The sequence below is a fragment of the Trachypithecus francoisi genome, unplaced genomic scaffold, assembly GCF_009764315.1.
Source record: "Trachypithecus francoisi isolate TF-2019V2 unplaced genomic scaffold, Tfra_2.0 Lachesis_group2, whole genome shotgun sequence".
Classification (NCBI taxonomy): domain Eukaryota; kingdom Metazoa; phylum Chordata; class Mammalia; order Primates; family Cercopithecidae; genus Trachypithecus; species Trachypithecus francoisi.
This window is the reverse complement of record NW_022681465.1, coordinates 17,275,901-17,420,079: the sequence shown is the minus strand read 5'-3', so window position 1 is coordinate 17,420,079 and position 144,179 is coordinate 17,275,901. Positions and strand designations below refer to the sequence as shown.

The window sequence follows — 144,179 nt, the reverse complement described above, 5'->3', positions numbered from 1 at the left end:
TCTGGAAGCACCAACACACCCACACCCTTATCTACCTTGTTTTGACTAACAGCTCAGGTAATGCAGCTGAGTTCAGTATCAATTTCCTAATTATTCATCCTGACTGTACTTCAGTGAAAACAAAGACATTTCTACCTCACTTGCTTTCTCACATTTTCCTCTGAAAGAAAGCTCTTGTCAGAAACTATTATGACTTGTTAGAAATTCTGTGCATTTCAGCAAGCTCCATGCTACTCAGAACACGGCCTAGGAAGGGTTTCTTATGCAAAGAACTGGCATCCTAATGAAGCAGCATAGAGAGAGCCAGTAGACCCAACTAAATCAAGACAAGTGGAAAAGAACTGAAGTTCAAAATGGGAATGGGGGCCGGGCACGGTGGCTCACGTCTGTAATCCCAGCACTTTGGGAGGCCATGGTGGGCAGATCACCTGAGTTCAGGAGTCAAAGAGCAGCCTGGCCAACATGGTGTAACCCCATCTGCCCAAAATATAAAAAATTAGCCAGGTGTGGTGGCATGCACCTGTAATCCCAGCTATTCAGGAGGCTGAGGCAGGGGAATCACTTGAACCTGGGAGGCGGAGGTTGCAGTGAGCTGAGATCACGCCACTGTACTCCAGCCTGGGTGACAGAGTGAGACAAGGAAGGAAAGAAACAAAAGAAAGAAAGAAAGAGAGAGAGAAAGAGAGAAAGAGAGAGAGAGAGGGAGGGAGGGAGGAAGGAAGGAAGAAAATAGAATGGAAATGATACATAGCCTCACACAACCTGCAGGCTCACCCACACTCTGACTGCCTCCCCTGTTATGCAGGGTAGTTGTGCAAGCAGGATCTTCCATTTAGGATTGTTTCAGACCTACAGATGAGTTTCTTAAGCTTCCTGCCCCCTGTCTCCAGAATACTGTCATCTCTTCAGCAAGAAACTGCGTTTTATTTTGTGTTTTGTAATTCCAGCACCTCCACAGTGTCTGTCACAGAGTTGACACCTAATGAGCTTGGACAACGCCATGGAGACACACTGATGGGTCCAGGAATCAGGCTGGACCAATCAGAGCCCTCCCCTTAAACTTTAAAATTTAGAACTATACACAATCATTACCTTCCACACTGCACAGCTGTAAGATGTAGACCAAGAGCTGCCAGAAGTCTCGTTGGCTACCATGTGAAAGAAACCAGTTGGAGTGCATGAGGCCAATCAATACAGAGAGAGCAACAGGAATGAAGATGGACCAAAAGAGTCCCAGTGGGATTTGTGCCTTGTGTCCAGCTGTTCCCACATCCCTGCCCTTCCCTGAGCCACACAAGGTTTCCAGGAAATGTCCCTCTTTGCCTAAGCTACGGTTGAGTTGAATTTGTAGTTTCATGAGAAATGGTATTCTCCATACCCTAGTGTCTGTACTGTTTTCTCAACCACATCCTAAAGGTCCTGAGGTGAAAATGTTATCCTATTGTTTTAGTGAACTCTATGGAACCCACTGTTGCATTTAGTACACAAAAGGCACTTGGGCAACGCATTGATGCTTTCTTGATAATGTACTTAGGGTCTCTCCCATTTCATAGTCAAACAAGACAGATGAAAGAAGTATTTGGATGGATATGGAGCTGGTTTAGACACCCTAACTGGGGTGATGGTGCCTGTGCTGGCCAGCCCTCAAGGCAGCCCCCAAGGAACTCGGCCTCCTGATACTTTCAGAGTCCTTTTCATAGTCCCCTTCTACTCTGTACCAGGAATGGACTTTGATCCTTTGGCCTCTGTGACAAATAATAAATGGCAGCAGTAATGTATTGCCACTTCTGACATTCAGTTATAGAACACTAAGGTTCCCTGCTTGGCTCTCTCCAGCTCTTTAGCCTTCTCTCTAGGACACCACTGGCTCCGGGGAAAGCAGCTACCACCTTGTGAGCTGCCCTGTGGAGAAGGCTATCATGCAAGGAACTCTAATTTTTTGGTGGGGGTCAGCTGGGCAGGGTCTTATTCTGTTGCCCAGGCTGTAGTGCAGTGGCACGAACATAACTCGCTACCGAAGGGCATTATTTTAGAGTTAGAAACCTATCTCTTTCCTAAAATTACACCATTTGACTAGCTAGATACACACTTACTCTAATGTGTCACTTTGGAAAACAGGACTTTTTTCTGACAGCAGCCAGTGAGGAACTGGGGCCTGCTGACAAACACAGGAGTGAACTTGGATGTGAATCCTTCAGCCCCAGTCAAGTCTTGAGACGGCTGCAGCCCCAGCTGACATCTCAAGTGCAACCTCGGGAGACACATGAGCCAGAATCACCCAGCCAAGCCACACCCAGATTCCCGACCCTTGGAAACTGTGAGATCAGAACAGTAGTTAATAACTAATAAAGTTCCTATGGTCCTACAAATAAGTCAAGAGTATATAGGGGTCCACGATGGCAGTGCAGCATCTAGGTATTTCATGGCCTCAGTAGTCAGGCTTAACACTGGGGGCCAGAAAGTGAAAAACAATATAATAACAACAAATGAATATGAGTTTGATGGGAGCCAGAGATCTTGGAGATGAATGCAGATGGAAAGAAATCTAAATGTCATTTTTTCCATGAGCTAAGCAAGGTTTTTGGCACGAGGAACTCAATCCCGAAATGAGAAGAAGCCCTCTGTGATCTCACTAGCTCAAACTGCAAGTACCTAATACACAAAAGGGAGTGAGCAACTGGAGTCTTAGGAGAATGCCTCTTCCTGGGATGAAAATGGCTTGCCCTGGACTCCACTGACCTTCCTATTGAGTACACGTAACTCTGTGTCTACCAGAAACCACAGGAGAGAGTTACAAAATATAATCAGTGTGTCATTCACTGCTGTGGCAGGGGCTGGAGACTTGAGGCTATTCTTTAAAATTTGTTCAGAAATTTACATTTGCTACTGTCTAGCACTGTATACCCTCCAAAGCCTACAAAGCCCCGTGTCCTAAGCATAGACATTTTTCCACCATTAGTTCATTGACACTCTCCTTTTTGTGTTTTCCAGACTTGGATTGTCTGTTTCTTCCTTCATGACCTCTTCAAGTACTACTGATTCTCTTTGACTCAGTTTACCCATCTTGCTATCCATGAAATTTTGACCAGCTTTTTAGCCTACATTAGTCATTCTATCCACTGGAAATTTCAAGCACTGATATGGTTTGGCTGTGTCCCCACCCAAATCTCATCTTGAACTGTGACTCCCACAATTCTCACATGTTATAGGAGGAACCTGTTGGGAGGTGATTGAATTATGGGGGCAGGTCTTTCCTGTGCTGTTCTCATGATAGTGAATGAGTCTCGTGAGATCTGATGGTTTTACATACAGGAGTCTCCCTGCACAAGCTCTCTTTCCCTGCTGCCATCCATGTAAGAAGTGACTTGCTTCTTTGCCTTCTGCCATGATCATGAGGCTTCCCCAGCCACGTGGAACTGTAAGTCCATTAAACCTCTTTCTTTTGTAAATTGCCCAATCTCGGGTAAGTCTTTATCAGCAGCGTGAAAACAGACTAATACAAGCACTTACTGTGTAAACCACAGAATTGGGTACTTGGTTAGACACTGGATTATTGACTTTTCCTCCAAAATGTCTTGCCTTCTCTCAAGACTGTAGGGATGCAGCAGCTTATGCCTGTAATCCCAACACTTTTGGAGGCTGAAGCAGGCAGATGACTGGAGCCCAGGAGTTTGAGACCAGCCTGGAAAACATAGCAAGACCCTGTCTCTACTAAAAATAAATAAAAATTGCAGGTGGTACTCACCTGTAGTCCTAGCTACTCAGGAGGCTGAAGCAAGAGGATCACTTGACCCCAGGAGTTTTTGGCTACAGTGAGCAGAGATCATGCCATTGCATTCCAGCCTAGACAACAGAGAACAATACCTTGTCCTCCCCCACCAAAAAAAAAAAAAAAGAAAAAAAAAGGGACTGTAACATGCAGTTCTTTGACAGTGTCAAGGTCAATGGTTTCCAAATCCAACCACCTGTTAAATCCTATTGTTAACTTGCAAGGCAGGTTTTATCTATTTCTGTATCTCTAGCTCCCAGAAGTGGGCCTGGCTGACAGAAAAGGCTTCTAAGCACACCACTTGACAGCCACTGATTTGCTTGCTGTCATTAGAGATTAGTTTTCAAGTTCTGCAGCTGCCCTGTCTTAGGGTAGTCACTAGTATCACCAAAGATTCTGCCATTATCCTTTCACTCTGACAGTTGTTCTTACCAGTTTTTTGTTTTTTGTTTTTGTTTTTTTGCCTCAAAATCATGTTTGATGCATTTTTAAAACATCCTTTAAAAAATACAGATTTCAAGTCCCCAAGTCAGATTTACTGACTGAGAATTTGGGGGAGTAGATCCCAGGAGAATGTCAAGTTAGGAAGCTCCCCAGATGATAGCTAAGCCTCTAAGCCTGCCCAGCTCCACAGAAGCATGTTGGGCATGTCATTAAATGCTCAAGAAGCATTTTTTGATAAACTAAATTGATTCTTCTAATCTGTCTCGCTTGTCTTGCTTGGAAGTGATGGTAGATACTACAGAAACAGGAAAACAGATAGCATAGACCTAACCAACTGAAACTCTGATTGTATGAAATTGATTCAGTCTTTCATCGCATAGTCAGAATTAAAACATTTACACATCCAAGGTAGAGAAATTAATAGATATGTGATAAAACAAGTACAGTAAAACTTAGTGGTACAATCTAGGTGGTATATGGGTATTGACTTAAAATTCTTTCAAATTCATAATATGTTTTAAATTTTTTATAATATAATGTTGAAATAAAATGAAAACAAAATCCATATGCATCCAGAACATTCAACCAACCTAAATTTGTTCTCCCTGGATTATTCTCTTCCTTCCTTTCCTTCTTCTCTTCTTTCCTTTTTCATTATCACTCTGGATTGTGGTCACTAAAAAATAATCTTAAAAGAAGAAGCACTTGTCATCAAAAACATGTTTCTTGAACCTGAGCTTAGTTGGGTATTTTACAAGTAAAATATTTTAATCTTGCAAAACACCAACTCTGACACTTGGGCTACAAATGCTGCTTTAGATGCTTTTATTAAAACAGTCAATCTACATAAGATAATTTTACACTAAAAGGTAAAAATTATTTTTAAGTATTTTGATGGCTTCAATGAAAAAAGTGACCAAAGTAAAGAATATGTAAATTACTCTAGTTGTTCCATAATATTTCAGCATCGTCACCCCCCAAAAAATGTGACAATAGTAGATATGATTTAATAGATAATTACATTTAATATAATACAAGTACTTATATATCAGTCCAAGCCCGAATATTTTCTTCTGTCAGTTCAATGAGTATGTCTCATGAGCTTAAAATGGACAGTGCAAAGAATGAGCAGTCTATAAAAGCAGGTTTTATACTGCATGATAGCAGGTAAATGCCACATGATAGCTGTTTGGCTTGAAGTGCTGTTTAAAAAGCTGGGAGAGAAGGTATAAAGGAGTTCCCTGTGAAGACTTTGGCATATGCCCATGGCCTTCTGCTATTTTGATTATATTCATGTTTGATATGGTTTGGCTGCGTCCCCACCCAAATCTCATATTGAATTGTAGCTCCCGTAATTCTCACATGTTGTGGGAGGGACCTGGTAGGAGACAACTGAATCATGGGTGCAGTTTCCCCCATACTGTTCTTGTGATAGTGAATAAGTCTCACGATATCAGATGGTTTTATAAGGGGCTTCCCCTTTCACTTGTCTCTCAGTCTCTCTTGCCTGCCACCATGTAAAATGTGCCTTTCACCTACCACCATGAGTGTGAGGTCTCCCCAGCTACACTGAACTGTGAGTTCATTAAACTTCTTTTCCTTTATAAATTACCCAGTTTCAGGTATGTCTTTATCAGCACCATGGAAATGGACTAATACAATGTTAAAGAACATATTATGACTATATCAGGCAGAGTTCTTCCGAGAAACAGAGTTAATAGGGTATGTATAGATACATAGAAAGAGATTGAGCATGAGGGATTGGCTCACATGATTATGGAGGCTGAGAGGGCCCATGATCTGCCCTCTGCAAGCAGGAGGCCCAGGAAAACTGGAGGTGTCATTCCAGGCTAACTCAAAGGCCTGAGAACCAGAGATGCCAACGGTTTAAATACCAGTCAAAGTCCGAAGACCTGAGAATGGAGGGGGTGGGCCACTATGGTGGAAATCCTGGTCCAAGTCTGAAAGTGCAGGAATCAAGAGCACTAATGTCCAAGGGCAGGAGAAGATGGATGTCCCAGCTCAAGAAGAGTGAATTCACCCTGCTAAAATATTCTTAACAGGGAGGTGTTTCGACTGGGGCAGTTCTAGTGTCTACCTAAGCCCAATATAAACAGTAAAATGAAAATAGAGACTTTACCAATTGAAACTGCAGCTGCCCTCTAACTAAGGTCTTTCCATTCTAACCAATCAAATGTATTTTCTTTGTCTTACTCCTGAGTCCACCTATAAAAGCTCTCTGTCCACCCTGCTGTAACAGAGCATTCTGTACCTCTTCTGGTTTTAAATGATGTCTGATTCACGAATTGTCCTTTTCTCAAACTCTGTTAAATTAATATTGTCTAAAATTTGGGTTTTCTTTTTTTCACACCTTTTCTCCACCTTTGTGTTTCTATCTGGGCCCTCATGGGATCAGACCATACCCACCCACACTGGTGAACGCAGTCTTCCTTACTCAGTCAACCAACCCAAAGGCTAATCTCTTCCAAAAACACCCTCACAGACATACACAGAAATAATATTTTAGCAGCTACTTGGGCATCCTTTAACCTAGTCGAGTTGGCACATAAAATGAACCATTACAATGGCCATGCAATGCATACAGAAGAATCAAATGCATACCCCTGTCAACCTAAGGGAAGAAGCTGGGGCACAAAATATAATTTTAAGGAGTTTGCTCAGCCAGGTGCAGTGGCTCATGCCTGTAATCCCAACATTTTGGGAGGCTGAGGCGGGTGGATCACTTGAGGCCAGGAGTTCGAGACCAGCCTGGCCAACATAGTGAAATCCTATCTCTACTAAAAACGCAAAAATTAGCCGGGCTGGCAGCTCACACCTATACTCCAGAGGCTGAGGCAGGAGAATCACTTGAGCCTAGGAAGCAGAGGTTGCAGTGAGCCGAGATGATGCCATTGCACTCCAGCCTGAGCCACAGAGCGAGACTCCATCTCAAAAGAAAAAAAAAAAAAAAGTTTATTTGAGCCGAGATGAGAACAGCTGCCTGGAATACTCAGACCCAAGTAACCTTAAATATGAGCCTTTGTTACAAGCAGGATTTTAAAGGCAAAAAAGGGGACAGGAAGTGGCTGTTACAAACTTGCTTGACAGGGATTCTCATTGCTTTACAAAAATAACATTGATTAGTGATTGCCTGTACATTTTTCTTTGTATCACAAATTCCAGAAACATGAAGACAGTAGTGACAGTCACATGGTGCAACTTTCAGTGGCATGTTAGGTAATTTATCAGCTAGTTTGGAAACTACCAGGAGGAAAGAAAGAACAAAGTGCCTTTAAACAATTGCCCGCAGTGGGTGCAGGGATGGGGAGCAAATGATTAAAATCTCATGTTCCCATCTCTCTGAGCCTGATACATTTTGCATATCTCACATTACTCAGAATGCTCTGAGCTATTTTTCTTTCTCACTCACAACTAAAATGTTAGCAGTCATGTTTTTTCAACTTCACTTGTAAGATAGCTCTAACAAAAATGTCCACATGCCAACAAGTTTCCTCCTAAAATAACTCTCACCACCCTTTTTCCTCACTAAACACTCGCCAGTGAAGTACTTTCCCACCAACAGTGATTTCCTGTTCCTCAAACACACCCTGCACTTCCTTGCCTCCACGCTTTCAGTCTCATCACATTCCCTGCCTGACATTCTAATCCTTGCTCTCCCTCCCCCACCGTTTTTACCTCCACCTCCAGTTTTTTTTTTTGTTTGTTTGTTTGTTTTGGAGACGTAGCTTCACTCTTGTTGCCCAGGCTGGAGTACAGTGGTGCAAACTCATCTCAGCTCACCACAATCTCCGCCTCCTGAGTTCAAGTGACTCTCCTGCTTCAGCCTCCCGAGTAGCTGGGATTACAGGCATGGCTAATTTTGTATTTTTAATAGAGAAAAATACACGCCTGGCTAATGTTGTATTTTTAGTAGAGACAGTGTTTCACCATGTAAGTCAGGCTGGTCTCGAACTCTCAACCTCAGGTGTTCCACCCGCCCCAGGCTCCCACAGTGCTGGGATTACAGGCATGAGCCAATGGGCTCGGTCCACCTACACTTTTTGTGCTTATCCAAATTGTTCCTCCTCTGTAAAGACTTCCAGACCACATCATTCCAGAGTCATTCTCCCTCTTCTGAATTTCTTTGAAGTACACGCTCTGCAATATTTGGAAACTGATATTTTCTCTTATATTTTCTAAATCATCACTTATTTACGATTGATCTTACCAATTGTTTTGAACCTTTCTATAATAGAAAGACTTTATCCTATATTTATTTGTGAGCCCAGCAATGTCTTATAATTGGGAGAAGGACAACGTACACTTGTTGCTTATTATTAATTTATGAAAGAAGTGATGGGGCAAAAAAAAGGAATAACAATAATAGTTAACATGTACTGAGTGTGTTAGTCTGTTTTCATGCTGCTGATAGAGAAATACCAAGACTGGGAAGAAAAAGCGGTTTAATTGGACTCAGAGTTCCACATGACTGGGGAAGCCTCAGAATCATGGCGGGAGGTAAAAGGTACTTCTTACATACTGGTGGCAAGAGAAAATGAGAAAGATGCAAAAGCGGAAACCCCAGATAAAACCATCAGATCTCGTAAAACTTATTCACTACCACGAGAACAGTATGGGGGAACCGCCCACATAATTCAAATTCTCTCTCACTACCTCCCTCCAACAACACGTGGGAATTATAAGATTATAATTCAAGATGAGATTTGGGTGGGGACACAGAGTCAAGCCATATCACTATGTGTTTACCTATCTGTCAGACACTTACTGTTCAAGCTACTATTTGCATAGTATTAGTTTTGTTTTGTTTTGTTTTTTTAAGATGGAGTCTCCCTCTGTAGCCCAGGCTGGAGTGCAGTGGCTGGATCTCGGCTTACTGCAACCTCCTAGGTCCCAGTTCCAGCAATTATGCTGCCTCAGCCTCTCAAGTAGCTAGGATTACAGGCACATACCACCATGCCCAGCTAATTTTTGTATTTTTAGTAGAGATGGGGTTTCACCATGTTTGCCAGGCTGGTCTTGAACTCCTGGCCTCGTGATCTGCCCACCTCAACCTCCCAAAGTGCTGGGATTACATATATTGTACCACTCAATCTCCATATTCTATGAGAGTAGATATTCTTACTATCTTTATCTTGCAAATGAGGGATATAAGGCACTGAGGGGTGGAACATGCCCACCGTGGTCTGGTCCTGCAGCTAGTCAGTGGGGGAGCATTTGAACTCAGCCAAACAATTGACCCTAGCACCATGTGCCTAACAGCTACAGGTTGGTACAGATAATTGTTTTGATGAGTTTTTGACCCCCACACAACAAATATCTCAGGCATGCTGTGGTTTGAGAAACCTACCAGTGTTCAAAAGGAAGCATGTTCTCCAAGAAAAATTTTCTTCTCTACCCCACTGATTCCTCCCCATTACCCCACCCACCCCCAGGGCTGAGTTCAGGCTTCTGATGAGTCCTGGCAGTTCTGCCCTACCTGAAAATCTGGTTTAACTGATTCCAACCACCTCAACCACTGTCTTATCAGTCTTGTTTCTAAACCTTGGGGCAAATACAGATAGCTGAGTCCTGCCTGTTCCCATTTAAGTTTGTGGTAAAGAACAATACAAATACCAATATTAACAAAAGGTAGGTAGAAAACCTCAATGTTTAAGATAATAAAACACTAAAATATATAAAACATTTTGCATAAAGCAAACTATTTTGACTCAATAAAACCAACTACCAGGATAACGTCAACTTAAAAAAAAAAAGCAAACATTTATTTGGTTGAAAAATACCTGTCTATTTCCTGCAATACCAGATTATATCAGGAACTCCAAAGCCATCATTTTTGCTCATCTCACTTTGACCTATTCCCTAAAATGCACATAAGGAACTTAGAATATTCCAAAAAGCATAGTAGTAATCATTAACCATTTCCATCTTAAAGACGGAACTATTTTAGGCTCCAGAAAAAACACACAAAAAAAGTGAAGCAAAATGGTAGCCATAATTTATGGTTGCCAGAAAAGCCTCCAAAAAATTAGCTGCATTAAATGAATTGATCTCTCTAACCCTTCTTGAGAGGATATCTAGGACATTCATAACTTATAAGATAATTAATTATGAAATAATCCATCTAGGAGTTCCTCTATATTCACATAAAAAATTAACATTAATAGTGATAGTGTTCCCTCCCACAGCACCTGCCCCTGACTGTCTTAGTTAATTAAAGCTTACACAGTGGCATTAGCCTTGGGCAATCCTTTGAATCGTACACTGTGCCATCATCCTCTGTACTCAGAGATGTTGTGCTGACAGTTTTATTTCCCTGATGAACTGAAGTGATTGAACCAAAGAATGCAAAACAAGCAGCCTTCATTCACCCTGATGTTTCCCCTCGCAGTCTGTCCTTGGGTGAAGACATGACTATTCTCTCTGCCCAGCTTGAAAGTAAGAACCTATAATAGGACTGTCTAACAGCAATACTGGTTGAAGTGATGACTTAGGGAGAGGTCTTGAGATACAATTTTAGAGCAAATATTTAAGTGTATGGTTAAATTGTACATTATGTTGTCAATTTTCTGGATGGTTAAACTGATGGCAAAGTGGCATTGGGAAAGAAGAAAAAAGGGAGGGAGGAGGGAGTAGAGAGGGAGGGAAGGATGGAGGAAGGGCCTCACAAAATGAGGGTTGCTGATGACCAGAATTCACAGACTTTATTCCCATCATGGTTGTAATCAGCACATTGAGGCAGTGAGCCTCCAAAGCCAAGTCTATCTCCAGAATTTAACAAGAAAGTCAGGAAAGGTCACATCTGCAACAAAATCTGAAAATCAAAAAAGGTGGTAGTGAAGGTGATATGGGTGGAAGGAGAGAAAGATTAACCATTTATCTAAGAGGAACCAAGTTAGAAATGTTTTGTAAGTGTGGGACCAATGAGGTTAGTATAGTTTCTGACTCTGCTTGGGAAGACCAAACAATAACCATGATTGAGCCACAGTAACATCCACTGTATCATACCCAAGTATTGTGAGCTTTCTTAAATCAATTTGGCTGCTAAGCTGTCATCAGGTTCTTTTGGTTAAAGTTGGGTAATACCTGTGGTAATCATTAGTGCTGTTTACAAATATCCAGATTATCATCCTCTGAGACACATGTTCACACTGTACATCCTGGCGCTCACTTGCTGGGTTGAGTTACGTGGCCAGCTCACGTTGAGTTGTGAGGAATCTTTTTACATGACCAAGGCCATACCTGCCAGCACTCTTCCACATGTGCACCGCACATAGTAACGCTCCAGACTGTGGTTGTTCCATCGGCCTGGGTCACAAAGCAAGATCAGCCATGATACAGAGCAGAGCCTCCAGCCAACTCATGGTGAACATGTTGTGCGAGCCAGAAAATAATGCTTTGTTGCTTTAACCCACAGCAAAACCTACCTCAGTGATTCTCAAAGAGTGGTCCTCAACCAGCAGCAGCAGCATCACCTAGGCCTGAACAATGCAAAGTCTCAACCTCTCACCCAAGACAGATTGACTCAGAAACTCAGGGGTTGGGGCTGAGCCACCTGTGTTCTAACCAGCAACCCCAGGTGATACTGATGCTGGTGGCTAAAGCTAGAGAGCCAAGGACCTAGTCATTCATCCTTCTGGAGCTACATGTTCCTGCTGCCAATACCAGGTGGTAGATTACAAAGAAAGTGGCTTCACCATTTTACATCCAATCAACAATGTGTGAGAGTTCCAGTTTCTCCCTATCGTGCTCATCAACATTTATCCCTGTTTTTTTTTTTATTGTAGCCATTCTGGTGGGTGTGGAATCATATTTCATTGTTGTTTTTATTTGCTTTTCTCTGATGACACATGTTAATGAACCTCTTTTCAATGTATACCTTAATTGGTGAAATGTTCATTCAGATCTTTTGCTAATTATCTTTTTTATACCTTTTCCAAAAACAAAAATGTGAACCCTCTATGAGGAAAGGAATGATGTTTTTATACTTCTTTGAACTCCATGTGGCTTCCTGGTACGTGATAGGGTTGTTCCTGTAATAGTGGTCCAAATGCCTAAAAGGATGATGATGATTTAATAGATTAAATGTAAAAAAAGAATTTAATATCTTATCTCATAGGCTCACACACTCAAATGCCCACAGAGCCCATGCTGGTAAGATAAATATGCAACTTGGCTCAACTTTAAAAAAATAGAGAGTGGTGGAGAGTGCATGCCCTACTTTAAAAAGGCATTTAAGTTATTTTAAAAATCATCACTGTGCGGGCCAAGAAAATGCATTTGCCATTGGATTTGACCTGTAGAGATGTCAGATTGATATCCCTTGGTTAGATGTCGCCAGACCCATCCCTTGAACCTAATTCAGGAGAAGTGAAGACACTAACAAGGGTGTGTTTCTTTCTTACTCTGGTGACATGAGGATCTTCTAGGAGAGATTCTTCAGTCTTCTCATAGGTCTTCTCTTCTCAAGCTTTCATAGTTCCAAAGCCAGGGACATCTTTCTGAGTGCAACCTTCTTGATATCTGCTACACTTAAAACCCTTCAAAGACTCCTATTGCTCTTTGGATCAACTCTGAATGCTCTAACATGGCCTCTAAGGGGAATTGACCTGAGCCTTTTTGGGTTGTGTTAATGCCCAGCTCACACTGTCAACACTAGCTCTTCGTTCCTGCAATTTCAGGTTCTATAAGATTCCTCACCCCCTCGCTGACACCTTCAGTTGGTAACTCCCCCTTAGCCTTCTGTGCTCTCACATGATGCAACCTCCTAAAAACCCCCATAGGATCTCATATTACTCTTGCCAGAGTACATTTCACATTTTATTGTAATTTCATCTTTTCTCGTTGTTTCTCTGCTATTTGAGCATGAGGACTACGGGGATATTATCTATTGGTATATTCTGGTATACCAATATATATTGGTATATTCTCAGTGAACAGAGCCTCTGGCCACGGAGAGAAAGATCTATAAGGGACTCTATAGTATCATCTTGAGGAATGGCATTATGGTGAAGAGCCACGAGCAAGGATGTCATAAAATCCCCATCTACTGGCCCACCGGGTTGATACATGATTTTCACTCATATTCTCCTCTGAGTTTGAAGCTTGGGAAAAGTTTAACATTTTTTCTGGAATTAGGCTTAGTAGAGTAGCTCAGTAAGATATTATCTGGAATCTGGAGACAAAGCTCCAAGCTGTGGAGCCATCCAGCATGTTGTCTGACAGGTCTTTTCACTCTGTTTTATGGCTGTGCCTGGTTATCCATTTACTTCCTCCAACAGAGTCCCCGGGGAGTGTTAAATACTTACCTGACATACTACTTTTTATGATATGCAAAGTGATGATTACCAAATCAGTTTATGGAACTTAATCCTTGCCTAAGGAAACTCAGGGCTAGTAGTGGTGAAGATCTGTATATGCCAAAAATTTGACTTCATCTTCTTGTTTTAAAGGGCTTAGGGTCATCTGTAAACTGGTAGGGTCATATAAATTCACCTTACTTTTATTTGGAAAAAAAGTCTATGCTTAGGGCTAAAGTTTTTAACATATTTTTTGTTTGTTTTTGAGATTGAGTCTCGCTATGTTGCCCAGGCTGGAGTACAGTGGCTCAATCTTGGCTCATTGCAACCTCTGCCTCCTGGGTTCAAATGATTCTCTCCTGCCTCAACCTCCCGAGCAGCTGGGAATACAGGTATGCACCACTACACCTCGCTAATTTTTCTATTTTTGTAGAGATGGAGTTTCACCATGTTGGCCAGGCTGGTCTCAAACTCCTGACCTCAAGTAATCTGCCTGCCTCGGCCTCCCAAAGTGGTGGGATTACAGGCATGAGCCATCATGCCTGGCCTTTAATAATATTTTATTGCTTTGTTTATTTGGCATAGTTAAGGAGTGAGAGGCTTCTTATTTTGTAAATCATTAGGTCATCCTGTGCCAATAAGCAATAAAATACATATTTATCTTTACTTCTCTGCCTTACTAGGATTTTGTGAAAACCACAATCTAATGCTATATTGATGACAGGTTTATCACGAAGAACCCCAAATTTTGCATTGTTATTAAACACACTGATGTGCCCAGAGCCTCCTACCGAGGTGGGTAGGGCTAGTTGGTCCTTCACTAAATGGCCCCACCAGACTGCTGCCTTATTTATTTTTCTTTCTAAATTCTGAGGTCTATATTTTAAGGATTCTTCTCCCTCATTCCTGCTGTCAGGTTTGGATCTCTCTCTTCTTTTTGCTGAAATGAGACCTCTTTCAGTAATTCACTCCCCATCCCCACTTTCCGATCTGTGGCTTCAGATCTGGGAGCCCATCTTACAATGGGCTGGACAAATAGATCACCGAGCTTGTTAGAACTTAGTGAGTAGGCACAGAGGTACTCTCCTAGGGGTCAAGTAGAAGCAATTCAGTGAATGGAACGTGTTATATCTAATTTGGCCAGTTGTTACAATTCTGGACTTTGTTTTTGTTTTCTGTTAAAGGCAACTGAAAATGTTACGTAAACTCTACTGAAGTAATGTGTTCTTTTGTCATCTCTGAATGCTCAAGGGATACAATTCTAGAATGAATCCCTACTTTCTACTTTTTCAGGCTGTGAGGATGATCATGATGAGAGACAGAGAGAGAGAGAAAATGCCATAGGGCTTCATCATAATCCCAGGGCTCAGTTTCATCTTTCAGAAATTTAATCTTTTAGTTTATCCAAAGGTTATTAAATTTTGGAAAATTAAATCACACTAACTGTATTAGTTTCCCACTGCTGCTGTGACAAATTATCACAAACATAATGACTTTAAAAAAAACCCACGCATTTATTGTCTTACAGTTCTAGAGGTTAAAAGTCCAAAATCGGACTCACTGGGCTAAAATGAAGGTATCTGCAGGGCTAGCTCCTTCTGGAGGCTCAGGATCCCTTCCTCCATCTTCAAAGCCAGCATTGCAGCATCTTCAGATCCTCTCCAACTATCTGACCCCTGCTTCCATCATCATGTCTTCTTCCCTGACTTTGAGACTCCTGGCTGTCTCCTGTAAAGGTGGCAGTAATTACTTTGAGCCCAAGCCAATAATCCAGGATAATCCACCCATCTCAAGATCCTTAATTTAATCGCACCTGAAAAATCCCTTTTGCCCTATAAGGTAACATATTCACAGATTCTAGGAGTAGGATATGGGCCTCTTTGTCGAGGGGTCGGGGGAGGGGGAATTTAAAAACCAAAATGGCAATTTTTAAGTAATAATTTTAAGATATCTGGTAGGATAACTGGAACTGCCTTTTTTCCTTAGGACACTCTCCTGCTGGGGAAAGTGAGGCTACCAAATAAGAACTTGCTTGGTGAGCATAGAATTATACCAATAGATAACGGACAAGAAACTGTACTATTATAGCTTGGCAAATTATCTTTTGTACTCTACAAATATTTCTACGCAGGTAGGCAGTAGTGGCTATTAGAACTGTTTTTCTGATTAGTTCTTGAGTTCTTTTATCAATGATACAATGTATTGATGATTTGTTATATCAGCTGATACATTGATACTGACACACGGACTCTTCAGTTTTCCTCTCACTATATCCCATGGAAACTATGGTCGGCTGTTATGATAATGTTTCCTTATGTACACATAATGTAATGCGTCTGGTTAAAATTAACTTTACACCTTAAAGGCAGCTGAAGCACCATGGTCAGAATGGATATTCTAGGGTGAATAGGTAGCCTTTAAAGTATCACAGTGAGGAACCAACTCTTCATTTACTTATTACTTCATATCTCTTGCAATTAAGGGATGTATTAAGTAGCAACTGGGATGTAGGGAATACTTTTTCAGTGGTGAAATGAGTGTTTTTCAAAGTCAGTGACGGGTTAGAAACATTGGATGGGACCCAGTGTCTTAAGTATAGGACCCAGGAAGCCCAGGAGGCTGACACAGTCAGTGTAGTGTTTAAAGTCTAGAGTCATATTAGTCCCACCTTGCTCTGTTTCATGGAGGATGCTGACAACTCACCAGGACCAGGTCCTGTCTGCAAAATATCCTTTAATCTGCCTAAGAGTGTAACTTTTAGGCATGGCGCCAGTCAGAATGCCCGAGAGGAGACTTTCCTGAGCTATGAGAATAGGTCTCGTGACTGTTCAGTGCCTGCTTGGTAGTAAATATTTCTACCTTTATCAGCAATTGAAAGAAAACAGTTTTGCCACTTCTTAAAAGTAAAAGCCAGGCATGGTGGCTCATGCCTGTAATCTCAGCACTTTGGGAGGCCACGGCGGGTGGATCACTTGAGGTCAGGAGTTCAAGACGAGTTTGGCCAACACGGTGAAAACCCATCTCTACTAAAAATACAAAAAATTAACCGGACATGGTCGTGGGCCCCTGTAATACCAGATACTCAGGAGGCTGAGGCAGGAGAATCACTTGAACCCAGGAGGAGGAGGTTGCAGTGAGTCAAAATCATGCCACTGCCCTCCAGCCTGGGTGACAAGAGGAAGACGCCAAAAAAAAAAAAAAGTTAAAGATGAAGTTACCATATCACCCACCTATTCCACTCATAGGAATTTATCCAAGAGAAATAGAAACATATGTCAATATGAATATGCATAGCAACGTTATTCATTCGTAATAGCCATTTGGAAATAATTCAAAGGCCAGCAACTGGTGAACAGATGAACAGAATGTGGTATATCCATACAGTGGAATACTGTTCAGAAGCATACACAAATGAAGTATTTAGACACATCACAACACGGAAGAACCTCAAAAACATATACCAAGTGAAAGAAGGCAGTCGCAAAACCACATATTGCATAATTCCATTTCTATCCAAAGTTCAGAAGAGGCAAATCAATCTATAGAGAGAGAAAGTAGACCAACAGTTGCCTGAGGCTGGGCATGGGAACAGAGAGTGACTGCAGATGGACACAGAGGATGTTTGGGAGATAATAACAATGTTTTCAAATTTGATTGTGCTGAAGGCTGCATAACTCTGCATATTGACTAAAAATAATTTAATTGTATACATAAAGTGAAAGAATTTTATGAAATACAAATTACATCTCAATAAAGCTGTTTTCTTAAAAAAAGATAATTACATACTGTGAAACATGATAAATGTTAAACCAATGGTAAAAAATTATAAAATGGTTGGGCACAGTGGTTCATGCCTGTAATCCCAGCACTTTGGGAGGCTGGGATGGGTGGATTGCTTGAACCCAGGAGTTCAAGACCAGCCTGAGCAACATGGCGAAACCTTATCTCTATAAAAGAATACAAAAAAAAATTTAACTGGGTGTGGTGGCATATGCCTGTAGTCTCAGCGACTTGGGAGGCTGAGGTAGGAGGATCACCTGAGCCCAGGAAGTCGAGACTGCAGTGAGCCATGATCATGCCACTGCACTCCAGCCTGGGCAACAGGAGTGACATGCTGTCTCAAAAAAATCAATCAATAAATAAAGTAAATGGTATCCAAGTTTTTAATATCATATTATCATGTACCCCTCATTAAAAATGTGAGGGTTGGCCAAGCGCAGTGGCTAACACCTGTAATCTCAGCACTTTGGGAGTCCAAGGAGGGTGGATCACTTAAGATCAGGAGTTCGAGACCAGTCTGGCCAACATGGTGAAATTCCATCTCTACTAAAAATACAGGCCGGGCGCGGTGGCTCAAGCCTGTAATCCCAGCACTTTGGGAGGCCGAGTCGGGTGGATCACGAGGTCAGGAGATCGAGACCATCCTGGCTAACACGGTGAAACCCCGTCTCTACTAAAAAATACAAAAAACTAGCCGGGCGAGGTGGTGGGCGCCTGTAGTCCCAGCTGCTCGGGAGGCTGAGGCAGGAGAATGGCGTGAACCGGGAGGCGGAGCTTGCAGTGAGCCGAGATCCGGCCACAGCACTCCAGCCTGGGCGACAGAGCGAGACTCTGTCTCAAAAAAAAAAAAAAAAAAAAAAAAAATACAAAAGTTAGCCAGGTGTGGGAGGGCATGCCTATAATCCCAGCTACTCGGGAGGCTGAGGCAGGAGAATCACTTGAACCCAGGAGGCAGAGGTTGCAGTGAGCTGAGACTGCACATCACTGCACTCCAGCCTGGGCAACAGACTGAATTAGACTGCCAAAAAAAAAAAAAAGATAAGGGTTCATCTTTAATATACGTGTGCGTTTATTTCTTTACAAATAATAACATGAACTAATGTATTAGTATCTCATATACAGCTAAAGTAGACCCCAAAAGTAAAAATTTTTTTTTTTTTGAGACAGTCTCACTCTGTCACCCAGGCTGGAGTGCAGTGGTGCAATCTCAGCTCACTGCAAGCTCCGCCTCCCAGATTCACGCCATTCTCCTGCCTCAGCCTCCCAAGTAGCTGGGACTACAGGTGCCCACCACCACGCCCTGCTAATTTTTTGTATTTTTAGTAGAGACAGGGTTTCACCGTGTTAGCCAGGATGGTCTCGATCTCCTGACCTCGTGATCCGCCTGCCTCAGCCTCGCAAAGTGCTGGGATTACAGGCGTGTGCCAACATGCCCGGCCAGTAAAATTAATTTCAAACATATAAATAGATAACATTTGAATTCAAAAGTATTGATTTGATCACAAGGATTTTAAGAATAAAAGAATGTAGGGATTAGAATTAGTGAGCAAAGTGAACTCCGGAGTAATAACCATGTGAATGTGGGAAGCCACCAGAAACGATACGGACAAGACCACCCACGCATAATCAACCCTCAGAATATTCATCAAATTGAAAATCATGTTCAAAGAGATGCTGTGTTTGCATGATGAGCCATGGACATCAACTGAAACAAACCCAGCTGTTCTGAGGATGGCAAATATTCAGGAACATGGGACTGCAGACCCTCTTAAAAATAAATGTCAACAAGGAGGGTTCAAAAGAAGAAGACAGAGACAGAAAAATTGAAGGAAGGCATCATATGAAGATGAAGCTTCCTATATAATATGATCTGCTTCCAGGTGAGAGGGATTTAGTCACATACTCTGTCTTACCACCTATTGTGAACAAAAAGTTCATTTTAATAAAGACTGTGCCAGGTTCATCTGGAGTTATAACAGCTATTAAAACTTTAAGTAAGTCTGCTACATCCAGTGGTGTTTGTCTTTAACCCTTTCCCTGAGATTTCATTACAAAAATAATGATTTCTGTTGGCTTTGATGTTTACAATGTGATACATGCAGCGAGTTACAAACAATAAATGAATATAACTAAGGCAGAGGGGTTCTTATTAGTGAGTTATAAGAGACAGATAAAGTTGGATGGGGAATTGAGGGCCATAGATACAAAAATAGAGAGTTAGGACTTTTTCTCTGTACCCACCATAGAGGCCATTCTGTGCTTTTGAGTACAAGGCCATCTGAGCTATGTGGTTTTCAGGGGGATTGATGGAGTGCCACACACAGCATAGACACATGTAGGGAGAGCTGAGAGGCAGTATTCTAACTTGTTGGAATTTTAACAGAATACTAAACCAGAGCAGGCTGAAATTGAGGGCCCTGACCAAGATGGCAGCAGGGAGAATAGAAGCAAGAGCACAGTCGAAAGCAAAGAATGTACAGTCGAAAGCAAAGATGGTGATGGAGGAGTTTGTAAATCCTGATGCCAAAGACTCTCCAACACCAGGCCAGAGACACAGGGCATATTCCACTGAAGTGCACAAAGATAAGCTAATGCTCCACTGGACTGAGCTAAGCTAGATGTGTGGTGGAGGGCTTCACAGCAGCCCAAGGCTAGGAGCTGCTCCATCTTCTTTCTTTATTTACTTATTTATTTATTTATTTTGGGGACAGGGTCTCACTTTGTCTCCCAGGCTGGAGTGCAGTGGCACAATCAGGGCTCACCACAGCCTCAACCACCTGGGCTCAGGTGATCCTCTCACCTCAGCTTCCTGAGTAGCTAGGATGACAGGCAACTGCCACCACGCCTGGCTAAATTTTTTTTTTTTTTAATAGAGAGGGAGTTTTGCCATGTTGCTCAGGTTGGTCTCAAATTCCTGGGCTGAAGCAATCTGCCCACTTCGGCCTCCCAAAGTACTAGAATTACAGCCATGAGCCACCATGCCTGGCCATCCCCCATCCTCTTTAACTGTGCAGTCTTGCCTGTCCTGTCCTGCTTCCTTGCTTCTCAATAGCACTTTTAAAGATGCAGAGGATCGAAGGACATGTCTCTAATTGTTTTCAAGTGGTAAACAAAATCACATTCGTGTGAAACAGGGACTTTCTCTCCATTCATATTTAAGAAATTTCGTAAGGAAGACTCAAGTAAGAATTAAAAGATCCATATAATCCCGTGATTTGAACATGAGAGTGTTGTGGCTTACAATTGTCTTCAGCCACTTGGGAAGAATCAGGGCCATGTTCTTTCCAGGATCCTGAGACCTACGTTTTCAGCATGCACATGGAAGTGATATATAAGAGATTGAAATAAATGGGATAATTCCAACATCTTCTTTTTAAGCAAATTTTCCATTCATGTATTCCTGTTGTCACTATGGAATCACTCTGGGGGAAATGTACTTGGAAATCTGTCTTAATATTCCACTTTCTTACCTGAATACATAAAAACCCTGAGGTTTGGATTGTACTAGTAAACCAAACTGAGGAAACAAACATTAGAAAAAAAGATATTATTTTCTGGCCGGGCGCAGTGACTCACGCCTGTAATCCCAGCACTTTGGGAGGCCAAGGTAGGCAGATTACTTGAGGTCAGGAGTTCAAGACCAGCCTGGCCAACATGGTGAAACCCCGTCTCTACTAAATTAGCCCGACGTGGTGGTGAATGCCTGTGATCCCAGCGACTCTGGAGGCTGAGGCATAATTGCTTGAACCCAGGAGACAGAGGCTGCAGGGAGCTGAGATCACTGCACTATATTCCAGCCTGGACAACAGAGCAAGACCTTGTCCACTTCCCCCCCACCAAAAAAAAAAAAGAAGGTGGCTAATATTTTCTGTATTACCTGGTAATAAAATTCAACAATTTAAGATAAAATTATCTACCTACTTTCTAACACCAACGAATTTTCAGGTTGGTTCATGGTAATGGTCATTCAGTCAAATGAAAGCCGTTGCCTTCCTTCATCTCAGGAATCATCATTGCCAGACATTTAGCTTCCCATTGAATCTATTATAAAGATCACAACACAAAAGTAACCTTCATCTTTCACTTCCCTTATGGAACCCCCTTTCTGTGGGTCTAAAAAAAAAATCCTTCTGCTCTGAAGATCAAGAGCAGAAGCCATTCTTCTGGTTCTCAATCAGGGCACTATTCAGTCTCCCTAGTTTGGATGGATGGAATGGGATGGATGAAGAGATAGAGAGACATACCAGATGGACAAGGGATGGATGGACGGATGGATACATTGATGGGTGGATAAAGCAAAAGTAAGAAAATGCTAAGAATTTGTTAAATCTAGTTGGGTGCATATACAGGTATTCATTGGACTATTCTTTCAACTTTGTGTATCTTTAAAAGTTTCGTTAAAAAGTTGCAAGAAAAAAAGGTCATTGGTATAAACATAACAAAGACCTTTTTCACAGTATTGCCCTCTTTTCTCCTCCCAAACTACTCATGCCTTCCTGCTGTCTCTTCACCTGATACTACTTCTTCTTCTCTGCCCAGGCAACAAGGCAACAAGGAAGTAAAACAGTTTCCTGCCTCTCACTGTGCACATTCAGAAAGTTGTTCTCTGTAGAGAGAACTGGGTTGTCTACGACAAAATTTTTACTAATAATCAACCGTGATTTTTGTTGAAATGTAGACCTCCGCTTGTATTCATTGCCATTTGAAATTTCCATAGTGCTGTTTCTTCTACAACCTTTATTGTTGAATCCAGAACTCAAGCCAGTCCTTCCCTCCTTATGAGACACACGTTCGTGCACACACACAAACACACACACTCAGTTCCCCCTCCTCCACCCCCACTCAGCTACACGGAGTCAAAGCCCAGCTGGCCCTATTAGAACGGAACAGGAAAGCAATGCAACAGACCACACAAATATTCTAAGACTGGCTCCTTGGAAGGAAATTGAGAATTCATTGACATCTCCCCAGGGAAAAATAAGTGAAATTGTGTCATTCTCAGACACTCACATAATTAAATTAATGTGAAATTAAAATCAAAATGAAATATTCCTCTTCATGTTAAAAGTAGTTCACTTAAGTAGTCCATGTACAATTGGCTGCTCCTGCAGCCCATTATTAAGTGATTTAAAAGATTAATTTTAACACAGATCACAGTTTCCGTGGTTATTATGCTAGCATTAAGCAAATAAGCATACTGTCCCAGAAAGAAGCTGATGGTTGCAGGGCAGAAGCATCTTGTCTTGCCACAGGCAGTACAATTGCATTCATACTTCTTGCTTCAGTTTGCAGTGTGCCTATGAGCCTTTAATTCAGGAAACAGGAGAGGATCTTTTTCAGGAAGTGAGAACCCAAAGTTGACAGACACATAACCTCATCTAGAATGACAACTAACGAGTTCCTAAACCACAAATATTCATTTCAACAATTTGCCACAATCTACCGTGTGCATGCCAAAGCATTCTAGACAGAACAAACAGTAGCAGGCCGATCTTTGCCCCACAGCACGTTCCTCTAAAAACAGATCCATAATCAAATGCTAATAAAATATATGTCCTAAACCCTGAAACAAAAAAATGTGAATGCAAACTACACAGGGTAATGTTCCCTCTGGACAGACACCAGTAAATCCAGTTTGCATATGAAAATCAAGGCTGCTTTGCTTCCCTGCACATGATGCTAAAGTGAAGGTCAGCAATCTCTTTGACCCTGAGAAGAAGATAGGAGACTATCAGTGACAATGAATGACACAGACTGAGTCCTGGCCTCAGATGGGAATGGGTGTGGGGAGTGGTGGGCGTGGAGATAGAGGAGGAGGATGAAGGAACAAAGGATTTTGAGCTGGGTCAGCAAACTCTTTCTGTAAAGGGGCAGATAATAAGCACTTTAGGCCTTTGAGCCATATGGTATCTGTTGCAACAACCCCATTTTGCTGTTGTAGTGCAAAGCTAGAAGAGAATGGGTGTAATCATGTTCCAATGAAACGGTATTGATGGACAAACACTAAAACATAAATTTTATATAATTTTCATATGTCATGAAATACTATTCCCCTTTTTCTAACGTTTAAAAATATAAAAATAATTTCTTGCTCACCAACTGTACCATATCAGTCAAGAAGCTGACTTGGCCCATAGCCATAGTTTGCAGACCCCTGATTTAGAGCATCAATTCTCAGACTTGAGCATGCATCAGTCATGGACAGGATGAGAGCAAAAACAAATCCTTGGACCCCACCCCAGAGTTCCTGATCCCACAGGTCTGGGATGAGCCTATCCATATGCATTTCTTACAAGTTCCCAGGTGATACTCATGCTACGAAGAACACAAATGGAGAACTACGGTTTAGAGACAAAGCAACAAGATGGAGAAGGGAGGAAAGAAGTGCCCACGGCTGGGTGTGGTGACTCACGCCTGGAATTTCAGCACTTTGGGAGGCCGAGGTGGGCGGATCGCTTGAGGCCAGGAGTTCGAGACAAGCCTGGCCAACACGGTGAAATGTCGGCTCTACTGAAAATATAAAAATTAGTCGGGTATGGTGGTGCATGCCTGTAGTCCAGCTACTCGGGAGGCTGAGGCAGCAGAATCACTTAAACTCAGGAGGTGGAGGTTGCAGGGAGCCAAGATTGTGCCATTGCACTGCAACCTAGATGACAGAGAAAAAAAAAAAAAGAAGAAGGGCCCACACTGGCCAGGACAAGTCAGCAATAATCATGTGTTTGGGCCACGTACAGCTGTTTCATGATCCCCAAGAGAGATTTCATTAAAAACAGCTTGCCTTGTATAAACATAAATAAATAGCTCTTCCTTCATAGTTGATTCTCTTTGGCACAGAAACATGAAAAACCCTATTTATAGTGCCTTTTGCACAGACACACACGAGCATTTAGCCAACTGCATCTTCAGATGGGGCACCCATCATCAATGGCAGAGTAGTAAAATTCTAGGTGAAGTAAATTAATTTTTCCTCCATCTGGGTAAGACTTCTTTAGGTAAATAATGAGTAAAATTCTTTAGTCGAAGACACTTCATCTACTAGAAGAGCTGGCGCTGGTAGGTATAGACTACTTAAGTCACCAGGTTTTCCACATAAACAGATTTAAAGTTCTCCTGGGAATTGGTTTTACTCAGAGGTAATCTGACACCCTTCCTAAGGAAACACCCTAATTCTGGCTGTTTTACCCCTATCTGTGTATTGCTCTCACATGGCAATTGAGTGTTGCTTGTCACCACTTAGCTCCTCAATTCAACCACAACAGCTGTTTAGTAGGAAGTCTCCTGTCTTTTCATTTACAAGCTTCTCAAGTGAAGATGATTAGAACAAACATGACCTCAGTTAAGGATGTTATGTGTGGGAGTTTTTGTTTCGGGTTTTTCTTCCAGTTTCTTATATTCTAAGTGGTCTTGATTTGTGTTTGGTGTCACCCAGGTGACACTCTCTACTGTTCTAGGATCTTTCAATGTGTTTGCGACAGTTCCATTTCAGAAGTCACATCGATGATAAAATACAGAATACTAATCCTGTCCTTACAAGTGTAATTTGATCGCCAATTCAATCACTAGTAACAGGCATCCTCTCTGACAGTCTCCCAATAGATGTGCCAGAGTCTTCTGGATTAATCCAATTCATCAGTTGATTTTTAGGGAATGTTCAGCCTAGCAGGCAGGCATCCTTAATGCCTATTACTTGATAAGATATAAAAATACTTCCCAGTTAAATATTTTATCTTAAGCTATCTCAGACTTATTATTAATTCAAGATCCCTTTTACAATTTAGCAGTTATATCTCTTTTTTTTTTTTTTTTTTTGAGGCAGGATATCTGTATTAGTCTCTTTTCACACTGCTGATAAAGACATACCTGAGAGTCAGGCGTGGTGGTGGCTCATGCCACGGCCTCCCAAAGTGCTGGGATTACAGGCATGAGCCACTGCGACTGGCTGAAACTCTGATTTTTAAAACCATCAGATCTCATGAGACCCATTGACTATCACAATAACAGCATGGGAAATCCCAACACTTTGGGAGGCCGAGGCAGACAGATCACAAGGTCAAGAGATCGAGACCATCCTGGCCAACGTGATGAAACCCCCTTTCTACTAAAAATACAAAAATTAGCTGGGTGTGGTGGGCACCTGTAGTCTCAGCTACTTGGGAGGCTGAGGCAGGAGAATCGCTTGAACCTGGGAGGTGGAAGTTGCAGTGAGCCAAGATCGCACCACTGCACTCCAGCGTGGCGACAGAGTCAGACTCTGTCTCAAAAAAAAAAAAAAAAGACATACCCAAGACTGGGCAATTTACAAAAGAAGGAGGTCTGTTGTTTCATTTTCTGTTTTTGAGACGAAGTTTTGCTCTTTTTGCCCAAGTTGGAGTGCAATGGCGTGATCTCAGCTCACTGCAACCACCTCCCAGGTTCAAGCAATTCTCCTGTCTCAGCCTCCCAAGTAACTGGGATTACAGGTGTGTGCCACCACGTCCGGCTACTTTTTTGTATTTTTAGTAGAAACAGGGTTTCACCATGTTAGAGGCTGGTCTCAAACTCCTGACCTCAGGTAATCCACCTGCCTCGGCCTCCCAAAGTGCTGGGATTACAGGCATGAGCCACTGCGACTCGCTGAAACTCTGATTTTTAAAACCATCAGATCTCATGAGACCCATTGACTATCACAAGAACAGCATGGGAAAGACCGGCCCCCATGATTCAATCATCTCCCACTGGGTCCCTCCCACAACATAGGGGAGCTACAAGATGAGATTTGGGTGGGGACACAGAGCCAAACCCTATCAGTCTCTGTTGCTCTGTTGCCCAGGCGATCTCAGCTCACTGCAACCTCCTCCTTCTGGGTTCAAGTGATTCTTGTGCCTCAGCCTCCCAAGTAGCGGGAATATAGGCACATGTCACCACTCCCAGCTAATTTTTGTGTTTTTAGTAGAGACCAGGTTTTGTCATGTTGACCAGGCTTGTCAAATTCCTGACCTCAGGTGATCTGCCCACCTTGGCCTTCCAGAGTGCTGGGATTACAGGCGCAAACCCAGCCTCAGCAGCTATATCTTGCATGTCCACCCAGCAACTGAATAAACATTCCATATATGCTAATATAGGGCCCGCTTAATAGACTACCACCACTCAGCCATCTGTGTCATATGCCATCATTCTTCCTGACATCTGAATCACAAACTCAACCAAGGATTCCAGTAATGAATCTAGAAGGTTACCTTTTCACATTTTACGCCCTGTATATTCTATAGAAAAAAAAAATGAGGCCTAGAGAATTTAATTTGCACAACAGAACAACAGTTGCAAAGATTATAACACAGTTCTCGCTCTCATTCTGCTTATTTGATCCAAGTGAAGAACACTAGCCAATATTCACCCACAGTTCCTCTAGGTTGGGGTGGGAGGAAGTAGGAAGTAAATATTAGTACCAAGGAGAGAGGAAAAGAATAATACAGAGATATATATAATTGTAAATCGTATTTTTATATATAAAGAATATACATAATTTTTAATATTATTAAACAACACAAGAAAAAGTAAGTATGGAGAAAAATAATCGTGTGCATTTCAAAAGAATACAGGAAGTGGAGGGAAAATTACATTCTCTATGAGAATAAGGCAGAAATATTCCCCAAAAGGAGAAAAAACTAAGAGGGAGAAATTACTCATATATTGGTCACATTTATACAGTAACTTTTATACTTTTTTAAAAAGCCAACCCCATTTTTGTTTTCACTGAAAGATAGTATGTGTCCTGCAGTATACACTCAATAAATGTTTGTTGAATTGAATTTAAATTATTTTACTCTGGCAAGATTATTTCTTTTTCATAGTGCTCAGAGGGAAAATCATTAAATAGATTTTTATTTTGCCTTTCATAAGTTCTTCACAGTGCTGCCCCAGTTGATTTTTCTCTTTGCAAGATTATTATGTTTTGCTTTTCTCTATTATAGCTCCCTTTTCGGCTCCTATACTAACACTGCAAACAAACAGACCTGCTAAATCCTACCATCACATTCCAAAGACTTCAGCAAACATGTCAAGTGTCTTGAATTCCACTAGCTTCTCTAAGAAGCCAGCTGAACCTTGATCTTTGTTAGTATGATGTTGCTGTTGTTTCATTTCAAACACCCTAGGCAAAGAGGAGCAGAGTTCTTGCTTAGACTTCAATTCTGTGTTTGTGTTTATGTGGAGTTTGCAAATGCCTTACTCACCTTTAGAAGCAAATCATTCTTTAGAACTCCAATTGGAGAAATCATTGCAATTAGACCTTTCACTGATGTGTAGGCTTAACGATGCACTTACGATCCTATTCACCTTTAGAATTTTTTTAAAATACAGTATTAAGTTTCTTCAAAAGTTTACATCAGCCTGGGCGCAGTGGCTCATGCCTATAATCCCAGAACTTTGGAAGGCCAAGATGTGCGGATAATTTGAGGTCAGGAGTTCGAGACCAGCCTGGCCAACATGGTGAAACCTTGTCTCTACTAAAAATACAAAACTTAGCTGGGTGCGGTAGCATATGCCTATAATCCCAGCTATTTGGGAGGCTAAGGCAGGAGAGCCACTTGAACCCAGGAGACGGAGGTTGCAGTGAGCCAAGATCATGCCACTGCACTACAACCTGGGTGACAGAGTGAGACTCTGTCTCAAAAAAAAAAAAAAGTTTACAACAATAAGTCAAATTTCACGTACTCACCACTTTCCTAAATAAGAATTGTTTTCTCAAAAAGCATGGGATGTATCTTAGGATTCACTCTCGTCCACATTTCACAAAATTATACTAAGCAACAGAATTTCACGCTTAGAAGAGATTTTCTCAGCTTTCTTCTTCTTTTGACCTGTCACATGATCAGGGTGGAGGAAGAGTTAACTAACGCGACCTAGGAGGATTTTCTATTTATTTAAATGCATAGAGTTCTTGCCCTTTGCCAAACAAATGTGCATAATAAGTAAAGTTTAGAATGGGTCAGAGAAACCATCTGGTCTCACCTTCTAAATTTACCAATGAGAAAATTGAGGCCCACAGAGATGGAAATCCTCTCCTGAGTAAAACAGAATCAGAAAGGAAATCTAATGATTCCCAGATGGTTTTTCTCTTGCACTATAACATCATATTATTCTCCTGCACTCTCATCTTTTTGTCTACCTGTCTCATCTTGCCAACCAGATTGTCTTTAGTTTCCTTCCAAAACTATCTAAACGGCATCATCCATTTCCAGTTGGCAGTAAAAGATTAAAAAGTACCTCCTGGCTGGGCACAGTGGCTCACACTTATAATCCCAACACTTTGGGAGGCTGAGGTGGGTGGATCACCTGAGGTCAGGAATTTGAGACCAGGCTGGCCAACCTGGTGAAACCCTGTCTCTACTAAAAATACAAAAATTAGCTGGGTGTGGTGGCGGGTGCCTGTAATCCCAGCTACTCGGGAAGCTTAGGCTTGAACCCAGGAGGTGGAGGGGTGCAGTGAGCCGAGATCATGCCATTGCACTCCAGCTTGGGCAACAAAGCGAGACTCCATTGGAAAAAAAAAAAAACTCCTTTTCTTTAGAAAATTCTATGCCTTTATGGTATCTCTGATGGTTAATTTTATGAGTCAATTTGATTTGGCCATGGGATGCCCAGATAGCTGACTGAATATCATTTCTAGCGCATCTGTGAGGATGTTTCCTGAAGAGATTACCATTTACATTGGTCGGCTGAGTAAAGCAGATAATCCTCCCCAATGTGGTGGGCCTCATCCAGTCCACTAATGACCTGAACAGAATCAAAGGGTAGAGGAAGATTGGACTCCCTCTCTTCCTTCCTGATTGAGCTGGGACACTGATCTGCTTGCAATGCTTCTGGTCCTTAGGCCTTTGAACTACACCTCTGGCTTTCCTGGGCCTCCGGCTTGCAGACAGCAGACCTTAGGTCTTCTCAGCCCCCATAGTCACATGAGCCTTATAACAAATCTCTTTATATTTATATGTTCTGTTTCCCTGGAGAACCCTGGCTAATACAGTACCCATGATGCCTGATGTTGAAAAAAAACTAAGACTCAGTACTGATGTTCATCCATACATTGATTCACCAAATATGCACTGCACCCTTGCCCTGTGTAGGGCATTGTTTAAGGCACAGCAGTGAATAAAAATAATAAAATTTCTGGGTTAGATGCAGTGGCTCATGTCTGTAATCCCAGCAGTTTCGGAAGCCAAAGTGGGAGGATCACTTGAGCCCAGGAGTTTCAGACCAGCCTAGGCAACATGGCAAAACCCTATCTCTACAAAACAAATAACCAAAAATTAGCCTGTAGTAGCCAGCTACTAGAGAGGCTGTTGTGGGAGGATCACTTGCGCCCAAAAGGCTGAGGCTACAGTAAGCCCAGATTGCACCACTACACTCTAGCCTGGAGGACAGAGTGAGACCCTGTCAAGAAAAGAAAGAAAGAGAAAAGAGAGACAGAGAGAGAGACTTTTATTCTAGGTTTATTCTTTCTTTTTGTTTTGTTTTTTGTTTGTTTCTTTGTTTGTTTCAGATGGAGTCTCACTCTGTCATCCGGGCTGGAGTGCAGTGGCACCATCTCGGCTCACTGCAACCTCCGCCTCCTGGATTCAAGCGATTCTCCTGCCTCAGCCTTTCAAGTAGCTGGGATTACAGGTGCCGACCACTATGCCCAGCTAATTTTTTGTGTTTTTAGGAGACTAAAAGTTTCACCATGTTGGCCAGGCTGGTCTCTAATTCCTGACCTCATGACTCACCCGCCTTGGCCTCCTAAAGTGCTGGGATTACAGGCATAAGCCACCACGCCCGGCCTGTTACTATTATTCAGGTAAAATTCATATAACATACAATTAGTTTTAAAGTGTGCAATTCAGTGGCATTTGGTAAATTCACAATGTCGTTCAACTACCCCCCTCTCTAGTTCTAAAATATTTTCACTGCCCCAAAAGAAAACCAAGTACCCACGGGCAATAAAGAAAAGCATGCAATATGAGACCTTTTGTGTTGCATTTTTTTCACTCAGAATGATGTTTTCCAAGTTCACCCATGTTGTAGCATGTATCAGTACTTCTTTTATTTACTACTAAATAATATTCAGTTGCACAGATATACCAAAGTTTGCTTATCAGTTCATCCACTGATGAACACTAGGCTGTTTTCACGTTTTGGCTATTGTGAATAATGCTCCTGTGAAAAGTCATGTACAGGTATTTATCTGAGTACCTGTTTTCAATGCTCCTATGAAAAGTCATGTACAGCTATTTATCTGAGTACCTGTTTTCAAGTTTATTCTTTTTGCTCCCCCTCCTTAATCCATTTCTGGATCTGTTTATAAGTCATATTTGAAATTTTAAAAGATGTTTTAGAAGACCCCACAGTGGTGAAGAATCAAATATATTTAAGCCCCTAAATGAGTGCCTGGTACATAAGCAGTATGGCGATTCCTCAAAGAGTCAAAAGCAGAACTGTCATTCGACCAAGGAATCCCATTACTGGGTACATACCCAGAGGAATATAAATCACTCTACTATAAAGACACATGCATACGAATGTTCATTGCAGGACTATTCACAATAGCAAAGACATGGAATCAACCTAAATGCCCATCAATGATAGACTGGATAAAGAAAATGTGGTACATATACACCATGGAATACTATGCAGCCATTAAAAAAAAGTGAGATCATGTCTTTTGTGGAAACATGGATGGAGCTGGAGGCCATTATCCTTAGCAAACTAATGCAGCAACAGAAAACCAAATACCGCATGTTCTCACTTATAAGTGGGAGCTAAATGATAAGAGCTTATGAACACAAAGAAGGAAACGACAGACACTGGGGTCTGCTTGAGTGTGAAGGGTGGGAGGAGCAAGAGCAGCAGAAAAGATAACTACTGGGTACTGGGCTTAATACCTGGGTGATGAAATAATCTGTACAACAAACCCTGTGACACCTGTTTACCTATGGAATATCACTTGTACCCCCAAACCTAAAATAAAAGTTAAAAAAAAAAGAGCTCCTCAATAGACGATAGTTGTTATTACCAACAATAACAGTTAACACAGCGCTAAATAGCATACATGTGAATACACACTTCATAGAGAATTGTTGCAATCTGGAGGCAGGTGTCAGTGGGGACTGGTCCCTTGAATGAAGATTCGTACAGCCTTCGCCCTACAACCAACTGTTCATCTCACACACTTCCTGGTGGCTGACGAAATACGCTGGAAGTTTTTCTCAGCGTTTGTCTCTCTCTCTTTTTTTTTTTTTTTAACAGCTGAGACCTCTGACCACTTTTTACCATGCATCACCTGCCAGCAGCAACGGGGCAGGAAGGGAGGCAACAGACTCACCTGCCCCTCAGGTAGATCTTGGGAGTCTGCCAGCCTCCAGGGGTTTCCTTCAGCCCTGCCTTCTCGCAGATGCGCCTCGCGTCTCTCTTGAGCTTGATCGGCTTCCGTTTCAGGGGTCCTTCCCGGACCTTCCGCTGCAGGAACAGGGGCCTCCCCGCTTCCGGTGCTTGTGGTGGTTCATCTTCCGCTGGCGGGTTTTCAACACGTTTTTGTGCTGCATCTGAGGTGTGTACCAGGCCTTCTCATCCGCCTGCTTGGCCCCTTCCCCCATCTGGCTAGGGAGACACTCATAGAATTGGGCTGGAGCCGCAGTCCCTGGGGTCCGGGCATCCAGTCTGGGCAAGAGGCAGCGGGCTGTAAGCCAGCTCTCCCGGAGACTGATGGACATCTTGCTGGGGACCAGCATCTCCTCGAGCTCCAGCTGGGTTCCCTTGCCAGGGAGTGAGGCAGCCCTACCTGGGCCAGTTGGCTGTGTGCTTTCATGGGGCCTGCAGGCGAGGCTGCCCGGCACTCCAGAGACAGGCCAGGGCCGACTGCAGCCTGCCCAGGAAACAGCCCTGAACAGCTGAGAAGTCAGGCGCACCAGGAGTGTGGTCTGTGGGTGGCGGCCCTGGTCTCAGGGTAGCATTCCACTGCCAGGCTCAGGGACTTACGGTAGATGGTAGGTCGGAGCATTTGTCTCATTTATCTGCCATGTTAGAAAATAATCACTGGTCCCCGCTCCCCAGGTTTGCCAGTGGACTTGCTCTGGGTTTTGCCCTGAAGTTACACAAACGTTGTAAAAAGCAAATGGAAGGAGATTGTTGTCTTTCTGATTGCATAACTTGGCATTAAAGGAATCTCTAATTTATTTGTTTAACACGCAACTGCTGACATCATTGCCTGAAGCACTATCAAGCTGGTCTGATCCCAGCTTGTTCGCCACCCAAAGTCAACACCGTTTAAATGAATTGTGACAATAAAAATTCCATTTCTATCTAGAGCCAAATAGCTGCTCAAATCATACGAAGTATGTGGATGTGGGGGATGCACTGAGCTGGAGTTTAGGAGATCTTGAGATATTCCTAATCTTGCTGTGACTTCTTTTGTGACTTCCAAGAGCACAAACCCCAGGCTTCATTCTACTTCCTCATTACATGAGGTTATTTTTCCTGATACTATGTACCTCAACAAAGGTTGCAAAATGTAGCCTGTATTTATTTATGTTATTATTGTCAATTGAGTCAAAATGGTTATGAGTTGTATAAGTCACTACTTAGTCACAACTAAGGTTGATGTTGATGTTAGGTTTCTAACGTTAACCATACCTTTTTAAAAAATTCTACGAAGGGGTCTTTCATTTATTACAATATTAATTATATTGGTGAGAGAGAAATGTGACAAATGAATTAACTCTACTACTTCTTGTTCCTACCAAATGCCAATCTAATACTCTCGCTGAAGTGGCAGTTTTAAGAAAGACATGTTGTCTTCCTTAAACAAACAAAACATTCCTCTTTATAATAAACAAGATCCTTATTCATGTATGTATAATTAGGGCTCCTCCACTTGTCAAAAACTAATTCAAGCTCTGTTTTTACTCACTGTATAGCTCTACCTTCTCAATGTATCATTTTCCAGACAGATGAAACCTTTTAGAAAATTTTCCTGAATGGTAAAAGATAAAGACAGCAACAAGAGATCTTTGTTATCTCAAAGCTGAGTGACCCAACTGAGTTATCGTCACAGCTTAGGTCAAACTTTAAACAAAACAAATACCATTATAAGCAACATTTCTTTACAAGAAAATATTTCCTAACCTTGCAGCCTTGTTGAACTTGACACAGGACACTGTATCATACAGACAAGCATGCAGTCTTTCACACGAGTCTGTGATGCTACAATTTCCACCTTGCCATTAGAAGGTGTTTAAGGGCAAGGATTTGTATCTCTGGTGCCTAGTAATTCATAGTCTGATGCTGAATGAATATGGAAATGATTAGTTGCATGATTCATGTTAGCTGCTAAGTAACGAGGTTTGATATATTCCCCTTTCTGGAACTTGAAAACTCTAGGAACAAGTAGTTACCAGTATTGCCCAGACTACCAGAAGTATTTTAATGCTTTATTGTGAGTATTGAGTGGATTTGTTCTGGGAAAAAAAGAACAACAACAAATTGTCTGTCTGTCTGTCTTCTCCACTGAACAACAAGTTGTTTCCAGGAAGAAACTACGGTAGTAACCCCTTATCCATATTTTTACTTTCTGCTACTTGTTACAGTCAACAACAATCCAAAAATATTAAGTGGAAAATTCCAGACATAAATAATAATTCCACTGAGAATGTTGTGTGTGAAACAAACTTCCACGCAGTGGAACAAAATTATACTCAGAATGGTATGCGTGAAAATTCCAGTTATGTTTCTATCTTTATGCTGGAATTTTCACACACACCGTTCTGAGTAATGTAAAATCTCACGCCATTCCACTCTGTCCCAACAGGGACATGACTCATCCCTTTGTCCTATGTTTTCAAGCTGTCTCTGCTACCCACTGGTTCCTCACTTAGCCAGCTCAGTTATCAGATTGAAGAAACATAGTATACATAGGGTTTGGTACTATCTGTGGTTTCAGGCACCCACTGGGGTCTTGGAATATATCCCCTGTTGATTAAGGGGAACTACTGTACATCTTATCCATTTATATAACTGTACTGGCTAGTAAAGTACCTAGTTCCATAATAATTTATAAAACTGTTCTGTCATTGTTAAGTCAAATCTTTAAGGAGTTAATCATGAAGTAAATAAAGTGGGATGAGGGCTCTACTATGAAAGGTAATTACCAGGCAGGGTGTCGTGGCTCACGCCTGTAATCCCAGCACTTTGGGAGGCCGACGGAGGCAGATCACTTGAGGTCAGGAGTTTGAAACCAGCCTGGCCAACATGGTAAAACCCCGTCTCTACTAAAAATATAAAAATTAGCCAGGTGTGGTAGTGCACACATGTAGTCCCAGCTACTCTGATGGCTTAGGCAGGAGAATTGCTTGAACCTGGGAGGCGAAGGTTGCAGTGAGCCAAGATTGCACCACCACTCCAGCCTGGGTGACCGAGCAAGATTCCGTCTCAAAAAAAGAAAAAAGACACGTAATGACCTCCCGACTGACAGTTTTGCACAAAGGAGGCTTCATTCCTTTCGAATCCTTAGTTGAAGTCACTCTTTCCCACCCAGTGTAAGGGAAATGGAGAGGACCAGGGAGATTTGGGCCACCCCAATTTAGAAATAGTGAAAGTCTTTCCCGAGTCCTGTCCCCATGACATGCAAACTCAGAGTCATTATGTCCTATATTAGTTTTTCAATGGTATGAAAGTTCCTCATTGGAATTCCAACAATTGCCTTTGAAATAATCACATTTCTTTCAGGTGCGAGAGGAGCTGCTAGAATTTCTGGAGCAAAGAATGCTGCCTGCTGGAATGTTTTCAGACACCAACTCACTCCTTCAACCATTCTCAGGTGAGCATATTAGACCCGTCTCAAGGCAGTCTAGTCCCTCTGGGCCTACTGAAAATGGATAAGAGCTACAGAGACAGCACATGGGCCCATCCTGCACCAGAGACCCCAGAAAGGGAGCAGAGCTCCTTTGGGGTATGCTACTGAGTAGTTTCTGGGAGATAAAAAATTAAATTTTCCTAAAGTTGTGGAATAGTAGAAAGAACACTGGGTGAGAAAGAAAGGAGGGAGGAAGGAAGCGAAAGAGGAGACGAGGGAGCAAGGGAGGGGTGTTTGGAGATCTCATGGTGATAAAACCCTCGTAAGTAAAGCAAAGCAAGAGATTTGATTTCCATTTTACTTATGAGGAAATTGAGCTTCAGACAAGTTGTTTTGTCCAGATCTCACCAATGAGTAGAGCTGAGACTTGAACCCAGGTCTTCTGATTCCTGGTCCCATGGCCTTTCTGCTACGAATACTACAGCATCTTTCTTTCTTCATTTTACTTAATTGTGTCAATTGAAAGTTTCTGAGAAAGATTTATTGGCACACGGGTGAAATAGCCTGCGTGCAGGGACATTTGATGTAGCAGTGTCTGTGATCAAAAGTTTGAACATTTCTCAATAAGGAAATGGCTAAATAAATTATAATACGTAGTCTCTAAAAATATGAGACAGTTTGACGTGCCCTCATATGGCACGATCTCCAAGATATACTGTTAAGTGTAAAATAAGCATGATGCGTAACAGCCTGCACAGTATTCACCCAAAGTTCCCGGGGAGAACAGGAGGATTGCCTCCCGTAAGCTGAACTAGAATCAGCAGCAGCTCCTCTGCTCCACCCTCCCACCCAGCCAAGCTACAAGGCTATGAAAATCACTCAGTATTGCTTTTGGAGCAGCTCTCTGCAAGTCTGGACTCTGTCTCCCAAATAAGAGGCCTTCCACATAGAACTTCTACATGGAGTAATTTACTCCAGGTCGGTGCCATAGGATAATGATAAGAAAAGAGGACTTCTCAGCCCCACTACAGACAAACAATTCAGGATTTTGAGATGCAGCAGAGAAGAGCAAGTGTACACAAGTCTACACAGAAACCGTGGGGCCAGAGCAGAAGTGTGGATCTCAGTTTTTAAGTGGCAGTACCAATGGTGCCCTCAAGCTTGTGGCTCAAGCTGACAACTGGCTGCTCCACTAAGAGCATGGCAAATTTGCCTCAGGCCTATGGTGAATCATTTGAAATACCCAGAGTTGCAAGGCTGGTGAATAAGTGATGACCCAAAGCTGAGAGGGATCCAAGGACAAGTCAAGAGAGTGTGACAGCAGTGAGCAAGGGCCTCCTGGGAGGGCACACCCAGATGCCACGCAGTGACTCAAGGTGGGGATAGTCATCAGGGTAGCCTGGGGTTGACATCTAGGAATAAGGTATTTTGAGTTACTCCACCCTCCTCCAGTCTGTACGGTTAGACTAGATGGGCATAAAGCTCATGCCACAATGCCCACTCAAAGCTATTAAAGGATCCCAAAACAATCTCAACCTGAGAATTTGAGGCTACCCAAGGGTAAATTTGGTATACATCAAAGGGAACAAAAGGAAGTTATTAGTAGCCAGGATGACTATGGGACTCTTCCAGGGTTTTTTGGAGCCAGGAACTTCACAAAGGACTTCCTATGAGACTCATACATTCATTTTTACCAATAGAAACTGTTGACATATTAAATCATGTTGTACATCATAAACAGTTTTTAAAAATAAATAAATAACTCTTTGAAAAAGAAACTTGATAGACCAAACAAAATTGCCTATAAAATATTTCTCATGATTAATACAATCCTTATAATTAATAGAATCCGTTCTGACTTTCCTATTTCCATGGTTTGATTAAAATGCATGTTTGCTGTGCACATGATAGTAGTTATATTTTACTTGATCAGAATTCTCTTTCTTCCATCCTAAATGTGCTCCCAGCTACATCGAACAGTTTAAAGAGATTTCCAACCCCTGAAGAATACTAACTAGAGCTTTATTTTGTTCATTATGAATTCAACTTTTTAAAAATAAATTATGTATAAACTTTCTTTCCCCTAGTATGTCATTTATAACTAAAGACTATATAATCCTTTTGAGAAATACATTGCTGTCCAGGGTTCTATTATTATGGTATATTATCACATAGATTATATTACTATTCTATTATATATGATATGTGATTATATAATATTATTATTGTAATTGAGCTTGAAGTTTTGAAGTTATGTCTTAATACACGTCTTTGTCCTTAATGCATACTTGATTGGACACAGTTCAGGGATGGGAGAGACTCAGAGATGGGATGAATTTTAAAGATAGATAAGGCTGATACGGCAGACTCAAACCTATGGGCTACATTGGTCCTACAGAGTGTCACATTTGACCCACATATTTTTAAGTATTACATTAACATACATATAAAAATGTATAAGTTTCAGGCCTGGGGCGGTGACTCATGCCTGTAATCCCACCACTTTGGAAGGTGGAGCCAGGTAGATCCCTTGAGGTCAGGAGTTCGAGACCATCCTGGCCAAGATGGTGAAACTCCCTCTCTACTAAAAATCCAAAAAATCAGCCAGGCGTGGTGGCGGGTGCCTGTTATTCCAGCTACTCAGGAGCCTGAGACAGGAGAATTGCTTGAACCGGGGAGGCGGAGGTTGCAGTGAACCGAGATCGTATCATCGCACTCCAGCCTGGGCGATGTCTCAAAATAAAAAAAAAATTAGAAATTTCACATAAAAATTCAAATTGGGGACTTATTTTAGGTAAAAGATCTGGAGACTACAGTCCTGCATTCACTTACAACAGGCAGAATGGGAAGTGAGCCACAGCTGGCCCAAACCCACTTTGCCCCAGTCCCCACACAGCCCTACCTGGCTCCGGCAGGCACCTGAAATCTCCACACCCCACCCCTAGTGAGGGAGTGTGAGGGCGAATCAGAGCTAGCTAGCGATGGAGGCGATCTGGGGATGAAGGCAGAGTCACGGCTGAGAGTTCTGTGCATGTATACACTGTGCATAGCACCATGATGTTACAATTTGATGCAGCACCAGAAGGTTCTGCTTAATGTCAAAGACTGCTCGGGGCTTTGCCCTGGTATCTGGGAACTCAAGGATGATCAAAGGAAGAGGAAGAAGGCACTCATAGCAGCATGACCAAGGAGAACAATGAGTGTCTGGTGGGTGAAATGAAAAGACATTGACCTGTGAATGACCTTGAGCATAATTTAAGCTTCTCTTTGTGATTTGGTCATTTTTATGCATGTCAGATATTTTACTGTGCACCTCCGCGCAAGGATGTTTTCAAGAGTTCCTGAGACCTGCGGCACCTCTCGCCTGTGCTTGATGGACTCAGACTCCGTCCGGTCTCCTCTCTCCATGACAACCTACCGTGCGATAAGCTCGCTGTCTTTCTCAACCACTCCCTTACTTACAGGCATTTGTCTAAGGAGGGTCTGGGAACTCCTGGAGAGCAGCACCTAGGCTCCATGGCAGGGATTTTCTTTGCTTGTTGCATCTTGTTTTCTTTGACTTGTTCCTGGGTTCACATCTCATGAGTTTCCATCAACCTAGTCTCCGTGCCCAACCTCCATTCCCAGATAAGAAGGAAACTACGTGGTACCCAGTGAATCCATGAAGGGTGCTCTTTGGTCTTCAAAAACTATACTTACCCTATAGCACTGGTCATAAAAAAATATTTTTTTTTTGTATTTTTGAAAACAAAAAGGAATTTTTTGTTTTGTTTTGTTTTGTTTTGTTTGAGATGGAGTTTCACTCTTGTCACCCAGGCTATGATCTCAGCTCACTGCAACCTCCACCTCCCAGGCTCTAGCAATTCTCCTGCCTCAGCCTCCCAAGTAGCTGGGACTACTGCCATCTGCCACCACGCCCAGCTAATTTTGGTATTTTTGGTAAAGATTGGGTTTCACCATGTTGGCCAGGCTAGTCTCAAACTCCTGATCTCAAGTGATTGACCAGCCTCGGCCTCCCAGAGTGCTAGGATTACAGGCATGAGCTACCACGCCCGGCCTAAAAAGCAAATTTTTACTATTGGAAATGTGCATGGCTATGGCTACCAAAATGCTCCAGTTCATAAGTGTTTACAATTTTAACTCCAAATATCTACTTATGAAAGATGCTTCCCCAATTTATGAATAATTCAAGATAACAAATACATTTTATTTGAGGGCTAGGCGAATTTGTAATAAAAACAACTTGGAAGATTCAATCCTATTTCCATTCTTTCTTCTACTCTTTTTTTTATGGAAAAAATGTAAACTGGTTCTTGTCCAAACTCCCCTTAGCATGGCAATACTTCTTAGACTGCCAGCTCAGAAAGGGAGGGAAGAGAGTGACAGCAGCTGCGAATGTCTTCCTGCCCTGCGCTATCAGTTCTTTGATAGGATTGCTGCCGTCTCGTGTTGTCTACATCTCCAGTATGTTCATTTGCTTTCTACCTATTAATACTTACATGCACATCCATGCACATGCAAATGTACATATGCTTTCCACTCATTGTCGTTTGTTTGTCCTCATATAAACTTAATCTAAAGTGTGTGTGTCTGAATCAGCAATGTCTCCAACCAATTTCTCTTTCCACTTTCTATCTCTCATAAATGTGGATGTATCAGCCATGCCCTTATCTGAACCCATTATCTACCAATAATAGCCCCTCCCAAACCATATTAGTACTTCCCTAGGAATGTTACCCTCTCAGAGGTCTGATTAACTAGACAAACAAGGCATGGAACTCCAGCCCATATTTCCAGCACAAACAGTAGCCGTTTTTTTCTGAATTATGACTTTTGCCTTTGAGAATAGTGAATGTAATGTATGAAGACCAAAAGCATTCCTCAAGACAGTGATTTGGTAGCATCTTTTTCTGGAAGCATAAGCCATCTTGAACACAGATATGAATGCAGAAGTGAGTTAGGCATTAGTATGGAAACATCCAAAGGATTATGAAGTCAGAAGGCATACCTGCCATCACACTCACGTTCTCAGCTGCTTGCTGAGTGCATACTGGGCACATTTATGCCCAGAACTCATGGCTTTCCCCCTTGAAGTAAATCAGGGAAGAGAAAAATTACTTTTCAATAAAATGGCTACCCAGTCAAGAACAAGAAAGGGTTTTTTTTTCTTTTTTTTTTTTTGGTGTTTTGTTTGTTTTGTTTGTTTATTTTTTGAGATGGAGTTTTCTCTTGTCGCCCACGCTGGCATGCAATGGCGCAATCTCAGCTCACTGCAACCTCCACCTCCCAGTTCAAGCAATTCCCCTGCCTCAGCCTCCTGCGTAGCTGGGATTACAGGCACCTGCCACTATGCCCAGCTAATTTTTGTATTTTTAGTAGAGACGGGGTTTCGCCATGTTGGCCAGGCTAGCCTCGAAATCCTGACCTCAGGTGATCCACTGGCCTCAGCCTCCGTAAGTGCTGGAATTACAGGCATGAGCCACCACGCCCGGCCCAAGAAAGGTTTTAAGTCAGATTTAAACTGAGACATGTTTATGTACAGCCATAAATCCATAGAAAGGACATTAGAAAACAGCAGCATAGGCCAGGCGCAGTGGCTCATGCCTGCAATCACAGCACTTTGGAAGGCCGAGGCAGGAGGATAACTTCAGGTCAGGAGTTCAAGACCAGCCTGACCAACATGGCAAAACCCCATCTCTACTGAAACTACAAAAATTACCTGAATGTGGTGGCCTCCAAGGTTCAAGAGATTATCCTGCCTCAGCCCCCTGAGTAACTGGTACTACAGGCATACACAACCATGCCCAGTGTATTTTTTAGTAGAGATGGGGTTTTGCCATGTTGGCCAGGCCGGTCTCAAACTTTGAGCTCAAGCAAACTGCCCACCTCGATCTCCCAAAGTGCTGGGATTACAGGCGTGAGCCACCGTACCCAGCCCACTATGCCATTATTAACTTCAATGTTGAGCTAGGGCTTCCTAGGTCCTCAGACTCTCTGAGATCAAGAATGGTCCTCTATCCTGGGGGCAAAGATGAATCTTTATGTGAGAACAAAGTGTTCCCAGAGGCAGAGCAGGATTCACAGGATGAGAACTGGGCAGGGACTGTCTATGCAATGGACAGTGACAGTGCCATCTTCCCATTCTGACATGGAGCCATATCCTTGTAAGGTCCAGTGATCCAACGTTCTATACGTAAATCAGTGGGTTCTGCTCTGAATCTGTGTTATTCTTCAAGGGCAGGGATTACATTAGAATTTCTTCTCTTTGAAAAGATAACTCTTTTCAAAGTGATGAAGATTCACACATACCCCAGCATTCTGTAAGTTCTTCCTTATGGGCAAATCAAAGTTGCGCAGCCTTAATTTAAGCCTATTTCTATTTCAGTCCTATGTGAATAGAGGGAGACAGAGGGAATTATCAACCATTCTTTGGGAAAAAGGAAACAACTCTAAAAGCACCTAAAGATACAAAAGCTGTCATTTAGCTTTATTTTTGGAGGCCAAGTAATAGCCATTCAACATTTCACCACTTAAGCCTAGCATTATTCAAATATATACAGCAAAGTATAAAGGCTAGAAATATATATGTGTGTGTGTGTGTGTGTGTGTGTGTGTGTATATATATATACTTTTTTTTTTTTTTTTTTTTTTGAGACAGGATCTCACTCTGTCCCCCAGGCTGGAGTGCAGTGGCATGATCTTGGCTCACTGCAACCTCCAGCTCCCAGGTTCAAGTGATTCTCCTGCCTCAGCCTCCTGACTAGCTGGAGCTACAGGCGTGCATCACCACGCCCAGCTTACTTTTGTATTTTTTGGTAGAAACTATGTTTCACTGTGTTGGCCAGGCTGGTCTTGAACTCCTGGCTCTAGTGATCCACCTGCCTTGGCCTCTCAAAGTGCTGGGATTACAAGCGTGAGCCACCACGCCCAGCCCTAGAAATAATGTTTAATTACCAGGCTGGAAGAAATTAGATACATATCTATGACATATATTTTAAGAAGCAAATAACTTCGTATTACATAGAATAATAATAATAATTTGAAGTCCCCTAAAACCTTGCTACTCAATGTGTGGATCAAGGACCAGCAGCATGAATGTCCCTTGGGAGCTTTTTTAGAAGCAAAGCTTAATCCAAACCTACAAAAGCTGCAAGCTCAGAAAGGGAGGGAAGAGAGTGACAGCAGCTACGAATGTCTTCCTGTCCTGCGCTATCAGTTCTTTGATAGGATTGCTGCCGTCTCATGTTAATTGTCTACATCTCCAGTATGTTCATTTGCTTTCTACCTATTAATACTTATATGCACATCCATGCACATGCAAACATACATATGCATATGCTCTTTAACAAGAGCTGCAGGTGATTTGTATACATATTAAGTAAATACTCTAAGATATACACTAGTCCGTTTGCCTCTTCAGTGTACTCAGTAATGATGAAGAACTTCTGAAAATTACATTTATTTCTATTGCAGAAAAGTCTCCATCATAGTTCTCATTAGTTCCCTTTAAATATAGTTATTAAATGAAGGTAAGTATACTAAGCCACTAATCCCTATCTCTACCCTCCAGCAGCCCTCTCATCTCAAAAAGATGAAAATTTTTTTTTTTTTTTTTTTTTGAGACAGAGTCTCTTGCTCTGTTGCCCAGGCTGGAGTGCAGTGGTGCAATCTCGCCTCACTACAACCTCCGCCTCCTGGGTTCAAGCAATTCTCCTGCCTCAGCCTCCTGAGTAGCTGGGATTACAGGTGCGTGCCACCACAAACAGCTAATTTTGTATTTTTAATAGAGACAGGATTTCGCCTTGTTGACCAGGCTGGTCTCGAACTCCTGATGTCAGGTGATCCGTCCGTCTCAGCCTCCCAAAGAACTGGGATTACAGGCGTGAGCCACGTGCCCAGCCAAAAATTATTTTATTTTATTTTTTATTTTTTATTTTATTTTTTTTTTTTTTGAGACGGAGTCTCACTCTGTCGCCCAGGCTGGAGTGCAGTGGCCGGATCTTGGCTCACTGCAAGCTCCGTCTCCCGGTTTAACGCCATTCTCCTGCCTCAGCCTCCCCAGTAGCTGGGACTACAGGCGCCCGCCACCTCGCCCAGCTAGTTTTTTTGTATTTTTTAGTAGAGACGGGGTTTCACCGTGTTAGCCAGGATGGTCTCGATCTCCTGACCTCGTGATCCGCCCGTCTCGGCCTCTCAAAGTGCTGGGATTACAGGCTTGAGCCACCGCGCCCGGCCCAAAAATTATTTTATACTTGGCAAACCTATTATGACAAACACAGCTGGAATGAGGAATGGTGCAGGCAGCAATGGGCAGCCCACATGTTCAAGAGAAGCCCTGGAGGACTGGGGAGAAGCCTGAAGGCAGCGCTACACTGGGGAAAAGTTGAATGTACTGAGTATTGACATCACATGCACATGTAGTTGGCTGTTCTGCCTCACAAATCATAAAGATCTCTGATTTCTGACCTTGCCTGTTGACGGGGTGCTCACATGGGTTACCAGTTTCTGCGTCTGAGTTGCTGGTTCCCTGGGGGTATGCTCCTTTCTGGGCCCTGCTGGTTTTCAGGCATGTATCCTGTCAAGAAACTATTGCCCCAGGACCCTGATCTTCCTGAGTCCTCAAAGACCACACAAGACTCTCTTTTAACTCTTCCTGTAAACCCAAAACCATCTCAAGGAACAACATGGAGTCATTATCTAAGACAAAAAAGGAGGTCAGGTGCGGTGGCTCACACCTGTAATCACAGCACTTTGGGAGGCCGGTGCAAGTGGATCACCTGAGGTCAGGAGTTCGAGACCAGCCAGACCAACTGGTAAAATCCTGTCTCCACTAAAATACAAAAATTAGCCAGGCGTGGTGCCACGTGCCTGTAGTCCCAGCTACTCAGGAAGCCGAGACAGGAGAATCGCTTGAACCCGGCAAGTGGAGGCTGCAGTGAGCCAAGATTGCACCGCTGCATTCCAGCCTGGGCAACAGAGGGAAGTTCTGTCTCAAAAAAAAAAAAAAAAAAAAAAAAGCAAAATTCAAGTTAAAAGTGTCTTTAGGCTCAACACAACAAAGCTGTGTCTGATTCAACAGCAATACTTTGTGGCCTCCTCTTGCATTTGAGAGAGGCTTATAGGTGGTGTGAAATCTCTCCTGGCCGGGCGCGGTGGCTCAAGCCTGTAATCCCAGCACTGTGGGAGGCCGAGACGGGCGGATCACGAGGTCAGGAGATCGAGACCATCCTGGCTAACACAGTGAAACCCCGTCTCTACTAAAAAAATACAAAAAACTAGCCGGGCGCAGTGGCGGGTGCCTGTAGTCCCAGCTACTCGGGAGGCTGAGGCAGGAGAATGGCGTAAACCCGGGAGGTGGAGCTTGCAGTGAGCCAAGATCCGGCCACTGCACTCCAGCCTGGGCGACAGAGCGAGACTCCGTCTCAAAAGAAAAAAAAAAAGAAAAAGAAAAAGAAATCTCTCCTAAGTATGAATTTGTGCCTGCTTTAGAGAATCAGATGATGGGGAAAATCTACAGAAAGAATTGTGGTTCTAATGTCAGAAGGACTTTGAGTGAGTGAACCTGAACTCACTGGTTGGGCAGTGAGATGGCTGGGCAGGTATAAATAACCAACCAACAAAATGGTGGCCTCAAAAAAATCAACCAAGACCAAATCTAGCCCACTGAGAATTACAGACCCCTGCCAGATGCAAATGTTTCCTTGAAGACCAAGTTTATAAGAAAGTACAAATCAAGCTAGGTAGATAGCACAACTGCCCAGAATGTCTCCCTAAAATCAAACTCCCAGTTTAAATGAAGCCACTTCCAATGGAAATGCCTTTTAAAAGGACAGCGTTCTTGTAGCATCTTTTTGTATGTGTTGTGTAAATGAAGAGTAACAATTTTTAATTACTAAAAAGAAAGAATCCCATTATTTTACATAAGCATGCTCAATAGTACAATTTATAATACAAAGAAAATCTGCATAAGTTTATAAAATATAAAATTGTTTTATTTTTAAAACATATTCACACAAAATAACAAATTGTGTTGCTACCAAATACAGAATTGGCCTTATTAAGAGAGGGAGTCAGAGTGTTCATAAGTAATAATGCAATTTCAGTGATTCTAGGGTGACTCCACCAATATAACTCTCCCTTCTCAGCAAATCACCCTATTCTTCCCCAGATAAATACTTTCTCCTCTGCCCGACTGTTGCCTGAAATTGGACAATTGAGTGTCTTTTCTTTTTCCGAGACAAGGTCTTACACTGTCGCCAAGGCTGAAGTACAATGGCACGATCACAACTCACTGCAGCCTTGACCTCCCAGGCTCAATTGATTCTCCTGCCTCAGCCTCCTGAGGAGCTGGGACTACAGGTATGTGATACTAAGCCTAGCTAATTTTTTAAGTTTTTGAGGAGATGGGGGTCTCACCCAGGCTGATCTCAAGTTTCCTGAACTCAAGCAATCCTCCTGCCTCAGTCTCCCAAAGTGCTGGGATTACAAGCATGAGCCACCTAGCCTGGCCAAAAGTCATTTTTACTTAAAAGCTTTTGTCTCCTTGTAAAAGACAAATAGATCTGAAGAGAAAAGACAGTCCTGTTACTTAAGTATTTACATCTCAACAGATATTTTGAAACTCTGAGCATGAGGCAGTGTTCAAGGTACTGGAGATAAGAGAATGAGGAGGGTCCCTGCCCATAGATCAGGCACAGCCTAGTGAGGAGACCCTGGTACTCATGAGTCGATGTTGGTAAGTTGATGGTTGCTAGGAAGGAACTGGAGTGAGCGACAGAAGAGCACCGGAGTAGTTACGTGTCAGCACTCCCGAGTCAGGAATGGGTAGAGTGAGTAGAAACTTATAGACACACAGTGAGCTGTAGTGAAGTAGAGAAGGCAGAGGAGACTCATGAAGGAAAGGAATTCCAGGCATGTTCAAAAGCATAGCAGGGAGAATTGGACGATGGGCTGGAAAGTGTCCGGTACGGTTGGAGTCAAGGGAACAAACCAGGAAGTGAGAAGAGATGGGGCCTCACTTTTTCTTTGATCTCTTACTAGGTTTTAGATACTGTGCTTTAGACCAATGACGTCATTTGATCCTGGTGACAATGCTGTGAGTCGAGCCAGATTATTACTCCCAGTTTACAGATAAGGAAGATAAAGCACAAAGAGGTGATGTAACTTGCCCCAGAGTCTCAGGGCCAGGCTTCAAGCCAGGGGTCTGCTAGCATCTTGTAGTCATGAGAGAGGGAGGGTCAAGAAGCATAAAGCCACGGAAGTCTTCAAAGAGATTTGAGGTGACAAAACGGTGCTTGCCAACCCGAGTGTAAAGGACACCTGCCCACTCGTGCTTGGTTTGAGGGCAGCCTACTAGGTGGATTGACACAAAGTAGGGGACAACTTCGAGAAAATGTAGGGCTTCCTCCTTTGCACTCATGAAGATAGCATCAACCGCCGAGAAGTTATGACCCAGAGCTATGCAGGGGATCATACCCAGAAGCTTAGAAGGACCTCTCCCCAGGTCTTGTGATTCGAAACCTTTAGCCATTAGGCCAAGGGCTCACCATCCCCCAAGGGACTGCGGAAATCGAATCTCTGTGTCCCTTATCTCCCATCACCAAACATCCGGAGTAAACTGCCATGAACAAATATTTCATGCTGCAATACCAGCAAATCCATAAGGTATCATATGGTTCCTTGTGCCAGATTCAGCCGAGTTCTCTGCTTACCTCCTGAGTGCTGCCACGTTGCCCTTTAAAACCACTGCCTCATCACGTACAAACTCCTTTTTACCTTCAACATTGTTTTTGGAGGATCCTTCCCACCTCCTTGCCTTAACTGAAGCCCCTGAGGACATCACTTTGCAACAGGCTTTTCTCTCTTTTTTTGTTTTTTTTTTTTTTGAGACGGAGTCTTGCTCTGTCACCCAGGCTGGAGTGCAATGGCACATTCTCGGCTCACTGCAACCTCCACCTCCCAGGTTCAAGCAATTCTGCTGCCTCAGCCCCCCAGATAGCTGGGATTACAGGCATGGGTCACCATGCCCAGCTAATTTTTGTATTTTTAGTAGAGTCGGGGTTTTGCCATGTTGGCCAGACTGGTCTCAAACTTCTGACCTCAGGTGATGCACCCGCCTCAGCCTCCCAAAGTGCTGGGATTACAGGAATGAGCCAATTCTGTGTTTTTTACCACCTAAATAAAAGCTTCAACAGCCTGGTTTTCTCTATCTTTTCTGCCCCCTCTGCCATCCAAGCAACTGTCACCCAGCAGTCTGCAAATAACTTTCTCTCCAGTCTCCCTGAGGCCACCCCCATCTGTTCTCTACACTGAACCTAGAATTTTCTTTTCTCTTATATGCCCTTTCTGTCTGCAGCCCTCCTGTCACTTCTAATCATCCCAAGGATGAAGGGCGGCGTCCTCAGCATGGCTTGCAAGGGTCTGCTGGCTCAAACCTCAGCCAGGTGCCCACACTCATCTTTTCCAACTTTGCTTTTTCTCTGTGCATTCCTGCTACTGTGGCCTGTCTCAGTTCATCAAGTGTTCCTTGTTTCCTCAGCACACAGGCCCTTTGTCCAGCTGTTGCCTCTGCCTGGACACCTTTCCCCCTCCCCAGGTGGCTCCTGGTTGGGGTTGTGTCTTTTGTGGAACTAGGTTACTGATATGGTTTGGCTGTGTTCCCACCCAAATCTCATCTTGAATTGTAACACCCACAATTCCCACATGTCATGGGAGGAACCTGGTGGGAGGTAATTGAATCATGAGGGCAGGTCTTTCCCATGATTTGGTTCTCGTGATAGTGAATACGTTTCATGAGATCTGATGGTTTTAAAAACAGCAGTTTCCCGCACGAGCTCTCTTTTTACTTGCTGCCATCCATGTAAGATGTGACTTGCTCCTTGCCTTCTGCCATGATTGTGAGACTTCCCCAGGCATGTGGAACTATAAGTCCATTAGACCATTTTCCTGTTTAAATTACCCAGACTTGGGTATATCTTTATTAGCAGCATGGAAACAGACTAATACAGTTACCTTCCTTCTAAGTACATAATTCTGGTTTAATTGTGTATTGTTGGATGATTGTTTGTCTAATTGTTACATCCTCTGCTACTGACCTACTCGTCTCTTCAAATAAGGTGTATTGACAATCTACTCCATCCTAGGCGCTGGAAGTAACATTGAATGAAAAAGACAAAAATCACTGTCCTCTGGAGTTTATCATCTATGGAAGGAGACAGAATAACTAATTATTTAAGAAAAAGGTCTCATATCTCGATGACTAGCACTATAAAGGAAATAATTAGGGAATGGGGAGGAGAGCAAGCTGTGTATGTGAGAAGGGGTGTGCAGTGGGTTGCAATTTAAAATAGGATGATCGGATGGCCTTGTGAGAATGTGACATTGGAGTAAAGTCATGAGAGGAGGGAGGGAATTTGGAAAAGTTCCAGGCAGAGGGACTAGCAAGCACAAAGCCCTGAAGGTGGCAAGGTGCCTGATTTCCTCTTGGAGGACCAGTCTGCTGGCCCGCCTGGTTAAGCAGAAAGAAAGGAAGAAGATGGAGTCAGAGACAGCAGAGGGAGGTATGGGAAGGAGACTCCCTGGAGATCTTGCAGGGAGGACCACCTTCATGGGCGTGTCACCTGGACAGTCACAATGGACCCCACACTCAGAGTCCTGTGTTGGATCTAATGCTCTGCTCTCTTGAAATTCTTTTTTTTTTTTTTTTGAGACAGAGTCTGGCTCTGTCTCCCAGGCTGGAGTGCAGTGGCCAGATCTCAGCTCACTGCAAGCTCCGCCTCCCGGGTTTACGCCATTCTCCTGCCTCAGCCTCCGGAGTAGCTGGGACTACAGGCACCTGCCACCTTGCCTGGCTAGTTTTTTGTATTTTTAGTAGAGATGGGGTTTCACCATGTCAGCCAGGATGGTCTCGATCTCCTGACCTCGTGATCCGCCCGTCTCGGCCTCCCAAAGTGCTGGGATTACAGGCTTGAGCCACCGCACCCGGCGAAATTCTTAAGAGTTTAAGCAAGGCCCAGCACATTTTGCAGTCAGTCCTGCCTGTAGGAGCTAGTGAGTCACTGTTCCTTCTGCCAGGTCTAATCTAGTGGAGACCTTGGCTCTCCCTCTGAGCAAGACAGAGAGCCCATTGAAGGTTTCGAGCTGAGGAGTGGCATGATCCCACTTACACCTTAGCAAGGTCCTTCTGGCTCTTCTAATGAGAAGAGTTGAGTTTTAGTAGCAACGGTAGAAGCAGAGAAGTTGGTGAGAAAACTCTTGCAAATAATTGGAATAAGAGATTCCAGTGGCTCACATCTCTAATCCCAGCAATTTAGGAGGCCGAGGAGAGTGGATCACCTGAGGTCAGGAGTTCAAGACCAGCCTGGCCAACATGGTGAAACCCTATCTCTATTAAAAATAAAACAAGACCTGGCGCGGTGGCTCATGCCTATAATCCTAGCACTTTGGGAGGCCGAGGTGGGCAGAACACAAGATCAGGAGTTAGAGACCAGCCTGGCCAATAGGGTGAAACCTCGTCTCTACTAAAAAGACAAAAATTAGCTGGGCATGGTGACACTCTTGTAATCTCAGCTACTTGGGAGGCTGAGACGGGAGAATCGCTTGAATCTGGGAGGTGGAGGTTGCAGTGATCCAAGATTGCACCACTGCACTCCAGCCCAGGCAACAGAGCGAGATTCCATCTTAAAAAAAAAAAAAAGTTAGCTGGGCATGGTGGCACACACCTGTAATTCCAACTACTCAAGAGGCTGAGGCAGGAGAATTGCTTGAACCTAGGAGACAGAGGTTGCAGTTAGCCAAGATGGCGCCACTGCACTGCAGCCTGGGCGACAGAGTGAGATTCTTCCTCAGAAAAATAAAGAATAAGAGATTAGTTTGGCCTGGGCCAGGGTGGCAAGATTGCTTGTATCCTGGTTATGGGGGACATGTAGGGTGAACAATATTTCCTGACATCTGGACTATCAAGTATAAGAAAAGATGAGTTGAGGGTGGAGTTGATGACTTGGGGTGAGTATCTGGAGGATGAATTTACCCTCAGATGAACCCTGAAAGGGTGAAGGAGCAAGGTCTGGGGGAAATCAGAAGTTCATGTCGGGATATATTACCTCTGAGATGCCTGTGGGTCATCCAAGGGCATCGGCCAAGAGGCAAGTAATGTTTTGGAGTCCAGAGTTGAAGTGAGAGCTGTGGGCTCTGGGGTCTTTTAACAGACGAATTATAGTTGTACATATTTACTGAGTATAAAACAATGTTATGATTTTTGAATATAATATGAAATTATTAATGAGTGACGTAACTTATCCATCACTTTCAGTATTTGACTTTTTTTCTGTGATGAGAGCATTTGAGATTTACTGTTTTAACGGATGGAAATGTAAAGTACTCAGTTATTAGGGATAGTCACCACACTATGCAATAGATCTAAAAAAAAATCAAACTTATTCCTTCTGCCTAAGTGACGCTTTGTATCCATTGATTATCATCTCCCTGTTCCCCCAACCTGCTAGTCTCGGATCACCGTTGTTCTGCTGTCTGCTTCTGAGAACAGTTGTTTTAGTTTTCACATATAAGTGAGAGCACGTGGTGTTTGTCTCTCTGTGTTTTGCTTATTCCACTTAGCATAATGTTCTCCAGTTCCATCCATATCATCACGAATGACACAGCTTCTTCCTTTTATAAGGCTGACTAGAGTTCCATCATATATATGCCATATTTTCTTTTTCTTTCCTTTTTTTTTGAGATAGGGTCTCACTTTTTTTTTTCCACTGCAATGGCACCATCTCAATTCACTGCAACCTCCGCCTCCTGGGCTCAAGTCATCCTCCCACCTCAGCTCCCCAAGTAGCTAGGACCACAGGCATGCACCACCACACGGAGCTAAGTTTTTTGCATTTTTTGTAGAGACGGGGTTTTGCCATGTTGCCCAGGCTGGTCTCAAACTCCTGAGCTCAAGCGATCCGCCCACCTTGGCCTCCAAAAGTGCTAGGATTATAGGCTTGAGCCACCACACCTGGCCTGCCACATTTTCTTTATCCATTCGTTTATCCACTGATGGACCCTTAGGCTAATTCCATATCTTGGCTATTGTGACTAGTGGTGCAATGAACATGGGCATACAGACTTCTCTTCAACATGCTGATTTCAAATTTTGTGGGTAACCCAGAAGTGGGATTGCTGGATTATATGATAATTTTATTTTTAGTTTTTTGAGAAACCTCCATGCAATTTTCCATAATGGCTGTATTAATTTACACTCACACAAGCAGTGTACAAGGGTTCCCTTCCTCCACATTCTCACTAATACTTGTTATCTTTTGTCTCTCTACTAATAGCCATGCTGACAGGTGTGAGGTGATAGCTCCATTGTGGTTTTAATTTGCATCTCCCTCATGAGCTCTGTTTTTGCTTTTTGTTTTTTAAATAGAGATGGGGTCTCACTGTGTTGCCTCAGCTAGTCTTGAACTTCTGGATTTAAGGGCTCTTCCTACTTTAGCCTCCCAAAATGCTGGGATTACAGGCATGAGCCCCTGAGCCCGGCCGGCTCTGTTTTTATGCTCAACATATTCCTACCTTTTGTGGGAATATAGTGCCTGGAAGATAGCAGATGCTTAATAAATATTTGGTGAATGAATGAATGAAGCAATGTAGAACACACTAGGAGAATTGACATATGGGAAAGTGTTATATATAAAGAATGAATAAAAACTAAACCACAGTTAATCCGTAACATCAGAATTTTCCTTTAAGAGAAATTGCTCATAAAAATTGGTGAGGGAAAAGATGAGATTGCCTCACTCATGATTGCTCTCTTGTTTCAGAAGGAAATGAACATCTTGGTCTTGCATCCATTTAACGAATGCTTGTGTACTAGGCTGTGTGCTAAACGCAGCCTTCTATCCTCTCCACAGCCCCTGAGGCAGATATATTCTCCAGTTTTTTTGTTTGCTTGTTTGTTTGTTTTTTGATACGAAATTTCGCTCTTGTCACCCAGGCTGGAGTGCAATGGCATGATCTCGGCTCACTACAACCTCCGCCTCCCGAGTTCAAGCGATTCTCCTGCCTCAGCCTCCCGAATAGCTGGGATTATAGGCGCATGCCACTGGGTCCGGCTAATTTTTGTATTTTTAGTAGAGTCAGGCTTCCACCATGTTGGCCAGGCTGGTCTCAAACTCCTGACCTCAAGTGATCCGCCCGCCTCAGCCACTCAAAGTGCTGGGATTACAAGCATGAGCCACTGAGCCTGGGCTCTCCAGTTCTCCAGTTCTTGAATAAACACACCGAGGCTCTGAGAAGAAATCTGTCCCCAGGTTATAGAGGTAACTAAGATATGAAGGTGGGGTTCCCACTACTTCACCTCCCATACATGAAGGCAATTTGTTCTTTTTCTTTGGTTCACATCTTGTTATCTCCATAATCTAATTTGAATATTCTCAGGAAAACCATCTTGGATTTTGACTCCCCTCTCCCCCTAAAAAGATTGCCATACATTTGTGTTTTCTTTTTCTCCTACAAAGAGGGGTTGTTCTCTGTAGGAAAATTTGGATCTCAATTCTGTGGTCCTTGTGACTCTATTTCCAAGGAAACGTTAAGAAATTCCTTCGCAATTGAAGTAGACAGACAGGCCAGAGCTTATGACCCCAGCTTTTTTTTTTTTTTTTGGAACTGAAGCCTCCATAGGAATAGCTGCGGTTCACTGAGTGTGTATCACAAGCAATTACTTCCAGGTCTTATTGAAAATCCTCACAGCAACTCTGCTGTTATTATTACCTTTTTTTTTTCTAATGAGGTAAACTTAAAATCAAAGTATGATCCACCAAACCCTGATTCTAGTCCAAGCTTTTTTGTTCAGATCTTGTGAGTCACACTATCCCAGTAGATTCTCAAAGAGGAGCTTCATGAAACTCTTGCCCTGTCCCTCTACCTTCCTTAAGAACTACTGAATCAGGCCAGATGCAGTGACTCATGCCTCTGACAGCACTTGGAGAGGATGAGGCAGGTGGATCACTTGAGGCCAGGAGTTCGAGACCAGCCTGGCCAACATGGTGAAACCTTGTCTCCACTAAAAAATACAAAAATTAGCCAGGTGTGGTGGCGCATGCCTGTAGTCCCAGCTACTTGGGAGGCTGAGCAGAGAATTGCTTGAACCCAGGAGGCGGAGGTTGTAGTGAGCCAAGATTGTACCACTGCACTCCAGCCTGGGCAACAAAGCAAGACTCCCCGTCTCAAAAAACAACAACAACAAAAAAAAAAAAACTACTGAATCAGGATCACAGCTTAGGGGCTGGGATCTCTTTGTTTGGACATCCAAGAAAATTCTTATGTAGTCAATTTGTATGACATTTAGGAGCTGATGCCTTGTTTTCTCAGAGTTTCTACTGGTAGAATCTTCAAGATTCTTTTTTAATAAGCACTGTACATCAAGGACTATTTCAAATTACCTTGGATCCTGAATATGGTCTCTCTTAATCTTTATTATTCTTATAGATAAATGAGGGGCGGGGGGAAGTGGAGGAGGAAGATTAGTAAAGTTCCAAGTAAATTATATTTGTTCTTCCCAAACAAACGAAGAATGAGGGTTATGCAGTCAGAAAAACCAGCAGGCTTAAAAATGTAAGAACTATACATTTAATGTGTATAGTTCTGGCCCAATTTAAGTATTTGCCTCAGTGTGCAGTCAGTGGAAGGAAGGAAGGAAAGAAGGAAGGAAGGAAAGAAGGAAGGGAGGAAGGAAGGGAGGGAGGGAGGGAGGGAGGGAGGGAGGGAAAGAGTGACACTATCACAATGGAAATTATGTACTTGAACAACAACAAAAAAGAGGAAGTAGGGAACTTGATGGGAAAGACAAAATGTAGAGGAAAGAGAATAAGGAAGGGAGGAAATAAACAAAAGACAATAAAGTTATTATGAAGTTCCAATTAGCATCCCAAATGTAAGCAACTCTTTCTGATTCACTCTGATTAGGATTGTCTTCTATTTAATTGATTTTGATTTTGTCATTTCTATATATACTATAGTGTGTGTGTGTGGTGTGTGTGTGTGTTTTATTTTGTAAAGGTAGATTTTGCTCTGAATGTCCAGGCAATTTCAGCTCCTGAAAGAAAAGGTAACTGAATGGATAGCAAGGAAAATACAGTTTCTATTATTCTCAGCTCTTAAAATTGAAGAAAAAAAAAAAAAAGAAACAGAAAGAAAAGAAAAACTCCACCCTCTGGGGAATTTGCATACTAGGCAGACTTGGGTGCACAGCAGTGGGTGGTTCTGGCTGAGAGCTTCTCTATTCTTAGACGTCTGTGCTGAGGCAGAGTGGGATGGAGATTGTTCACTGCTGCTGTAGGACCTTAGAGTCATTATTTTTAGTGGGGTTCAACTGTCAAATCAAATCTCCCAATCTGTGTAAAAGGCTCTTGTAATTACACGTGTCATCTCTTTTCACGACAAAACTCAAAACTGGTTTGTTTTTGAGGTACTGAAATGCAATCTTCTGCATTAAGAGGATTACTTTCTTTTTAGAGGGAGAGCTGGGGGAATTTTTTTCCCCCACTTTTTTTGTTAACAAAAGCATGTGACAAGTCAACCGATCTTCCTCAAGGTAAAACAGGGGCCTGTTTTTCTTTGAGTAATTATATGATGTGCCTGACTTTCAGGTGTGTGACTTTTAAATACAACAAATCATCATTAAAGATTAATTCACTGTGCTACAAGGCAAGAATATTTGTTGCCTATTCAAACATATTTTCTACTTGAATAAATTCATAGCTTAAAAAGCCAAAAGATAGTGAGATCACCAATAATGAGCCTCTAGTGTTTGGAACTCAGTCTGTAAGATCATTTTTTTTAAATTTATCAAAATATATATGTAAGTTTTACAAGCCACACACACATATATATATAAAGTGCTCTCTAAAAGATTCATATATGTGTGTGTGTTTGTATGCATGTGTGTGTATATATTTTTTTTTATTTTTTATTTTTCATTTTTAGACCGTCTCATCCTGTTGCCCAGGATGGAGTGCAGTGGCACGATCTCAGCTCACTGCAGCCTCCTCCCCAAGAACCTCAAGCGATTCTCCTGCCTCAGCCTCCACAGTAGCTGGAATCACATGTGTGCATCACCATGGCCAGCTAATTTTTGTATTTTTAGTAGAGACAGGGTTTCACCATATTGACCAGGCTGGTCTCGAACTCATGGCCTCAAGTGATCCGCCCACCTCGGCCTCCCAAAATCCTGGGATTACAGTCATGAGCCACCACGCCTGGGCCAAAATATATTTGTTTTTAATCTTTGGTATAAGTTTCTATACCCAGATACTCGGGGAAGCCTGTAGACTACCAATGTTTTGTTTTTATTATCTGAAAGTCTGATTCGGAATTCATGAAATATATGTAAAAATTATATTTAAGATGAGAATTCCTAAGACAACATTTTTATTGAGACCATTTTAGTCTCTTAAATCCTGGACTATATAAGCAATAAAAACAAAAACAAAACAAAACAAAGCAAGTACATGTGTTCTCTAAATGATTCTAAATAAGTGCTTATTAACCCATCATTTTTTCATTTAACATTTTAACACATTGACCTCAAGGAGTTGCAATAAAAGGAATGGGTACATTATACAAAGCCATTAAATTATAAATGAATGATATTAATGACAAATTTTTCTGGACCTAGAGGGAAACTCAGGGAAAATATAAAATTATCTTCAAAGACAACAAAATGAAAAATAAATGTGACATATGGACCTTAGGAAAAAATGAAAACCAAGTTCACATGAGATAAAAAGATAGGGCCGGGTGTGGTGACTCATCCCTGTAATCCCAACACTTTGGGAGGCCAAGGTGGACAGAGCACCTGAGCTTAGAAGTTTGAGATCAGCCTGAGCAACATGGCAAAAACCTGTCTCTACCAAAAATATTATACACAAAATTAGACAGGAGTGTTGGCGTGCACCTGTAGTCCCAGTTACTCTGGAGGCTGAGTAACTGGAGGATCACTAGAGCCTGGGAGGAGGTTGCAATGTGCCAAGATTTTGCCACTGCTCTCCAACCTGGGTGAAAGAGTGAGACTCCATCTTAAATACGTAAATAAAAATTTAAAAAATAACAAAAAGAGATAAGGAGATAGACATGAGATTTTTGCTTGGTTTATTTCAGTGTGTACAGTTGCACTGAGTTTTTTTTTTTTTTTTAATGATCGTAGTTCTTTTTCAAAGTTATTTCCCTCAGGAATTTCCTTAAATATGCATGTGAATGGAAGCATACAGCTTCAAAATGAATAATGCTTTTAATAAAATGAAGACTGAGCAAAACTTGGAGAAATGTACCAAATCAGTGATTCCCTGGACTCTGAGATTTTATACACTACTAATAAATTTTGTCCTTAAAAAGGTTGAGGCTGGGCATAGTGGCTCCGGCCTGTAATTACAACACTTGGGAAGGATCACTTGAGCCCAGGAGTTGGAGACCAGCCTGGACAACATAGCAAGACCCCAGTTTCTTAAAAAAAAAAAAAATTAGCTGGGCCTGTTGGTACTTGCTTGCAATCCCAGCTACTCAGAAGGCTAAGGCAAGAGGATCGCTTGAGTCCAGGAGTTTGAGGCTGCAGTGAACTACGACTGTACCACTTCACTCTAGCCTGAGTGACAGAGTGAGACTCTAAAAAAAATTTAAAAAACAAGCAAACAAACAAACAAAAAACAGTAGAAAGCATATAGGATCATGGTAAGAGATAGCATTTATAAAAAATCAAAGAAATATAACTTCATGAAAAACTCCCTACCTTGCCCTTTTAATTTTTCTGTGAGGAGATAGCATTGAGAAAATATATGACACTCTGGCCAAATAGCACTCTCTGAGCTAAATATTTAAAATATTAATTACTTAGTAAACCAAATCAGTGTCAGTCACAAATCAAGCAAATTGTGCCTCTTTTTATGAGGATAAATGTAAAAGCTCACCTGATTAATCTCACAACTACTAGCGGTACTGCTATTTGGTACATTTTTAAGATTACCTCCTGAGCATCCAGTTTTCATTACTATGCAAATTAGCTAAGACAAAGCTCAAAATAACTCCAGTTACTTTCCCAAATAGCAGAATAGAAATCAAAAGGATGGAGATTAATCCCATCAATCTTGAGACAAGAAACTGGAAAACACCAAAATAGGAAATTTCATAAATAAGTTTTTTTCATAGATGAAACCTGACTAAAATTTGTTGGATGTGTATATGCCTTCTATCTATGAAAGAATCACTTAAGATCGGTGTCCTACAGTTAGCTCTGATCATGGACACTAACTAGTATGTGTGTGTTTCAATGAAGATAATGTGTTTCGTCATACCATGATGGTATACCATTCATTCAAGGAAAATTAAAGTCCCAGGATGCTTTATGAAAACAAACTTCCTGTTAGCAATTCAGTAAGTACCCTTAGCTATGCTGATACCTAATAATTTACCCAACTTAGGTAAAGAAGTTACCCAGCTAAAGTATGTCTAGGTCTTGTCAGCACAAGTAGTTGACAACCAAGTCCTTACTGTCCACTAGACCTACATCTTGATTCCAGAAGGGAGATTCTCCAAGAATGGGGAATGACGCTCCTGGAGTGCCAGTGTCGCCTCTGCCTCCATATGGCCAGGAACAGGCTGAAGACGGCCTTCTCTCAGGGTTGAGGCCAGGAAGAGCCACCCTGGGATGCATGGCACATGTCAGCTCTTGGGGACCAGAGTCCATTCCCATCATGCAGAGGCAGCATCAGCTACCGAAAAGGATCTTCAAAGTGGGAGGACAAACCAGGCATCCCTGTACAAGTTCCTGTGGATTCCTCATAGTTTCCTCCTTTCAGTGTGCACAAAGGCACCCATAAATGAACGTTAGACCCTGGAACCCTTCATTCTTCATAGAGGAGAGGGACATCCCTGAGTTAGTGAAGCAAATATGTGGTAATTTCCCCGATGGTTCTGACTTGCCTGTTCAGCACAGCCTGTGCGGTCCCTTCTCTTAAATCATTCATGAGGCGAGAACAATCTAGGTTAATCCAAATTCACATGGTGCCCGACATTGTTCCCTTCCTGGCTGAGCCAATTACTCCCACACGTACTACATTTTCTGCTGCATATATAACTTCAAACTACAGCTCAAGTTTTTTCTTCAGTATGGTAAAATTCAGTGTCATGAACCATGCCCGGGTTAAAATTCTGATTTAAACATTTTGGTGATTACATTTCTGACACTTTTTAATTGCTTCAACACCTAATAGAGTTAGAAAAAAGAAACATAAATATATAGAGCTCAGATTTTAATTCTACTCTGCAACTCCAAACAAATTCAGAAAAAATGTCTGTTTCATTTATTCAAAAAATAGCAATTTATAGTAATAAATGCTAAACTGGGAGGCTGATTTGATTGTTCTATTCACCAAAAAGCTTAGCTTTTTTTTTTTTTTTAGAAGGGGAAGTGGGGAAGACAGTGAATATATAAAATATTACTTCCACCGAGCACATTTTTCTGCAACAAATGCATGGCATTTAATCAGTAACTATATAAACGTCCCCCATGGTTCACTGAATCTTTTACCACTCCATCACCATCATCCGGACCCCCAAGCTATTTTGTATATGCAAGGACACACAGGTAATACCCTGGACATTCCCCTTCTTTTTTCTTATGTAAAACAGTTGCCTGGTGGTTACTGTGTTTACAGATTTCTTGTATGCCGTGCTTTCAAGCATTAAGAATTCAAATTTATCTCACTACAGAAACAAGAACCCAAAGTGCCAAAAAGTGATCATAAATACCAATTGAACCCAACGGGTATAATATTTACATAATACTCACTTTCGCCACTTTTTCTTTCCCAGTAAGGTAAGAGCCAGACTATAGGTTACTCCCAAAATACTCAAAGATTTTTTTTTTCCTTTTTTATTTAACCATGTGTAATGTAACCCGTAAGAAGAGAACCAGGTTTGTCTGAATCCATTGTGCCATTAATGTCCCTTTGAGAATCAATTCCATTGCACTGGCCTTCACACATTCCACAGGACATTTCCTATATCGAGGCTTTCTAAACTATGAAATTGTTATTCATTACTCTGTGAGCTTTGGAGAATCAAGACATGGAAGAGACATCCTATGATACATCATGGCATCATGACATTAAATTGTCACCGGGTGTGTACCCAAACCATTAAATGGGACCATGAGATCATAAAAGCTACACTCTTTTGTAGGTAACACAAGGAGGGTCTGGGAAGGTTGGAAGTGACTTAAAAGCCAAACAAGTCACCAGTGGCAAAATCAGGACCGAAATTCGGTCACCATAAAAGCCAATTCCATGCTTGCTTCCGCATTACTGCTGTCTCATGGCACAATCCTCAGGTCGCCTTTCCTGGCTCTACCATGAATATGATAAAAATAAAAGTAGGAGATGGGATAGAACAGAATAACCATTAGTGGTGCCACAATTTACAAACAGAGGTTTCTATAAGAAACTGTCATTCATTTTTCCCTAGCCTTCAAGATCAAATCTATTGTCTTTTAATGTATTTTATTCAAAATCTTTCTTCTTCTTAAGTAGAATAATTAGTCACATTTTTAGAGGGTGCATATGCAGACACAGTAAGTTTTCAGTTTAACTTCTTCTGAGATAGTTTAGTGACATTGCCCTAGCTACTTTTTTCAACGAATAATGTTCACTTTTTTTTTTTAAATACAGGTGGGGTCTCACTATCTTACTCAGGCTGGTCCTCAACTCTTGGGCTCAAGCCATCCACCCGCCTCAGCCTCCCAAAAGTGCTGGGATTACAGGTGTGATCCACCGTGACTGGTCTGTTTTTTACTTCTATCCAAATATATTCAGAAAAATGGCCAATACAGTGCTCTGTTCTCTGATAAAGCAGCTATTGAGAGGGACTAGAGAAGTAAAAGAAACAAACAAAACACCCAATAGTCTTTATTACTTCTTTTTAATTGTTTAACTTTATTACTGTTGCACCATTTATACAATTACATATAATTTCAATGCATCCATTGTACATTTTTTTGTTTTTTTATTTGTTTTTTTTTTTTCCATTTTCCAATGAGTGGTGTGTTGGTGTCTGTGACACAGAATGGAAGAGAAACTGGAACTGCAATGAACGCAGACTTTTTTTTCATTTCCACTGACCAATAAACAGAACTACAGGTGCACCCAACCACGGACATGCATTAACTCGTCATGAGAAATCTAGGTAGGCTAAGTAGGATGAGAGAATGTTTGTCACTCCCAAAAATATCTGGAGAGGAAGAATGGAGGATTGGCATTGAGATCCATGTGGACAAGCTAAGTGGGCTCTGTCTGAAAGCTGGCATTCATCCACAACATTAAAAAAATATCAAAATAAGAAAGGCTGTAAATTAAAAGGAAAACACAGAAAATACTGCTCTCATAAAGATCTGATTGCCTTGGCACAGGCCAGTGGGCAGAATCAAACGCATCACTCCCAACTCCCATTGCAGAAGAAAAGCTATTCAACTCTCAGCGGTGGAGGAGTGCATGTGGCGGCAGTTTCAGGTACAAACGATGTACTGCACTTTCAGACGCGATCTTGGAAATCCAGGACTTCTTGGTAAAGTTGACTGAAGGTATATTAGATATTTCCCCACAAAAATACTATTTGGATTCTCCCACCCCCTCCCTCCCTTGATGGGACAACATCCTTTATTTTTCCTTGGGCAATACATATCATTACTTCCCATTTGAAACAAGTTAGTATAGGAGAGAGAGAGGAGAGATAGGAGAGATAGGAGAGGAGAGAGAGGAGATAGACAGAGAGATAGTGAGAGAGAGAGAGAGAGAGGAGAGAGAGGAGATTGTTTTAAGTGGTATTATTTTTCCTATAGGCTGTCCTTGTCACTCTTTCACGGCTACGGTTTGATCGGAATTAGCTGCCGGGGCCTCCACCGGCTTGGGCTCTTCTGCGGAGGCTGCGGGGGCCTGGGCCTTGGGTGTGGAACTAGGCGCTTCCGTGGCTGCGGGGGTCTCCTTGGAAGAGGGGGCAGCCTCCGAGCTGCCGGGTTTTGAGTCTGAAGCGGGGGCCCCGTCACTTTTGGTCTCCTGGGCGGCAGGAGCTGCGGGCGCCTCAGTCTTTTTGGGTTCCCCTTCCTCCTTGCTGGGCTCCTCCCCGGCAGCAGGGGCCGCGCTCTCGGCCGGGGCTGCGGCGGCCTCGGCAGCTTTGGGGGCCTCGCCGCCCGCAGCGGGGCCGGGGGCCGCCTGCTCCTGCTCGGGCGCCTTCGGGGGCTCAGCCTTGGCCTCCGCCGCGCCCTCCGTCTTCTCGGGCTCCGCCTTCGGGGCCTCCTCCTTGGCGGCCGCCACGTCCTTCTCGCCCTCCTTCTCCTCGGCCTTGCCCTCGGCGTCCTGATCGGGCTTCTCCTTGCCCTCCTTGGCCTCGGCGGGCTCCCCGGCAGCTTGGGGCTCGCTCTCCTTCGGGGTCCCCTCCTCTTCCGTCGCCGCGCCCTCAGCCTTCTTGTCTTTGTCCTTGGCTTTCTCGTCGTTCACATTGTAGCCCTTCTTCTTCTTGCTGAGCTTGCCTCCCATCTTGGAGTTCTGGAAGCAAACACAAAACAAAACAAAACGGGGGTTACTACACAAGTGTGGGGACCACAAAAAGCTGCATTTTGCAAAGCAAGGGGTTCTGGGCCTGCTGCACTGCACACCCCAAAGGGGTGGCATGGTAAACTGTAGTTACACACAGTTAAGTTCAATTTATTCATGTATTTACTTTTGAGACAGGGTCTCGCTGTGTTACCCAGGCTGGAGTGCCATGGTGAGATCTCGTCTCACTGCAGCCTCCACCTCCTGGGCTCAGGGGATCCTCCCGCCTCAGCCTCCCGCACAGCTGGGCCCACAGGTACATCCACCATGCTCGGGTAATCAGTTAAATTATTATATTACACTGTTATTACACAATTGAAAGTAAAAAAATTAAAAATCCAAAACATTAAAGAGCTCAGTTAAGCGAGTTCTGCCATAATTTTAAATGAGTTTTTAAAACAATGAGTCAAGAAATTAAGGAGCTCAGTTGTGGAGCTTCTAATCATAGCCAGTTGAGGGAATAAGCTGAGATCAAAGAATCAGTGATTAGAGGCAAAGCTTGTCAACCCTTGAGAGGAGGAGCACTATCTGTTTCTCATCTGCCATCCCATGTCTGATGCAAACACCAAGCGTGGAACAGGCGTGTGCAGCATGGCAGGGGCAGCCATCTTAGACCCAGGCTAGAGCTACAGAAAGGCGTGGCAATTTTAAAATGCTTGCTGGAGAAACTGCATAGCTGTAATAAAGCACAAATCACAGATTTCTAGAAAATAATCTCAAACTACAAACTCTCTCTGCTACATATGTGTGTGTTTTGTATCAGCAAACACATCTTCAAACCGTAAGGTAAACAGGATTCAGTCTTATCTTCTTACCAAGCAGGGGCAGTTATGAAAACGCCAGTGTCTCCTGCTGGCTGTGTCTGACATAAATTCATTTCAAGGTATTTTCAGCTTAAAAAAAAAATAGTTCCGTAGTAACATAAAATTGTTCTTCATTATCAATTTCCTGGTTACAATTCAAACTATAAATGCACGTTCAATGGTCATTAACAACCGTCTTGAGGCTGCTGCACAAGACGGTTCATTCTGGCACAAGAGACCCTATTTGTATTTGAATCTTGAATTTCTCTCCACTGAAAACCAAGCATTAAACCAGATAATAAATTATAAATTTATATATAATAAATTTCTTCCAGAACCATGGCCATAGCTAAACAGGCTCTTGGTGTCTTTTTTTTTTTTTCCTTCAAGTCCATTTTTCTGTCACCACACATCAGTGAAAACCTGCTGAAATGTTGCTTTTGCAAAGAAAATTGGTTGCTTTTCCTGGATGAAGCATGGCAGAAATCACATTATACTATCCTCCTTTGTCCCACAAATGAGAAAAGCCCAGGAGAGGGCGTCAGCCTCGCACTAGACCCCAAGGAAGGTTAGAAAGGGCAGGGGGGACCACCTGGTTTTGCCCAGGTCAGGTCCACTGGCAGAACTGTACACACTCCTTTGCCAGCTTTGCAAATATACACATCCCTCATTTAGAAGAGAAAGATTTGCTGTTTATTTATTACCTCCTTGGAATCAAGATTCGTGACAGTAAAAAGTCGAGTTTTGGGTGGAAGAAAATGATTCTTCAGTCAAAATTTTTCTCACCACTCTATATGCTAATTTATCTGGAATGACTTCAGTAGTTGGGGAAAGAGAAAAGCAATAAACTGAAATTTGACTAAAATACTATTTATATTCTCAAGAAAGGTCTTTATGATGTTACCTAAGATTCTTACATGTCCTTCTTTTTAGAAAAGGGAGGGGCAATGAGTCATAACCTGCTTCAGACAGGCTCTACTGGATTTAACTTTTGATTATTTCTCCCTCAAAAGGAGAAACACACACATGTGGCAAAAAATACAATTAAATATACTTTCATCCTATAAGCAATCACACAGCAGTACATGAAAATATAAAGAAATAAACTGGATCAGTATTTTAAATTGTAGATTATAACTCTTCCATAGAATTCTTGTCAGTATGCACAAATGGCCTATACCAAATAAAATTTCAGCTCCAATATTTCAAGATACATTTGGGTCCCTTAGGTTGAGCTAAATAAGAAACAGGAAACCTAACAGGTCTGCCTTTAGGATCTTCTCTCAATCCAGTAATAGAAACCCATACACCAACTTAGAAATTACAGACACTAAGATAAAGTGCAAACATAGGGGGTACTGTCAGCATAACATGGGTGCTGCTTTCCGACACCAACAGCATGAAATTCTATACAGCAATCCCCAGAGGTTTACAGTCATGTTGGGTTACAAACCTAAAATCTGAGTTACTAAAATTGGCTTCTCTGACACACAGTTAAGGCCACATTCGAGTCTTTGTTTTATGCCCAGCTGCGATTTGTTTCTGGGTCAAAAATGAACACACATAATCAAGTTATAAGTAAGAAAGTATGTCTCAATCCAGTTTGTTTTTCAAATAAAGTTAACAAACGCCCCTGGCGTTTTCCTAATTTACCTCTACTGGTTATACTGAGGTATCAGAGGGAGGCTCATAGGACCCACCTGAACCCTAAAAAGGCAGGCTTGTCTCATTATTTCCCAAGACCATATGGGTGAAGACCTTGCTTACAACATCTATTAACTGTTTCCTAGGTATCAAGCACAATCCTACTCACAAATATATTACATACAATATGTAATCTCAACAGCACCATGGGGTAGTATGCTATTCATTCACCTTCTTCTTTTACCCATAAGGAAATCCTACTAGCTGAGTTCGTGGAGCTGTACTACAAGCAAAGGCCAAGTCCAGCAAAATTCAGTAAGGCAGGAAGGCACCAGAGAGGGGGTAGAAGGAACTCCGCTGAGAAGCCGGCAACGGGGCAAAGCTCTCAGCCCAGTAATGTTACACACCTGGGTTACAAGGATGGTGCTACCTGGGGTAGCTCAGAAGTTGAGGGAATAAGGAAGAAATTCAGTATTTCGAGTATCCTCTGCCTCTCAACATTTCATCTTCCTATTTGCCAGAGGAGCTTTTTACCAAGAGAAAGCAATGAGCACACAGTTTAATGATTTCATTCCTTTCTTTCTTTTCTCTTTTTTTTCTTTTAGACAGAGTCTCAGTCTGTCACCTAGGCCGGAGTGCAGCAGCAGCACAATCTGGGCTCACTGCAACTTCCGCCTCCCAGGGTCAAGCAATTGTCCTGCCTCAGCTTCCCAAGTAGTTGAGATTACAGGAGTCTGCCACCACGCCCAGCTAATTTTTGTATCTTTAGCATAGATGAGGTTTCACCATGTTGGCCAGGCTGGTCTTGAACTCCTGACCTCAGATGATCCGCCTACCTCGCCCTCCCGAAGTGCTGGGATTACAGGTGTGAGCCACCATGCCCAGGCGGTTTCACTCATTTCTGTTACTTCTAATTTTGCAAGAAATCATTTGGTACAGAAAGTTAGACATTGAAACTTCTAAGATTAAAATAAAGCAGTTAAAAAAAATACGGCAACAGGTAATCCATGCTGAAAGTCACTAAACCAAAGCTCTGCTGAAAGGGCCGAGACTGACTTTGCGTTTCTCCACAATTAGGAAATTCACTAGAAACTGAGCAGCACAGCAACAAAATTCAGACCAATGCTGAATGCACTGACCTCAGCTCTATGTGTTTATGTATTAACCAAACACTAAAACTGACCTCTGTTATGACATCTCAGAAAAAAGCAAATTCTGAAGCTGTCCTTTAAAGACTGGGTGTGGTGGCTCACACCTGTAATCCCAGCACTTTAGGAGGCCGAGGTGGGTGGACCACTTGAGGTCAGGAGTTCAAGACCAACCTGGCCAACATGGCAAAACCCAGTCTCTACAAAAATTACAAACATTAGCCAGGCGTGGTGGTGCGCACCTATCATCCCAGCTACTCAGGAGGCTTGAACCCGGGAGGCGGAGGTTGCAGTGAGCCGAGATCAGCCACTGCACTCTGGCCTGAGCAGCAGAGCAAGACTCTGTCTCAAAAAAAAAGCAAACAAACAAAAAAGCTGTCCTTTAAAGAAAATTCGATGCCACAAGGGCCAAAATGACAGGCTTACCGATTAATATTGGCATAGAAAATAACCATAAACAGTAGGAGAGAGAGGAATTTCACTGAGTTTAATCTGGTAAATATTGGACAAGAACTGAATTTCAAGGAGACTTTGGACATTGGGTCATGGCAGGGTATAAAAATCCCACCTCCACAGCACATCCACCCAGAATCCCTGGGCAAGTTATTTAATCTCATTGTCCTTTCGTTTCCTTTAAAATAAATTTTTTTTAAAAATGTCAATTTCATGGGAATTTAATGTGAGGCCATGTGAGTACAACATTTTACATTTCCAGGGCCTGCAAAAATGTTAGTTCCTTGCCCCATCATTTAATTTGAAAATTCTTAGATAATTCTTTGCTTGTAAACTCCAACAGAATAGTTAGAACACAGGTTCCACACACCAAGTTCTAGAATCAGGAATCTGAAGCACCACAATGAAAATAACATTTAACATCTTTTTAAAATGTTTAATGTTATCAGAAAGATGTTTGGTATATGTGTTCCATGCATGCCCCTGCTGGTTCTATTTGCAAAAGAAGTTTTTACAGTTATCTGTTGTCACCATACTGTAAAAGTAAAATCTCTACTTCTTCGATCTGAATATTTTACCTACTTAAGATTAATATTTTACCTGTTAAATATGTTAACAGTCCATTCTACCAAGAAATCAGTTTCTACACAGAGATTAAAAACCAGATTCGTTATTTCCACTCCTCCCAGTTAGAACAAGTATTGGAGTGATCAGAGAAACAGAAGAGGGGGCTGGTGCGGTTGCTCATGCCTGTAATCCCAGCTCTTTGGGAGGCCGAGGCGGGCGGATCACCTAAGGTCGGGAGTTCGAGACCAGCCTGACCAACATGGAGAAACCCCGTCTCTACTAAAAATACAACATTACCCAGGTGTGGTGGTGGTGCACGCCTATAACCCCAGCTACTCGGGAGGCTGAGGCAGGGGAATCGCTTGAACCTGGGAAGTGGAGGTGGTGATGACTCCAGATTGCCCCATTGCACTCCAGCCTGGGCAACAAGAGCAAAACTCTTGTCTCAAAAAACAAAAATAAAGAAACAGAAGAAATGTAATTCCATTTTTTGCTGTCCCCTCACCGCCTCTTCATCACTTGGTCCAAGGAAACAAGAGAAAAGTGTTTTGATCACCAAGATAGAAAAGGAATCCCAATTCTTTTACTCATTTAATGCCTCAAATTTCATATGTAAAGGGCAAAAACCTGGTCTGCACCTTATCTTGGCTAATAAGCTAAACACACTATGTTTATGAGAGAAGCTAACATTGTCAAATACCATTTTGTTTTGCCACTTCCAACAGAAGAATATTGTTCTGTTATCATATGTCAAATAGCTTAATAAAGATACTAACTTATGGCCGGGCGCGGTGGCTCAAGCCTGTAATCCCAGCACTTTGGGAGGCCGAGACGGGCGGATCACGAGGTCAGGAGATCGAGACCATCCTGGCTAACACGGTGAAACCCTGTCTCTACTAAAAAAATACAAAAAACTAGCCGGGCGAGGTGGCGGGCGCCTGTAGTCCCAGCTACTTGGAGGCTGAGGCAGGAGAATGGCGGGAACCCGGGAGGCGGAGCTTGCAGTGAGCTGAGATCCGGCCACTGCACTCCAGCCTGGGCGACAGAGCGAGACTCCGTCTCAAAAAAAAAAAAGATACTAACTTACATCTTTAAAATCCCCCACAACTATCTTGTGACTAGTTTTATTCCCTTCCACCTTATAAAAACCAAGCCTCCATCTAATTAATCTCATCTGGCTAGAAACATATATTCTGGAAGAAATGTGCTAAAGTTCTGCTTTTTGGTGAAGACAGAAGAGAATGGGCTATTCGAGTACCATGAGTTGATCAGAGCAACCTGGGCTGGAAAGCAGGAAAATCAGAGGGAGGCCTGGAAAGGTCAGAGGGAGGGTTGGAGGTGGTTAGTCATCACATCAGCCTGGTCCTTTTTTGCCTTCACCTGCCAGGAAACTCAAAAAGCATTTGCATCTGTGGAATACATACCTCTCACCTTCTGAGTCTCACTTCCTATAACTGATGTTAGCTTAGACTACACACTCAGTCCTGACACAAATCTTTCTTTGCTTATTGGCAGCAAATCCTGTTCCCTAATAAATGAAAGCATACATTTATGAACGTTCGTGAAACTTCTAAAGACGAGTTTCTCTAACTTCTTTATGCCTAGGAAGCCACATAAAAGAGCAACTTCATCGCTAGGTAGTCAAGGTAAGGCGAAGCTTTTTTGTTTGTTTGTTTTTGTCCTCAGAGACAACTACACTTTAGTTTCTTCAGAGGACCTGGTTAAAAAATAAAGAAAGAAAAATAAAGAACGAACATATGGCCTAAAAAATAGGTTTTAATTCTTCCTCCAAAGCAAATTAAAACAAGTCTATTGAGTCTTAGAGCTAACAAGTATTTCTTATTTTACAGAAGAAAATCCTATTTATAAGATTAACATTCAACTTTATAGAAGGAAAAAAATGTGGTCCTATGCATTGCTATAATAGGAAACCAAAAAAACAAAAACAAACAAACAAAAAAACCCAGTAAATTGGTTCTTACTATTGAAAGCTTAAATTTAATATGAAAATTTCTTTGGGAGAGTAAAGGTGAGAAATAATTTGAAATCTGATGTTATAATGAAGACACTCTGTAATAAAGACAATCTCCTCTACCAAGTTTTCCAATTGCTTGTTCCTTTTTCTCCAGGAAGCCTGTCAGGGAACACAGAAGATACTCCTTATCCATTCAAATCTTCTGCTGTGTTTATTTTGTACACAGAATTCACAGGATGCACTGGGTCCAAATCCCTTCTGTACACACTTAATAGCTAAGAATTTCACTAAACCACCACAGTTCTTACAAACTGTAATAGGATCCCCTCTGTACACACTTAATAGTAAATAATTTCACTAAACAACCATGATTTGGCTGCTGACATGACCAGCTCATCCAGAACTTTCCTAATACACACTTACATTTTTTCTTACCTTAAACCATTCCAATAGCACAGCCTACTGTATTAAAATTCAGTCTTTCAGTTTGAGAAAATAAAGGTGGAAGAGTAGATAGCAAAATGCCATATTAAGAAAAAAATAAATTATGAAATATTTTATTTGTTTGACTTGTGTCAAAAACAAGCCACCTAGCACTCAGTATGAAGTGTGCTAAAAATGGTAGGTGTGCTGGGGGTTGGTCTCCACTGTCAACAAACTGCTATGAGACTCAGTGATTACCCTCTGGATCTCAAATTTCCTAATCAGTAAAACAAAGATACTTAAAGAGCATTCTCTTTCTAGGGGGAAAAATAATTTTATGAATGCTTCTGGCCCTAAATAAAATGCAATGCAAGATTTTTTAAAAAGTGGTATTATCAATAGAGTTAAATATATCTGCTGATCACTATCATAAAAACATATCATCTTACACCCTAAAGATTAAATTGACAACCAGCTGCTATTACTATGATTGGATGTCTTCATACATCATTTCAATATGTGAAGTTTGCTGAAAATTAGAAATAAAAAAATGATTTTAAAAAGCAAAAAAACAAAAAGGGGGGGGCGCTGGGAGCAGTGGCTCATGCCTGTAATCCCAGCACTTTGGGAGGCCAAGGCGGGAGGATCACAAGGTCAAGAGTTCAAGAGAAGCCTGGCCAACATGGCGAAACCTTGTCTCTACTAAAAATACAAAAATTAGCCAGGAGCAGAGTGGCATGTGCTTATAATCCCAGCTATTTGGGAGGCTGAGGCAGAAGAATCGCTTGGACTCGGGAGGTAGAGATTGCAGTAGGCTGAGATGGTGCCACTGCACTCCAGCCTGGGGCCTGGCAACAGAGCAATACTTCATCTCAAAAAAAAAAAAAAAAAAGGGCAAAAAATTACAAATAAAAATGGTAACATGACATCCAAATATTTATTAAAGCATAGAATGTTTTTTAATGTTTTCAACTATATTTAGAAAATATTTTCAGAATCGTGTCAACTCTGTAAGGAATGAGTCAGGATGGAATGGCTCACTGAAGACATCTCAGATAGAGTCATAACTGTCAGAAAAGCCAGATTTCATCAGCTTCGCTCACGCAGAACTAGTTCACAGTGCCCTGGTGGTGGAAGACACTCGGTTGTTTCCCCTTTACCTACTTTGCTGGGTCATCTGCCAACCAGTGGTGGTCCTGCTTTGCAAGACCTGCCCTGTGCCCAAGCTATTTGAGCAAGCATGCTTCCTGAAAATAACCAAACTGTCTTTTCCTTTTATGCGATGCTAAGTAATATCAGCCTACAGATACTTTAAATTATCCTTTCAAATACAGTTTAAATCAGTCTCACAAGGGCTAATCACAATTCTCGAAAACTAATGTGATATTCCGTTTAGTGTCAAGTAGAAATGTTGAGAAAAACAAAGTGTGAAAAGTTCTCAGGCCCAAATTTCTAGCACAATATAACCACTTACAAAACCAGGGTAAATCACCATTTTTACAGAGCTATCCACAGGCAACATTTTGAAAGATTATGTTTGGAGTTCCTGCATTGGAAAGAGTTCCAGGTCAGATACAGCTTTTTTTTTTTTTTTTTTTAAAGACAGAATCTCGCTGCTGTCACCCAGGCTGAAGTGCAGTGGCGTGATCTCGGCTCACTGCAACTTGCACCTCTCGGTTCAAGTGATTCTCGTGCCTCAGCTTCCTGAGTAGCTGGGATTACCTGTGCACCACCACACCTGGCTAATTTTTGTATTTTTAGTATTTTAGTAGAGATGGGGTTTCACCATGTTGGCCAAGCTGGTCTCAAACTCCTGACCTCAGGTGATTCGCTTGCCTCAGACACCCTAAGTGCTGGGATTACAAGCATGAGCCACCATGACCCGCCCCAGATATAGCTTTTAATGCCAACTTTAGGAATATCAACAAGGAGGTCATAGTGAATTCAAACACAATAAGCCGAAGATTCATTACTCTTATATGAACAAGAGCAAGAGTGAGAACGAGCTAAGGAGGGAGGGAGACAAAACAGAGCAAGCAAGAGAGGGAGAGGTGGGGAAGGAACAGAGATAACGCCTCTCATTTTGAATAAATTCTCTTTTCATCCTCCTTAAAATTGCTTTTTCTGAAAATCTACTCCTCCACCAGACATAATCTTTTTCTGCATTTTTAGCTTATGGAAATTGAAGCCACATAAACTGTTTCTTAAACTTCTCTTCTAGCAGGACACTGTCAGAGGCACCCCAGAGTGAAAATTTCCCGCACTGTAGGATTTAGATCGTATCTCCATTCTGCCCCAAAGTGACAGCAACAGTGTATGAACTGGGAATCCCAAGTGGGTGGTGTCCCTTGCTCTCTGATGCTGCCAGAGGAACCCAATTTGACCAACTGCTGTGGCAAGTGGGGTCACTGAGCTGACCTGGTCTTCAGCAGGACTTATCATGCCCTTAATAGAAGACACTTCTACCCCTTGCAGTGACTAAGGGTTCTCAAATCCCTTTGCTGGTATCAAGTGAAAACGCATGGGTCAGTCCTGCTGCCTATGCATTCTTTGGGTTTGGGTCAAGACACCTGCAGTATTTAAAGACACATAAAGGCACAACCCTATATATCAGAATGGTATCTAATTCACATTTGAGCTGAAAGTTGTTCTAACAGCTTTCCAATGAAATGTGAGCTTTCAGGGAGCTATCATTTATTACTTCCTTTCTTTAGTCTTTTAAATAGAACACTTATTAAATAGGTTGTTTGGACATAGGAGAGCAAGAAAGGGAGACATGTTGGCTCAAAAGGACTATCAAGTAGCAAAAACAATAGTGCTACCATTACCACCTTTAAGAGGATTTCAGTGCTTTGTGGCACGTCTAAGTGATGACATGGCATCAGGCTTCCAAAAGATGCCCTCTAGAGACCAGGGTCATCCAAAGAGCTCTCAAGAGCCCTTCTGCATTTTGATGGCAAGCAAAATCATTGGTAATTAAATGCTAATGCTTATCTCAGCCTACATACTTAATTTGAGAAGGTTTGATATGCAGACGCTCACCATTTGTGGACTGTTAAAACTTCATTTCAGTAGCACTTTGTTGGTTATATCCATTACTTAATATGTTATCCAAGTCTTTGCATTAAATGGGTTTTTGGATGAAAAATTCAAGTCCCCAATATACCATTGCCCTTCTTCAGAAAATGCAACCTTGCACAATGACACAATTTCCAGGAGTTATCCACCCCCAGGCCAAGGGGGTTACATGCACTGTGTCCTTCCCATAATTACCACATACTCCACGACATCTCCAATTTGACTTTTCATTAACACGATTTTACATTTACGTTGCTCTGTCAATGGACAACAACATGGTTCTGTAATGTAATAAGAATCATTAGCATGCATTAACTGCTAGATAAAATAAGAAAATGATATCAAATTTCTCCACATGATCTGAAAGTTACTATGTTCACTACTTTACATGCCATTCCTATTTATATCTTCTTTCCCTGGATTATTACAATATCTAAGCACTTCCTATATAGGGCAGTTTGAATCATACAAAGGTCCTATCCACTACAAAGTGTTCTACTTTGAAAATGCAAATTTGGATTTATTACCATTTCATCTAAAACCAGAGGAATAAAGTTATTAAGGATGAGATCAGACAGATGATAATGGAGAAGATGGCTCCAAGTCTATAGCAAAACCCAACATAAATATGCAACAATATGTGTCAGAGACTGGAGTGTTATTTCTGGTTTGATTGCAGCTTCATCATGCAATCAAGACAAGAAGTCATCTCCTTTTCATTCTGTTTCCATCTTATAACCAGAAAAAAATACATCTGCTTACAAAGATGCAGAGAACGAATCAAAGTTTCATGACAAAGTTCAGTACGTGGCTGCAGCATATTAACTGTGTACCCTTGAACAAGCAACTATCATCTACTAATTCAGAGCTGCAAATGTTAACAAGGATTATATACCAGCCAATTCACTAACAATTTTTTTTAAGTAACACATAAACTTACAACTGAGTTGCATCTACATGCAAATCCATCACCAACAAGTTGGGTTTATAATTATGCAAGTGAAAAGAATGCAAGTTATTGGTCAAATCTACCTGAAGCAAATGTTGGAATAAGAGGGAAAAAATTCTTTTTTATATAAAGAAAATTTTTTTTTTTTTTTTTTTTTTTGAGACGGAGTCTCGCTCTGTCGCCCAGGCTGGAGTGCAGTGGCTGGATCTCAGCTCACTGCAAGCTCCGCCTCCCGGGTTTACGCCATTCTCCTGCCTCAGCCTCCCGAGTAGCTGGGACTACAGGCGCCCGCCACCGCGCCCGGCTAGTTTTTTTTTTTTTTTTTGTATTTTTTTAGTAGAGACGGGGTTTCACCGTGTTAGCCAGGATGGTTTCGATCTCCTGACCTCGTGATCCGCCCATCTCGGCCTCCCAAAGTGCTGGGATTACAGGCTTGAGCCACCGCGCCCAGCCTATATAAAGAAAAGAATTTACAAAGAATAAAAAAGCACAACACATACAAAATATTTTCAATACTATCAGAAGAAAGAAATCTAAAATATTTATGTCCAGCAATTTCTATTTCCAACAAATGACTGGCACTTTTCTTTTAAAAGGTTGAAATTTTTATTCTAAAAGAGGAAAGTGAAATAAAAGTAATGTAGCCCATGTGTATTTTTAGTATTCCAACCAGTATGTGCTCTGTCGCAGTGACTTGTCAAGTCTTCAGTGCCTGGTGGCAATTTCCATTGTTGAAATTATTGTTGTTAGTGTCCGATTCAGCCAAGGCTCATACTTAGCAATTCTAATAACATCCCCATCATTTAGAGGATGCAGATGTCCTCTAGGGAGAGGACACTATCTTAAGAGCTGCCAACCCATGTCTAAGTTTCTAAGGTAAACCTTTGAAATATCATAAGTAAAAATTTAGAGAAAACATTCAAGACAATTTATTACCTTGTCACAATAAAAATGTTCATCAGTGTAAAAAAGTATGATAAAGAAATGCAACAAACTTGAGGGAACAAAGTACACATACGCAGAGAAGCACACACTCACTCCTGCAAGCAAATTTTCCCAAAGAGGTGATTCAGATGAGTTCGATCTACAAAATCAGAAAGTCCCTAATCCAAAAGAAGCTGAATCACAAGAAACCCCTCCATTATTCTTCATGAAGCCCAGTCTAGCCCTACACACACACCGGCACAGCGTCTTTGGGGATCTTTCGTGAAATATCCAAAATGCATAAACATCTGAGGTGAGAGATGTTCATTACTTTAATTTTATCGTTCCACATTTTATTCAAAAATTATAATACCAGGTGGGGTGCAGTGGCTCATGCCTGTAATCCCAGGACTCTGGGAGGCCGAGGCAAGAGGATCACTTGAGCCCAGGAGCTTGAGACCAGCCTGGGCAAAATAGTGAGACCCTGTCTCTTTTAAAAAAGGAAAGAAAAGAAATGTTAAAAATATATATATATAATACTACTTTGTACCCCATAAAGATACACAATGAGACTCTGTCACAATATAATTTGTAGAAGTCAACATCCAGAGTGATCTCAATGAGTCTAGAAAAATAGACTTGATCGGGGCGGGGCGCAGGGACTCACGTCTGTAATCCCAGCACTTTGGGAGGCGGAGGTGGGCGGGTCACGAGGTCAGGAGATCGAGACCATTCTGGCTAACATGGTGAAACCCCGTTTCTACTAAAAATACAAAAAATTAGCCAGGCACGGTGGCGGACTCCTGTAGTTCCAGCTACTCGGGAGGCTGAGGCAGGAGAATGGCGTGAACCCGGGAGGTGGAGCTTGCGGTGAGCCGAGATGGCGCCACTGCACTCCGGCCTGGGCGATAGAGCGAGACTCCGTCTCAAAAAAAAAAAAATAGGTTTGATCTTAGTGAGAAAATATCTTTTTGAACTGTGCGCTAGGTGTAAGACGTGACAGGGAACATGAGTGAGTGAAGAGCCTACTCTAGCAAGAGGTAGAAGACGTATGAAGACAATTAAAATATAAATAAGAGTAAGTCAGGCGCTATCAGGAGAAGGAAAAGCAACGATTTCACCGGAAGAGATGACGATTAGTTGAGATCAGGATCAGAAAGGTTCATAGAGAAGGTAGAATCTGAGACAGTAGAAATATAAAAAATACTTATTCATATACACTCAGCATAAGACTGTTTTGATACTTATCTTTACACATATCGACTCATTAGCTATCTCATCAGTTTTACAAGGGAGAAATTATTACTATCCCCACTTTAGCATGAGGAAACTAAGACACATAGCAGGTACATAACTTACCCAGGATCAACCAACCAGTTATCTGTGGAGGTGTGAGGTGAATACAGGCACTCTGGCTCACTCACCCAGGTTAACATTAAGGTCTCTTAGCCATCATGATAAGTTGCCCTGAAGAACAAATAAGCTTTCTGCAGATGAGGATGTGGAAATGCAAAGTGTTTATGTCAAAGGGAACAAAGAGGAAATGTCCAATTGAGATTATCAGAAAACCCTATTGATATTTAAGAGGAAGGAGAGGACTCTCATATACTAGGAGTAAGAAAAGATAGACTCTAAATCTATAAAGGTTGCCTCACAGGGAAAATATCTCTACTTAGATGACAGAAAGCAGAAAAACAGCTCTTGTAGGAGTTAGAAAGGAAAAGGTTATGTCTCAAAAATCAAAAGAGAAAATTTTACAAAGCAGCTTGGAGGAGGCACATGCTGCTACAAAAAGGTTATGAAAGATGAGAACAGAGATGGCACAAATTGATCCAGTGATGGGCTGTCAACAACGGACCTCAGAGTCACTTCGATAAAGGAGTGAAGAAGACACCTGCCTCTTTGAAAGGGCTCACAGAGCACAGAAGGTGCCAGAAGAGAAAGCCACAATGGTCAATACCAAAGAGTGTGGTTAATGGCAGAAATGTGCCATTTTGGCAAGACTTTTATTTGTTTACAAGGATTTGCAAGAACTGAAAATATCTATGGGAAGATGGGATGAGACAAAGGATAAAAATCAAAACTAAAGTGGAAAGTTGAGGGAGGAATCTTGACAGGGCAAAGTTCTGGGAGACTCAGAAAGGCAAGTCCGGATGGTTGTTGAAGTGGAACACTTTGTTATGCAGATGGAGGAGGAGAGAAGCCAATGAGATAAATTCTAAATCTGATGGTTATTCCAACTCAACATGCTCTCTTTTACATGAATATGGTTACATCTGAATTATTCCAGAGTAATGGCTCCACACGATCTCCACATAGTAAACGTTAGATCATGTGTCTTTGAAATAGTCCTTTACCTTACAAGTGTTTCATTGTGCAGTCACTTACCTTCTTAGTACTCTCTATTACAACACTTAGGATTTCTTAAGTACTGGGAAAAGGGGAGACATTTCAACAACTAAAATGCTGAAGAACTGCCACAGTGACCACTAAACCTGGAGAGGTCTTATTGTGAAACAACGGGTATGCAAAAGTAAAGGCAACAGGCTTGCTGCATTATAAATGGTTTTAGGAGCTTCTGAGATAAGGAAATGCACAGTCAGCATCCACATATGTATTCACTACATAAATGTAAAAAAACAAACCTTAATTATTGAGAACTTCTTATTCTGTCCTTACTATGCAATCTGGTCTTGGTCTTTAGATAAACCATCCATCTTTGGTCATTTATCTAAATAATCATTGCCTAAGCCTTTTAAATTTTATTTATAAAATAGATTTTTAAAAAATTTTTAGAGATGGGGGTCTCACTATATTTCCCAGGCTGGTCTCAAACTCCTGAGCTCAAGCAATCCTCCCACCCTGGTCTCCCAAAGTGCTGGGATTACAGGTGTGAACCACCTGACCAGCCAGGCCTGCTTAACCCTTTTATATTGTTGTATTGTGTTCGAAGTTCTAGCAGTAAAATAGGCTTGCCTGACTTCACTTGAATCTTGACCTAGGGCGTTTCTTCAGTATTTATTCAACATAAATCTGAGGCTTCAGAACAAGGATTTTGCTTCATGGGTGTTAATGCAAAATGGGTACTTGATAAATATCACACTCACTACAGACTGAAACATCTAATTTTCAAATTATAAATTTGTAAGATGAAAGAGTCCATGACTGTAAGTTGGGTTATGTAACTTACCTTTCACTAGCAGTAGAAAAAAATAAATAAGCTAAATTATAATGGAAATTTCCATTGCATTAAATGAGACGTGGTCAAGTTCCAGGCACCATCCATGACCACAAACTCTCTGCCACTGGGACTCATCACATAATTAAAGACCAGAATGCAGAAATCACTGCAATGATATTGTCAAGATTTTTTTTCTTTTGTTACTATGTGCATATTGTAGAGACCAATTTTTAAAGGTGAATCTCCTAATTGATTCTACAAGATTTAACCATAAAACCCTGACTTGATAATGCTACTATAGAGGTGGCAGATAATAGTTAAGCTTCTCCTTGAATGGGAAGGTTGACTGCATAGACACAAATGCAGAGGGTTTTTCCTTCTTTTTTAATACATCCTGCCACATGTAGCAAACACTATCACAAAACATGCATTATTCATTCTCATCAATAGTCTAATATGCTTTTTAGAGTCTGCTGTGTGTTCGCATTGTTATTTATTTGCACTTAAAGGGTGGTCCTTTCAAAAGCCCCAGTTACTGCCGCCTAACATATGATTTTACATGAATCACCTGCTCTTTTGGTCAATAAAGAGAGTAAGTGAACCACAACCTTCTCAGGAAATGCAAACTGCAGAGATCATTTCTGTTCCATTTCTCTCTTTAATAGACCAGGAAACCAATATATCATATCACCACAACTAACTTAGAATTCTCCAAACAGAACTCAAAATAAGGCACAAGGAAAACATTTAGAGCAGTTGAGATATTTCTGCTGCTTGTTAATGGACTAGACAGACCATGATGGGCTTGCAGCCATGACAGGCTCGATCAATGTGGCCACCTGACAAAGACAGACTGGTGATTAGGGAGAAGAGGGGAGGCCTGCCTACTCCAGAAATAACTGCAATTTATTTCCTGTAATTCCTGTCTCCAAAAACAAAGGGCTGCTTCACACTTTTTATGACCACCTAAAATTCTTACATATTGACATTTTAATGTACCAATTTTTTGGGGCACCAACAGCAAATGTAGTATTTTTAGTCCTAAAGCTATTTCATATTTTAATGATTTTCAGTGAAAACCATCCTAAAATCCTTTATGTATGTCCTTGACACACCAAACAAAGAATTTGCTTTTTCCTTCGTCGTGTTCCGTACTAACCGGGGTTTGGTAAATGTTTGCTAAATTAATAAAAGAATGTAGTCAATCCAAAGATGAATAGTATGCTGATATGGTTTGGCTGTGTCCCCACCCAAATCTCATCTTGAATTGGAACTCTCACAATTCCCATGTGTACTGGAGGAACCAGGTGGGACGTGATTAAATTATGGGGGCAGGTATTTCCTGCACTGTTCTTGTGATGGTGAATGAGTCTCACGAGATTTGATAGTTTTAAAAACGGGAGTTCCCCTGCACAAGTTCTTTCTGCCTGCTGCCATCCATGTAAGACATGACTTGCTCCTCCTTGCCTTTCACCTTCCCCCATGATTGTGAGGCCTCCCTAGCCATGTGGAACTATAAGTCCAATAAACCTCTTTGTTTTGTAAATTGCCCAGTCTTGGGTATATCTTTATCAGCAGCAGGAAAATGGACTACTACATATGCACTGTGCCATTTCCAGATTCTACCGCCGTGTTGAGTTCAAACAGCAGGGTGTGACTTTCAATGACATCTATCATCTGGCCCCTCCTTATAAATTCAAATGTATCTCCCCAGATTTCTCAAGCAAATGCTTCACCCCAAATTGTCCATGCTCACTTTCTGCTCCACACTTTCGCCTTCTTCAAATTCAAGCCTTTTAGCTACCTAAGAAAACAGGCACTGAGCCACAAGGCAACACCCAAGGTGTGAATCCCAGAGGGCTGTGACATTTAAAAACATAACGGAGGGTATTTGTCCCCACCCGTGGAATTCCAGAGATGATGCATTTCATCCCCAGACTCAAGGATGAAACACAAACTAGAATTCAATACCAACTGCCCCTTACTCATGATGTGACTCAAAACAAAGTCACTTCAATCTCTTATTTGCCAGTATTTCTGTATAATGTGTCTAATAGTAGGAGTGAAATTTATGTATATAGGAATCATCTGAGAAGCTTGTTAAAAATACAGATGGGGGGAGTGTTATCTCTTTCCAGAGAGATTAATTAGTGGGCTCAGCATGAGTCCTAAGAATCTACCTTCTACCAAGTTGACCAGGTAACACCGAAACAAGTAGTGCAGGGGTCGCATGTTGAGAAATACATATACATAGCATTTGCAGTGACTTTGAATCAACGAATGCTTTTGCATCATCTGTAAAATCTGAAACATGAAAATCCCAAAGACCAGTGTGATTACTGCTGGTTACAAAGCTAAAAACAAGCACGGCAGAAAACCTCGCCAGGTCTAACCGAGAAGTGAGCGTGCACAAAACAGGTGGTGTTGGCCCCAGTGAAATCTCATCAGCTATAGAGATGTACTGCCTTTGAGTTATCTTTGCTACCAGAGCCATAAATAAATTAGAATGACCCAGGCTTACTCTCCCTATCAGAATTTCCCCAGCAGCCAACTGCCATCTTGTTAGTACCATAGTTTAGTCAGAGGAGGCAAGATATAAGCAGCCTGTATGGAAAAGCAAGAGCAGTGTGAGTGATTTCAAGAACCCTCCGATGCCAACACCAGGCCCTGGGCAGTCCCCTTGCTACCCCAGACGCTCCTGTCACTGGCGGGGGAAACACAGGAACAGTGCTGTTTGGCTCTGTGAGCTTCTTTCTTACACAACATGAGGCTTCCATTGTTTCAAGGTTTATAGCCTGCCCTGTGAGACAATACTGTTTTCAGAAGCCTCCATTTTAAGTAATTAAAGTTCACATTTCAGAAAACAGGTTTTCCTCTTTTAGTTCAAGCAGAACTTTGATGGCTTGCCAATAAGTTTTGGATCTTGATCCAATATATTCTGTGAAAAAAAAGCACACAGGCAAGGGGGTGAGAGACCACGTTCAGCTATGTGACCTGGGGCAGGGAGTCAGCCTCAGTGAACACAACTTTGCCTACAGAAGAAAATAGAAGGGGAGGAGGTTGTTAGCATTAAATGGAATATTTGCAGTAAAGGATACAGTTCAGCTCGCCACACACAGTAGGTATTCAGCACATTTTACCTTCCTTTACCTAAAACCATTTCCCAGCTCCATTCATGTAGAATAGAGAGTAACTCTGAATTTCAAGATTAAGTAAAAGATCGGTGGAACCAATTACTATATTCAAAACAAGTAAACAATAGGAATTGATTCAATTACAACAAAAACAATCACTCTTCTTTTTGCTTTGTTTTTTAATCACTCTTTTTAATATTTAAATTCTAGGTTACAGCCTGCAATATCCATTATATAATCTGTAGGTTCTAAGAACAAGTAGATGTTACTAAATCTCACAATGATAAAAACAGCCTCCTCACACTGGTAAAAGATGAATGCCAACCAGGAATACAAGTGCCTGCGTCCACTACAGAAAAATGTCTCCAAGAAATCATCAAAAGGGAGAATGAGCCTTAAAATGTGTTCTAAGTCCCAGAAGAGACTCTGTTTAAAGCAACCTCAGCAGACAGTGTCTGTTCCAAACTATTTCCATCTTACTAGCTTTAGGTTAGGTAGAAAAGTTGTGATGAAGGACCATGTGCCGTATTCTGTTTCACCCAGTTCACCTGTTTGGGGTTCGGTCAAATTATCAGTAAACCTTTTCCCTAGAAATATTTTTTTTCTCCACCCACAGCTATAAAATCCTATATTCAAACACAAAGTAAAGAATTACTGGAGATCCTTCCTCAACCTTAGCATGCAATTCAGGCCACAAGTCAGCCACCACTATTTTTTTTCCTATAGGCTTAGAGAATCACTCTCCTTAGAAAAGGAGCCAACATCATTCATCGTACATGATTTTTAAAACTTGAATTTTTAAACAATTTCTGTTCAACTTGGGATTGAGTCTCATTACAGCCACTAAACTAGCTGCTGACATTAAACAAGCCACCGTTCACTTCCCGGGGTTGATTACTTCATTTGTAATACAGATGACTAGAATCGTATTCTTTACGTCTATAATTTTTAGTTTTTGTATAAACGTGCAGTAATAATGTATACACACAACTAGATTCTATTGAGCACTCAAATTCACTTATTTATTTGAGAAATGACCCGAACATCCAGGCACTGCACTAGAAGCAGGGCACGCAAACGTCGACCCTGACTGCCCATAGATCTTTCCATTCTACATCATAGAAAAACTATGACTCTTAAAAGGGTCAAAGGTAGCAGAGCCAATGCTAGCCTGTGGGCTAAATTCTGACAGTGTGGCTTAAACAATTTTAACAAGTAAACTACAACAGAAAAATCAATCTATTCTGCAAGAGTTAGAGTAGAAAAGAACTAGGCAGGCTCCTAAATCTTTCCTAATGAAGTTTTCTGGACTCTCCTTGGAATGTCCTTCAAATTGCTTGTGCTCTAAGATATGGGCCAAGGTGGAAGCTGCAAAAAAGTGGGGTGCAGGCAAGTCATGTAGATATCAGACAAATGAGGAGCATGTGAAACCTCAGATGTCAACAGGAGGACACCTCAAGATTCCCTCGGCTGGGTGCAAATTCCTTCCGATTCAAAGGCCAAGTTTCTACCCTACACACTCAGCCCATGGCTCCTTCATGTGGGCATCTGGAGTTCCCTGTCTAGAAACCTACTCTGCTGTGTAGGACGTTGCTAAATGAAATATACTGGTGACAGCATTAGTCTTAAGCAATCATGAAATTGCAACAGATATGTTTGAGGAAAGGCACAGTATCTCAATAAGAGTCAAATGCAAACATTATTGTCTACTTGAAACAGAAGGTGGAAGTGAAAGAGATGTATTTAACATGAGCAAATTTACCTGATTTATACAAGCTGGTGAAATCAGGCTCAGTGAGGATTCTGAATGTTCTATTACTTACGTCCACAGCCAGCCTTGCACCCCCACAACTTCCTACCCTGTAACACCGTCAAGAGGGGTGAGTGATGTGTTACATGTTACAACACTTCCTGATTGACACCAGGCATCCAACATGGGGCAAGAGGTTTCAAAATACATAGTGGCTTCAGATTAGCACAGGTACCACAGATTCCATATGATTCTAACATGTTAAGGAAAATACAGAATAAAAGCTTGGAAAGTAATAGTAAACTATGACTCATGAGTCTGCTTTAATGGGAAAAAAACCTAGTGAACTTATTATAGTATTAAGTGGGTAGATTACTATGTCATTAACATGAGATGGAAGGACTTAAAATAGATTAAAAATTGAACCAAAGGGAAGGAGGATTTTTGTTAGAACAGCATGTCCTAGCTCTTGTGAACCTACACCTGTCCCTCACATCTCTAAGATTTCTTCTAAAAAATAAATGGATTGAGCCACTTGATCTCTAAAATTCCACGTATCTCAAACACTAATACAATAAACACCAATATAGAAAGATTTGCAGGTCCAAGACAGTTTACATGTTTGGAACAATGGGTCCAAATAAGCAAATAAATAAAATGTTGCCAGTTAGAATAAATGATCATGTAACATGAGGAGGGGAAAATATCAAAGCTACACCTTCCTCGGTTAGAAGAAAGCAGAGGAAGCAGAGGGTGAATTGAAATTATCTACAACCACATGCAAAGAGGGAACATTTACCAAGATACCCATCAGTCTCAGAAAATTCTTACTTCCTTTGGTGTCAACTGAAATCGTCTGTCCAATGTGGGATCTGTCGCAATAAGGATATCCAACATAGATGGTGCTTTAAGATTTATTCTCGGCCGGGCGCGGTGGCTCAAGCCTGTAATCCCAGCACTTTGGGAGGCCGAGACGGGCGGATCACGAAGTCAGGAGATCGAGACTATCCTGGCTAACACAGTGAAACCCCGTCTCTACTAAAAAATACAAAAAACTAGCCAGGTGAGGTGGCGGGCACCTGTAGTCCCAGCTACTCGGGAGGCTGAGGCAGGAGAATGGCATAAACCCGGGAGGCGGAGCTTGCAGTGAGCTGAGATCCCGCCACTGCACTCCAGCCTGGGCGACAGAGCGAGACTCCGTCTCAATAAATAAATAAATAAATAAAAGATTTATTCTCTCTGTTTTTATATTGGGCCTCTTTTTCTTATTCAAACCTAAAATGTCTTCAGATCAGTCCATACTAAATTTTAGTATTCTAGATGACAGGATTCATACTTTGTAGTGATTCAAAGCTGGGTTCTGCAAATCTTCTCCAATTAAAATCTGATAAATAAATGTGATTATTCAAAAATTGCATTGAGTACCATGATACACTGAAGATCCGTTGCAAACTGAATGCTTTTATCAACTCACCTGCCTTTACTCATTCACACAGACTTATTCCGTTTGTGACATAGCTTTGAAAGTGACAGAACTGCATTTCCAAAAAAACTACGCTAAAATCCGGACCATCATCTAAGTCAGGCAAAAGTGTCTCCCTTTACTTGGAATTACTGAATCTTGACTGTGATAAGTCATCCTAATAGATTCATAGCACTCCCCAAACTCAGTCCACAAGCCCCACCTTGTAACACTGCCATGCACGAGTGCAGCTTGCCTGGAAAGGAAAAGGCACTTTAAAAATGAACACAAAAGATGAATTACAATTATGTTGGCAGATATTTGTTTTGTCAATTACAAATAAATGAGAACTAACGGCTAAAAAGAAGAGAATCTGCTTATGACTATTTGCAGTTTAATTATTCTCATTTGTCATAATCAACACTAATTTACCTTCAAGATGCTCAAGTTTTGCTGGTTTGTTCTCTGAGAAAAGAAAAATATTTTCCCTTAAAGATCTAGTCTGGTTCAAATTACCAAAAACTCTCAAGTATAGTACAAATGGAGATTTGTAATCCAAACACATTCTAAATCTATCAACATGCAAGTTCTACTTATAATGCTTTTCCAAAATAGCTATGTACATCTTCTGCATAACACAAATAAAAACACTAGATATAGTAACTAATGTTGAAGGATTTCTCTGTTCCATAAAGCCTCCCGAATGTGTCGGTGGTCTTCTCATCATTGGTGAGTAAAACACATGTAAATTAGTTAGGCTGGGCGTGGTGGCTCATACCTGTAATCCCAGCACTTTGGGAGGCCGAGGCAGGTGGATGATGAGGTCAGGAGATCGAGACCATCCTGGCTAACACGATGAAACCCCATTTCTACTAAAAATACAAAAAGTTAGCTGGGCGTGGTGGCAGGCACCTGTGGTCCCAGCTACTCAGGAGGCCGAGGCAGGAGAATGGTGTGAACCTGGGAGGCGGAGTTTGCAGTGACCCAAGATGGCGCCACTGCTCTCCAGCCTGGGTGACAGAGCGAGACTCCGTCTCAAAAACAAACAAACAAACAAAAAAACAAAAAACAAAACCACGTAAATTTGTTAATAAAGCGAGTATCCAAGCTCTCCCTTGATCACAGATTCTAGTCTGTAACCGCAGGTACTGGGATGCACACAGGTGGTGGTGTGTGCAACACAAACTTCTCAATTTGGTAACTGAGGGTCTTCATGATGAAGACGATAGTTTTGAAAGATATGGGTCATTCTGAGAGACTGGGAAGGACCATGATTAATCAGAATTCCAAAAAGACTACACAGAAAAAAACAAAATAGAGAAGAAAGTGGGGGAATCTAATGTCATAGTTTGCATCTGTTCTCCTGAAACCATCATTACACTTGTAAAAGATAATTATAAGCCAGACAAGGTAGCTCATGCCTGTAATCCCAGCATTTTGGGAGGCCAAGGTATGAGGATGACTTCAGTCCAGGAGTTCCAGACCAGCCTGGGAAACATAGTGAGATCCCCATCTCTACAAAAAACACAAAAAATTAGCTGGGCAGAGTGGTGTACGCCTGTACTCTCAGCTACTGGGAGGGCTAAGATGGGAGAATTGCTTGAGCCCAGGAGGGTGAGGCTGCAGTGAGCCACTATCATGCCACTGCACTGCCTGAGTGACAGAGAGAGATCCTGTCTTAAATAATAAATAAATAAATAAATAATCACTATAGAAATAAGTCCCTTTTAAAGTAACTAAATATTTTGAACTTTGAAAATAACGAAAAATAATTGATTATTTTACAATTTTGTCACATTACTTTACTTGCCAGATTATGAGCTAGACATTCTAGAATTAGTCTTCTCTTCTAGAGCAGAGGTCAGTACACTGGGCTGCCTGATTGTTTTTGAAAATAAAGTTTTATTGAAACACAGCCATGGCCATTCATTGACCTATTATCAGTAAGTGCTTTCACACTGCAAAAACAGAGTTGAGGAGCTGCAACAGAAACTGCATGGCTGGGAAAGTCTACGGTACTTATTATCTAGCCCTTTAAGAAAAACTTGACTGACCCCTGTCCAGAGTCTTAGACGAGCGTACTTCACTAGTGACTCAGTTCCTATCATCAGATGAGAGTGTGATTCAGGTCTAAAGGATGCTGCAAAGATTAATCGGGCACTTTTTGGTTTGCACCAATATTATCAGTGAAAAACAATGTCACATGGGAACTTTTTAAGATGGGGAAACAAGATAGTCTTTTTGTTTCTTAACTCTAATTCCTTCTTCTATGTATTCTGCCTGAGAGCAAAGAGACAGGTTGCTACACAGCATGTACCAGGTCAAAAACTCTGGACAGTCAGGTTAAACTCCCCAGGAGGTATGGTGCCAAGGCACAAAATCCACAGAGAACAGCTCCAAAAAACATGCTTGGGTGTCAAGCAAGAGTTCCATCCCTTTCTGCTACACGGCACAGAGCAAGTCACCTACCCTCTGAGCCTGTTTATTCACAATTACGAAATAGGGATAATAATACCTTTACATGAGAGGGGATTTACAAAAATTAAATAAGACAATAAAGACTTAAATGCTCCCTCTTGAGCAGATGACATGGTCTTGTGGCGCCCTTCTGATTATATCATGCCTGCCCATCTAAAGTTAAAATGTTTGTCTTTGCGACGTTTCCATAATACCAAACAATAGCTCCATGGCAAAAATGAAGCTAAAGAAAACACAGCTGTTTCTTATTGTGAGCTTACACCCCAGTCAGAGCCTCCATTTAATTCTCCCCAGACCTAGCTTTCTCATCTCCAAGTCCCAGTCTAAGCTCCTCTCCTCTGCCCTCTGTCCATGACTTCCTCCAAAGGTTCAAGGAGCTGTCACCCTTGGCGCTCATCAGTTCTGTCTTGGTGCACTTCCTGGGAGACCCATCCAGTTGAAGGGTTTTGATAGCCCTCTGGGATGCTGAGGATTCTTTGTCTACACTCTACAGCCCACTGGATTATTTCTTGAGCTTCAGATTCATGCACACAGTGGTCTACAATTGATCCAACAGGATATCCTTCAAACTCAACACGAGAAAGTGAGCTCATCACTACCTTTCTCACCTACCTGAACCTTCTCCTTCTCCTGTGCTTCCTCCCAAGAGACTAGAACCACATCCACCCCATTGCCCGGCCAGAAATGTAGGGGTCTTTCTGAACCAACTTTCACCACTACCACCACCACGACCCTCACATCCAATGCTTATGTTCTTCCTCCACTAAAGTATGTTCAGAACTCCACTGCTAGGTCCTAGAAAACAAAATATGAGCTGAAATACTGCACGGCCTTCTGAGAAAGCTTTTGTTCTTCCCTATCTCCTCCTGCTGCTGGACAAAGACAGTTGGAGTTCCAACCACTGTTTTGGACCCTAAAGACAGAAACCAACACTGTGGAAGGAAGAGCTGAGAGATGAGTCTGAAACCTTTTTCACATATATTTAATGTTTTTGTATTGACGTATAATCATTTTATATATTTTGGGGGTACATGTGATATTTTGATACTTGTCTACAATGTGTAATGATAAAATCAGGGTATTTGGGAAATCTGAAATCTGGAAACTTGATCACACCCCTCAACTGCCAGATTCACCCTAGAACCCATTTCTGGAATTTAATATAAGAAGAGTTCACCTTTTCTCTCACGTAAGCCATTATAGTTTTAGGTTTTCTGTTCTATGCAGCAAAATATAAATCTAACAGAGTGTAGATGTCTCAAAACCACTCTTCAAACACCAAAAACTTCAGGTTAAAATATTTCAGTACATCTGACAATACAATATTCATGCGACCCCTTCCCCTATGATCATCTCTCAAACAAACTTTTCTTTCTCAGTGACCAGTATTCGGAGCATAGGATCACTTAAAAATGCCAAGTCTGCTCACTGACTTCTCCACATAAATTATATACTCATATTGTAAAAAATAAATAGTAACAAAAAATTAGGCTGATTGTTAATAGTTACCATAAAGTCAATGCAGAACATTTCAGAAGAGAATAGATCATCAAAGAACACACTTCTTATGAAGTGCAAAGTTTTTATAAAGAACAAAGTGACCTTTTAAAGTCAAGTGGAATATGCCTCAAATTAAAATCAGGGCCTGGCGCGGTGGCTCACACCTATCACCCCAGCACTTTGGGAGGCTGAGGCAGGCAGATCACTTGAGGTCAGGTTGAGAGCAGCCTGGCCAACATGGTGAAACCCCATCTCTACTTAAAAAAACATACAAAAATGAGCTGGATGTGGTGGCGCATGACTGTAACCCCAGCTACTCGAGAGGCTGAGGCATGAGAATTGCTTGAACCCAAGAGGCGGAGGTTACAGTGAGCTGAGATCACATTACTGCACTCCAGCCTGGAAGACAGACTACGACTCCAGTCTTAAAAACAAAAAGAAGAAAAAAAATTAAAATCAATGGTGTACCTCAGTATAGGCGGACAAAATAGCACTAGCAAGAAGGGTGTCAGCAATAGGTAAAAATAAAAGGAAATCCTTAAAACACATCAGAATGAGAAGCCTTACAAATGGTCAAGAAAAAGACTTAGGTCAAGTTGTGGGTTGAAGAAAAATTAATAAAGTCGGAAGACAGAAAGATAGAGAAATGTTACTACAGACAAAAGAATCATTTATAGGAAAAAACAGAGTCTAAATTGAAGTTTTAAAAAAGGTAAAAAGGTTGTGGTCACTTATTAAAATCTAGAGGTTTTTTTTTTTGTATTTTGGTGGCACTATTTTATTTTCTGAGCTCTCAAAACTCAAAACGGTTTTAACCCTACCTGAAAAGTGATTTTAGGTAGGGTTAAAAAAAAAGTGTATGCCAGGAAAATGACTTAGCATTGACTGAATGTGACTGGAAAAGCCTCATGGTGTGAACAGTAACTGCATCTGGCTTCTGAAATTCCTCACTAGTTAATCATACCCATCTAGACTTTTGCTGGCCCCAAAGCTCAGGCGGGATCTACCACACAGAAGGCCCTGAATGTTGCAATCCACGGAGATAAAAATCCTGACTTGCTGCTACAGGCATCCCCAAGAGAGGAGCAGATGGCTTCTTGTTTTGACCAAATTTGCTTCTGGATGAAAGCAAGAAGGCTGCAGGAAGACTCAACATTTACTGCACCCCACACAGGACAGGCCTACCATCAATGCAAGGCCAACAATGGGGATGGTTCCTGCGCTGGGCCCTGCAGGCACAGACCACAGGGGTCTGAGCTCACAAGGGCCATGAAAGTGTAAAAGTTTGAGATCTCAGAAAATAAAATAGTGCCACCAAAATACAAAAAAGAAGACCTCTAGATTTTAATAAGTGTTTGTCTATAGTAATAAGCCAATTAGTTTCTACAACGCAACACATATATAATTTTGCAAACTACAATTAATTGGGGATGGGAGTGTTTGTTGATGGTTACTATGACATGGAGCAGGGCCTTCACACTTAAAGGATGCTACAGCCCGTGGAAGGGTGGTACAAAGAGAAGAAGGAAATCAAGGAGCCTTAGAATAGGCGCACCACATGTAAACGTGCTTTTTAAACTATCAACAAGCACAACTGCAGTGTGGTACATATTTTTTAAGATATTATGGTGTTGACTCATTCTGTGCCATCTTGTAGGCACCCAGAAATATGCATGTTTTAGGACACGGTGTTATAGTACGGGCTGGAAATCATTCACATTCTACAGAGGGCATCATTCAGAGTTTAAAAGAATACTGAAGTGTCTTGAGCCTGGTTTTATTAACCCTCAAATGTATGCAATGAGAATGTCCTATCTTTGGATAAACATTGAACTGTCTAATGTAATGATTATTAAACAACAGCATACCCAAGAGTCATGTCCAACTGGGGCTGAGACAGGTATTTTCTGATGGTTCTGCAGCAGTAGCCTCTCTATCTAAAGTAACATGGCATAGTCCACTATAAAATTAATAATGCCATATAAGTACTGACATTCAGGGGAAATTTTTAATTACAAAAGTCTTATCCAGCACATAGCGACAGCACATGCTGAAAAAAATTATTTTATTGTCAACTATGACATAATAGCTTTCACATCAAATGAATACATCCAGCTACTGACAGAGACTACTCCAGATAACGGACATTAGGTATCAACTAGGTCCCTTAATTTCAACAGTTTACAAGCACTGGGCTAAATTTAAGTGTGAACCAAAGGATTGTCACATTTAGAGCTGAAGTAAGAATTCTGACAGTATGACTGACTACAGGTAACCCTTGAAAAGATATTTACTAGAAAACTGAGTAACATGAAACCATCTGCCCACTATCCCAGGTCTGAAATATTTAAGTGTTTGAATGCAAATGATGATAAGCAACTGAGAACAAGACAGAGAGAAGAGGGATGACCCTGAGCTATAGCCAGTCTACGCATAAGACAACTCCATGGTGGCCTGGGATGCAAAGACAATCACAATTTTTCTGGTCACCAATGTCCTTTTCCGGGAAAGAGGGAGGCACTGCTGAGAGAGATCACAAAAATGCTAAATATTTTCTCATCCTCTGCAGTGCATTTATCCTCTGATTCTCATAACATAAAGTCTACTGATTTTTTTTTTTTTTTTTTTTTTGAGACGGAGTCTCGCTCTGTCGCCCGGGCTGGAGTGCAGTGGCCGGATCTCAGCTCACTGCACGCTCCGCCTCCCGGGTTTACGCCATTCTCCTGCCTCAGCCTCCCGAGTAGCTGGGACTACAGACGCCCGCCACCTCGCCCGGCTAGCTTTTTGTATTTTTTTTTGTAGAGACGGGGTTTCACCGTGTTAGCCAGGATGGTCTCGATCTCCTGACCTCGTGATCCGCCCGTCTCGGCCTCCCAAAGTGCTGGGATTACAGGCTTGAGCCACCGCGCCCGGCCTACTGATTTTTTAAGTTAAAGATGCAACATAAATGTACATACGAAGCGCCAGCACACGGATACCAACACACTTCACTCCTGCCGCTGTCTCACACTGAAAGAGATGCAATTTCTTAAATCTCGCTGAGGGGTTATGTCCTGAAAGGCAGCCCTAAGGGCTGGCCCGGGAACTTTATAGGCCACATCAAAGTTGATCCCCAACCACTGGCACCTTTTGTAGAAGCAGCATTCGTGGTTAGAGGCACAACTTCAGATTGGTCCCAAAGCCGGAAAATATACAGAAACTACATTCATTGGGCAGTCTGGTATTCAACCGATTTCTTTCGTAATTGAATGAAGGCATAATAACACTGATGGTTTCCCATTCTCTAAACCAGGTGAAAACACAGTAACATAGTTGTTGACCTGTATGAAGTCAGAATCCACGTCCTTTATAGAACCTACAGGTTATTTTCTCAGCCTCTGAGTACCTGGATAAAAAGCTCTGAGATCCAGTGGCCTATACTTTACATGTTCAGAACTTTAAGAACCCAACAGTCAGAAATCCAGATGACATTTAAAAGATAAACCTTGCTTTCAGACATCCAAATGGCATTTATCTATTTATTTCTTTATTTAGAAACAGGGTCTGGCTCTGTCGCCCAGGCTGGAGTGCAATAGCACAATCTCGGCTCACTGCAGCCTCTGCCTCCCAGACACAAGCAATCCTCCCACCTCAGCTTTCGGAGTAGCTGGGACTACAGGCGCGCCACCATGCCCAGCTAATTTTTGTATTTTTTGTAGACACAGGATTTCACCACACTACCCAGGCTGGTCTTGAACTCCTGTACTCAGGCAATCCACTGGCCTCAGCCTCACAAAGTGCTGGGATTACAGGTGCGAGCCACTGCAATGGCCAAATGACTTTTATAAGGTGATACAAGCTAACTGATGGAAGGCAGGGTGATCCTCAGTGGTCACAGCCAAAGCGTTCAGAACCCCAGAGGCTAAGAGGGAGCAAGAATGCTCTTTTCAAAAAGACTTTCCACAGAACGATCTGTAAAGCAAACTGGGAAAATGGGCAATTAGAGAATGAGGTCCTTCCAGATTTCTTCAAGTTACAAATATCCCAAGAAGCCTGCATCTAGTCACAGAGATGTGAGTTGACACAAAACACAGCACTATTCATTCCTCTACTCATGAGTTGTATTTAACAAAGTTCAGCCAGTTTTCAGGGCAGCCACATCTCCCGCAGTCTAGAGTCTCCTCCTTTCCAGAGGTCTTTTATTTATTTGTTTGTTTGTTTGTTTATTTTTATTTATTATTTTTTTTTTTTTTGAGACGGAGTCTCGCTCTGTCGCCCAGGCTGGAGTGCAGTGGCCGGATCTCAGCTCACTGCAAGCTCCGCCTCCCGGGTTCACGCCATTCTCCTGCCTCAGCCTCCCGAGTAGCTGGGACTACAGGCGCCTGCCACCTCGCCCGGCTAGTTTTTTGTATTTTTTAGTAGAGACGGGGCTTCACCGTGTTAGTCAGGATGGTCTCGATCTCCTGACCTCGTGATCCGCCCGTCTCGGCCTCCCAAAGTGCTGGGATTACAGGCTTGAGCCACCGCGCCCGGCCTGTTTGTTTGTTTATTGAGATGCAGTCTCGCCCTGTCACCCAGGATGGAGTGCAATGGTGCGATCTTGGCTCACTGCAACCTCTGTCTCCCAAGTTCAAGTGATTCTCCTGCCTCAGCGTCCCGAGTAGCTGGGATGACAGGCACGCGCCACTACGCCCAGCTAATTTTTTTTCTTTTTGTATCTTTAGTAAAGATAGGGTTTCACCATGTTGGCCAGGCTGGTCTCGAACTCCTGACCTCATGATCCACCCGCGTGGGCCTCTCAAAGTGCTGGGATTACAGGCGTGAGCCACCGCACCCAGCCAGGTCTTTAATTTCACAAGGAGTGTTGGGTTCTTGTCAAGACAGTCTCAACTGTCTTTTAAAGAGGTCAAGCCCACCCCACAGCTGGGACAAGTTGTGGCTATTGTTTCTGGCTGAAAGACTTCCTCCAAATACCCCAGAGAAGCCTTCTCCAATAATTATAGAAGATTCTAGAAAACATCTAACCGTGTTTTTGTTGTTGTTGTTTTTTCCTGGTTCTCTTGATTTTTTTTTTCTCTATCCACGCGTTGTTATTCTTCGACGTACTAGTAGTAATGCACTACTGTCCCCTAGTTTTACGTTTTGACTCCATGGAAGCCAGCATACAAGCTCAGGCATTATACAGACTTGGTTCTGAATCCTGGGGCTTCTGCTAATCCTTGAGTTATCCTGAGCAATGTATTTATTCACTGTGACCTCAGTTTCTTCTTCTATCTTTCTTTTATCCCTTTCTCCATTTTCCCTTTGGCCACTCCAGCAATTTTTCTCTGTATGTTTTTGTTTTTTAAAAAAGTGAGCCAAACAGCAAAAACTGAGATTTTCTGCTTAGAGAAAAAAAAAAGGTAAGTTTCTACACCGAGCCTACTAATTTGTAAAGGCCTATAAAATTTACTATCATTAATCTCATATTATATTGCTGAGGTAAGAGTATTTTTTAAAAGAAATTACCCATGGAAACAAAGTGGTATTGATAGATTTGGTCTCCTGAATACAATTATATCATATATTTGGAATTTAGATTTACCATTTATAAGATGTCTGTTGTAATATCAACAATTATAACATAAAACTCCATCTTCAAACTGGGAGAAAGCAAAAATAATTTTAAATACAAATTACTTGACAGCCACTACAGGGAAAAAAAGTCCCACTTCAACAGTAAAGTTTAAGTACATTTTTTAAAACTATAATTATAGTATCAGCCGGGCGTGGTGGCTCATGCCTGTAATCCCAGCACTTTGGGAGGCCAAGGTGGGTGGATCCCAAGGTCAAGAGATTGAGACCAGCCTGGCCAAACTGGTGAAGCCCCGTCTCTACTACAAATACAAAAATTAGCCAGGCATGGTGGCGCGCGTCGGTAATCCCAGCTACTCAGGAGGCTGAGGCAGGAGAATCGCTTGAACCCGGGAGGCGGAGGTTGCAGTGAGCCAAGATCGCACCACTGCACTCCAGCCTGGCAACAGAGCGAGACTCCATCTCAAAAAAAAAAAAAAAAAAACCTATAATTACAGTATTTTTGATATACATAAACACAAATATATATTCAATGCCTTCCCTATCAAGTCCTATGAAGGCTAAAACAGAACTCTTAAGTCTGACGATGTACACAATGGCAGTGTGCTTGTGGGGCACACTCAGGCTCTCTGTCACGAGCTCCCTCACCCCTAAAATGCAGAGTTGTAAACGATGACTCCCGGGATTCCTCTGGTCGTGCCCAGTGCCAGATCCTCAACTTAGTGGAGTTTACAAACTAGAACCTAGGCCCCTAGACACTCATGCATCAGGGATCCTTAAGGAATCTGTTTTCCTGATACTGGAAAACACTATTATGTTTTATTTATGTTTGAGGTTTGGTATCATTGTTACCTATATACACAAAACAAATCAAACAAAAAGTGACACCACAGAGAATCCAGTCTGATGTTAAAGTAGATCACTTATAAGCAGATCCCGTTACACTGGCACGGACTAATTTACTTGTCTGAAAAAGCACACATGGTGTTAAAGCCACATTTCACTTCATTATTGTGTCCTCCAGATTCCAAGAATGTACAATGCGTATAACCTTATCAAGAAGGTATACAAAGGAAATATTTTCATGTATAGACTCTTACCAAATTAAAAGCTCCCTTCCAATATTTAAGAACCTAAAATATCAATTAGAAAACTTCAACCCTATCTGATAGTTTACAATGTAAGTATATATTTGCAAAAAATTATCTTTATCCAGTTTCACATAGTAAACTTATTTTACTTATTACACTTGAAAAGTCACACACGATGAACATTCTAGCAAGAGCTGCGGTGCTTTGCAGGGACACAGCAGTGCTTTGTTTTCTGGGGGCAGTGGACAAGCATTCGGTGAGAACCAAGGTGCAGGGTGTTAAGGAGACAGACAGACACAGAGCCTGCAGGCATAAAGCTTTCATGACAGACTCGGAAGGGAAATGGTTAGAGTCACACATAAATAAGACAAGTTCGGCCGGGCGCGGTGGCTCAAGCCTGTAATCCCAGCACTTGGGGAGGCCGAGATCCGGCCACTGCACTCCAGCCTGGGTGACAAGTGAGACTCCATCTCAAAAAAAAAAAAAAAAAGACAAGTTCACCAACAACGAGATCATATGGTAAGACACAGTCCACAAACAAGTAAAACAAATTCACAAATAAAATAATGACCATGTGTTGTGAATGCTATAAAGGAAACAGAGATCTAGATTAGAACAGGGAGAATGGCAGGAACAGCCAACCCTTATGGGGGCATTACTCTGCGCCCAGCCAGTCCTCACCCTCTGCTAATTCCGAGCGCAAGGCAGACATCAGTAGTGTCAAGTTAGACACAGGAAACTGAAGTTAAGAAGGTTGGAGGGGGCCGGGCACGGTGGTTCATGACTGTAACCCCAGCACTTTGGGAGGCTGAGGCACGCAAATCACCTGAGGTCAGGACCTCCAAACTAGCCTGACCAACGTGGCAAAACCCTGTCTCTACTAAAAATACAAAAATCAGCTAGGTGTGGTGGTGGTACACACCACGCCTGTAGTCCAAGCTACTCAGGAGGCTGAGGCATGAGAACTGCTTGAACCCAGGAGGTGGAGGTTGCAGTAAGTCCAAGATCGCAGCCCTGCACTCCAACCTGGGAGACAGAATGAGACTCCCGCTCCAAAAAAACAAAAGCAAGAATTTAAGTCTCAGTGGCTTTATCATGATGCCCTTTTGTCACCTACCATGTTAGCATGTCGACTTGCTAGAGGCAACAGACTACAGGTGTTCCAGAATGTTCCCTTTCCCTTTACACACATGATCTGGTGTCATACCCAGATTTTCAGAAAGGAACAGACTTACAGGGATGAGAGTGCTTAAAAAACATTTTACAAGCACATGTTCACTTATTTAAAGACATGTCCTCCCTGCCCCCACACACAAAGAAATCTTTTTAGAAGGAAAAAAAATGCTTACGATTACCTTCTTTTTTTTTTTTTTTAAACTGAGTTGACTTTTTTTTCCTAGACTTACTTCAACTCCTCAAGGACATTAGCAAGCAGAGCAAAGATGTACTGTTACAAATAACAACCTTTTCTGTTGTTTAAAGTTATGACACAAAGCATTACAGATACTTTAAACATATTAATAAGCACAATGACATAACAATTGCACTTATGATCATTTAATCCCCCTTAAATTAAAATAAGAAGCCCTGACTTGAGCATTCATAAAGAAATAAAATTATGCTACTCTAATTGTAGATACGTGTCATCATAAATTTGTCCAAACTCATAGAAGGTACAACACCAAGAGGGAACCCTAATGTAAACAAAGGACTTTGGGTGACAATGATGTGTCAATGCAAGTTTATCAATTGTGACAGATGTAGTCTGCTGGGGGATGTTGATAATGAGGGCAACTATGCATGGGCGGGGGCAAGACTTTGTGTGGGAAACCTCTGTACCTTCCACTCGATTTTGTGTGAACGTGAAACTGATCTAAAAAATAAAGTTGAACAAAAAAGAGAAATAAAGCCACAGGACCATTCTCAACCACACTCATCACAGGTATATATATACAAAAACTTCTACTGTTCCTTGCACTTTAACAACAACTGAGTCATTGATCAAATTTAAAAGAAAACAGGAGTTACACATTCACCGTGGTTGAGAGTAATTGCTAAAACTATTAATGGTGCATCAAAGAACTCCTTCCTAGTCGAAGGAGGGGCATGAAAGGAGAGCATGATTTCACTCCTTTCTCAGCCAATCAAGAAAGCATACAGAATAGATGTGAATGAGAGAGGTGTTTTCTTTTAGAGATATTCATTCACCCTTAAAATGTGGGACACTCGCATTTTGTAGAGACACAGTGCAGTTCAGTATCTCAGTTGAGAGTCCCCTCCCACCCCCATTTAATTAAACACTGAAGTTTGCGTTTCAGAAAGCCCTGAGTTTGCGTGCCAGCTCCATGTACTTGTTTTGCAGCCTTGTTCTTAAATCCTGCAGCTCTTGGTTGGAGCTTCTATTTTGTTCCTGTGAACTGTCCCCATAGGCCTGACTCCCACAGAGCGCAGTTGAAGGGACAAGAGGAGAGGACATCGAGGGACACCCATGGTGGCACACACTGGCTCACTCCAGTTTCTACACAGATATCTACGAAAGCTTCAGGGCCTCGTTCACTCCCAGCAAATGCAGCAAATATACAGTACTTAAAGAAGTCACAGAAACATTACTCAAACTGGAAGCAAAACATTATTTTTTTTGTTGACTGTTATATGCTTCCAGCAAATGAGAGAAATGCAACATGAACTAAGATGTTCTGGGTCACACTGGCTACGTAACCTGTTCTTTGTTTCTCTGTGCCACAGTTTCTTCATTTGTACAATGGGATAATACAAGAATCCACCTCATCTAGCTGCTGTATTTTACAATGTTCATCTTTGGGCCGGGCGCAGTGGTTCACTCCTGTAATCCCAACACTTTGGGAGACTGAGGCGGGCGGATCACTTGAGGCCTGGAGTTCAAGACCACCCTGGCCAACATGGCGAAACCCCATCTCTACTAAAAACACAAAAATTAGCCGGGCCTGGTGGTACATGTCTATAGTCACAGCTACTCAGGAGACTGAGGCACAAGAATCGCTCGAATGTGGGAGGCGGGAGTTGCAGTGAGGTGAGATCACATCACTGCACTCCAGCCTGGGCAACAGAGCAAAACTCTGCCTCAAGAAAAAAAACAAAGTAAAATGTCAATCTATGTAAAGCTTAGAATGTGGCCTGCCTAGCACATGGTAAGCATTAGACAAGCCTGTGCTCAACAGACTAAAAGGTGTTATTTTGTAATGTTATAATTAAAAGAGACTATTAAATATTTTTAAATGCCATTGAAAAAATAAATCTTGGCCTAGTTTTGCCTTCACTGTAACGATGGTTTTATGTTTCCAAGTTAAGAACAAAATCACAACAATTTTATCTTTTTGTTTAGTAGGTGTCTTAGTCCATTCCTGCTGCCCTAACAAAATACCTTAGATTGGGTAATTTATGAAGAATCGATACTTATTTCTCATAGTTCTGTAGGTTGGGAAGTCCAAGATCAAGGACAAAAGGGGACTAGGGCACTCCCTTTCAACCTTTTTTATTTTTTATTTTTTGTTTTTCAAAATATATGGAACGCTTCACAAATTTGCACTGTCATTCTTGCATAGCAGCCATGTTCATCTCTCTACGGTTCCAATTTTAGTGTATGTGCTGATGAAGTTAGCACATTATTTCTCTTTTTTAAAAGAGTCAGAGCCTCACTCTGCTTTTTATTTTATTATTTTATTGAGGAGTCTCACTCTGTCACCCAGGCTGGAGTGCAATGATGCAATCTCGGCTTACTTCAACCTCCACCTCCCAGATTCAAGTGATTCTCCTGCCTCAGCCTCCTGAGGAGCTGCGATCACAGGTGCCCGCCACCACGCCCAGTTATTTTTTGCATTTTTCAGTAGAGACAGGATTTCACCATGTTGGCCAGGCTGGTTTCCAACTTCTGACCTCAGGTGATCTGCCTACATTGGCCTCTCAAAGGGCTGGGATTACGGGCGTGAGCCACCACGCCCAGTCAGAGCTTCACTCTGTGGCCCAGAATGGAGTGCAGTGGCATGATCACGGCTCACCCCAGCTTCAAACTCCTGGGCTCCAACCTGTTTCTTTTATATTTTTTTGTTTTTGTTTTTAATTCTATTTTTTTCCCAACATGTTTTATAAGAGCACTAATCCCATTAGTGAAGGTGGAACAATCATGACCTCAGCGTTTCCCAAAAGGCGTCAGCTGTTACTTAATACTATCACACTGGGCATTAGGTTCCAACACAGGAATTTTGGTGGAACACATATATTCTTTTCTTTTTTTTTTTTTTTTGAGACGGAGTCTCGCTCTGCCTCCCAGGCTGGAGTGCAGTGGCCAGATCTCAGCTCACTGCAAGCTCCGCCTCCTGGGTTCACGCCATTCTCCTGCCTCAGCCTCCCAAGTAGCTGGGACTACAGGCGCCCGCCATGTCGCCCGGCTAGTTTTTGTGTGGGAACACATATATTCAAACCACAGCATAGGGTCACTTTAAAATTACAATTCTATAAACAGTTCTGACTACAAAACTGGACGAATGAAGAGAAGAAGCAACACCTCCATGCTACCGGGATAACATTTCCAAAGACCTCACTACAACAGTTGCCAACAAAGAGGATTTTGAATTAGTACAAATTCACAGATTTTGGGGGTAATCCATACTAAAAGAGTTTTACTTCACTCATTTAAGCCTGTGTTTTCAAATGAAGGGCAGTATCACATGCAAATATAACACATATATCCAAATTCCTAACTGGGTCCTAAGTAGGACTGGCTTTAATTGCAAGGCTCTAGAAGCAAGATAGCCAAAGTTGTATTACAAGATTGACAGCCTAGGCTATTTAAACACATCCTGACATTGACACCAAGACCCCAGAGTGAGTGTGGGGTCAACAGTTATCACCAAAAATATGGCCTTCTGTTCCATGTACTAACACATTGATCTGTTTTATTTAGATCCTGAGTTTAGTGACCTCAAGAATTATTTACCATAGTAGACAGGGAAAATTTACGTATTTGCCAAGGCTTTCTTTAAGAAAGAGCTGGGCCGGGCACAGTGGTTCACGCCTGTAATCCCAGCACTTTGGGAGGCTGACGTGGGAGGATCACAAGGTCATGATATCGAGACCATCCTGGCTAACACAGTGAAACCCCGCCTCTACTAAAAATATAAAAAATTAGCCAGGCATGGTGGTGGGCGCCTGTAGTTGCAGCTACTCGGGAGGCTGAGGCAGGAGAATCACTTGAACCTGGGAGGCCGAGCTTGTAGTGAGCTGAGATCCGGTCACTGCACTCCAGCCTGGGCGACAGAGCGAGACTCCATCTCAAAAAAAAAAAAAATTTACTGAAAATAACCAAAGTTGAACAGAAAACAGGTGATTAATAACTGACACTCAAAAAGAACATTCCGGCCGGGCGCGGTGGCTCAAGCCTGTAATCCCAGCACTTTGGGAGGCCGAGACGGGCGGATCACGAGGTCAGCAGATCAAGACCATCCTGGCTAACACGGTGAAACCCCATCTCTACCAAAAAATACAAAAAACTAGCCGGGCGTGATGGCGGGCACCTGTAGTCCCAGCTACTCGGGAGGCTGAGGCAGGAGAATGGCGTAAACCCGGGAGGCGGAGCTTGCAGTGAGCTGAGATCCGGCCACTGCACTCCAGCTTGGGCGACAGAGCGAGACTCCGTCTCAAAAAAAAAAAAAGAACATTCCACATAGTCTCTGAAAACGCATGGAGTCATATCAATATTTAAATACAGTTCACTATGAGTCATGTTTAAATAGTCATATAACTGATGCCATACATCAGATATTTATCAGAAACTATGAACCATTCGTGGTGCTGGAAAATAAGATGACAAACTAGGGAAGAGATGGCAGGAGGTGAAGAGGAAAAGTAGGTCAGGTTCAGATTTGGAACGAATGCGGTAATGCTTCAGTACATTCAGATGAGACTATTTGGAGATCAGACGAGCATTTTTATCCCAGCTCCCGTGGGTTCCGCAGAACACTTGCATCAAATGCTAGAGACACAATACTCAAGGTTTCTCCTCACTGTTCTGAAGCTTGACGTTATCTCCCTCAACACTTAACTACAGGTTTCATCAAATAAACATCAAATTATTTCCAAGATAAACATCAGTAGGTGTTAGTTGAAAGGAAGGGGAGGGAGGTTCAGCTTCTTCATTTCTTTGAAGTTTTATTTTGGTTTCAATAAAAAAAACTCAGATGGCCAGCTATGTAGACTGAACTGACTGAACAGTGACCACTTTTCCCGCATAAGACAGCTGAGATAAGGAAGACAACCAAATGAATCTGGAAGATTTCAAAGAAAACGTCCAGTGCTGTACTGAAAAAAAGAGAGCAGTTTAAACAGAAAAAAAAATATTAATAGAAAGGCACCTAGACAAACAAGTCACAAACCAAATAAAGTGTCAATAGGAGTGCCAATCAAATTGTATATATCCATCCAAAAGAGAGGTGACTGAGAACAAGAATCCCCCAAATAAGCATTTATGTAATTAAAGAGCCTCTTAACATACGTTGTGTTTCATACATGCTTGGCGAACACTGATAACTACAGGTAATCTTATTTTAGAAAGCAATGTCAGGGGGCCAGACACAGTGCCTCATGCCTGTAATTCCAGCACTTTTGGAGGCCAAGTTGGGTGAATCACCTGAGGTCAGGAATTCAAGACAAGCCTGGCCAACGTGGTGAAACTCTTGTCTCCACTAAAAATACAAAAATTAGCCATGCGTGGTGGTGCACGCCTGTAGTCCCAGCTACTTAGGAGACTGAGGCAGGAGAATCGCTTGAACCCGAGAGGTGGAGGTTGCAGTGAGCCACTGCACTACACAGCCTGGGTGGCAGAGCGAGACTCCATCACAAAAAAAAAAAAAAGAAAGAAAGCAATGTCAGGTGACACTCACCTAGCAAGAATCAGATTACAGAACCTGTTTAAGTATCTTATTTCCAGAGACCTGTAATGTGTGCAAGCTCAACCATAGATTTAGGCAGTTTTCTTTCTTCAAAATGAGCCATACCCAAGTCACTAATGTTAAGAATGGGTTTTCAGTCCGTGCTTTAATCCAGAAAAGCATTCTGGGTGAGCTCAGTGAGAGTTCTTTGGGTCCTTCATTAGATAGCCTTATCATCTTTCTTTTGTTTTGTTTTGTTTTGAGACAGAGTCTCGCTCTGTCGCTCAGGCTGGAGTGCAGTGGCGCAATCTCCGCACACTGCAGGCACCCGCCACCAAGCCCGGCTAATTTTTTGTTTTTAGTAGAGACGGGGTTTCACGTGTTAGCCCGGATGGTCTCGATCTCCTGACCTCGTGATTCGCCCACCTCCGCCTCCCAAACTGCTGGGATTATAGGCTTGAGCCACCACACCCTGCCCCTTATCACCTTTCTTTACAATACCTCCATCAAGAATTCTTGGTTGTTTACTACCCCGTGGGTTGGTAGATTTCATTAGCTTTCAAAGTATACAGAAAAATCCCAGCTTTTGAAAATTCCAGAGGAATGACACAGTAGCACTAGCAGCTTTTTAAATATACAGAATTGTGATTTATTTACATCAAGACTGCCTATTAAGAATTTTTTCTGAAGATTAGAGGATACCAAGAAAACTACTAAAAACATTTTTTCCCCTTAAGATATGGGTCTAGTTAAGAGTGCATTGCTCACCGTATTTGAACCACTCAACTTTCAGATATCAGGGTCTTCATATCTTTAATTCCTATTATTAAAATATTTCTGGGTTTTTTTTTTCCAACAATAACATGAAAAATAAACTCTTAGGACCTGCTATCAGAACATATTCAATAGCCATCTAACTACATCGGAGAGAATATCAACAAGGAGTGAACATTTTCTCAATCAAGAAACTAGCTGAGCGTGGTGGCTCACGCCTGTTATCCCAGCACTTTGGGAGGCGGAGGCGGGTGGATCACCTAAGGTCAGGAGTTCGAGACCAGTCTGAAAAACATGGTGAAACCTCGTCTCTACTAAAAATACAAAAAATTAGCTGGGTGTGGTGGCAGGCACCTGTAATCCTAGCTACTCCAGAAGCTAAGACGGGAGAATTGCTTGAGCCCGGGAGGCAGAGGCTGCAGTGAGCCAAGATCACACCATTGCACTCCAGCCTGGGCAACAAGAGTGAAACTCCATCTCAAAAAAAAAGAAAGAAAAGAAACTCGCTCTCTGGATAACCTGCCCAAGATCCCTACAAATGTAAATACTGGTTTAAATACATGTAATAAAAAATCATGTTTGCTTTTCTTCCCCAAGGTAGTAGAGTCTTAAAGACTAAACGCAAGGCTGGGGGTGTCCAGTCTTTTGGCTTCGCTGGGCCACATTGGAAAAAAAAGAATTGTCTTGGGCCACAAAATACACTAACAATAGCAAATGAGCTAAAAAGGAAAAAAGAAAAAAAAGTCTCATGTTTTAAGAAAGTTTACAAACTGGTGTTGGGCCACATTCAAAGTAGTCCTGGGCAGAGGACTGTACAAGCTTGGACTAAAGCAGTGATTCACAAAGAGCAATTACTCTGGGCCAAGTAGTGTCTGAAGGTCTAGGAAAACAAAAATCAGGGAGGGTTCCTACATCCAAGGAGTTTCCCTACGGGGTCATGAGAAACAATCAAGTTCAGGTGGTGGGTAGTATAAATCAGGCTGGAGGGGGAAGGCTAGAAGAATGATAAAATACTAGTTACCTGTCCTGCCCTATGTTTGTTGACAGATTTCATTTCAAAAAACATCATGGTCAAGAGTCCAGCTACCTAGGTAGGCTATTTGCAACTCAAGAAAAGGAGCACTTTTGAGCAAAAGTAACATCTACATCTGAATAGGGATGTAAGGAAATGTAATTCCTATGAAAAACATAAATAGCAGGCCAGGCACAGTGGCTCACCCCTGTAATCCTAGCACTTTGGGAGGCCGAGGCGGCAGGATCACGAGGTCAGGAGATCGAGACCATCCTGGCTAACACAGTGAAACCCCATCTCTACTACAAATACAAAATATTAGCCGGGCATGGTGGCGGGCGCCTGTAGTCCCAGCTACTCGGGAGGCTGAGGCAGGAGAATGGCGTGAACCCGGGAGGCGGAGCTTTCAGTGAGCCAAGATCCCGCCACTGCACTCCAGTCTGGGCGACAGAGTGAGACTCATCTCAAAAAAAAAAAAAAAAAAGAAAGAAAAGAAACTCGCTCTCTGGATAACCTGCCCAAGATCCCTACAAATGTAAATACTGGTTTAAATACATGTAATAAAAAATCATGTTTGCTTTTCTTCCCCAAGGTAGTAGAGTCTTAAAGACTAAACGCAAGGCTGGGGGTGTCCAGTCTTTTGGCTTCGCTGGGCCACATTGGAAAAAAAAGAATTGTCTTGGGCCACAAAATACACTAACAATAGCAAATGAGCTAAAAAGGAAAAAAGAAAAAAAAGTCTCATGTTTTAAGAAAGTTTACAAACTGGTGTTGGGCCACATTCAAAGTAGTCCTGGGCAGAGGACTGTACAAGCTTGGACTAAAGCAGTGATTCACAAAGAGCAATTACTCTGGGCCAAGTAGTGTCTGAAGGTCTAGGAAAACAAAAATCAGGGAGGGTTCCTACATCCAAGGAGTTTCCCTACGGGGTCATGAGAAACAATCAAGTTCAGGTGGTGGGTAGTATAAATCAGGCTGGAGGGGGAAGGCTAGAAGAATGATAAAATACTAGTTACCTGTCCTGCCCTATGTTTGTTGACAGATTTCATTTCAAAAAACATCATGGTCAAGAGTCCAGCTACCTAGGTAGGCTATTTGCAACTCAAGAAAAGGAGCACTTTTGAGCAAAAGTAACATCTACATCTGAATAGGGATGTAAGGAAAGTAATTCCTATGAAAAACATAAATAGCAGGCCAGGCACAGTGGCTCACCCCTGTAATCCTAGCACTTTGGGAGGCCGAGGCGGCAGGATCACGAGGTCAGGAGATCGAGACCATCCTGGCTAACACAGTGAAACCCCATCTCTACTACAAATACAAAATATTAGCCGGGCATGGTGGCGGGCGCCTGTAGTCCCAGCTACTCGGGAGGCTGAGGCAGGAGAATGGCGTGAACCCGGGAGGCGGAGCTTTCAGTGAGCCAAGATCCCGCCACTGCACTCCAGTCTGGGCGACAGAGTGAGACTCATCTCAAAAAAAAAAAAAAAAAGAAGAAAAAGAAAAAAAGAGGCCGGGCGCGGTGGCTCAAGCCTGTAATCCCAGCACTTTGGGAGGCCGAGATGGGCGGATCACAAGGTCAGGAGGTCGAGACCATCCTGGCTAACACGGTGAAACCCGTCTCTACTAAAAAAAATACAAAAAACTAGTCGGGCGAGGTGGCGGGCGCCTGTAGTCCCAGCTACTCGGGAGGCTGAGGCAGGAGAATGGCCTAAACCCGGGAGGTGGAGCTTGCAGTGAGCTGAGATCCGGCCACTGCACTCCAGCCTGGGCGACAGAGCGAGACTCCGTCTCAAAAAAAAAAAAAAAAGGAAGAAAGAAAGAAAAAGAAAAACATAAATAGCAGATGGGAGCAACAGCAATTCTTCCTGTTTCTCAAGCTGAGTGGCCCATCTTAATGCAGTTAGCCTGCCAGGTGAGAGCTCCAGCAGGAGACTCTTCCCCAAGGAGTCAGACAGTAACTACAAACACTGTTCAAGAGCTAAAGCATATTCTTACTGTGTTTTAAGAACTAGCTATTCTTGGAAATATTTTCCTTCAGTTTCTAATCTCCAAATACCTTCTTTTCGATGGAAATTTAAGATGTGTAAATCTCTTATCTGTCTAGGGATTAAGACCTTTGAACTAAATGTAATCAATGCCGAATTCTTCCATATTCTCTACACTGATATTTACATACTTTAAATAACAGCCAATTGAACTGGAATATCTCACATGGCTTAGTCAGGCAAAAGAAGTGCGAGTAGTAAACTTAATGACTATCTGCTGTATTTCTACCCCCGTATCTACAGACCAACATTTGCCTCACTGTAATTACTGATTCCTTTGTTTGCTTTCACCCATTGTAGGCTACTTAAAGGAGCTGAGTCTCCCAGCTTCATCAATAAACAAATATTAATTCTGCAATATTTCAATGTGGTTTGTATGTTCCCATGTCGCATTCATAGGGTAGAAAAACCTCATGTCAGCTGTTCATTTGTATACAAAAAAAACAAGTTTTCAACATATTCTTAGCATTTTGAAGCCACTTGAACCACTTTGACAAAGTTTTACCCGAGAAATACATGAACAAATGCCACTGATCTTTCATTTGAAGAACAAATGCATCACAAAAGCAATTATTTGTACCTTTTAACTATATAATTTTTTTTTTTTTTTTACTTACGGCTTCAAATGTGTAAGTGTATATCTTGTTCGTCCAATCCAATAACATATTTATAGAGCAGAAATAGAATAATCTTCATACAGCTGAAGTATGATGTGTGCCTGCAGTAGCAGAAGACTGACACCCACACGGAATATCGCCTAAAGCTGAGAAGTGGTAGAATCTAAACATCTACCAAATCACTCCTTGGGCTTGTTTGTATTTTCCAGTTTTGTTTTTTTGTTTGGTTGGTTTTTGTTTTTTGTTTTGAGACTGAGTCTCACTCTGTCGCGCAGGCTGGAGTGCAGTGGCGCAATCTCAGCTCACTACAACCTCCACCTCCTGGGTTGAAGCGATTCTCCTGCCTCAGCCTCCCGAAGAGCTAGGACAACAGGTGTGCGCCACCACGCCCAGCTAATTTTTTTGTATTTTTAGTAGAGACGGGGTTTCACCATGTTAGCCAGGTTGGTGTCGAACTCCTGAACTCAGGCAATCCGTCTGCCTCAGCCTCCCAAAGTGCTGGGATTACAGGCGTGAGCCACTGTGCCCGGCCTGTATTTTCCAGCTTTAAAACCAAAACGACATCATCACCATCACTAGCAAATCACATCAGAAGGTTAAAAAAAAAAAAGAAAATATCATCTACTTGGAAATACACATCAAAAGGCATATCAGTCACCCAGTTACTCATCTGTGTCATAAATTGCTGTTCAACCATCGATACTGTGTCATTCCAGCTAAGTACACAACCTACAAGATGAGCCAAGGCTTCCAAACAAAACATATGGTACGGTCTGTGAGAAATCAGGAGGCAGTATGGTGCATGAGGAATATTAAGATAAAAAATGAATTGCAAAGAGCTATCACTGCCCTTCCCATTCTACTACCCGACTTAAATCACACTGACATGGCCCTCTGGACTAGATGACCCACAGCCAGCTCCTTCAGCTCTTACCCAGGGCAGTATCTGCTGTATGTTCGGGGAGGAACACGAAGAAGGGAAAGGAGATAAAGGAGTCTCCATTGAAGAGGATGCCATTGGCTAATTCATGAGCTGAATTCATTTAAAATGAGACAATTTTCAGACCAAGTATTGATTTAATCAAGTGCCAAGTGTTTATGGCATAGATTATATCAATGGTATGAGAATGTCTTATACTTCAACCCAGCTCACAGGTATAGACAATAAAGACCCCTACCATCACCTCAACTACAACTACAGTTTTAATATGCAAATCAGAAGCCTATGAAAATGAAAATTTTGCAAATAAAGGATCAACATCCAGAAATGTTTTGGAATGGGTAAACTGTATTGCTAGAACTAGACATGCTTACGGGAACCCTGCATTATTATTTAACTACAGGTTACTTTAGAAATCAATTTCATACCATTGTGAAAAGTTACAAAATTTTTTTATTTAATAAGAATTCCATCAATAAGAATCAGCTAAAGAAAACTAGACACTGATCTGAGGAGAGATCTCAAGATGGACACATAAATATTTCTCTCTAATAATCCTAGTTAAAACTAAGGCCGATGGCACTCAGAAATAAGACAGCAGAAGATGAATGGTGACCATCTAAGAGGTATGTGACATGTAAGAGGAGGGGAAATGAATCACAAATGATGTCTTAGTTGTGCCCCTACCTCCTCCTCCAAAAAAAAGAAAAATCCACTGTGGTATTTGCCAAAGGTTCATTACAAGCTGGTTCCCAGATGTGAAAGGAAAGGAAAGGACAGCATTCTGAAATGTGCCTTATTTGCACAGCGTGATGTCACATGGCCGTGAAACATGCCCTTCCATGTATCCAGCCCTTTACTGGACCACAGGTTCAGTTAGGTGCTAGAAAGTGACATCCAAAGATGAACAAAGCAAGGTCCTAACCTCGCAGAACTCACGATGCAGAGTAAGTAGTCACAGCGCAGAATTAGGGCTAAATTCATTTTTACTTCGTTAGGTTTATAATTGACTAATGTGTAAAGATTTCAAGCCACCTGCTTCTCTAGGGGCCTGATATTCGCAACTTCACAAAGGCTGTTACTAAAATGCCCTCAGTTAAGTTGTTCAATAATGATTGATCCAAAGCAGACCAACAGCATTCAGTAACCTGGAAGGACATCCTCAGCTTTCACTCATCGTGTTGTGTTTCTGAAAAGTTCCCACGATGTAATACTATTTGTCTCCCTCAAATAATAATATACAGTTTCATTTTTCAGTTCAGACTCTACCTTGGGAGGACGCTCAGATGCATGAGCCATCAGTACTCATTACTTGTAATGTCTCAGGGCTTTAGGACAACTACTACTAAGGTTATTGCCTGGAAACAGAATAATTACTCTAACTGGAGTTCATCAGCTACTCATCTTCATAGTAAGCACAACTGATGAGGTGAAATTTTGGCCCATTTATGGAAGTCATCTCAGCTGCCAAAGGTGATGTTCAGAAGACACATGCTCTCCATGAACATAATGTCCTGGAGACAACCTTCAACACTGAACAGACATGGGGTGCTTGGTATGGATCAGAAACTGTTATAGGGCACTGTTATGGGTCCACAAAACAGACACATCCCTGCCTCCTGGAAGTTTTAATCTAGAGGAGCAGAGACGTTACATAATCTCATCAATTCTGGTAAATGCAGGGACAAAAATGCCCAGCGCCAGAAGGTGTGGGAGCATCTTTGCAAGAGTGACATTTAAGCTGAGACCTGAACTAAGAGTAACTTCAACAGTGGGGAAAAGAATATTCCAGGCAGAAGAAACAGTAGGCATGAGCTTGGAGCCCTGGGACACTGCTGGCATGGCTGAAGAGCGTGGGTGAGAGAGTGTGTAGGTACGGAGGTAAGAGAGGAAAATAGAAGGTGAACATGCTGAGAGTTTGCATTTCATTCCAGGTGTAATGGAGAGTTAGGTCTAAAATCTTATGCAGAGGAATGTCATGCTTGGATTTAGGAGAGTATTCGGGCAGTGATCCAGGAGAGGATAGAAGCTTCTACTAGATTCAAGGCTTCACGTAGAGGGAAATGGACATATGTGAGTTTCACTACCCAAGAAGGAGGCCATATGGGGAATTCCAGGAGACAAGCCTACTTTTCTGGTATGATTGGAAGAAGGCACTGTCTACCAGGAAAGTGAGTGCTAAAGGTCCTCCCTGACATTGAGTTGAAAATAGACATTGCATAAATGTTAAGAGTTAAAATGTTTAAATTCTACAATAACTTACATCCTATGTTTTATGTAGAAAACAATTCACCAGTGAAAGTTTTTATAAAAGACATTAAACAGCATCAAGTTTCAATTTTTTTTTTTTTTTTTTTTTTTTTTTTTAAGTAGAGACGGGGTTTCACCGCGTTAGCCAGGATGGTCTCGATCTCTTGACCTCGTGATCCGCCCGTCTCGGCCTCCCAAAGTGCTGGGATTACAGGCTTGAGCCACCGTGCCCGGCCAAGTTTCAATTATTTTTAAGGCCAGTGGTTTGTTTATCTAGTACAGTAAAATTAAATTGTTATTCCCAATTTCACTGGGGATTCATGAGGCAATATTTGTATTGCCATAGTTAACGTGATGTGACCTTAAATTTGAGCCAGGAAAGCAATCACTGAATTAATTGACAGGGTACGCCTAAAAGTCGTCAACTGTTTTAAAAAGACCCTCTCTGGCTGGGTGCAGTGGCCTGTAATCCCAGCACTTAGGGAGGACAAGGCGGGTGGGTCACTTGAGGTCAGGAGTTGGAGACCAGCCTGGCCAACATGATGAAACCCCATCTCCCCTAAAACAAAAGACAAAAATTAGCCGGGCATGGTGGCGCACACCTGTAATCCCAGCTACTCAGGAGGCTGAGGCAGGAGAATCGCTTGAACTCGGGAGGCAGAGGTTGCAGTCAGCTGAGATCACACCACTGCACTGCAGCCTGCGTCACACAGCAAGCCCATCTCAAAGAATAAAATTAAATAAAATAAAAATAAAAAAGACCCTCTCAAAAGGGCTAAGTGTAGACATACCCACATCTACACTTGTTGAGAATGCCCCTCAAAAGAATCCCTGTAAGTATCACTACTTGTTTTATTGCTTGGAAAGGCCCCAAAATTCATTAGCCTTGGTTTCTATAGTCATGGAGGATTTCCATGATTCCTGACACACACTTCCCTTTCCTCAGTGTCCCACTGATTCATAAACTTTCTGTCAAAACCCCCACCACTCTTCCTCTACTTGCTTCTATTCAAGCCTCTGCCTTCTGTCTTCAACCCCAAGTCTCTATCCAGTAAAATCTGTTCCACCGTTAAAAGTCTGTCCGATGAATCCCTAACAGAAAGCACAGATGCTAGAATAGGATTTTCAAGTGGTCTAGGCATCTGGTCAACTCTTCTGTCTAGAACAAAAAGAGTTCTCTACCATTGCCACTATGGGTAGGAGATTTTAAAATAAGCTTCCCCTGGATCATTCCATTCTGATTCTACTCAGACCATTCCATTCTGAGCAGTGGCTCACGCCTGTAATCCCAGCACTTTGGAGTTCAAGACCAGCTTGGCCAAGATGGTGAAATCCCATCTCTACTAAAAATACAAAAAAATTAGCTAAACGTGGTGGCACACACCTATAATCCCAGCTACTTGGGAGGTTGAGCAGAGAACTGCTTGAACCCGGGAGGCAGAGGTTGCAGTGAGCCAGGATAGTGCCACTGCAACTCCAGCCTGGGTGACAGAACAAGACTCCGTCCAGAAAAAAAAAGAAACCAACCCTACCAACATGTTGATCTTGGACTTCCAGCCTCCAGAACTATGAAAAAATATATTTTGGTTAAGTTATCCCATCTGTTATTTTGTTATGGCCACCTGAGTAGAGACAGGAGCAGAGCATTGGTGCCTCCCCAACTTGTGTTAATGCGGGTACATCCTCCCAGCCTCTCCCAGCCTTCCCTTCCTCTTCTCCTGCTCTGTGCTTTCGTCCCCTGAACACACAATGAGGAGGCAACAGAGGGGCTCAGAAACAAGAGGTCACTGACTGCTGACCTAGAACACTGCGGTTTTGCTTCCTGTATTGTACTTACCAAAAATTCTGCCCACATAAGGGGAATCTGAACACTTCTTGGAGCAGAAAGGAAGGGCTTTCTTTCCCCTCCCCTCAGCCAGGAGCAAGGCTGCACAATTATTATGCTCAAACATCCCCAAGTACAGCCATTTCTTCCTTTTCGGAAGGGCTTTCAAACCTTATTTAACAAGACACGCCACTGCTCACAGGTGCCGTTTCCTCTCTCAAGCCTGGAACTGTGTAATTAGCTAGCGAGGTAGTTAAATGTGTTATCAGAATCAGATTTAAATGGAAATGTGTCCCCAGCCAATTAAACCTCACGCTAACCACAGTGCATGTTAGCGTCCTCAAACATTTGGTTCTGTTGGATGCTTTCTCTACCTGGTAAACTATGCAAACAACTGCTAACAGGTCAGGGCTTGCTCGTTTGCCATGCATTGTGATATCCTAAGAGTGGTTTTTTTTTTTTTAAGAGGTATACATCTCTGAATTCTCACCCCTTGCCAACAGGAAGCACACTCAACTCAAAACTGGCTTTGGTTTTCTCCACCCCCCCTTAGAAACAGCAGTCACATTTTTTGCCGCATTACATCATTCTGGACTTCTCTGCCCTTTTTCGGAGATTCCTGGTTAGCTTACTGAAGAAATGACATAGAATCCCCCTTTAGTCGTATGCTTAGCCAATGGGGATCAATACAGAAACGAGATTCACAGGTAGGAACTACAGGTCTAAAGAAAGCAAGTTAAAGGAATAGCGTGTGTACATGTGTTACAATGTGCCAACTGGTCCCTCTATCCATCACTTCCTTCTCCCCTTAACATGGCAGTTATTTGTTGCTGGAAACAAGGATATGCTCAAAGAATACATTGCTAATCACAGCATTAAAGTACATCAGGATGATTTGATTTAAGCAAGAAGGGCTAATTAACACAGGTTTGGGGTGAGGTAGAGAGATATGAAGCTTGTTGACTTTTAAATTCACTTCTTTGTTAAATTCACTTTTTAGTTAAATTCCCTGCATTTAAGAGTTAGTTAAGTTAAATATAACAACTCAGGAATATTCACAGAACTCCTTTCCCATTAAGAATTCATTTCATTTAGGCCAGATGCGGTGGCTCACGCCTGTAATCCCAGCACTTTGGGAGGCTGAGACGGGCGGATCATGAGGTCAGGAGATTGAGACCATCCTGGCCAACATGGTGAAACCCCGGCTCTACTAAAAATACAAAAAAAATTAGCCGGGCATGGTGGCGGGTGCCTGTAGTCCCAGCTACTCGGGAGGCTGAGGCAGAAAGGCGTGAACCCAGGAGGCGGAGCTTGCAGTGAGCCAAGATTGCACCACTGCACTCCAGCCTGGGCAACTGAGAGAGACTCTGTCTCAAAAAAAAAAAAAAATTCATTTCATTTAATACTACAGTTCTTACCTTAGTGGAACCATGTTACCATTCCATTGGATAGTTACCTCTCTCTGCATTGTGGTCAGTTGAGTTCTCTTATGATGACCCCCTGTACGTGCCCACCTAGAAAACTTTGGTACAGATGAAATCAAAGCCCAAGTTCTCTGTCCGGATGGCAGAAATAAGTCCAGTTACAATAGAAAAGTAGAGGTGAATGGAATGAGCCACCTATGTTCTGTTTTTGTCTCTTCCACCAATGAAAGGATCACCAAAACTTCAATGAGACTTTCCATCAGTCAATCATCAGGTCAGATGAGGAAAACTAGTAACATGCAGCTGTGACTCAGAAAAAGAAAACACATACCTGGGAAGCATTATCAATTTTGTCTTAACAACCTTCTGGGTAACACTGGTGCAAACACGTGTTACTATTTGTCTGAAAAACCAAACATTTGAAAATTCTGGAACCAAATTTCTAAAGTCCAGTTGGGTGAGCCCTGGGAAATCTGAGCTTGGGTTCTCAACAAGAGATCACCAGGGCTACTGAGGAAAACCCAGTGCCACAATAAACCTCCTGTCAATAGGGTGGCATTCACCCTGTTTACCTGAGGTTGGGTGATTATGAGAAGCCTTGGGAGGCAGTGTCATCACCAATTGTTAATTGAGATTCTTTCTTCCTTAGAAAAATGAGTTATTGGCCGGGCACGGTGGCTCATGTCTGTAATCCCAGCACTCTGGGAGGCCAAAGCGAGCAGATCACTTGAGGTTAGGAGTTTGTAACCAGCCTGGCCAATACAGTGAAACCCTGTCTCTACTAAAAATACAAAAAAATTAGCCAGGTGTGGTGGCGGCGCATGTAGTCCCAGCTACTTTGGAGGCTGAAGCAAGAGAATTGCTTGAACCCGGGAGGCAGAGGTTGCAGTGAGCCAAGACTGCGCCACTGCACTCCAGCCTAGATGACAGAGCGAGAGAAAAAAAGAGAAAAAAAAAGAAAAATGAGGTATTCAGAGAACATTCCAGGACACCTTATCTAATCATAGTAATAATAGTTATAGTAAATACCCAGGTGGTCACCTAACCTCACTCACTTCTGGGTGCATTGCAGAATTAAGGAGTAGGAAGTCACTCCAGAACTCTGTGCCTGTCCATCTGAAGTCAATCTGATTTCTCTACATTTTCCTTTTCTCCAATCATCTTACCTAAGGCAAATAGAGACACTGTTATCCTCTACTGAAATAGCTGAGAACATTCGCAAGGGTTAAAGACAGCAAATACTCCTACAGCCTCTACAGTTTCCAAGGCAAGCTCAGAGAAGGCCAGGAGAGCACCCTATGAAGACTCAACTCCCAGGAAATCTTTCTTCTCTGTCTCTTTAAGAAACAGCTAGTTCTCTCTGTCAGTGGATACTGTTTTCCCTCATTTGATACACTGTTTCCCCAATTAGGTCTTGTTACCATTTACCTCGGTTATTGTATTAGTCTATGAGGTAATGGTGTTTTGAATAGACTGTCAAAGGAAAAATGAAGTGGGTCTTTTCAAAATCACTTTGCCAAGCAATTCAGGAAACTTGTAATTTAGAAAGCTCAACGAGGAAAAGTTTTCATCTAACATCTATTTCTTCATAAACTTAAAAAAGAAGTGTTTTTCTCTAATAGAACCACAGCTTCTCTTTAAAAAGAATAAGAAGTTTTAATTTGGGTTTATTTTAGGAATATATCCATTTCTGAATCTACATAACTGTAATAATTAAAAGCATTATGAAAACAAAAGTTACCTATTAATTGTGGGTTTCTCTGGAAACTGTAAATTCAAAGCTTCTCTTATTGACCTAAACATATCACTTTAAATGTGAAATTGAAATTATGTCTCATCAAAAACTAAACTTATCACAGATTATCCAAATACAAATGCACACATTTACTAACATCAGTTTCAAACATCCCAATAGTATGCTTTAGAAAGTGTTTTAGCAACTTAAGCACTTAAGTTCCATATTTTAAGGACCACTTCAGAATCGAACAGATTTTTTAAATCCTCTAAATCACCCCAAATACTATAAATGGTAATTTTAAATAAAAAAGATTAAACATCCCGTTGGCCGGGCGCGGTGGCTCACGCTTGTTAATCCCAGCACTTTGGGAGGCCGAGGCGGGCGGATCACGAGGTCAAGAGATCGAGACCACGGTGAAACCCCGTCTCTACTAAAAATACAAAAAAATTAGCCGGGTGTACTGGCGGGCGCCTGTAGTCCCAGCTACTCGGGAGGCTGAGGCAGGAGAATGGCGTGAACCCGGGAGGCGGAGCTTGCAGTGAGCCGAGATCGCACCACTGCACTCCAGCCTGGGCGGGCGACAGAGCGAGACTCCGTCTCAAGAAAAAAAAAAGATTAAACATCCCGTTGTATGCAGCTCTCAAAACAATAAGCCAGATAACGCTAGAAATCGGCATAAAAGCTCTCCATCCACCACCTGCCATAACGTGCGCACTGGATCTGCCAAGAGCGCCCTGAGCATTTCAGGGGTGGGTGGGATGCCTAACTGCTCCGCTTGCTCTGTAGCCCCCCAATAAGTCTAAAACCAGCTGGTGTTGTTTTCAAACGCATACCCACCATCGCCAGCTCCCCAGCCCCCAACCACTGTGCATTTTGGGAGAAAAACAAGGTTTTAATTTAAATTTTTAGAAAAACTAAAGTTTAGTTTTATGAAGAAAGCTACTTTAGTGCATGCCATATACTTCTTGGCATATAAAGGAAACCACATGCACATAATGGAAGAAGCAGAGAGGGGTAAGTTGAGAGGAAGATGGCCTGTGGATGAAGTGGCAGGAGGTAGTGACTGCAGCGTCCCCCTGAGGCATGTGCGGTGTATTAAAAGGCCGAAGAGGTCTCCTCTGAGGGAGATGGCGAGACGGATATAGGATCCAGACTGGAGATAGATAGATATATATGTGTGTATATACACACACACACACACACACACACACACATATATATATATTTTAGTGGTTCTAGGGTACATAAAAAAATGGTAAAAAAAAAAATTTTACGTTGCAGACGGTGAGTAAGAGTGACACAATTAGACATTCTCCACTTCTTTCTCAGAAGAGAGGGGCAGCAGGAGTGAGGCTTTATGGGGAAATAACCTGGGTTTCCACGCAGCCCATAAGCAGCTCATGGGACCTCGAGCAACCCACTAACTTCTCTAAGATTCTTTTGAGTTCCAAAATGAGTGTTTAGTCATGAGCTTTTACACCTTCTGCTCTAAGGAAAGTATTTACAAAGGACTGAGGTTTGGATAGTGGTTAAAAGCAGCCACTGGCTTTCTGTAAATGAATCCTGCGTGGACGCAAAACAAAACAGACTGACAAATTTAGGTAGGACTTGGTTTATTTCTAATCAGGCAACATTAACTACACAGTGACAGAGGGTCTACTAGAACCTGGTTCGTATCTCAGAGCAGAATTGCAGATAAGTAAGACGTTTGGAGTTCTGACTTCCATCTGCAATGGGCAAGGAGAAACGTGAAGGTATCGACCAAATCTACATTTACAGTCCTTAGTAAGAACAACCACAATCATCATACTAGAAAGGAATGACTTAAGGTATTAGCCTCCATTCACCATGACAAGAAGGACCTCTAATCTATAAGCAATTTAATGTAATACTGATGAAATATTAAAAGTACACACTGGATCTCTTCCATAATAGGTAATTTTTCATTCAAGAAGTTAGTATCACTCTCTCTACATTAATACTGAAGATGTCAATATGTGAAAAGGTTACCCATTTTATTCAAGAGTCCCCCCCCATTTTTTCCCCCTCAAGAGTCCATATTACCTAAGATAAAATGGCCAAGGCTTAGGAGTAGTACAGTGTAGCTCCTTCAGACAAGGATCGAAATCCTAGGAAACCTTTTAAAAGACATAACCACTGTATCTAAAATCCCCTTCCTTACAGCGAACACCTGACAGATGAAGTAAACTATATGACTTCCCTCCAGAACCCACGATTCAAACACCTGTTTAAAGAAGCTGTTAAACAACAATTTACCCAAAGTAAGAGTGAATTCACCTTTGCTCAACAGCAAAAGTGTCCAGAAGGACAAAAGCAAATCCCTTGGGCATATCCCTGAAGTAAATGTCTGAAATGTGAAGACCAGTTCCAGAATTGATCCACCCCAAATATCTGAAATTCCAGAGAATTTGTTTGTTTTGTTGTTCAGAGTTCCTGATTACTAAGGTCCCCATGGGGATAATTCCTTCCAAAGATTTGTCAGCAGATCACAACATCTTTACATTCCTACATAATACCACCTTCAGTTTTACTCCAGGTATGGAGGTGGTGGGCCTGTGATGCCTATTAGGCAAGGGTGGGGTGGAGGTAGGGGGACTAATATGGAATGTAAAATACCTGAGTTAGCTTAGCAACCTTAGTACTAATGACTTAGACTTCTTTCAAATGCGAATGATACATCTGATTCAAGACACAACAAAGCTAAGGATTTTCAGGAATCTAAATGAATTACATCTACACCCAAGGTCATACAACTAATCAGGGTGAGTCCAGGTCTCAACATATCAAAGCAGTAATCCTGTCTCTGAAGTTCCAAAGACTTTCATTTTTTTCCTTCCATTAAAAAAAAATACAAATTCAGTATGGAGGCTGGGTTGTATTAACCTACCCACTGCGGACTTTTGAAACTTAGTCCACACGAACTGCTGATGTTATTTAGGGTATTCCTAACCACACCTGGAGGACTTTTCTAAACCAGACTTCTATATTCTACCTACTGAGCAAGGCACCACCATTAGCCTGTCTTGCAATAATGGTCTCTTTGAAACAAACATATGAATAGCTATAGATGGAGGATGCAGTAAAGAAAACTGATATTCTCACTCCTTTATGGTGACTGTGGTTAAAAAGATGCACTGAATATAAGAAGGTATGTCTTAAGTGCATGACAATTTCATTTAATCCTTACAGTAACCATGTATCACAATCCCCAGTTTCTAAATAAAATTGAGGCACAGAGAAGGTAAGAAATTTACCAAAGATCATAAATGGCTAAAAGAGTCGAACCTGGTGCTGTGGCTCCAAAGTCCATCCCCACCATGCCTAACCCTCCAAATCATGCTTTCTAAATATCATACTCCCTACACAACGTACAAATTGCTGAAATATCTACTTCAAACAGAAGTTCAAAACACAAACCAATGAAGTCCAGTCCTGCCTCCTTCAAAATGAATTAGCAAAAAAAAAAGAAAATGAAAAAAAAGAGCGCATAAAATGCTTAAGTGATAAGGGGAAAATATTGTGTAAATGCTTTGCTTTCTCCACTGCACACCATTTTCCTATATTATCCTGAAGTGTTTCCTTATGCCCCGGGCCCCTGTGGTGCTTGCAGATGGTTTCTATTTCTAAATCTCTAAAGCTTTCAGGAATGTATTCCTAGACTTTCAAGCCTGCTCAATCACCACCTCTCAGCACTGATGGCCTTGTTGAGTCAAAAAATCTCAGCTTTCCCTGTTTTTGTTCAAAAATGTACTGAGTGTGGAAAGTCTGTAAAACATTAAGAAATAATTTTTTATGTTATTTAAATCCTTAGAGTGCAGAAGAAAAACACACTATTTCATTCTCTCTGCCTCCCATTTCATCCCATTTCTGACTTCTAGAGGGAAAAGAAGAATGCTGTTTTAATCACACTGCTTCCTTCTTAGGCTTGTGGCTCCTCAAAATTACAATTGAACTATATTCTGGTGAGAAATGGACTCTGTATGGTTGATTTTTATTCTTGAGAACATTTACCAGACATTTGCTCTCATGTGACACTTACCTAGACGTCTGTCTCAAAGGCTGTGGCTGGAAAGGCATTTCACAAAAGCCTTCCTTTGGCGGGCTGGGCACTGCTGTGGTTTCAAGACTACCCTTGTATTTTCTCAAGAGAACTTAAATGTCACCTCTTAAGTTACAAAAGTATAAGCAGACCTGGGGAATTTAAGGAAGGTGGCCATCCTGATATCATGAAATACACTTTCAGGCTAATTCCCATACAATACAGAATTTCAAATATCTACAAACACAAGGACAGAAAATAGGAACCATGATATTTGGTCCTCTTTAGGATTGAGACATCCTACTTCTAACTTAATATTCCTGGGGTCCCCCGGGCTTCATTAATCAAGCTGGAACAAAAATACAGCTGAATATACTGAAATTAGCTAGTGATGTCAATTACACTGAAAGTGTTGATTGACACTTTCAGTTGTTGAAAACACTTTCAGTGTAATTGATATCACTAACTAATTGAGACTGAGAGGTTGAGGAGCCCTTAAGAGCCAGCCATTCCACACTTAATCATTTTTAGACATCATATGTAGTTCTTATTATAACCCCAAAATAGGAATTATTAGATTCTTCAAATCCAGTGTCTACACGATTTCCTGAGAAACCACCCCAAAAACATTACCCCAAAACACATAAAGAGTACTTTATCTTTCAAAATATTCTATTTGCAACCTCACAGTTACTTCCTAATATTTGTCCACTATAATTAAGCCAAAGAGAAAAAGCTCGTGTTCACTGGCTTATCTAAAGTCTTAAGAGATACAATAAATCTAAAGGATTAGATATAATTAGAGAAAATTTGATATATAACAATAAAGATTCCATACCCATTCTCAGAGAATATTCAAGTTGTCTATATACCTACTCAGTGTTTTTCCCCAGCAGTTACCTGGTTTCCAGGGTACCAGCTAAGACCATCATTAAGAAGAGAAAGAAGATGTGAAATGAGTAGGTACAAACTACATTAAGATAAAGGCCTGGATAAATCAAAGCATTTCTTTCAACAGAATCAGATACCAAGGGCAATTGCTTTTGACAAATAATAGTTCACAGGTCTTCTTTGGATATTTTTGAAAAAAACATTTACAAGAGATCACAAAAATAAGACAGAACAATTTTATAAATCTTTTATTTAGTAGGCATTGTTTATTCCAGCTTGTAAAGTTCAGTAGTGCTTGATGTAAGTTTTTATGCCTGTAGATGAACGTCTTAGCTTAATGCTTCAGGTACACTGGGATGAATGGGAAGCCAGGTTATTAATAGACTTGCTAGGCTTTCCCTTTCAAACACATTTAGAAAGACAGAAATTGATTATGTTCCAAAGACCAGTATCAAAGCACTATAAAATAATATTCTATACCAACCAGTATGATTTCAAGTTATTCATAAGATTTTACAGTGTGTATACACATATATGTATATGTGTGCATGTGTATATACGTCACACCTTGTTTTTAAAAATGGGTGTGGATTTTGCAATTTTTGCAAAACTACCGTGAATAACACAGACATCATTTTAGAGTGATCAAATCTCCCCCAAATGAAAGTTTCTCTCTGATGTCATACTCCGCTTATCTTGACCATGGAATGAAAAGGGCTTCAAATTGTTCTTAATTGTGAAATTAAAAAATAAAGAGACAGAACGCATCGCCTCTTGCACAGTGAGATCCAGGAGGATTATGGATCCTGGTAAAGTCAGGATTATGAAGAGGCCTCCAAGGATAGACAGCCTAACTGCTTAGGGCTCTCCCATTGGACCTTTAAACTAGGGTGATGTGGGGAGATAAGGTTCTCTTCTACACGTCACAATGGCAGACTGAGTACCAGTTAAAGAACGGAAATGCCACTGTCATTATTGGTGCATTTTATCAAAAGGCTCAATATTTCTCTACCTGCTAAAGCTTGGCAAAAAAACTAACTGGCTAAAAGAATAAGCGAACTGATAGAAATTTTTGAATTCGGTAACAATTTTTAAAATTCGATTTAAATATTATCTGACTCAAAAACCTAATATTTACTGAATTCAGGACATGCTGGTATACATTTGCTATTGAATTCGTTCTATATTCCAACATACCCCTCGCCAAAAACACAACCTAAAGGAAAAGAAAAAAGAAAGAAACCTATACACATAGCTCTCTAAATCTTAATACACTACTAAATACTAAGGAGTACAATCCTTCTATGTACATGCCACATAGAAGACAGCTAGACAGCCACCCTGATAGATTGCATGTGGTCAATATCAAGTTCTCATCAAAAAGGACAAAAGAGATGATTTCCATTGCTCCCACGTGTTATTCCACCAGGATGCACTGACAATACTTAAGCATAAAACCCTGCTAAACATAACCTACCGCTGCAAAAAATATCATATTTGGCTCCTATTTGATATACACAATAAGTCCTTTTATGGGTGGTAAAAACAAACTAGCCTGAAAAGAAATCTAAATGGCCATAACCTGGAAAATAGATCACCTGAAAGAAAATCAGCCATCAAAGGTATATATCATGGCTTCTGTTAGGTAACGGGAAAAAGGAATCATTGCGAACCTAACCAACAGCATCACCCCAACCACTGCCTTCTTTCTCCCCCCACCAGTAGATTTCCATCTGGACGCCATTCGCCTTTTGGAATCCTTAATGAAACAATGAGGTCGGAGTCCAGAGAAAACAGAAAGCGTTAGGATCCTGAGAAGGTAATCATTTTCTTCTCTTCGGTTATTGTAGGCCATCTTGTTCGAATAAACGCCAAGATGTCTTAATTTTCCCCAAGTGGTGCCACTGGAGGCAACGCCCACGGACAGTTTTGAGGCCACCGTCCCTTAATCAAATGACCAAAAAAGATCTGTCAAACGGTTAATTGATGCAAACTAAGAAAGCCGCCCTCACTGCAGTAAGATATGTTACAGGAAAAAGAACAATGAACCGTACTAGCAAGGAAAATAGCAGTGTGCGGGTACAAAATATTTAATCTACAATTTGCCCTCATCATCATCAAGGCAGATCTTAATTTTGGTCATTGAAATCAGTAAGAAAGCAAAAGATGAGAGACAGCCTGGAAAAGAATAAACATACACACAGGCGGGAAAAACTGTCATTGGTGTCCAAGGGTTTCCCGCAACATTTAGGGCAAACGCCTTTGTTCCTCGGCTCGGGAGGGGAGTGGGTGGCTGGATGATGGAGATGGGATGGGGCTGCCGGGCCCTCCACACCCTGCTCTCCGGCGCATGCGCGAGGCCAAGACAAAGGAATAGGTAATTACAGTCCCGATTCATTCATTTTGCCTGCAGTACTGGGGGTCTGTTCACCCGGGCTGTAATCCCGGGAGGTGGGGGGGGAGTCGGTCCACACCCCTATAGCAGAAGACCATTTCGATGCTAGCGTTGGGTTTTAACCCGCCCCACAGCGCGAGTGGCCGCGGGGGAGACAGAGGTGTGTCAACCCTGTACAAGGTACTAAAAAATGCACCCATGTGCGCTGTTCTAATTTCAGCAGAGTGAGAATTACACGAGCAAGGGCTGTCCACCAAGCTCGTTTTTTCAAGGCGGAAATGTCTCTGGGGAAGCAGATAAGGAGCCTGGCCAAGTGTTCGATGAATATTCATGAAAAGAATGCGGGTTTGCAGCCGCGCATTGTGCGTGCGATCGGATCCAGTATTCCGCAATTTTTATTTTTCTGGAAATGGAGGGGGGACGGGGGCGGGGGAAGCAGGAACCGGGCACCGGGTTTCAGCTTTAGCGCTTTGGGCAAAAGCTGCTCAACCCCAACCCTGAGCTCCCAGCGGGGCAGAGCCCCGTTAGGGCCGCGCGCTGTCAGGTTCAAGCCCACACCCCCCGGGCCGGGGCCCAGGGCGGAGGCGCCCGGCGCATTCTTGGAAACGAAGGCTCGAAAAAACAAACCGCTCCGAGGCAGCCCACAGGTTCGTGGAAAGGCAATTTCGCCACGGACGAGGCTGGAGCTCCGATCTGCTCGGGAGGTGCTTCTGAGTGCACGTCGCCGTGTGAACCTCCTATTCCTTGGCCCCAGAATCAAGATCCAGGAGTCTCACGAGTCGAGAAAACCCGTTTGCCAAAGCAAAAAGCCACCCCCTTCCTTCAGATCGGGCCAGATTCCCGTCTTCTTTCTCCCCGGACTCCCGCCCTACCCCACCCCCACCTTCATCTTTGGCTGCTGCGCCCCTTGCCCCGAGCGCTTTCTCCCAGGCTGGTAAGGGCTCCGATGACGGAAGCGCTCCCTTCAGCCCACAGAACGACCTCCCTAGGACTCAACGCACTTAGGGGGTTTCGCATTTGGCAATTCCTCCCGTCACCCGCAGCTTCTCTCCCCGACAGCCCCCTCCCCACCAGCTCCGGTTACCAGCCTCGCCGCCCCCCTCACCCCTCCACCCTGCGAGCGGCCGAAGCCTCCCACTTCTGGGCCCCCCATCACCCGGGATCCCCAAAGTGCGACGGAGCCCTCATAGAGGGACCCCAAGCCCTTGCCGTCCAATCCGGGACCACATCCCAGCTGCCCATTGCACTAAAGGAGAGCCTGAGGGCTGCGGGGCGGGGCGCGGCTCGGTGGGGGACGGAGGCCCCTGGGTCCCACCGGGCTCGCCTCCTTACCGGCTCTGGGTGCCTGTGCAGCCCCTGGGTGAGCGCGGTGCCGCCGAGAGGCCGGGGTCGCTGGCGTCGTCTGGCTGGTGCCTGGCCGCTGGCGGAGGCTCTCTCCCGGCTCGACGGCAGAGCCCGGAACGAGGAGCCAGTTGGAGCGCTGCCGCCGCCGTCGTCGTCGCTGCCGCTACTGCTGCCGCCGCCGCCGCTGCAGCCTCTGCATTTCTCGCGCTCGCTCCCCCTCCCCTTCCTGCCCAGTGCCCTCCCCCCGCGCGTCCGCCCGCCCAGCCTCCCTCCTCCCGCGCTCCCCGCCCGCCTCTCTCCCCTCCCCTCCAGCCCGGCGCCCCGCCCGCCTCCCTCCACTCCCTCCAGCTCCGTGCTCCCCACCCCCTGCACTCCCTCTCCTCCCCTCCCCTCCCCTCCCTCCGGCGCAGACCCTCCCCTCTCCCCTCCAGCCCGGACACGCCCGCCTCCCCTTGACTCCCCCAGCCCTGGGCCCCCACCTCCCCTCCCCTCCCCTCCAGCACAGTCACCCCCATTTCTCTCCTATCCTCCATCCTGGTCCCTCCCTTCCCCCCATCTCCTTTCCCCTCCAACCCTGTACCCCGCCAACGTTTTCTAACTGCCCTCTATTCAGATCCCCCCTCCGCCTCCCCTCTCCTCCCCTCCATTCCCATGTCCCCCTTCCCCCGCCGCGCCGCCTGGGCTGTCCGTGGGCTTGTCTCTCTCTCTCTCCTCATTTATTTGGAACGGTTGGATAAGAAGTGCTCGGGCTCTCGCTCAGACTGAGGGAGCTGCCTCGAGGTGATATTTGAATGACACCCCCTGGCACCAGCTACCCTTCTCAGACCCCCGTCCAGCCCGCTCCCGACGTCGACTGCGATTCCGCTACCTCGGCGGGCAGCGAGGTTGGGGTGAGCCCCAGCTGCAGGCACGTCTGGGCGGCGCCGCTGCAAATGAGTTGCGCACCTCGGGCGGCTCCGCACCTGCACCCGCACCCGCGGGGCTGAGCCCCGAAGGCTGCAGCTTCGGGGGAAGCGCGGTCGCCGAGGTCCAGCGGGTGGGGCGAGCGACGTCGCCCCTCGGAGGATGCTCTCGGAACTTGGGAGAGGAAAGAGGGAAGAGAAGAGGGGAAGGGGGCCGTCGATGTTTTTGATGTCTGTGCTTTAATGGAGCCCACCAATATTGAGAAGACGGGGTTGGCCGAGGCAGCCGCACGCTGCTGCTCGCTAGCGCTCCAGTCAAAGCTGGGACCAACCACCGCGTGTCCGGGTGCCCTGCGGGGCGGACACTTGGCTTAGCACCGGGACACAGAGTAGCCACCGGGGTTGGGAGATGCGTTCACTTTGCTTACCTGTTGGCAAGAGGACATACAAAAATAACGTAATGTGACATCGTTGACAACGGTAGCTCTTTGATTAGACAAAAGCCAATTTTACCTTCCCGCAAAAGCCGGTTGACGCCGTTGGAACTTTTATTTGCGGCATTTTGGCGCCCTCTGGCTGTGTTTGGATCGCTTTCATGCTCGCCTTGCGTCCCAGCCAAGAAAAAATCGATTGAGTTGCAGGTTGTCCTTAAGATGGTTCTGCCCTCATGACCTGGGCGCGAATTCAGTGACAGGGTCGCCCTTCAGAACCGGAGTGACAAACTGTAGCCATACTTAGGGAGGCAGACGTCAAAGGCAAGTACATCTGTATTCAGCCGGGGAAAGGTAAGTGCATTTTCACTTAACAGGAAAATTAACTTATCATAACTTTAACTTACATATTTAAATTAAGCAAAGTGACAATGTCTATTCAATCGCACTAGCGATTTTGCAGTGGAAACCCTTGAGGACCCTACTGTACACATTTACAGGTCATAGGAGGCAGCACCAAATTAGATGAATGCATGCCAGCTGGAAATGTTCAAATTTAAACCAAAGGTAAGAAAAAAGCGGGAACTGTTTGTTTTTTTCTTTTTTCTCTTTCTGCCATTTAAAGTGAAATAAAAGTTAGTGTAGTAAAATACCAGGGAAGCAAATTACAAATGAGCTTGCCTCCAAAACATTTCATTCTTTTGAATATTTATTTCCCTCACACCAGTACACCATCTATAAAGGCTAAATGGAGGACGCAGATTTTCCCACCTCCTTTCGGGGACAGATATTTCTTTGTTGTGGGAGGCTGTCCTATGCACTGTAGGATGTTTGGTATTCATTGCTGGCCTCTGCTAGCACCCAGTACCACCCTCCACACACACCACCAGCACCAGCACCAGCTGTGACACCCAAAAATGTCTCCAGATATTGCCAAATGTCTCCTGGGAGGCAAAATCACTCCAGGCTGAAAACCAGTGAGCTACATTTTCTTTCAACCTTTATGAGAAAGTCTCTAGGTTTTTACCCTATCAAATTAGATGAATATTTGCAATGTTATGCTCAAGACATTTCCTGAGTTTGTTAGAAGAGCTGCGTACTTGCTCATTTAGCATTCAGGGTTTTTATCCTTGTGATCTTGCTGGCATGTAAATCATCTTAAAATTAGCAAATAGATTTTCTCATTGTATTTGCAGTATAAGCCTGTGGATGTTATCTTCCTTCTCTATTCTCTTTTTCTAATTTTTCAAAAAAAGACACATAAAAATTAATGTTCAGTACTTTCAGCGCTTCCAGCTAAATTTTCATGACGGAGAAAACAAACCTTTCAAAGGTGTGATTGGAATACAGATCACAGGTTACCATAGAAACCAGAGGCAAAAGCTTCCACCAACAAGAACTACAGGTCTCCTTAATTTTGTCTTCTATCAGATTTAGTTGTTCTCTTAAAATGTTGATTTTTTTTAAGGGGGGTAAGAATTCATCTTCAATGAGATAATGATGCAACTGACTGATAGTGCTATTAACCTTTAGAAGCTTTTACAGAATTTGTAGGTTTGCAGCAAATGGTTGCCAAAATATTACCTCTCGATGTAACTACATTGCTGTATAAAATCCAATTTGGTGATGTTTTTAGTCAATTTTAGTTGTTCATCTAACATCGTACATTGTTAATGTGTATGTTCCTTAAAACATTTTTTTAAACATATACTTGGGGAACAAATGAATAAACCTTTAAAGTTCTGAATTTTAGAAAACTGTTTAACTATTGTGAATGTGTCTGTTTAGACTAATGAACTTGGGAACAAATGTTAAGGGTGTAATTTATGGTAAATTTAATTAGCTTTCACCATTACCCTCATGAAAAAAAGACTGCCTTACTCCCCAAATGGAATGAATGCATTTATTTTTGACAAACAAAGCTGGATTTCATCGGTTATAAACTGAATTCCATTGTCATTTTTAATTGCCTGCGTAACTTGCTCCAGGGAAGCATAACCTGCATTATGAAAATCATTATCCAAAAGATAAATTATTCTGTGATTACTAATTTTTTTCTAAAAGATTTGTCATTGCTTGCAATATAATGCATTCATTGTCACTTAAATCACTAGTCAGTTTACAAAAATTTCCATGTGCGTTCAGCTTTTCAAATCCTATCTATTGTGTCAACTAAGACATCTACAATAGATTATTATACAGACCTCACCAAGCCTCAAAACCTCCTATCTTCCCTCTCCCCACCTCCCACATCACCCACCAAGGCCTAGCATCTTTCTCAGTTCCCCATCCTTTCCTCTTAAATAGTAAAAAGAGGATTAAAATCTCAAATAAAAGATGTAGAACAAGAATGAATCAGAAGCATGGTGACAGTGATGTCACCAAGTGTGACTCTAGCCACCTTTGCTTGACATCTTTCTGGATAGTTCCTGTTCAAGGCCACTGCATTAATCCAAACCCTCAGAAACCCGTTTAGAGAATTTGAAAGTAAATTCAGCTCTACTGGTAAGTTTTCAGTGGAGGAACAACTTCCTGCAATTTGTTTACAAAATCTTATCTGCAAATTGCAAGCAAAAGGCCAGACAGTACTACAGATGAAAGTGTACAGCTTTTTTTCCCCCTTAAATATATTTATAGTTTTTTAACCAAAAGAAAACATTGAAATCTATATATTTGTCGTTCTTCCTTCCTGCCCCCAACCCTACCCCATTATTACAACCTCACCTTTCACACAGCCAAGTGCAAAGACTTCCTTTGTTTAAATCAGTGGTTCCCAATCAGGGGTTATTTTGCTATCCAGAGGACAATTGGCAGTATCTGGAGGTATTTTTGGTTGTCACTATGGTAGGTGAAAGGGTGAGGAGGAAAAAGTGCTACTGGCATCTAGTGGGTAGAAGCCAGGGATGCTGCTAAACATCCCACAATGAACACAGGACAACCCCATGACAGACATTCTGGGCCAAAATGTCAATAACGGCAAAGTTGAGAAACCCAGTTTTAAATGAGCATAAAGTTGCTACCTAGTTGGAAAATGCCTAATTTTTTTTTTCCCTAAGAGCGCATGCTGCAGAGGGAAGCTGCCTCTTGCTGTGGTTTAGAGTATCTTCAGCAAGGCAAAAGGCTTGGAGGCACAAAATTTAGTGGAGAAATTTTAACAAGGGCCTGCAATGCACAGTACATGCGGAGTCCTTCATTAACCACCATTCTCCACTGCAACACAAATTGAGGCAATAGTTTCAAGAGGAATGTCAAATATTAAAAGTAGGGATTTTGAATTGCATTCCCTGCTACTGCACACTGAGTAACGAAGAAAATGAATTAACCTTGCTTCCCTATTTAATTTCCTCTTCATGTACTGTAAAAGGATAGCTGGGAAACCTGAGCAAACATTTCTTTACTACGAAGCATCGGACTTGAAATGGAAGGGACACCCTAGCCTTGGTGCTACATTAGGAACATTTGCCCAAGACGAGAGGCAAATAAAAACAATCCTGTCTACCTGAATAGCTCTCATTCCCAATCCCCTTCTCCCTTTCATAGGCTGTAATTCCTCCACTATCCTTTCAGTCCCAAAGTTCACTGGCTTGCTTCCTTCCTTTCTTTCTTTCTTTCTTTCTTTCTTTCTTTCTTTCTTTCTTTCTTTCTCTTTCTTTCTTTCTTTTTCTTTCCTTTTCTTTTCTTTTCTTTTCTTTTCTTTTCTTTTCTTTTCTTTTCTTTTTTTTGACAGAGTCTCGCTCTGTCACCCAGGCTGGAGCGCAGTGGTGCAATCTTGGGTCACTGCAAGCTCCACCTCCCGAGTTCAAGCGATTCTCCTGCCTCAGCCTCCCTAGTAGCTGGGACTACAGGCGCCTGCCACCACGCCCGGCTAATTTTTTTTTTTGTATTTTTAGTAGAGACAGGGTTTCACCATGTTAGCAAGGATGGTCTCGATCTCCTGACCTCATGATCCACCCGCCTCAGCCTCCCAAAGTGCTGGGATTACAGGCGTGAGCCACAGTGCCTGGCCCAGCATTTTCTATTAAGAAAATACATAAAATTGTCAGGCATTTAAACCATTACGACTCTATCTTGAATAGGGGCTGGGTAAAGTAAGGCTGAGACCTACTGGGTTGCATTTCGAGGAGTTAAACATTCTAAGTCATTGGATGAGATACAGCAAGGTCTAGGAGACCTCGCTGATAAAACAGGTTGCGGTATAGAAGCTAGCCAAAGCCCACCCAAACCTAGATGACAATGAAAGTGACCTCTGATTGTCCTCATTACTCCCACCAGCACCATGACAGTTTACAAATGCCATGGCAACATCAGGAAGTTACCTTATATGGTCAAAAAAGGGGAGAAACCCTCAGTTCCGGGAATTGCCCCCATTTTTCCCAGAAAACTCTTGAAAAATCCACCTCTTGTTTAAAATATGATAAACAAATAACTGTAAGTACCCTCAGCCAAGCAGCCCATGCCGCTGCTCTGCCTACAGAGTAATCATCTTTATTTCTTTAATTTCTTAATAAACTTTGCTTTCAACATACTGTATGGACTCGCCCTGAATTCTTTCTTGCACGAGATCCAAGAACCCTCCCTTGGGGTCTAGATTGGGACCCTTTCCTGTAACAAACCAATTATAAAAAGGTGATAGCCTCCTAAACAGCGAGGGCTTTTTCCATGCAGTGCCTCCCTGTTCCTACAGACATCAGGGAGGGGATTATGGCATAGCAAGCTCAGTCTTGGGAAAACAGTCCTCGATTCCTTGGCTACTCTTCCCCCATAATCACCCATTAAGCCAGTCAGAGAACAAGTTACCTTACAATGGCATAAAGAGTGTTGTAGAACAATTATTCACATGGCTCCACCTTTGAATAATGGAGACTGTAGAGATCCTAGTGTTAAACAGTGTGTGCCGCATCCACTCCTCAGCACCACCTGCTTCTACTCTCGGATCAGCCCTTACCATAATTAGAATACTTTTAATTTAACTTCAATGCAAGGAATGCTGCCTGAAATAAATTGGTAAGTGCAAAAGCAAGTTGCTAAACAGAATGCAAAGGATGCACATTTTTACTATAAGTAAATAAATGAAGCGATGCTGCTTTGCCTACTTCTCTAAAGTGCAAATATGGACCAAATTCCAGTGTCTACCTAACTTTGCTCTTTTGACAAACTCCCTAAGACTCCCAAACAGATAACATAACCCTCTTGCATTTCAAGCCTAGGAATCTCCTACTCAAATAAGTTCAACTCAGTATCAGAAAGAATGATTTCTTTCCACAGGAAGAAAGTAAGATGATAAGAAATAAGAGAGCCAGGTTTGAACAAACAAGCAAAACCCAGCTACTGTGTCAGTAGTTTTAAGAGAAACGGAATGGCATGTATGAAAATGTGGTAGATGAACACATGATGTACCAGAGTACTTGATATGACAAGAAAATCGTGGTCACCATCTTGAAGCCTCAGTGTTCCTGGAAAAACTTGGACAGAAAAAGAAAAGCAAGTTCATGGTAATTAAGATATTAGTTTTATCAAAATCAAACACCAGGGAAGGTGTCAAAAACTTCTTAGATGCCTCTAACAAGTTGCTAAACAGTGTGTAGAGACTGTCCCATTGATGTTATAAACAAAAACAGGGGAAAATACCCCAGACTGCTAAGAGTGGATCTCGCTGTGTGCTGGTATCATTTCAGAGGTGGGCTAGAGGACAGCTTAGCTTTCATGCCATGTTATGACATTTTATGTTGAACAAATGTTTTTGCAATCACCATTTGTTACTCTGGTAATCAGAATATACAATTTTAGGAGTTGCTCAGGTTTCCTGTTCAGGGCTAAGGAATCACTGGTTGAAGCCTGCCTTCTTATCAACTTCCCCTGGGCTGTTTTTTTGGGTTTGTGTTTGTGTGTTTGTTTGTTTTGCTTTGCTTTGTCTTGTTTTGTTTTGAGATGAAGCCTCTCTCTGTAGCTCAGGCTGGAGTGCAGTGGCACTATCTTGGCTCACCTCAACCTCCGCCTTCCTGGTTAAATGAATCTCCTGCCTCAGCCTCCCAAGTAGCTGGGATTACAGGCACTCACCACCACACCCAGTTCATTTTTGTGTTTTTAGTAGAGACTGGGTTTCACTATATTGGCCAGGCTGGTCTCGAACTCCTGACCTCAGGTGATCCACCTGCCTCGCCTCCCAAAGTGCTGGGATTACGGGCGTGAGCCACCACACCCGGCCCCCTTGGACTCTTTAACACCATACATCTGCTTCCTGCGTCTCTCTGCTTCTTCATCTTACAATGAGTGACACCGTGTGAGTGAAGAATGGGGCCAAAACCCTGGCACTTCTCCTTTGACTTTGTCACATTATTTCCACTCATTCTGACCTCAGAGCAAATAGAAAAATATTCCACTCCTGGTGCAGGTCTCCCGTCCACTTCTAGTGCAAAGGAAACCCCTGTCTAGCTTTATTCATTTTGAGGTCATTGATCAAATGAGTATCGCTTACAGGAAAAGAACGTTTTAGCCTATAGTTAGCCCCTACCTTCTTCCTTCATATATTAACCTACTTTTTGTATTGACGAGCCCATAACACTAATACAAAGTTCCGTTTTTCATATGACGTTGTTTTTTGTGTTTTTCTCAGTATCTCCGAGTGATCTTCTATGGCACAGCATTGCTACTGGATCAGGGCTATGCTGACTTTCATGACTTTTGCCCTTCAATAAAATTAAACAAATTCAGTGCAACCAAGAGCTTCAACATCAAGGCACCTTAACTTTTTTTTTTTTTTTTGAGAGACGGAGTCTTACTTTATTGCACAGGGTGGTCCCAAACTCCTGGCTTCAAGCAATCCCCCTGCCTCAGCCTCCCAAGGTGCTGAGATTTCAGGCTTGAGCCACCATGCCTGACCATTACAATTTTTTTTTTTTTTTTTTTTTTTTTGAGACGGCGTCTCGCTCTGTCGCCAGGCTGGAGCGCCCTGGCCGGATCTCAGCTCACTGCAAGCTCCGCCTCCCGGGTTGACGCCATTCTCCTGCCTCAGCCTCCCGAGTAGCTGGGACTACAGGCGCCCACCACCTCGCCCGGCTAGTTTTTTGTATTTTTTAGTAAAGATGGGGTTTCACCGTGTAGGCCAGGATGGTTTCGATCTCCTGACCTCGTGATCCGCCCACCTCGGTTTTTTTTTTGAGACGAAGTCTCTCTCTGTCACCAGGCTGGAGTGCAGTGGCGAGATCTCAGCTCACTGCAACCTCCACCTCCTGGGTTCAAGTGATTCTCATGCCTCAGCCTCCCGAGTAGCTGGGATTACAGGCGCCCACCACCACACCCAGCTGATTTTTGTGGTTTTAGCAGAGACGGTGTTTCATCATATTGGCCAGACTGGTCTTGAACTCCTGACATCAGGTGATCCACCCGCCTCAGCCTCCCAAAACGCTGGGATTACAGGTGTGAGCCACTGTCCCGGCCCTATTACAACTTTTTATAGGTACAAAATAGTTTTAAGGTGCATATATTTAATTGCTGATAAGATTAGACTTTATTTTGCCATTGTTGGTACACTGTTTAGGTTTGGTCTACTGTAACCATCTCAGTCTCCTTTAATATCAGTTCTATGGATGAAAGTCCTCTAGCTGTCCATCTTTTTTTTTTTTTTTTTTTTTTTTTGAGACAGAGTCTTGCTCTGTCGCCAGGCTGGAGTGCAGAGGCACAATCTTGGCTCACTACAACCTCCACCTCCCAGGTTCAAGCGATTCTCCTGTCTCAGCCTCCCAAGTAGCTGGGACTACATGTGTGCACCACCACAGCCAGCTAATTTTTGTATTTTTAGTACATACGGGGTTTCACCGTGTTGGCCAGAATGGTCTTAATCTCTTGACCTCATGATTCACCCTCCTCAGCCTCCCAAAGTGCTGGGATTACAGGTGTGAGTCACTGCACCCGGCCAAACTGTCCATCTTTTTAACAATCTTTTTTTTTTTTTTTTTGAGACGGAGTCTCACTCTGTTGCCCAGGCTGGAGTGCAGTGGCCGGATCTCAGCTCACTGCAAGCTCCGCCTCCCTGGTTCACGCCATTCTCCTGCCTCAGCCTCCCCAGCAGCTGGGACTACAGGCGCCCACCACCACGCCCGGCTAGTTTTTTGTATTTTTTAGTAGAGACGGGGTTTCGCTGTGTTAGCCAGGATGGTCTCGATCTCCTGACCTCGTGATCCGCCCGTCTCGGCCTCCCAAAGTGCTGGGATTACAGGCTTGAGCCACCGCGCCCGGCCAACAATCATTTTTTAAATGGGAAAATTGATTTGGTTCTTACAGATCAGTTCTCTTCCACACATGTTGAATTCCACTGGAACATGACTAGTGAGATAGTACATCTTAGTGGTTAAGTGGACAAGCTTGAGAAGATACCAATGGGTTAAAATCCTAACATTTTAATGGAAGTTAAAATCCTCCATTTTCTATCTTGGTGAGTTTGAGCAAATTCCTTCATCTCTCTAACCTTAATCTTTTCATCTAGAAATCAAGAATATTACCAGCTTTCTTGGGCTGTTCTAAGGATTATATAAGAAAATGTATGTAAAGCCCTTAGCCAATCCATATAATACACTCAGAAAATGTGCCCTGAAGCTGATTTTATAGCACCACCAATAGGACCATTGAGGGAAGGATAAAACAAGAACTAAGTGTTTGGACAAACAGAGGCAAGATGGCGCAGTTCCGAGTTCTTCACCGTCAACTTTCCCGCGCTCGGGAAAGACACGGGTCTACTGCACAGGTGCAACCCGACCTCCGACAGAGAAAAACCGGAACCCGCCTAGCCACGCCTACCGCCCTGCCCCTGACCCGCCTATGTCCTGCCCACTGCCCGCCCACTCCCGGGCCCAGGACATAAAAGCCGCTCCTCCTCGTAGGCGGGACCCAGGAACCTCGTCCAAGAACGCCGGTGCGAACTTCCTTGGCCCCTGCTCCTGTGCAGACCTAGGAACCTCACCCGAGAACGCTGGAGCTACTTCGTGGGCCTCCACCGCTGGAGACCGGTGAACCTCGCTCCCTCCTTCACATTGACTTGTAAATAAAGTTTTTCTGCCTTGCCTACTTGCCTTTTCTTTGGCATTTGCTCTGGGGGTCGCATTAAAGCAAATCACTAAGTACTGAATCCGAGGCTGGCACGGTGGCTCACACCTGTAATGCTAGCACTTTGTGGGGCCCAGGCTGGAGGATCACCTGAGGTCAGAAGTTCGAGACCAGCCTGGCCAACATGACAAAACCCCATCTCTACTGAAAATACAGAAATTAGCCGGGCATGGTGGCTGGCCCCTGTAGTCCCAGCTACTCGGGAGGCTGAGGCAAGAGAATCACTTGAACCCAGGAGGTGGAGGTTGCAGTGAGCAGAGATCACCACTGCAACTCCAGCCTGGAGACAGAATGAGACTCTGCCTCAAAAAAAAAAAAAAAAAAAAGAACTAAGTATTGAATGTGAAAGGATAGAAGGCACAGAGACTTATCGTGGAAAACCCGAAGTATGTTGCTATGTTTGCCAAGGAATTTAGCTCTCAGCTTCCTGGCAGCCAAGAGAAAAAAAATTAAAATGTGGACTATTTAACTCCTATTATCTAATAAAAGAAAATATTTCCAATGTGTCAGGAAGGGCAAATTTTATCAGTTAACTTTGAGAGGGATGTATTGATGTATCCCTTTTTGTAAGGGATACTGAATTTCTTTTTTTTTTTTTTTTTTTGAGATGAAATTTCGCTATGTTGCCCGGGCTGGAGTGCAGTGGCGTGATCTCCGCTCACTGCAACCTCCGCCTCCCAGGTTCGAGCGATTCTCCTGCCTTAGCCTCCCGAGTAGCTGGGATTATAGGCGTCCACCACCATGCCCGGCTAATTTTTTGTATTTTTAGTAGGAATAAGGTTTCACCATGTTGGTCAGGCTGGTCTTCAGCTCCTGACCTCAGTTGATCCACCTGCCTCGGCCTCCCAAAGTGCTGGGATTACAGGCGTGAGCCACCGTGCCCGGCCTGAATTTCTTAAAGTCAATTTTTTCGTGAATATTTTTACTAGAGATAAATACATTTTCTTGTCAGGCCATATATTGATGTGATTTGGCTTTGTGTCCCCATCCAAATGTCATCTCGAATTGTAATCCCCAGGTGTGGAGGGAGGGACCTGTGGGGAGGTGACTAAATCACGGAGTGGTTTTCCCCATGCTATTCTTGTGATAGCGAGTGACTTCTCATGAGATCTGACAGTTTTCTAAGTGTTTGGTAGTTCCTCTCTTGTTCTCTCTCTCTCTCGACTGCTGCCATGGAAGATGTGCCTGGTTCCCCTTCCATCAGGACGATACGTTTCCTGAGGCCTCTCCAGCCATACAGTACCGTGAGTCAATTAAACCTCTTTTTATAAATTACACTGTCTCAGGGAAGTTCTTTATAGCAGTGTGAAAATGAACGAATACATATATCAACCTCCAAAGGGCAGAGACCATCATATAATTCTTCTAAAGCGTTTTTCTGAGAAGGTAAAAATAATGTTGTCCAGATAGACAACTTTGTGCTGGAGTTGACAGTGAGATTCTCCCTCCATGGGGTGGAGGGTGGAGGGGAGGAGCTGGAAGCTTGTCCTTGGTCAGTGTCAGCATTTCCACTGGGGAAGGAAGGTGTCTTCAAAACATACACATCTCAGCTTCTGATTCTGCCTCCCTTCTTGCGTCTCAAGCAAAACTTTTCAACCTGGGGACCCCAGTCTCCTGGGGGATTTTGGATGGATATTAGGGAGTTCTTGCCTCCCTCCACCCAGATTCCTTTGACTAAATGCCAGACATTTTGGGCTGAACTTTAAACAAACACTTCAGAACAAAAATTGACTTTTCAAGTATTGTGTTGGCAGAAAAACAGTAAGAAATATTTGTTTTGTTTTGTTTTGAGACGGAGTCTCGCTCTGTGGCCCAGGCGGGAGTGCAGTGGCCAGATCTCAGCTCACTGCAAGCTCCGCCTCCCGAGTTTATGCCATTCTCCTGCCTCAGCCTCCCGAGTAACTGGGACTACAGGCGCCCGCTACCTTGCCCAGCTAGTTTTTTGTATTTTTTTTTAGTAGAGACGGGGTTTCACCGTGTTAGCCAGGCTGATCTCGATCTCCTGACCTCGTGATCCGCCCGTCTCGGCCTCCCAAAGTGCTGGGATTACAGGCTTGAGTCACCACGCCCGGCCGAAATATTTGTATTTTAAGGGCTTCCTTCTCTTCCTCTTTCTGCTTCTGAGTTTAAGACCCTGGTTTATGTTTGACCACCGATTCTTTCCTTTTTTTTTTTTTTTTTTTTGAGACAGAATGTCTCTCTCTCTCTGTCACCCAGGCTGGAGTGCAGTGGTGTGATCTTGGCTCACTGCAACCTCCACCTCCTGCGTTCAAGCAATTCTTCTGCCTCAGCCTCCCAAGTAGTTGGCATCACCATGCCTGGCTAATTTTTGTATTTACATCATCTTGTATACATCATAAACATGTATAATTTTACTTGTCACTTTAAAAAATTGATTAATAATACATTGGAAATCCCATTTTAAAAAACCTGTGCAAGGTTTCTTCCCCCCTGCAAATTGCTGGGGGGAAGCACCAGAGGCAGGAAGCACAGAGAAAGGAAGAGGCAACCTGGGCCAGGAGGATTTTTGAGGGCAGTTGTTCCCCAGCAACCCCCTGAGCCCACCCAGAAGCACCCTAAGTGGCTTCTGGGGAATACCGGGAGGAGATCCGAACTGGAAGATCAGGCACCTGACATCTGCATCTGACCTCAGGTGATCCACCCACCTTGGCCTCCCAAAGTGCTGGGATTACAAGTATGAGCCACCACGCCAGGCCCTGACATTTTTTTTTTTTTTTTGAGACGGAGTCCCACTCTGTAGCCCAGGCTGGAGTGCAGTGGTGCGATCTCAGCTCACTGCAACCTCCACCACCTGGTTCTAGCAATTCTCCTGCCTCAGCCTCCCGAGCTCCTTCTGGGATGGGGATGCTGAAGACCCCACCTGAGCGTGGGGAAGTGGAATGAGCCTAAAGGACACATGTAACTACTGGTATAAAAAAATGCCACCCACTGCATAAACTTGTGTTTGTCACTATATTTCTTTTTCTTTTCTGTTGGGAGCGGGGATCAGGAACAGAGTCTCACTTTGTCGCCCAGGCTGGAGTGCAGTGGTGCAATCTTGGCTCATGCAGTCTCCGCCTCCTGGGTTCCAGCGACCCTCCTGCCTCAGCCTCTGGAGTAGCTGGGATTACAGGCGCCCACCACCACACCCAGCTAATTTTTTTGTACTTTTAGTAGAGAAGGGGTTTCTATATGTTTGCCAGGCTGGTCTCGAACTCTTGACCTCAAGTGATCCACCTGCCTCAGCTTCCCAAAGTGCTGGGATTATAGGCATGAGCCACCAGGCCCAGCCATGTCATTATATTTCTTAGTGTTGTCATTAACTGATAATCTCAAAGGTACTGACTTTTTTTTTTTTTTTTTTTTGGACAGAGTCTCCCTCTGTTGCCCAGGCTGGAGTGCAGTTGCTCGATCTTGTCTCATTGCAACCTCCACCTCCCACGTTCAATCAAGTCTCATGCCTTAGTCTCCCAAGTAACTGGAATTATTTTTAGTAAAGACAGGGTTTCGCCATGTTGGCCAGGCTGGTCTCAAACTCCTGACCTCAGGTGATCCACCCGCCTTGGCCTCCCAAAGTGCTGGGATTACAGGTGTGAGCTGCCATCACTCCCAACCCTAACTTTTTTTTTTTTTTTTTTGAGACGGAGTCCCACTCTGTCGCCCAGGCTGGAGTGCAGTGGTGGATCTCAGCTCACTGCAAATTCCGCCTCCCAGGTTCTACCAATTCTCCTGCCTCAGCCTCCCGAGTAGCTGGGATTACAGGCATCTGCCACCACACCCAGCTAATTTTTTGTATTTTAGTAGAGACGGGGTTTCACTGTGTTTCCCAGGCTGGTCTCAAACTCCTCAGGTGATCCTCCCACCTCGACCTCCCAAAGTGCTGGGATTACAGGCATGAGCCACGGCACCCGGCTGACATATCTTTTTAAAAGCAGTGGAAAACTAAGTTTAGGCACAGAGTCCATGCCTTCAAAAATTCAGAGTCTATAGAGATGCCGATAATCTAGAGCAGAAGTCAGTAAAATTTTTCGTAAAGGGTTAAATATTTGGCTTTGAAAGCCATGGAATTTCTGTTGACACTATCCACCACTGCCACTGTACTAGGATGCAGCCACAGACAATGTGTTAACAAATGGACATGGCTATGTTCCAATAAAACTTTATTTACATAACACATAGCCAGTTACTCTTGACATAAGGGAAGCAGTTTGGCCATTCCTGATCTGTATCATTAATAATTTGCTCCTGCTAAAATCACTCCTAAACTATAATAATGTGAGTTTGAAGGTTCCTTTCAAATAACTCAAATTGCTTTAATATGTGTTATCTTGTCTACCTTAGGAAATTATCTAGGAGCAACAAATAAATGGAGAAAAAAAGAGTTCTCTAATTTTTTAACATGTCATGTACAGAATTTCATGTGAATATTTCCACATTCTCAAATCATTATTTTTTCTTTTCACTAAGGTTAACGCTGTACATTCTTTCATTTATTTAAATACATTTCATTGTTTTTTACATCCACTCAAAACATTTATGACATAAGGTGATGACAATTTGAATTTACTCCCTATTTCCATTAGGAGAGACTTATACTCCCTTCTGAGGTTTATTTTATTTTAATCTCATGAATTTCACAATATCCTAGTAATTGAAATATAGCTTGAAATATCTGCCAATGTAGTCTGGAATTATCTCCTTGTAGAGAAGCAAAATGGGGGAAAGAAAGCAAGTAATGTCAGCCAACGAAAAGGCACAGAGATAAAAGGAAATGAAATAGCAAGCAGCATAAATGCCAGGTTTAGTGCAGGACATTTTTCTGAATACGACATTTTTTAATATTCTACAATATAATACTTTTGCCTCATGATATAGGATAGCAGATGAATCCTGGTTAAATGAATAGATGCAGATCTATTTTCAGTTAGATTAATTCCTGAAGACTGCAGTTTAATAATTTTGAGTCTGGATTTCATTTTTATTATATCACTACATGTTGAGAACCCTTCAAAAGTTTGTCTAATTCAAATCTAAAATTCAACTGAGGCTGGGCGCAGTGGTTCATGCCTGCAATCTCAAGACTTTGGGAGACCGAGATGGGTGGATCACCTGAGGTCAGGAGTTCACGACCAGCCTGGCCAACATGGTGAAACCCTGTCTGTACTAAAAATGCAAAAATTAGCCAGGCATGGTAGCACATGCCTGTAGTCCCAGCTACTTGGGAGGCTGAGGCAGGAGAATCGCTGGAACCCAGGGGCAGAAGTTGCAGTGAGCCGAGATCGCACCACTGCACTCAAGCCTGGGTGACAGAGCGAGATTCCGTCTCAAAAAAATAAAATAAAATAAAATAATTCAGTTGAAACAACAAAGTTTTGAAAAGTTTTTTAAAACACTCTTTAAAATTTAGAACTGAAAGAAAGCATGTTCAAAAACACACAGCCAAGTCCCCACCCACATTGGGATAGATATTGATAACCAATCAATATCAATCAATCAAAGCATTCTTTCTGTGGCTAAAAAGTTTTTCGTAATACTATGCCCCAGATTCTACTGTCAATTAATCTGATCTCACCCCAAAGCTGATATGTCATTGTCATCTCCACTGTAGTCCAATTTCCTCATATTATGAATTGGAAATCTAGGACACATTGAGGTTAAAGGATCTTCTCGGTGCCAAACATGCTGCTCCCGTCAGTTCAACGCCTTTCTGCCTCTGTTTTTGAAATGCCAGATTACCCCTACACCAGGATAGGATGGGGTGGCCACTATTGCAACATGAATTTTAAACATGCAAACTAAACATAATTTGGGTCACCTACTAAATGCTGGAAGCTATTCCTGAGTGCTGCGAATTCAGCAATAAACAGGGCAGATGCAGGGCTTGCCGGCATAAGGGGTAAAAAGAATAAGCTCACTCTAGACAGTGCTTCCTCTCAGAAGGGGCCGCTTTCTAATGAACGCTCGCAGAAGGTGTGTAGGAGGAGGAGAGCTGAACCGTGAGAGCCAGCCCTGAGATCATGAGGAGAGGATGGTAGTAGGTACAGGGCGCCGTTAGTTGAGAGCCACAAAGGCTTGCTGGAAGGAGGCAAGGGCAGCAGTCTGCTGTGTTCAGTGCTGAGGGATGGAGTGGGGTGAGGACCGAGGGGCGCTATGGGGATGGGGGTGGTGTGTGGCCCCGGCTGTCCAGGTTGCAGGGGAGTGGTGATAACAGATGCCCTGGGCTAAGGTGAGAGGAGGGGAATGGAGGCAGTGAACACAGACGAAACTTTCCAGAAGTTTTATTGGTTGTGACAGGAAGCAGAGAAATGCAGCATTAGCTAGAGAGAATTTTGGATTACGGAAAAGGTTTTGTAATGAAGGCTTTGAGAGCGTGTGTATATGCTGATGGGTATGCAAGGGCCAGGGAGCTGAATGTTGGAGGAAGAGGGGCCAGATACAGATGTGAAGTCCTTGAAAAGACAAGGCGTGTTTGGGTCCAGGGAATAGAAACAGGGAAGGGATGGGCTTCATAGGAACAGGGGCATTTTGCCCACCTACAGGACGGAGAATGATAGGGAAGAGGGGCTCGCACGTAGGTAGGCTATTAGGTGAAGAGGTTGATGAAGGTGGGATACGTTTCCAAATACTAACTTAGATACACGTGTTCTTATGCTATGAGACACAAACTCCAGAATACTGTGGCTCCTTGTCCATTTCATTCACTGTTGTAAGCTCAGAGCCTAGAACAGGGCTTGGTGACTGTGACATTAGGACACTCAATAAGTGTGTGGGGAAGCAAAGGCACTGCAGAGCCCTGATTTTGCCAGTCTGGTTTTCCAAATAACCACAAGGTGGCAGGCTTATTCAAAAAACCACAGTGTCGTCTGCTTGGCTAATTTCCACCGTGTAATAAGTAATAAGCCCAGGAAGACTTTTAAGTGAACTTTTTTTTTTTTTTCCGGAGTCTCACTCTGTCACCAGGCTGGAGTGCACTGGCGCAATCTCGGCTCACTGCAACCTCTGCCTCCTGGGTTCAAGCGATTCTCCTGCCTCAGCCTCTTGAGTAACTGGGACTACAAGCATGTGCCACGACGCCTGGCTAACTTTTGTAATTTTTGGTAGAGACAGGGTTTCACCATGTTGTCCAGGTGGATCTCCTGACCTCAACTGATCTGCCCGCCTCGGCCTCCCAAAGTGCTGGGATTACAGGCGTGAGCCACCACACCCAGCCTTAGATTGGCTCTTTTGAAAAAGAAATCTCTTGGTGTTTTTCCCTATAGAGAATTTAACATTTGATTTCTTTTTTCCCCTAACTACATCCTGGGATATTGAAAATTCAGGTGAAAATTAATTTTTGTTCTTTTTTTAAAAGTGGCATATAGGCCAGGGGTGGTGGCCTATGCCTGTAATCCCAGCACTTTGGGAGGCTGAGGCAGGTGGATCCCTTGAGGTCAGGAGTTCAAGACCGGCCTGGCCAATATGGTGAAACCCCATCTCTACTAAAAATACAAAAATCAACTGGGTGTGGTGGTGGGCGCCTATAATCCCAGCTACTCGGGAGGCTGAGGCATGAGAATTGCTTGAACCTGGGAGGCGGAGGTTGCAGTAAGCCAAAATCATGCCACTGCACTCCAGCCTGGGACACACAGTGAGACTCTGACTCAAAAAAAAAAGAAAGACATATAGGGTTTGATTCTGATGCTTCTGTGTGATTATGTCACTGACTGTGTTTTTGTTCTGTTTTGCTTTGCTTGCATTTGAATTAGATCAAATCTATACAGTCTTTTAGGTGTTCAGATCAATTGCTTCATTTATAGAGTTGGAGCATTGGACGCCATCCTTACCCTGCTTCATTTTCCTCACCAGTAAAGTGGGAGAATAACAGTATCTATCTGTGGGGGTTTGTATTACCCAACACATTTGTTGCCCCTCCCTGGTAGAGGATTGTGCTTTCCGCACCCACTGATACCACCCCTGGCCATGGGATTTGAGATGCCCTTCCATGTAGTAGGATAAAACCTCCCCGGCCCATTGAGGTCAGAAGGGACCATGTGACTTGCTTTGGCCGTTGTATTGAGGGGAGATGTGATGTGTTTCACATCCGAACAGAAGTTCAAGAGCTAGCTCCTGGCTTGCCATCGCTCCTTTCTTTTTGCCTCCAGACTACCAGTCTCCACCCACGTGCAGCCCTTTCTTCCGTGACACAGCCCCACGACGGACGCGGCATGTGGGCGAGAAGTAAACATGAATGGCTGTGAGCCTCTGAGAGCTGGGGACTATTTTTCAACTGAGGTATTCCTTAGTCCAGGTTAACTGACACAATATATGGTGGCTGTGAGAATAAGTGAGCTCATATCTGTAAAACCCTTAGCCCAAGCTATGAATATATATTAAGTTATTAATATCCTTGATCACCATTCATTCAATTTATCTGCCATATTGAGGATAAAAGCCCATGTAGGACTACCTAATTTCCCCTACAAGATGTTGGCAAAATTCAGAGGTCTAAAATGAGATTCAGGGGCCGGGCGCGGTGGCTCAAGCCTGTAATCCCAGCACTTTGGGAGGCCGAGACAGGCGGATCACGAGGTCAGGAGATTGAGACCATCCTGGCTAACACGGTGAAACCCCGTCTCTACTAAAAAATACAAAAAAAACTAGCCGGGCGAGGTGGCGGGCGCCTTTAGTCCCAGCTACTCGGGAGGCTGAGGCGGGAGAATGGCGTAAACCCGGGAGGCGGAGCTTGCAGTGAGCTGAGATCCGGCCACTGCACTCCAGCCTGGGCGACAGAGTGAGATTCCGTCTCAAAAAATTTTTTTAAAAATAAAATAAAATGAGATTTAGAGTCCAATAAAGAGGCTACGATGTCTTCTCCATGGAAAGCAGTGAGAAGTGCAGAGGATGAAGTGCCAATTCGTGGGACGCATGTGCTCCCGAATATTTCTCGGGCCACTAGCACTAATTTCCCTGGCACTGCAACTCTGCCTTTGTGGCCTCCTGTAGATAAGAAGGTACACATTTCTTTGCTCATTACAACCAATAATAAGGAACTACTCAACCTAAGATACTCTTAATTTTTTTGATTCAATTCTATTGAATGATTGTCTTCTTCTACTTATGATAGTGAGCTCTTGGCACCTAGGAAAGGAAAATGCACCGTCCCCTATCTGTGCCAGGGAAGGGTAACAGAGCCAGGCCTATTTCGTGCCAAATTAGAATTATGTTGAAATCCCCTTGACATGGCTGAATGTCAAGAATGCAGATGCATTCTAAGGTCCCAAAGAATGCAAATGTACTTTCAAACTGATGTCACCTTAGTGCTCTTCATACAGTTTTGAATGTTTGCATGTTAACAAAAACGTCTTGAGTGTTATCGATTCTGAGCCACAGTTCCCACAGATTCTTTCCACCCAGATCAAGCACCGCAGACTCCACCCATTCAGGTAATTCACAGCAATATTCCTTCACTGGGGCCCTTGAGTGAAGAAGAAAACAGTTTACACTGTAATTCTTTCACTGGAGGGTCTGAAAGCCTGTCACCTCAGAAGGCCTCCAAGGTCCAGGACTTGGAGGAGGGAATATCAAAAGTTGCAGGGGTTCCCTCCAAATCGTTGAAGAGGCAAGCACCTCCAAGCTCCCTGACTCCCACCCTTGTCTGCAAACATGTCTGGAGAAACTGATTTAAGAGGCGCCAGTCCAATTGTTTGTTACTGATAAGCACAGAGGAGGGAGGTTGAGGCACAGACCTGGAAATGGGGAAATTAACCTTAGTATATTGATGCAAGAGTGCCCATTCCATTTCCCACAATCTGATCCCAGAAGTCTGTAAGCAGGAAAATGCCCACCAATAGGAGACTGGAGGCTTCTCCGGAGACCAGGCTCCCTAATGAAGAGACCAGCTGGCTGTCTAGCCAAAATGTGTTTGGCTCCTACGGGGAAACCCACTTTTTCACAAGCTCTGCCCAAACTTGCAAATTGCTTTTACGTATTTTAGTCTTAATTATAAAAGGACAGCCAACGATTACCAGGCATTTAAGAAAACCTATGGCTGGATGTAGCGGCTCACGCCTGTAATCCTAGCACTTTGTGAGGCCAAGGCAGGTGAACCACCTGAGTTCAGGAGTTCAAAACCAGCCTGACCAACATGGCAAAACCCCAGTCTCTACTAAAAATACAAATAATAATAATTAGCCAGGCATGGTGGCAGGGGCCTGTAATTCCAGCTACTCAGCAGGCTGAGGCAGGAGAATCGCTTGAACCCAAGAGGTCGAGGTTGCAGTGAGCCAAGATCACACCATTGCACTCCAGCCTAGGCAACAAGATTGAAACTCTGTCTCAAAAAAAAAAAAGAAAGAAAGAAATGAAAAGAAAGAAAGAAAAGAAAAGAAAGCTTGCAACCTGAACTAGAGAAGTCTGCTGGGAAGGACTCCAAAGGAAATAGATGATGCAGGAATTGGAGATATATACATAATATCAATACCCTCAGAGCTATTAAAGAAGAAAGTATTCATAAAATAAGAACAGGAAGACATGAAACAAGTTCAGAGAGCAAAATAAATTCCTTGTAAATTAACAATGTGATAACCGAGATATACATTTCAGTAGAGCATTAGAATATAATATGGAAGAAATCCTAGAAAGGAAAATGGAAATATCAAGGAATAGAAAACAGAAGTGAAAAGAAGAGGCAGAGATTCAAAACAAGAGGTCCAACATTTCTGAAATTCCAAAAAAAGAACAGAAGAAATTATCAAAGAGATTGTAGCAAACTTTTCCCAGAACCGAGGATCACAAGTCTCCAAATTAAAAAGGCAAACTCTGTGCCAAGCCCAATGAGTGAATAAAAAGATCATAAGAAAGCACACCATCTTGAAATCTCAGGACTCTAGAGATAAAGAAAAGATGCAGAAGACTTCCAAAGAGGAAACAAACAAATGGAATCAGGAATCAGAATGGCCACAGTAGATGTAAAAAGATAAAGACTTGGAAAATTCTAAAGGAAAATTGCTTTCAATCTAGAAGGTTTTTTTTTGTTTTTTGTTTTTTGTTTTTTGTTTTTTTTTGTTTTTTGATACAGGGTCTTGCTCTGCCCCACCCTGCAGTGCAGTGGCATGATCATGGCTCACTGCAGCCTCGACTCCAAGGCTCAGGTGATCCTTCCCCCTCAGCCTCCTGAGTAGCTGGGACCATAGCATACCACCATGCCTGGATAATATTTTTTACTTTTTGTAGAGATGGGGTTTTGCTATGTTGCCCATGCTGGTCTCAAACTCCTGTGCTCAAACAATCTGCCCACCTCAGTGTCCCAAAGCGCTAGGATTACAGGGATGAGCCATCACACCTGGCCAGTTTGGTATTTTATACCCAATCAACCTATCCATCCAAAGAAAGGATAGAATAGACATATTCAGACTTTTAAAGACTGTCAGAATGAGAGTCAAAGCCAAGGAGAAAAGAGACATAGAATCAAAAACAAGGGTGTCCAACACAAGGGAGCATCAGAGAGAAGTCCCAGCATAACAACAGCACAGTCAATCCAGACAAGGGCTGGTCTGGGTCAGATCAATTAGACCAAAAGATTATGATGCATTTGAGAATTTGGAAACTAATACTGATAGACACTTGGAAATCAGAAGTAATTACACTGCCGGGCGTGGTGGCTGAAGCCTGTAATCCCAGCACTTTGGGAGGCCGAGACGGG

The 144,179-nt window shown here is 42.7% G+C and overlaps 1 protein-coding gene, 1 non-coding gene and 2 pseudogenes across 7 annotated transcripts; 1 reads left to right on the top strand and 3 right to left on the bottom strand.

Annotated features, from left to right (window-relative positions):
- Positions 1-31,179: 31,179 nt before the first annotated feature.
- On the bottom strand, positions 31,180-39,654 carry LOC117066016 (annotated as a pseudogene).
- A 20,412-nt stretch (positions 39,655-60,066) lies between these two features.
- BASP1 (brain abundant membrane attached signal protein 1) lies at positions 60,067-122,300 on the bottom strand. 5 transcript variants are annotated; one of them, XR_004429671.1, is made up of 3 exons: positions 122,056-122,300; positions 60,944-61,689; positions 60,067-60,912 (listed from the first exon to the last, which is right to left on the bottom strand). XR_004429671.1 is itself a non-coding variant. In XM_033178836.1 (3 exons), exon 2 carries the CDS (start codon positions 61,678-61,680, stop codon positions 60,997-60,999), a length of 684 nt encoding a protein of 227 aa, XP_033034727.1. In that variant the 5' UTR covers positions 61,681-61,689; positions 122,056-122,300; the 3' UTR covers positions 60,067-60,912; positions 60,948-60,996. The 5 variants fall into 5 exon arrangements, 4 of the variants coding, with proteins under 4 accessions (XP_033034727.1, XP_033034728.1, XP_033034725.1 ...); XM_033178836.1 differs by having other exon boundaries at positions 60,948-61,689; XM_033178837.1 differs by having other exon boundaries at positions 60,067-60,923; positions 60,954-61,689.
- Positions 97,386-97,490, bottom strand: LOC117066218. Its single transcript, XR_004430203.1, has one exon. It is a non-coding gene; the product is annotated as a U6 spliceosomal RNA (small nuclear RNA).
- Positions 122,301-122,585: 285 nt separating the features above from the next.
- Positions 122,586-124,106, top strand: LOC117064778 (annotated as a pseudogene). Its single transcript, XR_004429670.1, has 2 exons — positions 122,586-123,754; positions 123,901-124,106. The product of XR_004429670.1 is annotated as an uncharacterized LOC117064778 (transcript).
- The last annotated feature ends 20,073 nt before the right edge of the window (positions 124,107-144,179 follow it).

Excerpts from the sequence above, each read along its gene's own strand:
- BASP1 (XM_033178834.1), bottom strand. The coding sequence starts at position 61,680 with ATGGGAGGCAAGCTCAGCAAGAAGAAGAAGGGCTACAATGTGAACGAC.